This window comes from Salmo trutta, chromosome 12 (genome assembly GCF_901001165.1).
Source record: "Salmo trutta chromosome 12, fSalTru1.1, whole genome shotgun sequence".
NCBI lineage: Eukaryota > Metazoa > Chordata > Actinopteri > Salmoniformes > Salmonidae > Salmo > Salmo trutta.
In genome coordinates, this window is record NC_042968.1 from 32908583 (window position 1) to 33019737 (window position 111155).

The 111155-nt window shown below is 43.3% G+C and overlaps 4 protein-coding genes across 11 annotated transcripts in view; 2 read left to right on the plus strand and 2 right to left on the minus strand.

Annotated features, from left to right (window-relative positions):
- The window catches only part of LOC115203371 (monoacylglycerol lipase ABHD2-A), a 24621-nt gene extending 14654 nt beyond the window's left edge, over nt 1-9967 (minus strand). Inside the window, exons 1-6 of the mRNA XM_029768012.1 lie at nt 9735-9967; nt 8116-8205; nt 7103-7327; nt 2074-2249; nt 780-947; nt 348-531 (exon numbers count right to left, since the gene is read on the minus strand). Coding sequence (XP_029623872.1) covers nt 348-531; nt 780-947; nt 2074-2249; nt 7103-7320 — 746 coding nt within the window. The 5' untranslated portion in view covers nt 7321-7327; nt 8116-8205; nt 9735-9967. The remainder of the gene's footprint in view (nt 1-347; nt 532-779; nt 948-2073; nt 2250-7102; nt 7328-8115; nt 8206-9734) is intronic.
- Nucleotides 9968-12306: 2339 nt separating this feature from the next.
- On the plus strand, nt 12307-36333 carry LOC115203372 (lactadherin). Of its 3 annotated transcripts, none has more exons than XM_029768014.1 (10): nt 12307-12552; nt 18558-18683; nt 20113-20244; nt 27547-27660; nt 27912-28093; nt 28655-28810; nt 29089-29233; nt 30307-30491; nt 32207-32362; nt 33943-36333. In XM_029768014.1, exons 1-10 carry the CDS (start codon nt 12474-12476, stop codon nt 34084-34086), a joined length of 1419 nt encoding a protein of 472 aa, XP_029623874.1. In that variant the 5' UTR covers nt 12307-12473; the 3' UTR covers nt 34087-36333. The 3 variants fall into 3 exon arrangements, with proteins under 3 accessions (XP_029623874.1, XP_029623873.1, XP_029623875.1); XM_029768013.1 differs by having other exon boundaries at nt 12309-12552; nt 30289-30491; XM_029768015.1 differs by lacking the exons at nt 12307-12552; nt 18558-18683 and adding an exon at nt 19553-19722 and having other exon boundaries at nt 30289-30491.
- A 2618-nt stretch (nt 36334-38951) lies between these two features.
- On the plus strand, nt 38952-57880 carry LOC115203373 (hyaluronan and proteoglycan link protein 3-like). Of its 4 annotated transcripts, none has more exons than XM_029768019.1 (8): nt 38952-39162; nt 42566-42761; nt 42995-43217; nt 44285-44430; nt 44834-45136; nt 47731-48009; nt 56007-56309; nt 56678-57880. In XM_029768019.1, exons 3-8 carry the CDS (start codon nt 43042-43044, stop codon nt 56965-56967), a joined length of 1497 nt encoding a protein of 498 aa, XP_029623879.1. In that variant the 5' UTR covers nt 38952-39162; nt 42566-42761; nt 42995-43041; the 3' UTR covers nt 56968-57880. The 4 variants fall into 4 exon arrangements, with proteins under 4 accessions (XP_029623879.1, XP_029623876.1, XP_029623877.1 ...); XM_029768016.1 differs by having other exon boundaries at nt 42566-42703; XM_029768017.1 differs by having other exon boundaries at nt 38973-39158; nt 42566-42703.
- Nucleotides 57881-64711: 6831 nt separating this feature from the next.
- On the minus strand, nt 64712-99970 carry LOC115203375 (aggrecan core protein-like). 3 transcript variants are annotated; one of them, XM_029768021.1, is made up of 20 exons: nt 99571-99969; nt 89110-89219; nt 88782-88873; nt 87237-87528; nt 86705-86879; nt 85408-85535; nt 84843-85136; nt 83855-84337; nt 83319-83493; nt 82731-82858; nt 80188-80481; nt 79313-79411; nt 77512-79134; nt 77158-77271; nt 75683-75796; nt 68013-68171; nt 67784-67866; nt 66759-66903; nt 66298-66480; nt 64712-66034 (listed from the first exon to the last, which is right to left on the minus strand). In XM_029768021.1, the coding sequence occupies exons 2-20, from the start codon at nt 89210-89212 to the stop codon at nt 65958-65960; spliced, it is 4761 nt and encodes a 1586-aa protein (XP_029623881.1). In that variant the 5' UTR covers nt 89213-89219; nt 99571-99969; the 3' UTR covers nt 64712-65957. The 3 variants fall into 3 exon arrangements, with proteins under 3 accessions (XP_029623881.1, XP_029623880.1, XP_029623883.1); XM_029768020.1 differs by having other exon boundaries at nt 64712-66037; XM_029768023.1 differs by lacking the exon at nt 75683-75796 and having other exon boundaries at nt 64712-66037; nt 99571-99970.
- Between the last annotated feature and the right edge of the window lie 11185 nt (nt 99971-111155).

Sequence of the window (111155 nt, forward strand, 5' to 3'; positions counted from 1 at the left end):
TTTACATTAAGTTAGCTACATTACAGCTCATTGCTAACAAGCATAACACTGCCTCTAAAAAAGACAATGTGTCTCCACTGTTTATATTTTGATGTTTATGACACCTTCACTGACCAAGTATACAGCTGTGTGTAAAAAGGGGATATAGTATGTAATGCAACAAACACCATTAGCTAGGCAAAATGGCCGTTCGGCGTCCTTGAGTAGCAATTATAATACACAAACGTGTGCAGCACTGCAATTTGTAACTCCACAGAAGTACACGGGATAGCCATTTTGAGTAGCTCTTACATGTTGCTTTTGCATACTTGCACAGGGTATAAATAAGTCTTAAGACCGTAGCCTACCTGAGTGCGCTGTATCCCTGGCAGACACTGACGCAGCACAGCACTCTCTCCTGATTGGTCCGGTTCTCTCCCAGGAACTTGCACACGATGTTGCCTCCCAGGCTGAAGCCCACCACTATGAGGTGGGTGTGAGGGAACATCTTCTTGATGTAGCCCACCATGGACGCAAACTCCCACGTGCAACCTACCAGAACAAGCACACGGGCAAGGACCAGAGCAAAGACATTACATACTGGGGCTTTGAGTTGGTTCATTTCCTTGGTAGCTTAACTCATGGCTACTGATCTGAAATGAGGGTGGTGTGGTGAAAACCTATCCTGTCTTCACCTATAAAACTTCTTGTTGTTGCTTTTGTGTGTGCGCACGCGTGCATGCATGTGTTTTTTTTATTAGGAGTATGTGTGTGTTTGTACACGTCTGTGTAGTCCTCACCGTAGGTGAACATGCGAGGTGAGGTGAGCTCGATGTTGGGCAGAGCACCCAGGTGATTGAGCACAGCACACCTGTAACCCTCCTTCTGAGAGTGACCCACAAAGGTGCGGATGTAGTGCTTCTCGCTATGGTTACCGATCCCCGGGCATATCACCATGGTGACGTCATCTGTTGGAATAGCAAACATACGGACAGATGGATCAGTGAGCCGTTTGCAAATGAAAATATGTAAAGGCAAGATTACACGTCCTCATGGGCCGATCATTGCACGGTGTGGTACGCAAATATGACAGGCAGCAAACAGAGACAGTATGGTGCCTCAATAAAACCTCTATAGGATGAGATGTCCCAGTCACTCAAATAATAAAACAACAAGTAGCCTAGTTACCAGAGGCTCTTTATTACCTTTATTTAACAGGCTAGTCCATTAAGAACAAATTGTTATTTACAATGACGGCCTGACAAGAGGCAAAAGGGATACCAATATATTTTTGAAATAACTATGTAAGACAAAACGGACAACACAGACAGAAGCCACTGGCAACAGCACAACTAGAACAGGAAACAAACAGTGGATGTGGATGTGTGTAGGCATGTGTGGTGTGTGAAGTAAAGCAACATGCTTCCTTCCATATGGCAACGCAAACTAGTGACAATTACAAACTACTACGTCTCAAATCTGAGGTCAAAACAAATGATCTACGTCCCAAATTGCACCCTATTCAGTACACTACTTTTGACGATGGCCAATAGTCTGGTCAAAAGTAGTGTACTAAATAGGGAATAGGGTACCATTTGGGTCACAACCCTGATCTCATCACCTTAGCCGAAAGTAGAGGTAGTAGAGTTTACCTAGAGTCACGGTCTGTAAATCTGTGTCCTCAACAACACTGACATAATAATCACCTACAGAACGGGAAATGGAACCATAGTGTAAACAAGTCAATAGACCAAAAGGTGTCAAAACCGCCCTGACAAACTGAGCCCAGACAGGACCGATACTGTACATAGGACAGGTCCATAGCACAACATTGGGCTATAATGAATTCTCTCATGCTTCCAATGAGCTCATTCAACAGCTTTCCTTCCCATTGCACTTCTCTCCTTGGTCATTGCTGTAAATGACAATGCATTCTCAACCAGTTAACCTAGGCATAGAAAAGATAAGGCAAGCACATCTCAATTGAGGGGGATGTTTTTGTTGTTGACTGTTTATATTGCAAAAAGAGAGTCCTAGGCCAATAGAGATTCTCCATTCTTGATAAAAGATCCATAAATGACTGAACTAGCCCACCTCCTGTCCGGTGGTCCCCCATGGGCTCGAAGAGGTCAAAGGTGGCGGTGGCCCCATCCTGCATGGGTAAATACTTCCTGAGGCCTATGGGGTGAGGGCAGCTCACCCGGCCCATCTTGCCATACAGTGCTGTCTGTAGGTGGCCACTTTTACCCCACAGCAGGGGCGGAATGTACCTGCAAAACACACAAACACACAGATTCACTATGGGCTGTTCTGGCTCGGACAAGGCTTACTTACTTAACTTTACTCAAGAGATGAAAGGTTTATTTGCAGGTAATAAAATACATTGTAATTCTTCGTATAGGCACTAGGAGCTCTATCACATAGGCTAGTAGCCTACATCGCACACATATAGTACACTCAACAATGCCATGCTAACTCGAAATCTGAGCACAGAACCGTGTGTGGAATGTGCAACAGTGTCCATAAGAGGTTCCTGTAAGAAACAAACACACAACAGCATTAGGATGTCCCTTGAAGTAATTAAATCACTTTACTTGATGACTTGTTCTTGCTGACAGTTGTGTTTTGTTATTTCAGTCAGTCAGCTAATGTAGTATACTATTTTATTTGTATTAAATCTTTAACTAGGCAAGTTCATTAAGAACTCATTGTTATTTACAATGACGGCCTACTAAGAGGCAAAAGGCCTCCTGCGGGGAAGGGGGCTAGGATAATAAATAAATAAAAAACAATTTTAAAAAAGGTAGGACAAAACAGACTGACAAAAGAGACACCAACACTACATAAAAAAGAGAGACCTAAGACAACACAACATGGCAGCAACACAACATCAACATGACAACAACAGTAGCAACACGACATGGCAGCAGCACAAGACGACAACAACACAGTGGCAGCACAACATGGTAGCAGCACAACATAACACAGTAGCAACACAACATGACAACACAGTAGCAACACAACATGGCAGCAGCACAACATGAAAAAAACTCAGTAGCAACACGACAACAACAAAGTGGCAACAACATGGCAGCAGCACAACATGACAACAGCACAAACGTTGTTAGGCACAGACAACAAGGGCAAAAAGGTGGGTGGTTTATTTGCTGTGTTGACTTTCAGTCACAGTGGGTTGGAACAACATTCACACACAGCGGGGGATAGGGAAGATATACATTCCTAAGTAGAACACACAGGAAGCTGACCATCCCTGATAATGCATCTGCCCTGGTACTGTATCTGTATGGGAGTAGACGTATGTAAGGGTCCAACCCTGCAGGAGATCAAAGTGGATCTATCTGCTGCTAGCACTGCAGTGAGACATGAGCTGGGCTAGTCATATCACAGTCATACAATCTACCATCTCACATCCGCACACTGAGTTTAGCACAGGAGTACACCGATCATTTAGCAGGAAACCCTTGGCAAAAGGCCAAAAACAACTAGTGGTTTCCATTTTAGGTCTGTTTATAGATTAGCGGGCACGATAACAAAAGAAGGAGATCGACGTTGACAATTGCAATGCCCTCAAATGGAGCTTTGGCCTCCGATGCGCTCAAATGGAGCTTTGGCCTCCGATGCGCTCAAATGGAGCTTTGGCCTCCGATGCGCTCAAAAGGAGCTTTGGCCTCCGATGCGCTCAAAAGGAGCTTTGGCCTCCGATGCGCTCAAAAGGAGCTTTGGCCTCCGATGCGCTCAAAAGGAGCTTTGGCCTCCGATGCGCTCAAATGGAGCTTTGGCCTCCGATGCGCTCAAATGGAGCTTTGGCCTCCGATGCGCTCAAATGGAGCTTTGGCCTCCGATGCCCTCAAATGGAGCTTTGGCCTCCGATGCTCTCAAATGGAGCTTTGGCCTCCGATGCTCTCAAATGGAGCTTTGGCCTACTCACTATGGCCTTAGGATTTAATGTCCCTGTGATGAAATTGAGATAACTACAACTATAATGTCATAACAATATTTAGCGACGTATGCAAAACACTGACACCTTATGCTATCCCACAGCCAGGCAGCTCCCCGACTGGAGCGAACAGCCAGGCAGGTCCCCGACTGGAGCGAACAGCCAGGCAGGTCCCCGACTGGAGCGAACAGCCAGGCAGGTCCCCGACTGGAGCGAACAGCCAGGCAGCTCCCCGACTGGAGCGAACAGCCAGGCAGCTCCCCGACTGGAGCGAACAGCCAGGCAGGTCCCCGACTGGAGCGAACAGCCAGGCAGGTCCCCGACTGGAGCGAACAGCCAGGCAGGTCCCCGACTGGAGCGAACAGCCAGGCAGCTCCCCGACTGGAGCGAACAGCCAGGCAGCTCCCCGACTGGAGCGAACAGCCAGGCAGCTCCCCGACTGGAGCGAACAGCCAGGCAGCTCCCCGACTGGAGCGAACAGCCAGGCAGCTGTGAGGTTGTTCGCAGAGATAACCAAGGTCAGGGTGAACCAAGGTCAGGGTGAACCCCTCTCAGTCAAAGGACGGACTGACGGTCCACACACATGGGTGGGAAGTGTACACACTGGTACAGTAAGTATCGTCAGCGAGCAAAGTCTGTTGCTAAATCAACAGTTACACAACCCCCTCAATCTCATCTTCCTTCACTGTCATTAGAGCAGTCTGAGCACCTGGACATTACTTCCCTTACATAACGCCTATCTCAAAACACACAATGCCCGCTGATGCTTCCCCACACCATTACTAATATTACAGATAAGCCCTCCAACCCCTGTGTATAAACAGCATTATCAACTCTGACGTAGGTAGAGTTAGGGAGGTAGCATGAAGTAGAACAGAAGAGCAGGAGAACTCCGGACCTCCAGGCTCTGATTTAAATAGCCCCGATATAGACTAACACACTAAAGCCTTGGGCAGGTTTGATTCCCCAGAACATTCTCGCTCTGCGAATAATCCCCGACTGGCAGGGATGACGTAATGTTGTCACAGGAGGGCTAAGAGGACAAGGGGAGGAGTCCAGGCAGGCGAGGGGGGGGGGGGAATACTGTTCCAATTACACATCTGACATGACTGATGAAAGCTACACTTTTGAATATCTACTGTGTGAATGAAGTCAGTCTGTCATATTGCCTACACTTTAGAGTGGTGTAGGTCTGGGTGCTCCAGTCAAGACATAAAAAAAGAGGAGAATCTGAATCTCGTTCCAGCAAACGTGTGTCCACACGCATGTAGCTACATGTCTGTGTGCAAGTGTGTGTCCTCATACATGTCTATGAGTATGAGTGTGTGCACTGTAACCTGCTGTCTCCCTTGACAGTCAGCAGCAGAACAAAGCAAAGGAAACAGAAGCCAGCGTGGGCTGATAGATAGACAACTAAGGGTGTTGTCTGAGGTACAGATCAAAGTCACAGGTCTGTTCTATTGGAGGTCTGATTTAATAACTAGCCTTTTGATATGATGCAATACACAGTCCTCTGATCTACTGCCTGAAGGGGTAACCACAACACTTGTTGGGGGTAAAATCATGGGGTAAGCATTCATAAATTATATTCTTCAAAAAAACAATGGCTACATATCATTAATTTAAACATTCAAAAACGGATGTACCAATCCCACGTTGCCCCTTTACAGGGCTGGTTTCCTGAACACAAAGCCATCCGAGACAGATTGAGATAAAAGGCCAAGTAGACCTCTGATCATGGAAACCTGGCTTCACTCAGTATCAGAGGAGAATGGCTCTGTTGCACATCACTCCAGTGCAGGATCTGCCCTTTCAGAGGCTAACTCCCAAACTACTTAGAGTAAAATGTTGCAGCTGCGCCCTTATTTTCTAGAATACAATGACAGATGGAATGCATTGACTGCTTTGAAGACAGAGTCGTTGCCCCCCTGTCTCGTATTTCCTCCACTGTGTACCTCTCTCCTTCTCCATGATTGATCTGTCCGTGGTCACCGTGCTGGAAACAGTGTTATGCAACTCGACTGGGTGTCACTAGGAGTTACACGAACCGTCTTGGACCATTAGTCAGCATAAACAGTGCCAAGGAGCAATAGATGAATGAACGACAGCCCTACTAGCCCAATATCCTTTTACACACTTTCTGTCTTGGCTAGCTTTTGACTGAGTACAGCCCTGTGGAAAAATATAGTGCAAAATTAAGATTAATTTAATTAAGAAGCAATTCACCTACTGAATAGTATAATGAACCTCATAAATTATAACATTTGCAAGAGTTGGAGCTAAACAAATTGTCTTATCACATACTTATTAAGCCTATGACTAGATCAAATGAACTAACAGCAAATATTTAACTGGGCATTCCTCCCTGAGGAAGTCTGGAACATTCCAGGTCCGTTAGTCACAGCTAAAATCCCACCAGTCTTAAAACACAGACAGACTGTCAAACAAAAGCAAACAGCGCACATGAACACACACAAACCTCAAACTACATCTACAGTCTGTTTGGATAAAAAGTACCTGCATCCCAATTCCCTACATGCACTAGTCTTGACCAGAGCCCTAAGAGGAGCACTCGTGGCCAGAGATTTCAGATTAAGTAACAGAGGCTTACATAATGAGACAGCAGCTGAGGGAAGCCTTCAGAGTCTCCCACTGGGCTTCAGACTCCCTTAAGACAGGACTATTAGGCCAGTAGAGTAGAGTACTGGCTCTGAACCATGCCACACATTCAGAGAAACCGCTAGTCATACAGGAGTATCGTTTTTTCCACAACACACAGGAGTTCTTTGGAATGTGGGACTAGATGTAGGCTATAGTGTAGAGTGACAACAGAAGTGTTGGTGCTGTCACGGCAAGGTGATCATGGGTGCACTGTTCCAATTACGGGCTACTGAAAACTCCCAGAACAAATCATAGGACCCCAATAAGCTATAAAATACTCATGGCCAACTCAGTGGCCTTGTGGTTAGAGTGTCCGCCCTGAGACTGGAAGGTTGGGTTCCCCTGGTCAAGTCATACCAAAGACTGGAAAAATGAGACCTGATGGGTCTCTGCTTGGCACTCAGCATTAAGATATATTGGGGGTAAGGACCAGCGCTAGACTAGTGTCCTGTATGGTCGCAGAACACAGCCAAAGACTGAACGACAGGCAGAAAGGTCACTCACTCTTTGGTCAGGATGGGACAGGACTTGAGCAGGAAGCGGTTGAGGGGCGTGTCCTGGTAGGTGATGTCAGGAGCGGCGGTGGGACTCTTGAGGTTCAGGCAGCGGACGATGACGTACAGCACCGTGGCGACCGCCGCCAGCTTCATGCCGTCGAACATGGCCGGCATCTCCGGGGCGACGATGGTGTAGTCATAGTAGCCCGAGTCTTGGGTGGCCATGGTGCCTCTGAGAGAGACAAACACAGAGAAGTAAACAAAGCGTTAGACTGTAAATAATCCACTTAGAACAAATACAGCTAGTACGGATGATCCTGCTACACAGAACACATTAAATCAACTAGCCTACATCAGCCATGCTCACTAGTACACTGATTAACTGTACCCTGGACAACACAACTACATTTATGTCACTTTAAACTTACGTCTTGTTCACAAAACTTAATCAGTGGCAGTAAACAGTGTGGACCATGGAACAAACAGAGGGCACAAAGTGGTCTAGCTATTTCTCTGTCAAAAAGAGGAATTCAAGGCATGTAGCCTAGCAACAGCTAAATATGTTTCAGCTGCCTGCTAGGAGCAATGACAGACGCAGGAAAATAACAAAGCCAATGATGGTAAACAGACTGGCAAAAACAAAAAGAGATGGTAGAGAAAGAGGTAGGCTGGTTTACAGTCCAAAGAGAGGAACATGTGGTATGTAAGTATGAGAGTCAGATGTCTTCCCTGTGGCTCAGTTGGTAGAGCATGGTGTTTGCAACGCCAGCATGGTGTGTGCAATGCCAGGGTTGTGGGTTCGATTCCCACGGGGGGCCAGTACAAAAAAATACAAAATAAAAAAAAATGCATGAAATGAAATGTATGCATTCACTACTGTAAGTCGCTCTGGATAAGAGTGTCTGCTAAATTACTTAAAAAATTAAAAAAATTAAATGAGGTAGTTTAGATAAAACAAACAAACTTCAGAACATGGATAGGAAAGAGTTGAACAATTCTATCAAACAATTATTTACTTACAATTTAGGTTTCAATTCAATAAAAAGATGATCCACTCTGTCCAACAGCCTTTATTTGTGCGGTGACAGAGTCACAGTGACGTGGTCAAATCTGGAAGAAAAACAAACACTTTTATTTCATGTTTTAAAACAGGTGTTAAGAATTTGCGTGATCTGGCCAAGACAACCCAAAATCAGAGAAAATGTGCCTCTTCATATCTCCATACTAGACTTCTTTCCTTTAACATGGTTCTACAATCCCTATAGTTCCTCTTCAATATTAAGCACTGACCTCAAACCAGTCATTTGTGACTGATGTGTTAAAGTTCATTTGTCTCCTTGGTTAACAAGAGAAGTGATCAATCCTAACAGCCCCATTACTAACAGCGATCCCCGCTGTCCTCCACTGCTCCAAATGGAATTCCCCGTAGAGCACGGAATTGCTGCCCTCTCCAATCAGAAAGAACACTATCTGATAAGAATCAATTACATTAGCCATGGCCACTAAGGTCAGCAGGCCAGGGGATGCTCAGATCTTGCATCCATAGCTCTGTCTATGAATTTGAGTGTTTTTACATTTCTCTAACCCCATCACTCAGCTTTTTACCAAAACAAGTGATGGGTGGCCGCTTTGTTGTTGTTTCATGTAAACTGCAGATTGCCTCTGATGTGGGAAGGCCAGTCAGTCATCCAGTGTGATCACTGATGTAGCCTTAAATCATTTGGGGGGGAAAGCAGGTGCCTCAATAGGCCACGGCTAGCCTGTGCTAAGAATCACAGCCTGCCCTGCCATCATGAGATACAATAGCATTCCAGAGCTGCGTAGTTGAGAGAGAGAGGGAAACCACCACGGGCTCAGCCCCATATCACCCTACTCTTTAATCTGTCTGTCACAGTAGTGAACACTTGCAGCTGGGCATGAGTGAGAATGCAGAGAGATGGTTTACCCCAAATTTAACTCTCCTGTTTTAGTTGTCATCACATGGACCACTTTTTTTCACATGTGTATTGGTAGGCAGGTGTAGGAATAATTTGCCTAAGTGTGTGATTATGATAATATAGGAATAGGAACACACTGTATGAGAAGACAATTACCTAGCAAGCTAATTTAGTTAGCCATCTCAGTAAATGCAGATTATCATGGTGCGCAGCAAGTCAAGCCTAGTCATGGGAAACCCACCACCAGCTACAGTACGCACCACGCAGTCCCCGTTGCTTTTTCTAGCAATGGCTTTGCCACCGACAAGTAATGCTGGACACAGCAATGTTTTAGACGGCTTTCGTAAAATAAAAATGTTTTGTCGACATAAGTAATAATATAGTAAACAAGTAAGAGAGGACTAGTACTGTAACGTTAGCTCGATGCTATTTAGCAAAGGGCCCCAACTCACCATCCCTGCTTTTCGTGCACCCACGAGCTAGTTGTGGAATTAATGTTGACAACCTCTCTCTCAATATGTCAAACCAACATACAGCTAGCGAACTAAGCAAGGTATTAGTTCAAATGGAAAATCTGTTAGTTAGCTAACATACATTGCTTAGTTCGATAGTGGTGTGTTCAGCTAGCTAAACCGACGAAAACAACACAGCTCCTGCGCCCCGTCCCTAATCGTAACAGACAGAGATAGCTGGCAAACTAACCTCGTTACCGTCCTCTCCTACACCGTGTTCAGTCTTTTCCTTTTCTCCTTTGTGTCTAAATCCGTGTCTTTCCATAGGGATGTTTCTATATTTATCTCGAAATAATTTACGGTCCGTCTTTTCTATTATTTCCCTGTCTGTCGATGGACATGCATTGACATGTAGCTACCGCTAGACTGACATCTCGGAATTCACTTCCTATTCCTATCTCATTTGCATATGATTCCCCTTATTCTATTGGGTTACAAACGCAGATACGTAATTTCTAAAGACGTATTTTCCATCTCTTACACCGCGCGGCTCCAGTTTCTTTACAGCGATTGGCTAAAGAAAATGAATACAATCTATCCCCCAAAAAATATTCAGGAAAATAACATGCTTACATATTCATCCGTTAATTGAATAAATATCTATCTCAATGATCACAACCTATTGCTGAAACGTGTGGAGAGTCGTGCGTCAATGTATAAGCCAATATAATTGTGTCTCATTTAATACATTTTCATTGATCAAAATGATCAATAGCATATAGTCCTTCTTGGAATGTGCAAGAAGCATGAGGATGCCTCCAAACAACAGTTATGTAACATCAATACATTCCCTTTTAGAAATAAATCTGAGTGCTTTGTTCAGATAGGATTTACATATTCAGCTGTAATGTGTAGGCTATCTTATTCCTTCAAGCAATAACTTTTATGCAAACACACAACTTTCCTATTGTATCACACACATTCACAACACTATAACAAAATCATTTTCAAATAATCAAATGTACTTGTAGGCTTTTGATCTGTAATTACTGTAATTACTTTATGTAAGTTTGACCCATAGAGATAGTTACAGTAGGGGTTCCCAAACTGTGGGGCGCGCCCCCCGGAAGTCAAATTTTGAAATTGTGTAGTGCATCATCAGTTTTTCTCTTGTCATGTCAATCATTACATACCTTAGAGAGCTATTTATAACTGCCAGAAATGTCCAGATCAACTAGCCCATGTCAGCTAATGTTTTTCAGCTTTTGTTGTAATGTTCAAGTCACTCAAATATCACATAAATACACACTAGACATGGCAAAATCTACAGAATTGCAAGGAAATTAGCTTTAAAACTGAAAAAAACTATGCACCCCGTGACAAAATGTGTGTAATTGCAGGAAATAATATTTAAACCTGCACATGTTCCTCAACGCCAACAAGAGGGTGTGAGCAATTTGTCTCATGAACAGGGCTTGTTCTCATATAAATAGGCGTGGCGCATACACACGGGGGGTGGGCGGGTGTTCTCCAATTCTGGAAGAGGGTCCTGAGTGAAAAAGTTTGGAAACCCCTGAGTTAGAGGACACATTTTGAAGTAGTCAATTTCCTTCTTCTACTACTTCTGAGTTGGCAAACAAACTGAAAGGGGGCATACTGCCACCTGTATAAAAGCCAAGGTTGGCGTTTTACTGCCACCTGTAGTTATGGAATGTTTGCTCACAAGTGTAATAAATTGTGATGACCTGGATGGAATTATGTGATCCTTCCTTATGTAACAGCACAGCTGTAACTCTGCGTTGTGTGTGGTTGATTGAGACTATAGACGTGGACTTTGGAGATCAGGTAGTTTTAATCAAGCAGAATTCGCTTTCTGTATCCTGCATCTGCATCCAAAAGAAAATAAAACATTTGTAGAGCACATATGTTCTGTGAATCGTCGCCTCTTTCTACAACAGATGCACAATACAAGGGACTGGGATCATTCTAGGAGCTAGCCATCGTTCACACATACAATAGCCTGCTAATACCTTAGCTAGCTATTAACCACATGTTGAATTCTGAATGTTGACATCATCCTAAAAAGTACAATTACATCTTAACAATACCACCCACTTATGATTAACCTCTAAATATACAACATTATTCATGAACAAAACACTGTGTGTATGACTTTGTACTTAAAATAATCTAACTTTTCTGAACACGACAGAAAAAGCGTGCCTACCTCTCATAGTGCATCAAAATGATTTGAGCACGAGCACGCAGGGCAAAACGTAAGTACACACTCCCCTACTCCCAGGATGCAGGCATGCATAATAACAAATCAACATGACATATTAATATATGAACCTGGTGAAATTCACATAGCACTTTAACAACTGTTACACTTAACCCATAGGAAGTCCCTACCCAGTAGACTACTTCAAAATTGCGAAAGTTCTCAATGGCACTGCCCATGCTAAAATGTGCTTTTGGGCACTATAGAGTCCTCTATCTATCTCTATGGTTTGACCATAGCCACAAGTTGTTATATTTCATTGGGAAAAACGTCCACTAGGAAGCGATAAAACTCCAAATGTGGACATCAAACCCACCAGGTTCAGATCTGCAGAGGGAAGGGTAAAGGTATACTATAAAGGGTAAATTAGTTACTTATAGCGAAAAATGTTAGCCTACCATTGTTCTTATACTATAACCAGACTTCACCAACATAGTAAGTTCTCTGAGTACATATATCTATTCCAAAGTGTTTATAAAAAAATATATAAAGTGAAACACAAATGTTAACACTAATTTTACAGTACAAGGTTTAGGGATCTATTCCAGCCACACATGCGCCCACCCGCGCATTAATCCATGGAATCAGCTCATTTAGAACCCGCCTACTTTCCTTGTCAATCTCAGCCGGGAAACTAGCGGTATCGCTGTACCAGGTTATCCATCTGGTCTACTCTCGGAAAGAGTGGGGAATTGTCGAGAAATCAACATGAAACGTCATGGGTTTTTGTGCCCTTTGACATTTATTTGCGCTTGTGTCCTTATCGCTGCCGTCTGCTCAGTGAAAGGTGAGTCCCGTTTATTTAGTTGGTTAACTCATCCAACCCTATCGCAAGAATCTACTGTTAAAGCCTAATCCTTCAAAGGGACAATCCGGAGTTCAAACAATAACAAAGCGGCTGACCCGCTACTTGTTTTGGTACACAGCTGAAAGATGTAGTTTGAGAAATATAACCACTCTCAAATTCACAGATAGACTAACCATCCATGAGGACTGACCATCCATGAGATCAAAATGATAGTTGTAACCATGTTTTGACGCTATAGATCTACCGTGTATATTTACATTGACTTTGTTTACAAACATTGGAGTAAAACAAGCTTATATTTTGGGTTCTGATGACGTTCATGAAGCATTTCTAAATGCTATTCTTTAATAATCAATGGCTATATGTCATTAATTTAACAGTCCAAAAATGGATGTGGCAACTCCAGATTGTCCCTTTAACGTGCAAGGACCTTATGTGTTACATTCAGAGGTAGACTGGCTCTGACAGACAAAACAGCCAAAGACTCCATCTAAAGTTCTAGAAACATAAAGCCCTCTACATTTATATCAGATACAAATTATTTCACAAATATAAAATATACACTTACTGTACAGTACACCGTTTCAACCAACAATATTTTTGCGTTACAACAAGTTTCTGGCATCCTTCTTCCGTCACACACATACTGGTTACTCACAGGTGTTCATATTTGTATCATTTACCTGTATTGATTTTATTCAGATGACTATTTTTCACTGTAAAAGAACAAAGCAAAGTATCTGTCTGTAGGCCAACACATCATTAATGCCAGATATAACTGCTGATTTTGCCTGTCACTCTCATGTCCAACTCTTGTATTTACTGCTCTGGCCCATACCTCTTGCATCAGACACTTACAATGCAATGTCCCAACTTTTCACCTGTAGGTTTCAGTGAAAAGGTTAAATGTCACAGGAGATGGACATCCAAATGTGGGCTGGATGATCAAATCCAAATCAAATGTATTTATATAGCCCGTCTTACATCAGCTGTACAGAAACCCAGCCTAAAACCCCAAACAGCAAGCAATGCAAGTGTAGATGCACGGTGGCTAGGAAAAACTCCCTAGAAAGGCCAAAACCTAGGAAGAAACCTAGAGAGGAACCAGGCTATGAGGGGTGGCCAGTCCTCTTCTGGCTGTGCCGGGTGGAGATTATAACAGAACATGGCCAAGATGTTCAAATGTTCATAAATGACCAGCACGGTCAAATAATAATAATCACAGTAGTTGTTGAGGGTGCAACAGGTCAGCACCTCAGGAGTAAATGTCAGTTGGCTTTTCATAGCCGATCATTGAGAGTATCTCTACTGCTCCTGCTATCTCTAGAGAGTTGAAAACAGCAGGTCTGGGACAGGTAGCACGTCCGGTGAACAGATCAGGGTTCCATAGCCGCAGGCAGAACAGTTGAAACTGGAGCAGCAGCACGGCCAGGTGGACTGGGGACAGCAAGGAGTCATCACGCCAGGTAGTCCTGAGGCATGGTCCTAGGGCTCAGGTCCTCCGAGAGAAAGAGAGAATTAGAGAGAACATACTTAAATTCACACAGGACACCGGATAAGACAGGAGAAATACTCCAGATATAACAAACTGACCCTAGCCCCCGACACATAAACTACTGCAGCATAAATACTGGAGGCTGAGACAGGTGGGGTCAGGAGACACTGTAGCCCCATCCGATGATACCCCTGGACAGGGCAAACAGGCAGGACATAACCCCACCCACTTTGCCAAAGCACAGCCCCCACACCACTAGAGGGATATCTTCAGCCACCAACTTACCATCCTGAGACAAGGCCGAGTATAGCCCACAAAGATCTCCACCACGGCACAAACCAAGGGGGGCGCCAACCCAAACAGGAACACCACGTCAGTGACTCAACCCACTCAAGTGACGCACCCCTCCTAGGGGCGACATGGAAGAGCACCAGTAAGCCAGTGACTCAGCCCCTGTAATAGGTCTTAGAGGCAGAGAATCCCAGTGGAGAGAGGGGAACCGGCCAGGCAGAGACAGCAAGGGATAAACATAATGGGAGGAAGAAAGTTATTGGCACACTCTTTTTAATCAGGAAACAGTCATTTTCTTGTCATTACTTTTTTTGTGTAGTCAGGTCTGTAAAATGAAGGGATGTCAGTTTCTATGATCCATGATTAGTTTATCATTTAACTCTCATCGTTAATAAAATGTCCCTGCATTGCTTAGCTAAGAATTACATTTGAAGTGTGCTTTCAGTCAAGTGATTTTCTTTCTCACCTACTCAAACACACTTTTCAAGCTCTGCTTTCATTTAATTGTGTAAATCATATTTTAAACATTTATCACATATCACCACTGAAAATATTTTGTCTGTCTAATCTTAGCTAAAAAAATCACTAGAGCTTAGATAGTGAAGATTGCTGCTCTTTGCCTCAGACAATTCCTCGATCCAATCCAGAGGGCTGTACCTCTCTCAAATGGTCTAGGTGAGTGGAGTTGTTCAGACCATGGTTCTAGTGATGACAACCCCCATAAACCTTAAAGATCATCAAAGTTGGCGCTTCAGAAGTGTGAAGGGTATTATTTCAGTCCTGTCTGCTACTTTTACAGTCAATGTATGTAATTGAATGCCTGACTCAGACATATTGTTGCCATGTGATTTTTGATGATAGACTGTCAAGCCTGTACTTAAATGTAAAGATATGGTTAGCAGCACAGTCTTTTTGTATTGACTACAATCACAACTAGTGATTCTTGTAAGAGGCATGTTGTTTACTCTAAATCATTGTAGGTTGAAAAGGAAGAAGAGGAACAACACTTAATGTCCATTTTCTTTTTGGAGAGCAGAAATGTATTTGTGTTACTCAACCCGCCCCAATGCACACAGAAGGGTTGGAAGCACAGGGTCAGCCACTGCGCAGCACCCCTGGAGCAGATGGCAGCTAGGATATTCAATTCTCACCAGAGTTTTACTGTCTGGCCTGTGATTCTACCCGGCAACCCTCCACTTGCTGGCCTGTTTCTCTAACTCTTTAGGCTACCTGCCACCCCCAAACAGGATCTGTTCTCTACTAGTCCTAATGTACACACAGTATACTGTATTTCCATAAGATATGCTTCACAGAAAGTGTGCCACAGAAAGTGTATAAGAAGCTGTACCGATGGAATAGGAATCATCCGTATCCTGTTCCCACTAAAGCAGCATTATCTGCCTACAAAGCTGCTATCTACAACCTAAAAGGGTCCCCATAGAACTGTTTAAAGAACCCTTTTTGGTTCCAGGTAGAACCCATTTGGTTCCAGGTGAACCCATTTGAGTTCCATGTATAACACTTTACACAAAGGATTCTACATGGAACTTAAAAGAGTTCTACCTGGAACCAAAAAGGGTTCTCTTATGGGGACAGATGAATAACCCTTTTTTCTAAGAGTGTACAGGTGTATGGCTACTGTAATGAAAGGTCTACCTGTAAGCTTAGGCAACAATGTGCTCAATTATATCCGCATCACTATACAACAAAACATATGTTTCTTTGCAACATCTCTTGGAATACTTGTAATGCAGAGATTTTCAGATTATCTTTAGAGAATTTAGAGAATCAGTTTCTCTCTGGTGATAGAATGAGCTCTGTATAGTCACTCTTATTTGTGTGCTAGGAATGTTTACCTCAACCACCTGTCAATGTTGTGTGTTGATCGGTTCAGGTGGTATACCTGGCTCAAGCCCCCTGACCCTCGACACACCTAGGTCTCATTCCACTGCTTAGACGTTGTCCGATCTTACAACGCCTGTATAGGTATGTTACCTATCAGATAACCACATCAATCTGTCAGTCGATGACACAGTCAATGAAGTGGCTGGCACGCAGCAACCATTGGTTGATGCATGCAACGTCTGAGCAGTGGAACGCGACCGTGGTGTTGTGTACAAGCATTTCGCTACATCCGCAATAACATCTGCTAAATATGTGTATGTGACCAATAAAATTTGATTTGATGTGATTTGTAAGTGTTGGTCATTCCTGAAATGAGGAAAATGGAATCCACTTCGAGGTACAGTATATCCCTGGTCTGTTTATAATGTTGGGAATCCTGTATTCTTTTAGTCTGGCAGACAAACACATTCTATTAGTGAAGTAAAGCACAGGGGGAGGTGAGAATGAAATGCACAGTCCATTTAACATGTCAGTGTGTCTGTCTGGACCCAGAGCAATAATCTTTGGCTAGTTCTCATGACAGACTGTTAACATACTGTAGCTGACCAGCCTGCGCGCAAGTTTAGGTTCTGGGTTCCGAGATTAATCTTTCGCTGTGTTTAAATGTATTTCTTAGTATCCAAGCAGCAGAAAAAGCAGAACATAAGTTATTTTGCACCCACGCCCTTCATTGTTATTGCAGGTGTAGCGAAATGCTTGTACACAACACGAGGGTCATGTTCCACTTGAATAGCTGAAATTGGTGAAAGAAGCTGAAACAGGTTGATACCATTGATGATTTATTGTCATGAACCATAAACTCAAAGACAGGTGTCACTTCTGTTCCCCTTTCCATCCCCTCCCTTTCCTGAGTGTAATCAGCAGAGGAATTTTTGGGTTCCAGGTAGAACCCTTTTTGGGTTCCAGGTAGAACCCTTTTGGGTTCCATGTAGAACCCTCTGTGGAAAGGGTTCTACATTGAACCCAAAATGTTTCTACCTGGATCCAAATGGGTTCTACATGGAACCCAAAAGGTTTCGACCTGGAACCAAATGGGTTCTACCTGGAACTAAAAATGGTTCTCCTATGGGGTCAGTCAAAGAACCCTATAAGGTTCTAGATAGCACCTTTTTTTCTAAGAGTATAGGAATCTCCACAAAATCATGAAATGCCTTTAACTTGAAATGCCTCGTACACTTTCAACACAACACTTTCTCTCACCCCTTTGTCAGCTCCTCAAAGGAGGTGTTTAAACGCTGGTGTTCAAGCTGTAACGTGTCTGTTGTTGGTTGGTATAAAGCCAGTATGCTCACTACAAAAGGTTGACCGAGGCTGTAAAACCCACTGATGAATAGAACAGCCCAGGTGAATGGTGAGAGGAGTGAGGTCCCCACCATGCAGCCCTCTATATTACATAGACCTGGGTATCTAAAACACTTAGTAATTACATTGTACCAAGAGGGTAACTACATCAAGTATTCCTGTAACTCTATAATAAGCTACTTAGCAATACTTGACAGGGAGAACTATTTTTCTCAGGCAGGGAGCTTGTTCATGATTGTCAACTCTAATGACCATTCTCAGCTCACCTCTTCAAACTCCTGTATGTCATTGAACCTATCCATTGTAAAGCAACTATGATTCTGTTTTAGTATGCTGGTATGTCATGTCATGGAGGACTGTAAGGTCACTTTTGGCTTAGTGGAACCATAAAACCACCTGTCTCCCTCTTGATGTTTCTGTCCTCTCCTTCCTGTGCTCTGTGAGTCAGGACTTAGGCCCTCTATGACCTCCCAGCTAACATGGGCCCTCAACGTCACCACATCTCCTTTGTGTTCATGGAGGGAAACGACACTCGTTAGAGTGCCAGTGCCTGTATTCACAAAGTGTCTCAAAGTAGGAGTGCTGACCTCGTATCAGGTCCTCCCTGCCCGTGTCATCTTATTCATTATGATCTGAAAGAATATACTGACCCTAGAGCAGCACTCCTACTGTGAGACGCTTTGTGAATACAGGGCCAGGAGTCCAGGGACGTCCCTTATCAAGCCTCCAACTCTTCATGCTGTGATGTAAGATATGTTTGATCTCATGTAATGGAGAGGCCATTGGGGTGAGGTGTGACTGCCTTTTGACACAGATTGTCAAACTGTTTAAAACATGGCAGGTGCATGGAGGCTCCATATCGTGCCTTTATGGAGCCACCCTGTGACACTCCTCTCTCACCTCATTTTATTTCCTCCCCCCTCCCTCTTTACCACTGTCTCTTCCCCCTCTCCCCCGTTTCCCTCTCTCTCGCTCGCTCCCCCTCTTCCAGGAGACTACTGTGAAGTGAATCTCTGCCATAACGGAGGGACGTGTGTGACCGGGGTGGGGGAGGACCCATTCATCTGTATCTGTGCTGATGCTTTTACTGGAGACACCTGCCACCTCAATGAGACTGGTAAGGAGGAGTAGAGCTAGCCAAATATGGTCAAGACAGGTCGATGAGACTGGTAAGGAGGAGTAGAGCTAGCCAAATATGGTCAAGACAGGTCGATGAGACTGGTAAGGAGGAGTAGAGCTAGCCAAATATGGTCAAGACAGGTCGATGAGACTGGTAAGGAGGAGTAGAGCTAGCCAAATATGGTCAAGACAGGTCGATGAGACTGGTAAGGAGGAGTAGAGCTAGCCAAATATGCTCAAGACAGGTCGATGAGACTGGTAAGGAGGAGTAGAGCTAGCCAAATATGCTCAAGGCAGGTCGATGAGACTGGTAAGGAGGAGTAGAGCTAGCCAAATGTGCTCAAGGCAGGTCGATGAGACTGGTAAGGAGGAGTAGAGCTAGCCAAATGTGGTCAAGACATGTCGATGAGACTGGTAAGGAGGAGTAGAGCTAGCCAAATATGGTCAAGGCAGGTCGATGAGACTGGTAAGGAGGAGTAGAGCTAGCCAAATATGGTCAAGGCAGGTCGATGAGACTGGTAAGGAGGAGTAGAGCTAGCCAAATATGGTCAAGGCAGGTCAATGAGACTGGTAAGGAGGAGTAGAGCTAGCCAAATATGGTCAAGGCAGGTCAATGAGACTGGTAAGGAGGAGTAGAGCTAGCCAAATATGGTCAAGGCAGGTCAATGAGACTGGTAAGGAGGAGTAGAGCTAGCCAAATATGGTCAAGGCAGGTCAATGAGACTGGTAAGGAGGAGTAGAGCTAGCCAAATATGGTCAAGGCAGGTCAATGAGACTGGTAAGGAGGAGTAGAGCTAGCCAAATATGGTCAAGGCAGGTCAATGAGACTGGTAAGGAGGAGTAGAGCTAGCCAATATGGTCAAGGCAGGTCAATGAGACTGGTAAGGAGGAGTAGAGCTAGCCAAATATGGTCAAGGCAGGTCAATGAGACTGGTAAGGAGGAGTAGAGCTAGCCAAATATGGTCAAGGCAGGTCAATGAGACTGGTAAGGAGGAGTAGAGCTAGCCAAATATGGTCAAGGCAGGTCAATGAGACTGGTAAGGAGGAGTAGAGCTAGCCAAATATGGTCAAGGCAGGTCAATGAGACTGGTAAGGAGGAGTAGAGCTAGCCAAATATGGTCAAGGCAGGTCAATGAGACTGGTAAGGAGGAGTAGAGCTAGCCAAATATGGTCAAGGCAGGCGGACGTATTTACAAAGCTTTGAGTTTCAAATGGGACAATTCAATATACTCAGTATACTGACATTTTGGTCTTGTCACTTCATTTTTAGAAGCAAAGCTAATTTCTTGGACTGGCACCCAGGCGCTAGCTTCCATTTCTGTTCGTTAAACCTGACTGTTTTTCATTAAATGAAAGCATATTCTTGATTTTTTTTTTTTTTTTCCTTGAGTGTGTCCCGTCTTTATAATTGGTCAATCCTACCTTAGGTCCCTGCATTCCCAACCCCTGCAGGAATGATGGGTCGTGTGAGGTCATCACTCCGACCAGACGAGGAGACGTGTTCAGCGAGTACGTGTGTAAATGCCAGCCTGGCTTCGAGGGCGTGCACTGCCAGATCAGTAAGTTCCTTAGTTGTGACTGTACCTGTCCTGTCCTAATTCGCCCTGCCGACCCGGGCTTTCCTTCCTTCAAGTAATCCCAGATCTGAATTGGTTGGTTGGATTGGTGAAAGTAATAGGGAAGTAGTCGAACATGGCCAACATGTCTGTGCTACTCAGCGTTTCCCCTAGATTGTTGTCTTAAGATACATTTTTAAATCGAAAACAATTAATGCCAAATTGTTTTAGGTGAGGAGAACCAGAGCTTGGCTTGGGTAGGGTCCACTACCCCAATCCTAACTTCCACCATTCTGGTCAAAACAACAAACTGACAGACTGAATGGTGTGTCATGGCAGGTCGTGTTGAGGTATTATTAACATTAATGGGTGTAAAAGTTGGAAACGCCTGAGACATTTTCCACTCTGTGAATGAGTGTAAGAAAGCATTGTGGTGAGCTCATGATTCATGAAAGACTTTCATTCAGCTCATTGGAGAGCTGTTAGCTAATGAGGAAATGGCAACCCACCTAAGCCTCTTAGAGTGAAAAAGTGCTTTTCAGCCATTTTGACTAAATGCAGCATGACTGGGTGAATCGTGGATATGAATCTCCTTTCAATCTCCTGCTTGGAAGGCATAAGATGTTCAGTGTGATCTCAGCTTTTGAAGAAGTTGTGATTTAGCTCTTTAACCTTCACTGGGGGTCCAATCCGGTCCTTACTTTAAAAAATACATGTAAAATATGTGAGTAGTACAGAAAAGACATTACCTTTCAGTCATTAGCAGACACTCATATCCAAAGGGGCTTTTTGTAAGTGCTTACATGGAGCAGAATGGATTAAAACAACTGTATTATCCACATGATATGGAAATGTCCCTTTGGCTTCACACTATGACGTAACATTAAAGGGGCAATCTGTGTTAAATATGTCCATCTTTAGACTTTTAAAATGAATTATACATGCCCATTGCTCATGAGTTTAGATCAACTGTCGTACCCTATTAGAACCCCAAATATAAACTTGTTTTACTCCTTTGTTTGTAAACAATGTAATTGCAGTCGAAAACTGGATAGCCTAAAAACATGGTTAAAACTATCATTTTGAGATCATGTATGTACAGTCCTTGTATCCATAGCTCTGTCCATGAATGAGAAATATGTTGATTTCTCCAACCCCTTCCGTCCGCTGTTAACCAAAACAGCAGCTGGGTGGCTTTATTGTATTGAAACTGCAGATTGCCCCTTTAAAAACAGTGACGTCGTTATGATGACATTTACAACATTTATTTGGATAACAAAAACCTAAGAATGAGTGTTCTAAACCCTTCTATGGTGAGGAGAGGTAACTGCCTGCAGTGCATCCCAGGGACACACCCAGGATGTGGTGAAGCGTGGGCTGCTGATGGAAGGGCTTTAAATACACACACAGAGAGACAGACAGACAGAGAGACTGGCCAGAACAATGCATTCTGAAAGTATTGGATCCTGTTTGAATAGTTTCCATCCTTCCTCAGAGGAATCACTGATCCAACCAAATTGGATAAGTAACAGGCAACAGCATAGGTTCCACCACATACCTTTCACCTATCGACACTGTAAAAACATTCAAGAAATCCATGTACAGTGGGGGGAAAAAGTATTTGATCCCCTGCTGATTTTGTACGTTTGCCCAGTTACAAAGAAATGATCAGTCTATAATTTTAATGGTAGGTTTATTTGAACAGTGAGAGACAGAATAACAACAAAAGAATCCAGAAAAACGCATGTCAAAAATGTTATCAAATGATTTACATTTTAATGAGGGAAATAAGTATTTGACCCCTCTGCAAAACATGACTTAGTACTTGGTGGCAAAACCCTTGTTGGCAATCACAGAGGTCAGACGTTTCTTGTAGTTGGCCACCAGGTTTGCACACATCTCAGGAGGGATTTTGTCCCACTCCTCTTTGCAGATCTTCTCCAAGTCATGAAGGTTTCAAGGTTGACGTTTGGCAACTTGAACCTTCAGCTCCCTCCACAGATTTTCTATGGGATTAAGGTCTGGAGCCTGGCTAGGCCACTCCAGGACCTTAATGTGCTTCTTCTTGAGCCACTCCTTTGTTGCCTTGGCCATGTGTTTTGGGTCATTGTCATGCTGGAATACCCATCCACGACCCATTTTCAATGCCCTGGCTGAGGGAAGGATGTTCTCACCCAAGATTTGATGGTTCATGGGCCCGTCCATCGTCCCTTTGATGCGGTGAAGTTGTCCTGTCCCCTTTGCAGAAAAACACCCCCAAAGCATAATGTTTCCACCTCCATGTTTGACGGTGGGGATGGTGTTCTTGGGGTCATAGGCAGCATTCCTCCTCCTCCAAACACGGCGAGTTGAGTTGATGCCAAAGAGCTCCATTTTGGTCTCATCTGACCACAACACTTTCACCAGTTGTCCTCTGAATCATTCAGATGTTCATTGGCAAACTTCAGACGGGCATGTATATGTATTCTTGAGCAGGGGGATCTTGCGGGCGCTGCAGGATTTCAGTCCTTCACGGCGTAGTGTGTTACCAATTGTTTTCTTGGTGACTATGGTCCCAGCTGCCTTGAGATCATTGACAAGATCCTCCCGTGTAGTTCTGGGCTGATTCCTCACCGTTCTCATGATCATTGCAACCCCACGAGGTGAGATCTTGCATGGAGCCCCAGGCCGAGGGATATTGACAGTTCTTTTGTGTTTCTTCCATTTGCGAATAATCGCACCAACTGTTGTCACCTTCTCACCAAGCTGCTTGGCGATGGTCTTGTAGCCCATTCCAGCCTTGTGTAGGTCTACAATCTTGTCCCTGACATCCTTGGAGAGCTCTTTGGTCTTGGCCATGGTGGAGAGTTTGGAATCTGATTGATTGCTTCTGTGGACAGGTGTCTTTTTTACAGGTAACAAGCTGAGATTAGGAGCACTCCCTTTAAGAGTGTGCTCCTAATCTCAGCTCGTTACCTGTATAAAAGACACCTGGGAGCCAGAAATCTTTCTGATTGAGAGGGGGTCAAATACTTATTTCCCTCATTAAAATGCAAATCAATTTATAACATTTTTGACATGTGTTTTTCTGGATATTTTTGTTGTTATTCTGTCTCTCACTGTTCAAATAAACCTGCCATTAAAATTATAGACTGATCCTTTCTTTATCAGTGGGCAAACGTACAAAATCAGCAGGGGATTAAATACTTTTTCCCCCCACTGTAGCTTAAATATCCAAATTGGCTGGACTTGAAATGTGGAAATTGTTGAGCTGACATGGAATACTCTACTAACCTAATAATTTCTGCTCAGTGTGAGTTGAATTTGAAAAACAACTTACCTATTTGTGTTACGAAGGAAAACTTTCATATTTGAGTAGTAATGCGTCATATTTCAGCCTCTACTTTTTTGTTTACGACATGATTCCATATGTGTTATTTCATAGTTTTGATGTCTTCACTATTATTCTATAACGTAGAAAATAGTAAAAATAAAGAAAAACCCTTGAATGAGTAGGTGTGTCCAAACTTTTGACTGGTACTGTATGTAATAATGATAAACTAGTCCCTGACAAAAAAATTTAATAAAGTCAAATGGAACTTGCAAAGGCAAAAAAATGGACTCACGTTGAGCATAAATCATTGGGTTAATGGGGTATACCATGTCAGCTCAACAATTTCCCAATTTTAAGCCATCTTGGATATTTATGTTCACTTGACTTTTACTATTGTCTACGTTGTAAAATAATAGTGAAGACAGCATAAATATGAAATAACACATTATATATATATTTTATATTTTAGGTTCTTTGAGTAGTCACCCTTTGCCTTGATGACAGCTTTGCACACTCTTGGTATTCTCTCAACCAGCTTCACCTGGAATGCTTTTTCAACAGTCTTGAAGGAGTACCCATATACAGTACGCTGAGCACATGTTGGCTGCTTTTCCTTCACTCTGCAGTCCAACTAATCCCAAACCATCTCAATTGGGTTGAGGTCGGGGGATTGTGGAGAACAGGTCAACTGATGCAGCACTCCATCACTCTCCTTCTTGGTCAAATAGCCATTCACAGCCTGGAGGTGTGTTTTGGGTCATTATCCTGTTGAAAAACAAATTAAAGTCCCACTAAGCGAAAACCAGATGGGATGGTGTATCGCTGTGGAATTGACTTTTTCTAAGTTGCATGTTTTGTGTGTACAGGCTTCTACCGGGTTTTCTGTAATACCCCCCTAGCCAGCCAGGAACTCTCCCTCTGAGGCACCTTTACAGCAATTAGCCATGGTCCACTCTAATCTCAGAAGGCTTTAGCAGAGCAAGGAGAGCGCTGCCAGTCCTGCTCTCTACACAGTAGGCCTAGCTATTGAGAGCCTCAGTGCTAGTTGGGTCAGTAGTTGCCATCTCATTAAAACAAACTGATATTCATGCATGGACTGGTACAAGACTTTTCACATTCCAGATTAGGATCTAGGAGGCTAATGCCACTATAAACCTTGTCCTTTCCATTCATTTCCTTGGTTTGTCCAAGTTTTCCATTGAAAGTCCAGAATCTGATTGAAAAACCAGGCGCGCTGATGCGGCTACAAAACTGTAGATGATTCATAGCATATTTATAACCTCTAACTGCTAGTCTGACCACCTATTGCAGTGTTATTGCTGTCTGGTTGTCACCACCCACATTTGTTCTTGTTCTACCAGACGTCATAGATTTTATAGGCCTGTAGGTAGGGTGGATCCCAGTACTGTCTTGTTAGTCCATCGTTTGACATCAACATGGCTGGAATTCTCCTGCTTGGGTAGTGGTTGGATATATTGCTGTTTGTTATGGAACCCATTATTCTAGAATCTTCTGCCCTTCCTTCTAAGAATGGATCAAACCACTCTTGACCTTCTGTCAGTGTCCCTGTCTGTCGTTGACACAGACGTAGACACACACACATGCAGGCGCACGCACACACACACAGTCTAAAGACACACCTACGGCATTTAATCTACCTAATCAAGGTCAGAGATGTTATTTACTGAATAGATTCTCAGAATGACTGGAGGGTGTGTGTGTTTTCTGTGTATGTGTCACCTCCTGACCCTAGTAAGATGTCATTTTCTATAGTAGAGTAGGGCAGGGCGTGACAGGGAGTGTTTTTGGGTTGTTCTATGTTTTCTATTTCTATGTTTAAGTTCTATATTGTCTATTTATATGTTGGGATTGTTTGGGGTTGATCTCTAATTGGAGGCAGCTGATCCTCATTGCCTCTGATTAGAGATCATATTTAAGTAGGGGTTTTTCTCATTATTGTTTGTGGGTTATTTTGAGTAGTGTGTTGTCCTCTTTGCGTCACGGTTTGTTGTTTTTGTATTTTCAAGTATTTCAGTATATTGCATTCAGTTTCACTTTTAATAAATATGTGGAACTACGAAAACGCTGCATCTTGGTCCGCTCCTTCTAACAGCCGTGACAGTATGTGGATGCACGTGGGTGTGTGTGCTTGTATTTCTCAGTGTGGGTGTGTGTGTTGTCACGCCGTTGAGCGGAATGGGTTTTAGAGTTGGGACCAATCCTCTTAGAGTTAACGGGAACAGCAGCTAAACAGAAGATGTAGTGGTAAAGTGCTGTCTGCCCCCTAGATTACCTGGAAGTGGCTCCCAGGGACACTTAGACTGCTATAAACACAGTTTTCAACCACTGTGTTTACTGTTTATGGCCTATTTTTAAATTCCCGGGATGAGTAATTACAATATCAACATGTTCTATCTCTATGGGTTACCTAATGTTTCTGTCCGATGACCCACCAAACCATTTTGGAATTTTCCTGTGACCCACGGGCACTGAATGAACGAACAAAGCAGATTTTTTGAAGGTCCACACCCTAGAACGAATCAGTAATGACTCACTAACGGGTACCGACCCACCGTTTGAGACATACGGTTTTATCAGACAAAAATAATCACTTATACAATTCCCCTGACGTCAATTACTTTGTTGAATCATTTTTGTTGTTGTTCACTAAGAACCAAACAGAAGCAAACAGAGGGACCTACCAATGTTTTCTGTTGCAAAACATTTTGCTATGGTTTGCTATGGTGTGGACTAATGAATACAGGCCAGTTATAAGTCCATGCTATTTATAATACAACTGAGCCCCCTGGTGGGGACTAGAAAGAGCTGCAGCAGTGGACAGACTACCATAGACTACTCCCAGATCACCTCACCCTGCAGGCACAACATAGAACACACCCAAAACCACAACCCTGCCCTTCACCTGTGGTAATTAATCAAGCCTGGCCCCAACATTGCCCCCAGCTGTGCCCCTGTCATCACCCCTGTGTCTTAGAGAACACACCTGCAGAGAGGCATTATGGAGGCACGCTGGTATCGTGGTGCTTCAAGGTTCACCCACCTGGCTGATTAGCCTGCATGCCAGGTAGTCGTACTACTGGGCTATATCTGACCTACCGTTGGGGTACAAGTGTACTGCATTTAGCCATCAGGGACTGTGTTCTCTCCTGCTCAGGTCCAGGGAGGGTTTTAGATGTCAGACCCAGTGGGCACAACTGGTTCATTCTGATGTATTTTCAATCGTTATGGTCCGGTTGTATAGAGCAACTCTAGTTATATCACCAGATAAGGACAACAATGTTTAGTCTTTCTTGATGTCTTCCTGAAAAAAATCCATCCAGAAAAGCATTATGTGACATAATGAAGTCCCATGTCAGATTCCTATGTTAGGACAAGGTTTATTATGTGACATAATGAAGTCCCTTGTCAAAATCCTATGTTAGGACAAGGTTTATTATGTGACATAATGAAGTCCCTTGTCAGATTCCTATGTTAGGACAAGGTTTATTATGTGACATAATGAAGTCCCATGTCAGATTCCTATGTTAGGACAAGGTTTATTATGTGACATAATGAAGTCCCTTGTCAGATTCCTATGTTAGGACAAGGTTTATTATGTGACATAATGAAGTCCCTTGTCAGATTCCTATGTTAGGACAAGGTTTATTATGTGACATAATGAAGTCCGTTGTCAGATTCCTATGTTAGGACAAGGTTTATTATGTGACATAATGAAGTCCGTTGTCAGATTCCTATGTTAGGACAAGGTTTATTATGTGACATAATGAAGTCCCTTGTCAGATTCCTATGTTAGGACAAGGTTTATTATGTGACATTATGAAGTCCCATGTCAGATTCCTATGTTAGGACAAGGTTTATTATGTGACATAATGAAGTCCCATGTCAGATTCCTATGTTAGGACAAGGTTTATTATAATGACATACCCAACTTCTATATAACTGTGTCTTTCTCTTGTGCTTGTCCTGTCTAGATGTGAATGACTGTGAGAAGCAGCCATGTAAGAACGGTGGGATGTGTCGAGATCTGGATGGTGACTACACCTGCCTGTGCCCTTCACCCTACGTTGGAAAGCAATGCCAGCTCCGTAAGTATAGGACAGGGGAATCACTGCGAAGTAGAGACTGAAACATGTCTATAACTCCGTGTATTACACGTTATGAACTGTCTCTCTTTGTACTTTGTCACAACCAGTATGTCCATATTAGAGATTATAACCTGTTTATGTCTCTATATAAGATGTTATAACATGTGTATGTATGTGTGTATGTATGTATGTATGTATGTATGTATGTATGTATGTATGTATGTATGTATGTATGTATGTGTTTGTTCCAGGTTGTATCTCTCTGATGGGGATGGAGGGAGGAGAAATCGTAGAGTCTCAGATCTCGGCCTCCTCTGTACACTATGGCATTATGGGTCTTCAGCGCTGGGGTCCAGAACTGGCCCGGCTCAACAACCAGGGCATGGTCAACGCCTGGACCGCAGCCAACCATGACAAGAACCCTTGGATGGAGGTTAGAGAACCAAGTCAGTTTAGTAAATAATCAGTTGTTGTGGTAATCGTGTTCTCAAATGGTGGGTCATAACCCACTGGTGGACCGCGGCCAGCTCCTCATGGGTCCACACTAAACTTTGGCTTGAAACATGCTTTTCTACTTGATGAAGTCACTCAATCTGGCCTCTCTATGGACATTGTCATGGATAAGAAATGAAACACTTTTTCGATTTGTCTGAACGATGCCACACAGCTCTAGTAAAGTCTAAGCATGCAGTACACATATAAACAGCCATACACTGTACACTCTCAGCAAAAAAGGTGCCATCTACAACATAAAAGGGTTATTTGGTTGTCCCCATAGGAGAACCCTTTGAAGAACCCTTTTTGGTTCCAGGAATAACCCTTTTGGGTTCTATGTAGAATCCTTTCTAGCTGGAACAAAAAAGTTGTTCCAATGGGGACAACTGTAGAACCCTTTTGGAACCATTTTTTCTAAGAGTGTATCATCTAAATCCCAGTGGGGAGGATGATTAGTGGTTTGACCCCTGTCTGACCTCTCTCTGACTTCTGACTCTAGATCAACATGCAAAAGAAGATGCGCCTAACTGGCATCATCACCCAGGGTGCCAGTCGAATGGGCATAGCTGAGTACATTAAGGTCTTTAAAGTGTCTTCCAGCTTTGACGGTAAGACCTACACCCCCTACAGACCAGCGGGACAGAGGAAGGACAAGGTGACTTTACAATATGAGTTTACCATAGTAATATTAATTTATAGTTAGTGGCCCAGTGTAAGTTCATTTAAACAGTTGTCCCATTTCCTACAGTCTACAATAACTTATAAAGGGTCAGATACGTTTCATCCTCTTAATGGTTAAGGTCAGAATTGTGGGAGGTTTAAGCTGTTCCTAGATCTGTTCCGACTGGCGTGTTTTACTTGGAGCTGTACAGTTGCTCCCACATGAATGCCTGTAACAACTTGGTGACCTCACTTCTGTGCCCTGTGCCACAGGTGTTTGTGGGTAACATTGATAATGACAGCACCAAGACCAACCTGTTTGACCCTCCCATCGTGGCCCAGTTCATCCGCGTCATTCCTGTGGTGTGTCGCAAGGCCTGCACCCTGCGTATGGAGCTGGTGGGCTGTGAGCTCAATGGTAAACAGACACCTCTACACGGGAAAATAGAGAGGAAAGACGACTAGACTGCATCTCAATAGTTTTAATTGGCTTCCTTTCCTCCTCGTCTGCATCGATCTGGAAACTCAGGACAGGTGATAGAAATATGGTCCGGCTATTTGCTGTCTTGTTTTTTACATCAGATGAGAATAAGGAGATAAAGAGAGGAAGCCACTCCAGAATGTTGAGATGCAGCTGTAAATAAACCCCCATTCAAACCCCCATTCAAAACCCCATTCAAAACCCCAGGGACATTCAGAGTTCTCTGCCTGAACCACAAATAGACCTTGAGTAAACTTACAAGCCCACCAAGTAAAAGGCATTAAGTTGGGTACATGCGGTCTCCTTGTGTTGACACTGTGGCTCTTCTGTCCAGCTTGCTGACAGTAAGAGGGTTTGTTTAGATGGCCTAACACTAGTCTAGATTTAGTTATGGTTAGACCACATACTGTAGGGAATGGTTTGGACGGCATTCAGAGGGAGACCCATGCCGTGCAACAATGGAGATGGAATTCCTGACAAAAGCACCACCCATACACTCACACACCATGTCCATATGTGTTTCCAGCCCCACCCTATTACTCAGTGTGTATAGAGCTACAGTTCAAATTGACTTGCTGCTAGTAAGGCTATTGGGATTCCCTCACTTTTCCTATTCCCTGCCTCGCCTTTCCTATTCATTTCAATGCCTCCTTTAAACAAATGTTTTTTGTTTATTGTCAATATCTGTCTGGTTCTTTTCATTCCCTGCTTTCATCTGTCCTTCGCTGTTTATGTCATGCTATCTGTCCTTCACTGTTTATGTCATGTTGTCAAATCAATCGATCAATCAGTAAGTGGCTAATCTGCATGCCTTGAGCTGCAGTGGTGGATGGTGGAGGGAGAAATTAGGAGGATGGGCTCCTTGTAATGTACTCCACTGAGTGGGTGGGTCTTCAATTGGGTGTGATCATTGGTTTCTCTCTATTGGTTTTCTGTCTTTCACCTCCGCTCCTTTCCTGTCCATCATTGTCTCTCTGCTGTTTCGTTTACAGTATATTCCAACACGACAGGTTGCTCTGAGCCAATGGGCATGAAGTCCCGCCTTGTCTCTGATGGACAGCTCTCGGCGTCCAGTGCCTTCAGCACCTGGGGCATTGATGCCTTCACATGGCACCCACAGTTCGCCCGGCTAGACAAACAGGGCAAGACCAACGCCTGGTCCCCCGCCACAAACAACCGCTCAGAGTGGCTACAGGTGAGACTGACTCCACCAGCCCTAATATAAGGATGAGATCTCCTCTTTTAAAGGGGCAATCTGGAACAAACCTCTTGTTTTGGTAAACAGCTGAGGGATGGGGCCTGGAGAAATTTAACCACACTCAAATCATAGACAGAGCTATGGATGCAAGGACTGAACATCCATGAGCTCAAAAGCATAGTTTTAACCATGTTTTGAAGTTAGTGTTTGTTTAAAATTACATTGTTTACAAACAATGGAGTAAAACAGTATTTTTGGTTCTGATGGAGTAAAGCAGCTAAACGTCTATTCTTTAAGAACCAATAGCTAGCTATATACACTACCATTCAAAAGTCTGGGGTCACTTAGAAATGGCCTTGTTTTTGAAGGCTACTCCATGCGAGAAATCACCAAGAAACTGAAGATCTGGTACAACGCTGTGTACTTACTACTCCTTTCACAGAACAGCGCAGACTGGCTCTAACCAGAATAGAAAGAGGAGTGGGAGGCCCACAACTGAGCAAGAGCACAAGTACATTAGAGTGTCTATTTTGAGAAACAGACGCCTCACAAATCCTCAACTGGCAGCTTCATTAAATACTACCCGCAATCTCTTCAGATTACCTCAACAAATTGACAACTACAATGCCAAAGGTCTGCAAGGCTGTAATTGCTGCAAATGGAGGATTCTTTGACAAAAGCAAAGTTTGAAGGACACAATTATTGTTTCAATGAAAAATCATTATTTATAACCTTGTCAACATCTTGACTATATTTTCTATTCATTTTGCAACTCATTTCATGTATGTTTTCATGGAAAACAAGGACATTTCTAAGTGACCCTAAACCTTTGAACAGTAGTGTATGTAAAATACATGTATGTACCAATCCTACATGACCATTTAAACTGTCTTCTTTAACAAAGGATTACAGGAAGCACTTTATTTTACGCTTTAGAAATGACATGGTAATGACTTGGAAGTAACTTGGTAAAATGGTATTCATACAGTAATAACCTATGAGTTACTTGTTTGTGTCTTTAGGATGGGAACTTTTAGTTACCAGGTAGTTCCCAGTTGTGTTGAATTAGTTGTAGTACGTGGCAGAGTGTACAGATTGTTACCACATCATTTCTTAGTAAATACCATCTAAATATCAATGGAAACAGTGCTTAGAGGAAGGGTCACTTTCTCTTCCTAATATGATTTGTAACACAAAAAGTAATGGATCATTTTTATCATCCTTGAGGGATTCTGACATCTGTTCTTGCTTCATACTATTTTATATGATGAAACCACTATTCAATATTGGGCAGAAATAGTGTGGGAAAACAGACATCAGGGACAGGAGTCTGACATATGTTGACGTAGTATCTTTGTTTATAAACTTCACCCCGCTTCTTATTCTGAAAAGTGAAGACATTCCTGTGAGGGGAGTCTACCTTTTAGTAGTTGTAGCTTTTTATGACACTGATGAAGGTCAGATGGACGAAACGTTTGAAATGGAATAAACCTTTTCCTTTTTTCACCTGAAATCAATGTGTGTGAACTATCCTTCTCTTTTCTACGATGGTTTTTCTACAGTAGACAAGACACGTTTTGTGATTTTATTTGACCTTGGGAAAGGAGCTACTTCGTAAATACCAAAATACAGGGTTCATTGAATTGAAGGTATTATCTCATCATTAATCTGGTCTATATGCTACTGTCTTGTCCTCCATGATCCTGTCCCAGGTGGACCTGGAGAAGACCAAGCATCTGACAGGCATCATCACCCAGGGGGCAAAGGACTTTGGGGTGGTGCAGTTTGTGTCCGCCTTCAAAGTGGCCTACAGCGACGACGGACAGACCTGGAACCTGGTGAAGGATGAGAACACCAACACAGAGAAGGTCTGTGAACCATTGCTCACAACTTATTCTCATTATGACAGTCTCATATATTGGGGCTCCCCAACAAAATAAGTATTTTGTATGATACGCTTAACTAGCTTCCTTTCCTTGTCTCCTCTCCTTCATCGCCACTGATCTATCTGTTAGATGATATATGTCTACCCAGCCATTTCAATGTTCATAAAGGAGAGGAAGCCATTTAAAAGCAAAGGGACACAGACATACTAGAATCTTTTTTACCCTGACTATTTGATTTCGACAGTAGGGATAAGGGGTTTTGCAAACCTCTGCACAGTTTGTTGACATGAGTTGGGACCTGACTGTGTTTTCCGTGCCAATTTACGGACCTCCCTCTCCAGACCCCCACCCTGTGTGTGGAGTGTATCCCCTGGTCCTCTGTGTGAATGATCTCTTTACTTCCTGTTTTGTCCCTGGCTGGATCAATGCTAGTGACGCTCAGCCCTGTAGCCCCCCTCTCTGTGTGGGATAGTGGAATAGGAGAGGCCAATCTTCACCCCCATGGGAGGGCTGCTAGCAAGGGGCTGTTTACATTTGCATTGGGGGCCTATGCTGAATAATTCAATGACCTTCAGTGACGTATAAACAACCAATCTTTTCATTTAGTGTAGACCCTTGACATTATATGACGTAGCCAGGGGCTTCCTCAGAGAGACTGGGAGGGAAGTTGTGTTTGGGTCGTAATGCTGTCATGAATGAGGTCATAGTTCAGACCAATTTACAACCCTTGATGGGAGGGCTCAGACATTAACCTTTGACCTTTACATATTGGTTCATATTAGATCTGTCCTCCCATTCAGTAGTCCATTAAAAATGACTGTTTCAATGAATATGGTGAATATTGAAGTTTATCTGAACAATAACTGTTACACACATGAAGTAATGTCTTAACACAGTTGGGTAGGAGATTGAAAAACTGAAGTGAACCTTGAGAAGGACTCCTGCACACTGTGTATAATGCAAAAAATACATATATTTAAATATAGACATATTTGTTCAGATGTAGAATTATTCACACCATACAACAGATTTGGTAGTTAACCGTTGACCATTGATGTGTGTGTTCCCTGACAGATATGGTAGTTAACCATTGATGTGTGTGTGTGTGTGTGTGTGTGTGTGTGTGTGTGTGTGTGTGTGTGTGTGTGTGTGTGTGTGTGTGTGTGTGTGTGTGTGTTCCCTGACAGATTTGGTATTTAACCATTGATGTGTGTGTGTTCCCTGACAGATATGGTAGTTGACCATTTGTGTGTGTGTGTGTGTGTGTGTGTGTGTGTGTGTGTTCCCTGACAGATTTGGTAGTTAAACAATTGACCATTGATGTGTGTGTGTGTGTTCCCTGACAGATTTGGTAGTTAAACAATTGACCATTGATGTGTGTGTGTGTGTGTGTTCCCTGACAGATTTGGTATTTAACCATTGATGTGTGTGTGTTCCCTGACAGATATGGTAGTTAACCATTGACCATTGGTGTGTGTGTGTGTGTGTGTGTGTGTGTGTGTGTGTTCCCTGACAGATTTGGTAGTTAACCATTGACCATTGATGTGTGTGTTCCCTGACAGATTTTCCAAGGCAACATTGACAACAACATGCATAAGAAGAACCTGTTTGAGCCTCCGTTCTACGCCCGCTACCTGCGCGTTGTGCCCTGGGAGTGGCACGAGCGCATCACCCTGCGCATGGAGCTGCTGGGCTGTGACTTCTAGAACTACATTACCCATAATCCACCAGTGCTCCATTCAGCCCTCCACCCAGTCTCCATACCGTACCTGTCCACACTTGACCCACACTGGAATCAGTCACACCTTCCTCTGCACCAGGACATAGAAATCTAATGTTTAGAATGTACATTGGGAAAATGTGTCAGGTTCTAACGTTCCAGGATTTTGCATCAATAGAATATGCTCCAGATTAAGTCTGCTCTACAGCTTGTATTTCTACAAATATTTTTCTTATTTTTTTTATTTTTTATTCTCCAGCTAAAACTGATCAATTCCAATTGGTTTTCGATCCTTTCCACAGTGACTGTGGCACAGTGTTAATTCTAAATATATGGGCTCTCACATTCTCTTTGTAGAATTAGGGTATGTCTGAAATGACAGCCTATTCCCTATGTAGTGCACAATTGTTGACCTATTGGCAGTACATGTGCTGTGGTCAAAAGTAGCACAGTATAGGGAACATGTTGGACAAGCCCTTCCCCCAGCGCTGCCAGTTCCAACACGTTCCAAACACTCCCAGTTCTGTGTGATGTCACTTTGCCAGCCGACCTAGCAGCTGCTTGTCCCGCCGTGCTCTCTGACATTATGTATCCAGGGTGAAAGCCTTCTATTTACAGCAGTGGTATTCAGAGTCAGGGTCGCCAAATAAAAATAACATCCTATCCCAGTCGGCGTGGACTTATCCTAGTTGGTGGCAACCTAAAAAAGGAAGAGTAGCCAACAGATTATTGTATGGGACAATATACGTTTTTGCGAAAGATTGGTTCTCTTAATTTTTATAAGAGAGATGAAAAGACAATGAATTGAAGGTTATTTGTTGATGTAAAAATCTAAACTTAGAGATTTGAAGGTTGTGTTTTTAGATTTGGGTTGGGGTCACCAGAAATTCTGCCGAAAAAATGGGGTCCCTGCTGAAAAAGTTTGAATACCACTGATTTAACACAGGAGGTCGGTGGCACCTTAATTGGGGAGGACGGGCTCGTAGTAATGGCTGTCGCAGAATTAATGGAATGGTATCAAACACATGGTTTCTATGTGTTTGATTCCATTCGCTTCATTCCAGCCATTATTATGAGCCGTCTTCCCCTCAGCAGCCTCCACTGTGATTTACAGTAAACAAAAGGCTCTGTCGAGGACCACAAAAAAGCAGCTTGCAGTCCTGATGTGGCCCCCAGACCTGGAGTTAAAGACCCCTGGTCTACCATAATACAGATGGGAGTGTATCGAAGGGAGAGTAGACACATCAGCTGGTCGATATGAGCACTTAGTAGTATATTGAAGCAGGGCCTGTGTGCAATATACTTTTTGGGAAATAGCTGGACATAATAAATTAACGAATTTGTTAAATGACAATGGAATTATTGTACTGTATTTTACCTACACTGTATATTAATTGAAGGAAGGACATTGCTTTTTAAAGTGAAACTAAAAGCTGCAATGGATTGTTCAGTATGACGGTGTACCTTTCACACTTGATCCATGACTTAAGTTTTTTTTCCAATTTAGCAGATTTGTTTATGTTCTAATAATAATCTTGCATTCCAAGTAGGCCTAAAACAGTTTTTTCCCCATAATTTATTAGCAGCCATGAAATCATACAGACAAGAGACAAATAGAAATTATTGAGTGAGTAGAAATTATTAGACAATATGTTGTGGTTTTTAATTATTTTTTAAAGAAATCAATTATGTTGGTCTTCAACAGGCATCATTAATTAAAAAAAGTTGAAAAACATTGTGTTAAACATTTTGATTGAAAAGAATGTTCATTACATAAGACATTGCACGGGTAGACATTGATGTCAGTCAACTTAGAAGTATACAAAGAAGTGTCCCTTTGTAATTTCACCCTTCTGCCTAACTCTCAGTGACAGGCAGATTCTCTCTCTTTCTTTCTCTCTCTCTCTCATTTCTCTTTGTCCCTCTACTACTTCCCCCCTTCTCATTTTCTCTCCCTCCCACTGTTTCTTCCTCTTCAATTTGTGTCCATGCCGCTGCCAGGACGTTACAGAGCAGAACTTTGTGTTCCCCCTAGTTCTGCAGTGGAGCCCCATTCTCCTGCCTGACCTGTCTGATCATACTGTCAGGACGGGCGTGTCGTGGATAGCAGAACAGAAAAAAGTTGTGGGACCTGAATATTAAGTGACATCATGGGGGCTTGTTTATGGGGCTGTGTGTGTTCGTGCATACAATCTGAATTGCTTTTATAAAATAAACAGACACTCTTAAACTTCATAGTTGCAATAAACGTGTTTACAGCCAACGTCAGTATAAACTACAGTAATTTAGTTGACTCTTTGGGCGTGATGACTGTCCAGAAATAATGTTCTGTTCCCGACTTCCCGACTGTACAATAGCAGAATAATTCATAAAACACTGTCATTAAGGCTAGACTAAATCATCTCAACCTTTTTGAATGAAAATGCGATGTCCATTTTGGTGTCCCATACATGTTGGGACTAGGAAGTAGTCTGGCCAGTCCAGTGTGAACCACAGAAGACAATCCATGGGTTTGTCCTAAATGGCACCCTAATACCTTTTGACCAGAGCCCTATGGGTCCCTGGTCAAAAGTAGTGCACTAAATAGGGAATAAGGTGCTTTTTGGGATACAAGCCATTGATGACCACTCTACCGCTCTGTTGTAACACTGTCCGACCACTGAGGGATTTCCATTGTGGGTCAGACCGGTCAGACCATAGTCCTGTCTGTGTCTCTCCCATCCAAACATTCCCTGGCTGTGTCCCAAATGGCACCCATCTAAATATGGTACCTTTGACCAGGGCACATAGGGCTCTCTATGACCCAATACAGGACTCTCCTGGCTGGGCAATAGACTGGTGTTTATAGTAGTAATCAGACCCTCTTAGCTCCTCATCTCCGTGATATTAACACAGGCTGGTATGTCTAGCCCCTGGCCAAGGCTTTCAACTACACTCTGACTATATGTTAGCACTGTGTGTGTGTGTGGTTTTACTATCCTTGTCACAAAATCTTAGTCACAAAATGTTACATATAAATAAGATGTTTGGTGCAGTATTTCTCAATTGTAAAAATGTGCATGAAAACGAGTCATCTATAATTGAATGACAAACACTTAATTGAAGAATCCCTACTGTTGACCAATGACCGACGAAGGGCCGTAGGCTCCGAACATCGTCTTTCCTTGAAAAAAAGCTCTATGTGCACGAACGGCACTAAAAACCCTTGCCGAAGAACAAAACGAACAAAAACATCACAAAATGTAATAATATACAGTGCCCTCAAAGTATTAATCAATACAGAAATATCTAATTACATAAGTATTCACAACCCTGAGTCAATATTTTGTAGAAGCACCTTTGGTCCGATTACGGCTTTGAGTCATCTTGGGTATGTCAGTATCAGCTTTGCACATCTGGATTTGGGGATTTTTTCCCATTCCTCCTTGCAGATTTTCTCAAGCTCTGTTAAATTAGATGTGGAGTGGCTATGAACAGCAATCTTCAAGTCTTTCCACAGATTTTCAATGTGACTCAAGTCTGGGCTTTGGCTGGGCCACTCAAGGACTTTCACATTCTTCTGAAGAAGAAATTCCAGCATTGCTTTGGCTGTATGCTTGGGGTCATTTTCCTATTGGAATGTAAATCTTCACCCCTGGTCTAAGGTCTTTTGCACTCTAAAGCAGGTTCTCATCAAGGATTTGCCTGAATTTTGCTCCATTCATTGTTCCCTTTATCCTTACCAGTCTCCCAGTCCCTGCCGCTGAAACGCTTCCACCACCATGCTTCATGGTAGGGATGATGTTAGACGGGTGATGAGCTGTGCCTGGTTTTCTCCAGACATAACACTTTCCATTCAGGGCAAAAGGTTACATTTTGTCTCATCAGACCACAGAATCTTTTGCTTATGCTCTGTCTTACAGGTGCCTTTTTGCAAACTCCAGGTGTGCTGTCATGTGCATTTTTCTCAGGAGTGGCTTCTGTCTGGCCACTCTCCCATAAAGCCCAGATTGGAGAAGGGCTGTAGAGACTGTTGTCCTTCTGGCAGGTTCTCCCATCTCAGCCAAGGAACTCTGTAGTTCTGTCAGAGTGGTCATTTGGTTCTTGATCACCTCACTGACCAAGGTCCTTCTTGCCCGGTTGCTCAGTTTGGTTGGACGCCCAGCTCTAGGCAGAGTCTGGGTAGTTCCATACTTTCAATTTCCCCATGATAGAGACCACTGTGCTCTTGTAAACTTTCAACATTCTAGAAATTGTTTTATACCCTTCCCCAATTATATCTCGCAGATCTACGGACAGTTCCTTGGACTTCATGGTATAATTTCTGCTCTGACTGTCAACTGTGGGACCTTATTTAATCATGACCAAACAACTGAATTGGCCACAGGTGGACTCCAATCAAGTTGTAGTGATGTCTCAAGGATAATCAAAGGAAATTGGATGCACCTGAGCTCAATTTGGAGTGTCATAGGGGTGTGAATACTAATGTAAATTAGATATTTCTGTATTTAATTTTCAATAAATTTGCTAACATTTCTATAAACATGTTTTCACTGTCATAATGGGGTATTGTTTGTAGATGGGTGATAAAAATTCAGGCTGTAACACAACAAAATGTGGAATAAGTCATGAATACTTTCTGAAGGCAATGTATGCACAAAGAGTTTCCAACTGTTTCAGATGGGGAGCAAGCGGATGCACACACACACATATTTCGAATGGGAATCAACTGTTTGGTCCACACAAGGATTTTAAAACAAGTGTGTGTGTGTGAGTGTGTTTGGCAAGAGGAGAGACAGAGAGTGTGTGTGTGCCTGCGTGTGTATGTGTGCCCATGTCTGTGTATGTGCACGAACACGTGTATGTGGACACAGTGCAAGTGCACCGTAAAAGCAAAGGTTGCACATAGAAACAACAGTTGCCAGCTGGAGTGCTCCATGCATCTGGGATGAATAACATCTGCTGAGTGCTCCATGCATCTGATGAGCTCATTTGTTATGGTTGGGGTTGTGATAGAAGATAGGGATTCTGTAATGAGAGGGGCCCCATAACTACACAGCAGGCAGAAGTCAACAGAAAGTGAGTAAGTAAAACAAGCTTACATTTTCATTTTGGGTTCTGATGGGGGTGCAATAGTTGAACTAAACTCAGGAGGCATTTCTAAGTTATATTCTTCAGTAGTCAATAGGTACAGTGTTGGGACTGTGACACATTTTTTGTTGTTTTGGCTCTGGACTATGAGGTTAAAATGCAGACTGTCAACTTTAAGGGTATTTTCATCCCTATCAGGTGAACCATAAAAAAAATTACAGCACTTTTTGTACATAGTCCCCACATTTTAGGAGACCAAAATTCACTTATGTGTGCTAAAGTAGTAAAAAGTTAAGTATTTGGTCTCATATTCATAGCACACAATGACTACATTAAGATTGTGACTTCACAAATTAGTTGGATGCATTTGCTGTTTATTTTGCTTGTGTTTACGATTATTTTGTGCCTAATAGAAATGAATGGTAAATAATGTATTGTGTCATTTTGTAGTCACTTGTATTGTAAATAAGAATAGAATATGTTTCTAAACACTTCTACATTAATATGGATGTTACCATGATTACGGATAATCCTGAATGGTGAATAATGATGAGTGAGAAAGTTACAGATGCACAAATATGATATCCCCAAGACTTGCTAACCTCTCATCATTACAATAACAGGGGAGGTTAGCATTTGGGGGTAGGAGGTAGGGGGGTGATATTTGTGCATGCACTAATATTTATTCACGATTCATTCATGATTATCTGTAATCATTGTAGCATCCACATGAATGTAGAAGTGTTTAGAAACATATTCTATTCTTGTTTACAATGAAAGTGACTCCAAAATGATGCAATATGTTATTTACCATTACTTTCTATATAAAATAATCGTAAACACAACCAAAACAAACAGCAAATGCATCCAACAAATTTCTAAAGTCACAAGCTTGATGTAGTCATTACGTGCTAGGAATATGGGACCAAATACTACACTTTTGAGAAATGTAATCCACATATACTGTAAATTAATTTGTCAAAATGCTTTTGATCCCCTAAAATGGGGGACTATGTCGAAAACGTGCTGTTATTTATAAACGGTTCACCCGATATGGATGGAAATACCCTCAAGTTAAAGCTGACAGTCTGCACTTTAACCTCATAGTCATTGTATCATCGAAAATCCAAAGTTCTGCAGTACATAGCCAAAACAACAAAAAGGTGTCACTGTCCTAATACTTTTGGAGCTCACTCTATATATCATTATTTAAAAGTCAACAAATGTATGTAGCAATCGCAGATTGCCCCTTTAAAGTTTTAGAGACTCTGGGGAAAGTGACTCAATTCATGCAGTGTATTAGAGCATGTCAGTCATTATTTCTGCTGACCTGGCAATTATGCATTGGATCCGTTTATAATGAAAGCAAATGGTCAGATGGATCGGCTTTGCTTTGTTTCTAATAAATTCACACAACCGTAAATTACTTAAGGTTTTTGGGAAAACTTGTAGATTATTTTCATATATTCTTTTGAAGCCAAGTACTTGGGTATGGTTTTTGTGTCATCATTGCGGTCAGAATCCATAGTGCCACTATAACCACAGCGGGTACCTTTTTTGAGGACGGTCCAAGAACTACGCATACTTACCATTTTTTTCTGCTGAACATCCATAAGAAGCTGCATCTCTCCCTTTTCTTTTATATAATATTTTTGGGTTTAATAAAACTCGAAGAAGAAAAGTCACGCGGCATTGTACCAGCTAGTTGTAAAACTGTAAGTAAATAATAATCACCACATGAAGAATATCATAAAACAGATGACAAATTAACGGTGTCAGGTTGAAAAAGATTATTCTTATTCAGGTTGATAAATTGTATTACTCGTATCGTCGCTACGTAGTTTGATAAGTTGTTTTACTGGAATCGTCGCTATGTGTAAGTAATGGCAGGTGTGCAGAACAGGAGACAGTATCATATTCCTTACCGACTTCCTGGGAAATTGACTATTACGGTGCATATAGCCTCTATAGGTTTCTATGTTATAATCAAAGACTATTAAGATCAAGAAGTCTAATTGAGATGTTGAATCAAAACACATTTATTGTTGCCTATTGAATATTTTGAGTACTGTTTTTTTTGTAACCAAATGTTTTTGTTTTTTAAATAATCTGTAAAACACATAACACATTGAAATGTAATAACCTCCAAACACAACAACCCCTACCCTCCACCCCATGGCAAACCTCTGAGAAATGAACAGGAAAAAAGACTATAGACATGAAATTGAATTGCCTTTCAGATCTAGTATTCAGGGAAAAGAACTGCAGTCAAATGTTTTAGATGGATTTAATTGTATTATGCATTTAGTTCCCGTATTCACCCTCATTAACTAGACTGTCAGAAGCACAGACATCTGGAGCAAGAGCACAGACAAATTATTGCTAAATTAAGATGTTGTTTTCACATCAGCTTTTCACTAGGAGCCAAAGTTTACTACTTAGTAAATAAAACAAAACAAAAATGTTAATCTACAACCATTGCAATGCTCAAACAGTGACATAAACTTCTAATTTTTTCTTAAATCTTTTGTGAGTTGCAGATTTGCCATACAAAACATATGATACTGCCACCTATTGGCAGTTTATAGATACGACTACTGTTAATATGCAAGTGGAACGTAACAGTATTAGGGCTAGGGAGATAGGCCAACAGCAGGGGAGAGAGAGGCTAGTGCTAACTGGGATCCTTGACGTTTAAATGTTAAATGGTTAAGATAAGGTTAGGGTTATCTTTAGGTAAGGTTTATGTTTATGGTTAGGGTAAGGGCTACGTTTAGGGTTAGGGTTTAGGGTAGGGAGATCCCAAGGATCCCAGATAGCACTAGCTGTGGAGAAAGGTCAGGGGGCTGAGATTGGGGTCAGTCAAAGTCAGTGGTTCCCACACCCTTTACAGCTCTTAACATTTTTTTTCTTAGACCCACCACATAATCTAAATCAATATGTGTGAACAGGCCCCAGTCTTTAGCCGCGACCCAGAGGGAATTATCTGTGACCCTCCTCTGGGTCCCGTCTCACCATATGGGAACCACTGGGAAGGGGGTCCAGTCAAGACACCATCCCAACTCTATTTGTGCACCTTCTCCCTGCAATGAGCACCTTCTCCCTGCATTGTGCACCTTCTCCCTGCATTGTGCACCTTCTCCCTGCATTGTGCACCTTCTCCCTGCATTGTGCACCTTCTCCCTGCATTGTGCACTGGTTTGTTCCCACTCAAGGATTTAAAATAATTGAAATGGTGGTTGAATTGGCTGGACAGATATCAGTCCAGTCCTTTTATATCCATGAGGGGTGAACAAGTGCACACTTCGGGGAGAAGGGAGAGTATTAGAATTAGGCTAAAGACACTATACTTGTACCCCAGAGCCTTATATTTGCTTGTATCCTCTGTGCTTCAGTGACAAGGATGATGGTGGCTCACCCTCTCCCACTGCTGGCGATATTGCTGCAGCTGCTCCTCTCCTGCTTGCCCGCCCTCGGATACTCCAACAGATTCTTCTACCAAGACATTCTCAACGGAAACGGCAATGGAGAGAGTAGGAGCATACACTTATGTTTTATGAATGAAGAGTTGAACATGAGTACATGCCTTAGGTAGGGGCAATGCATCCACCTTCCATGTAACATACACATAAATGTTTTGCAATTGAAAACGATAGTGAGCCTGTCTTATTGAACAAGTCCAGGTAGTTCCTTCCTCTTTCAGGCCTTTGGTGCCTAATGAACACGACCCATAAATGGCTTATCAATTCAAACTCTCTGAGGAGTTTGCACAGACCCAAATGAAGTCTGACTAACTGCTGTTTTGGGTGTATTTTCCTTTCTAGTCCACTTTAACGGTGTAAAGCTCCATGTGGACTCCTCCCAGCCCTCTATGTTCGCTTTGCGGGGGAGTAACGCAACCCTATCCTGCCGATACTGGTACGAGCCAGAGTTGAGCTCCCCCAGGAGGGTGCGGGTGAAGTGGTCCTGGCTGCCCGTCATGGGGGGCCATGAGACAGACGTTCTAGTGGCCATCGGGCCCCGCATTCACAGCTTTGGGGATTTCAGGTACTCTATTCTTGATGCAGTCCCGTTCATTCTAAAACCATTAAGATCATTTGTGTATAGTGAGTGTTTTTATTTCTATACTGTAGTTCTTATGCTCCCACCTTTGATTTTTATAGTTCATTTTTTAAAATGTTGTATTCCTTTAATTTCTATACTATCATTCTTTCATTGTTATAATTGTGTCACAAATTCCTTATTATGTACCTTGCATTTCTTTTCCTGCATTTTTGTGAATTCAGGGCTTCCTCGCAAAGAGACATCTGTCGAAATGGGACTTCACTGTATAAATAAAGGTTAAATAAAAAAAGGCTTAATTCACACTCGGCAGAGGTGAAAAAAGTACCCAATTGTCATACTTGAGTAAAAGTAAAGCTATCTTAAAACTTTTTCAGGATTGGTGGGTCCCCTGCAGGACGTTTGAGCTAACGTAGGTTAATGTGATTAGCATGAGGTTGTAAATGACTCAAGTAAAAAATGTAAGCCACCCAGTAAAAGTCCAAAAGTATCTGGTCTTAAATATACATAAGTATCAAAAGTCAATGTGAATGCTTTAAATTCAATTCCTTATATTAAGCAAACCTGACTGTCAGATTCTTGATTTAAAGATTTAAAGACAGCCAGGGGCACACTCCAAAACTCAGACACAATTGGCCAACGCAACATGAGCAGACATGGGGGTGATTGTGTGTTATATTGATAAGTGTGTGAATTGGACACTTTTTGCTGTCCTGCCTGAGCGTTTCAATGTAACAAGCACTTTGGGTTGTCAGGAAAAATGTATGGGAATAAAAAGTGTATTTTCTTTAGGAATTAAGTGAAGTTAAAGTTGACAAACATATGAATATTCAACTAAAGTGCAGATACCCCAAAAACTACGTAGGTAGTACTTCAAAGTATTTTTATTTTGTTACTTTACACCACTGACACTCTGGGCTGTATATATGAGGAAAAATGCATTTCACACAACTGTTGTGATACAATGGATAATTTTGAGTTTGCCTGCACAAAAATGTTTATACACCTGTTGAACACATTGATGATAACAAAGTCCTCTATTTATCTCTCAGGGACCGGGTGTATCTCAGACAGGACTCACCAGGAGATGCTTCGCTGGTCATGACTGAACTCCAGCTCAATGACACGGGTCGTTACCGCTGTGAGGTCATCGACGGGCTGGAGGACAAGAGCGCCACTGTCGACCTCGAGCTACGAGGTAGACTATATTATAGTGCCGTATAACAACCTCATTTGTGAGTGCCATCCAGCCCCTCCCATCACTACTGTACTCACACACATTAAAGGTGCAATCTGCAATATTTACAGCTATTATGTGGTCATTTAAAATAATTAAATATTATATAGCCTATCCATTGATTCTTGAAAAATATAATGTACGTGCTTAGTACTGTTCATCTGCCTTACCCCATCTTATTGATGTCATGTACTGTCATGCACTACATCTACAGTTCCCTCTATGGGTGGAAGTGTTACATTGGTCCAGCCCCATCTCTCAGCTTCAACTAAGTTAGGCTAACCAAGTAAGGCTGCTGTTTGGCTGAGAAACTAATGAAGGATTATGCCTTTAAAGTCATTACATATCTCTTGCTCCCCTCCAGGTGTGGTATTTCCCTACCAGCCTCCTCACGGCCGTTACAACCTGACCTACCATGATGCTCAGCAAGTCTGCCAGGAGCAGGACTCCACTCTGGCCACCTTCGAGCAGTTGTTCCAGGCCTGGGAGGATGGGCTGGACTGGTGCAACGCAGGCTGGCTGGCTGACGGGACAGTGCAGTACCCAATCACCAAGCCCCGGAGCCCCTGTGGGGGACTCGGCCTCGCCCCTGGGGTTAGGAGTTACGGTAGACGCCACCGCCACCTCCACCGATACGACGTCTTCTGTTTCTCCTCCTCCCTCCGAGGTGAGACACACACACACACACACACACACACACACACACACACACTATACAGGTACACACCATACAGGTACATACACTATACAGGTACGCACACTATACAGGTACGCACACTATACAGGTACACACACTATACAGGTACACACACTATACAGGTACACACTATACAGGTACACACCATACTAGAGGTCGACCGATTAATCGGAATGGCCGATTAATTTGGGCCGATTTCAAGTTTTCATAACAATCGGAAATCGGTATTTTTGGGACGTCAATTTGGCCGTTATTTAAAAAATATATATAATTTTTACACCTTTATTTAACTAGGCAAGTCAGTTAAGAACACATTCTTATTTTCAATGACGGCCTAGGAACGGTGGGTTAACTGCCTTGTTCAGGGGCAGAACGACAGATTTTTACCTTGTCAGCTCGGGGATTCAATCTTGCAACCTTACGGTTAACTAGTCCAACGCGCAAACCACCTGCTTTACATTGCACTCCACGAGGAGCCTGCCTGTTACGCGAATGCAGTAAGAAGCCAAGGTAAGTTGCTAGCTAGCATTAAACCTATCTTATAAAAAACAATCAATCAATCATAATCACTAGTTAACTACACATGGTTGATGATATTACTAGTTTATCTAGCCTGTCCTGCGTTGCATATAATCGCTTAGGTACACGTTGCTCCAACGTGTACCTAACCATAAACATCAATTCCTTTCTTAAAATCAATACACAAGTATATATTTTTAAACCTGCATATTTAGTTAATATTGCCTGCTAACATGAATTTCTTTAAACTAGGGAAAATGTGTCACTTCTCTTGCAACAGAGTCAGGGTATATGCAGCAGTTTGGGCCGCCTGGCTCGTTGCGAACTGTGAAGACTATTTCTTCCTAACAAAGACAGCCGACTTCACCAAACGGGGGATGATTTAACAAAAGCGCATTTGCGAAAAAAAGCACAATCGTTGCACGACTGTACCTAACCATAAACATCAATGCCTTTCTTAAAATCAATACACAGAAGTATATATTTTTAAACCAGCATATTTAGCTAAAAGAAATCCAGGTTAGCAGGCAATATTAACCAGGTGAAATTGTGTCATTTCTCTTGCGTTCATTGCACGCAGAGTCAGGGTATATGCAACAGTTTGGGACGCCTGGCTCGTTGCGAACTAATTTGCCAGAATTTTACGTAATTATGACATAACATTGAAGGTTGTTCAATGTAACAGGAATATTTAGACTTAGGGATACCACCCGTTAGATAAAATACGGAACGGTTCTGTATTTCACTGAAAGGAAAAACGTTTTGTTTTCGAGATGATAGTTTCCGGATTCGACCATATTAATGACCTATGGCTCATATTTCTGTGTGTTTATTATATTATAATTAAGTCTATTATTTGATGGAGCAGTCTGACTGAGCAGTGGTAGGCAGCAGCAGACTCGTAAGCATTCATTCAAACAGCACCTTCGTGTGTTTTGCCAGCAGCTCTTCGCTGTGCTTCAAGCATTGTGCTGTTTATGACTTCAAGCCTATCAACTCCCAAGATTAGGCTGGTGTAACCGATGTGAAATGACTAGCTAGTTAGCGGGTGCGCGCTAATAGCGTTTCAAACGTCACTCGCTCAGAGACTTGGAGTAGTTGTTCCCCTTGCTTTGCATGGGTAACGCTGCTTCGAGGGTGGCTGTTGTCGATGTGTTCCTGGTTCGAGCCCAGGTAGGAGCGAGGAGAGGGACGGAAGCTATACTGTTACACTGGCAGTACTAAAGTGCCTATAAGAACATCCAATAGTCAAAGGTATATGAAATACAAATCGTATAGAGAGAAATAGTCCTATAATTCCTATAATAACTACAACCTAAAACTTCTTACCTGGGAATATTGAAGACTCATGTTAATAGGAACCACCAGCTTTCATATGTTCTCATGTTCTGAGCAAGGAACTTAAACGTTAGCTTTCTTACATGGCACATATTGCACTTTTACTTTCTTCTCCAACACTTTGTTTTTGCATTATTTAAACCAAATTAAACATGTTTCATTATTTATTTGAGGCTAAATTGATTTTATTGATGTATTTTATTAAGTTAAAATAAGTGTTCATTCAGTATTGTTGTAATTGTCTTTATTACAAATACATTTTTAAAAACGGCCGATTAATCGGTAGCGGCTTTTTTGGTCCTCCAATAATCGGTATCGGTATCGGCGTTGAAAAATAATAATCAGTTGACCTCTACACCATACAGGTACACACTATACAGGTACAAACACTATACAGGTACACACTATACAGGTACAAACACTATACAGGTACACACACCATACAGGTACACACCATACAGGTACACACACTATACAGGTACATACACTATACAGGTGCAGATATAGAGATAATTCACCCTACAACTAGAGTCAAGCACAGTCCATCTATTGTGTAACATTATGTTATATGCATTTGAAGAAATCTGCAATTGACTCTTACTGTAACTTTCATTTTGTGGTGAACTTTCAGTGAGCTCCTTTAGATGCATAACTTTGAATTGATCACCTTTATACACCTCCGGTCTCTGCCATGTCCTCTTCTCCAGGTAAGGTCTACTACCTCCAGCACCCCCAGAAGCTCAACCTCACTGAGGCCCAGCAGGCGTGCCTCAACGACGGGGCCCAGATAGCCAAGGTGGGCCAGCTCTACGCCGCCTGGAAGTTCATGGGCCTGGACCGCTGTGATGCCGGATGGCTTGCTGACGGGAGCCTGCGCTACCCCATCACCAACCCCCGCCGCAACTGTGGCCCCATGGAACCAGGGGTGCGCAGCTTTGGGTTTGCCCCACCGCACCACAAGCACGGAGTGTACTGCTACAGTGCAGGTACGCGGTAAATCTGATATTCGTGATAAAAGTACATACCACCCTTAGGTCATACCATTTACATCTCGTAGTAGGTAGGGGAACAAAACGAAATCCATATTTTATTTATTTATTTCACCTTTATTTAACCAGGTAGGCAAGTTGAGAACAAGTTCTCATTTACAATTGCGACCTGGCCAAGATAAAGCAAAGCAGTTCGACAACATACAACAACACAGAGTTACACATGGAGTAAACAACATACAGTCAATAATACAGTAGAAAAAAATAAGACTATATACAATGTGAGCAAATGATGTGAGATAAGGGAGGTAAAGGCAAAAAAATGCCATGGTGGCAAAGTAAATAAAGTATAGCAAGAAAAACACTGGAATGGTAGATTTGTAGTTTGAAGAAAGTTCAAAGTTCAAATATAAATAATATGGTGCAAAGGAGCAAAATAAATAAAATAAATAAATACAGTAGGGGAAGAGGTAGTAGTTTGGGCTAAATTATAGATGGGCTATGTACAGGTGCAGTGATCTGTGAGCTGCTCTGACAGCTGGTGCTTAAAGCTAGTGAGGGAGATAAGTGTTTCCAGTTTCAGAGATTTTTGTAGTTCGTTCCAGTCATTGGCAGCAGAGAACTGGAAGGAGAGACGACCAAAGGAGGAGTTGGCTTTAGGGGTGACCAGAGAGATATACCTGCTGGAGCGCGTGCTACAGGTGGGTGCTGCTATGGTGACCAGTGAGCGGAGATAAGGGGGGACTTTACCTAGCAGGGTCTTGTAGATGACCTGGAGCCAATGTGTTTGGCGACGATTATGAAGTGAAGGCCAGCCAACGAGAGCATACAGGTCGCAGTGGTGGGTTGTATATGGGGCTTTGGTGACAAAACGGATGGCACTGTGATAGACTGCATCCAGCTTGTTGAGTAGGGTATTGGAGGCTATTTTGTAAATGACATCGCCGAAGTCGAGGATTGGTAGGATGGTCAGTTTTACGAGGGTATGTTTGGCAGCATGAGTGAAGGATGCTTTGTTGCGAAATAGGAAGCCAATTCTAGATTTCACTTTGGATTGGAGATGATTGATGTGAGTCTGGAAGGAGAGTTTACAGTCTAGCCAGACACCTAGGTATTTGTAGTTGTCCACAAATTCTAAGTTAGAACCGTCCAGAGAAGTTATGCTGGATGGGCGGGCAGGTGCAGGCAGCGATCGGTTGAAGAGCATGCATTTAGTTTTACTTGTGTTTAGGAGCAGTTGGAGACCACGGAAGGAGAGTTGAATGGCATTGAAGCTCATCTGGAGGGTTGTTAACACAGTGTCCAAAGAAGGGCCAGAAGTATACAGAATGGTGTCGTCTGCGTAGAGGTGGATCAGAGATTCACCAGCAGCAAGAGCGACATCATTTATGTATACAGAGAAAAGAGTTGGCCCAAGAATTGAACCCTGTGGTACCCCCATAGAGACTGCCAGAGGTCCAGACAGTAGGCCCTCCGATTTGACACACTGAACTCTGTCAGAGAAGTAGTTGGTGAACCAGGCGACGCAATCGTTTGAGAAACCAAGGCTACTAAGTCTACCGATGAGGATGTGGTGATTAACAGAGTCAAAAGCTTTGGCCAGGTCAATGAATACGGCAGCACAGTATTGTTTCTTATCGATGGCGGTTACGATGTCGTTTAGGACCTTGAGCGTGGCTGAGGTGCACCCATGACCAGCTCTGAAACCAGATTGCATAGCGGAGAGGGTGCGGTGCGATTCAAAATAGTCGGTAATCTGTTTGTTGACTTGGCTTTCGAAGACCTTAGAAAGGCAGGGTAGGATGGATATAGGTCTGTAGCAATTTGGGTCAAGAGTGTCACCTCCTTTGAAGAGGGGGATGACAGCAGCTGCTTTCCAATCTATGGGAATCTCAGACGACACGAAAGAGAGGTTGAACAGGCTAGTAATAGGGGTTGCAATAATTTCAGCAGATAATTTTAGAAAGAAAGGGTCCAGATTGTCAAGCCCAGCTGATTTGTAGGGGTCCAGATTTTGCAGCTCTTTCAGAACATCAGCTGAATGGATTTGGGAGAAGGAGAAATGGGGGAGGCTTGGGCGAGTAGCTGTGGGGGGTGCAGTGCTGTTGAATTCAGTAGGGGTAGTTAGGTGGAAAGCATGGCCAGCCGTAGAAAAATGCTTATTGAAATTCTCAATTATAGTGGGCTTATCGGTGGTGACAGAGTTTCCTATCCTCAGTGCAGTGGGCAGTTGGGAGGAGGTGTTCTTATTCTCCATGGACTTTACAATGTCCCAGAACTTTTTAGAGTTGGAGTTGCACAAAGCAAATTTCTGTTTGAAAAAGCTAGCCTTGGCGTTTCTAACTGCCTGTGTGTATTGGTTTCTAACTTCCCTAAAAAGTTGCATATCGCGGGGGCAGTTCGATGCTAATGCAGAACGCCACAGGATATTTTTGTGTTGGTTAAGGGCAGTCAGGTCTGGGGAGAACCAAGGGCTATATCTGTTCCTGGTTCTAAATTTCTTGAAAGGGGCATGCTTATTTAAGATGGAGAGGAAGGCCTTTTTAAAAAATAACCAGGCATCCTCTACTGACGGGATGAGGTCAATATCCTTCCAGGATACCAGGGCCAGGTCGATTAGAAAGGCTTGCTCGTTGAAATCTTTCAGGGAGCGTTTGACAGTGATGAGTGGAGGTCGTTTGACCGCTGACCCATTACGGGTGCAGGCAATGAGGCAGTGATCGCTGAGATCTTGGTTGAAAACAGCAGAGGTGTAATTAGAGGGCACATTGGTTAGGATGATATCTATGAGGGTGCCAGTGTTTGCGGCTTTGGGGTTGTACCTGGTGGGTTCATTAATAATTTGTGTGAGATTGAGGGCATCAAGCTTGTATTGTAGAATGGCTGGGGTGTTAAGCATGTCCCAGTTTAGGTCGCCTAGTAGCACGAGCTCTGAAGATAGATGGGGGGCAATCAGTTCACATATGGTGTCCAGAGCACAGCTAGGGGCCGAGGGGGGTCTATAGCAGGCGGCAACGGTGAGAGACTTGTTTTTGGAGAGGTGGATTTTTAAAAGTAGAAGTTCAAATTGTTTGGGTACAGACCTGGATAGCAGGACAGAACTCTGCAGGCTATCTCTGCAGTAGATTGCAACACCGCCCCCTTTGGTCGTTCTATCTTGTCTGAAAACGTTGTAGTTAGGGATGAAGATTTCACAGTTTTTGGTGGACTTCCTAAGCCAAGATTCAGACACAGCTAGGACATCCGGGTTGGCAGAGTGTGCTAAAGCAGTGAATAAAACAAACTTAGGGAGGAGGCTTCTAATGTTAACATGCATGAAACCAAGGCTATTACGCTTACAGAAGTCATCAAAAGAGAGCGCCTGGGGAGTAGGAGTGGAGCCAGGCACTGCAGGGCCTGGATTCACCTCTACATCCCCAGAGGAGCAGAGAAGAATGAGTATGAGGGTACGGCTAAAAGCTATAAGAATTGGTCGTCTGTGACGTCCAGAATAGAGAGAAAAAGGAGCAGGTTTCTGGGGGCGATAAAATAGCTTCAAGGTATAATGTACAGACAAAGGTATGGTGGGATGTGAGTACAGAGGAGGTAAACCTAGGCATTTAGTGATTATGAGAGAGATATTGTCTCTAGAAACATCATTGAAACCAGAAGATGTCATAGCATGTGTGGGTGGAGGAACTGAGAGGTTGGATAAGGTATAATGAGCAGGGCTAGAGGCTCTACAGTGAAATAAGCCAATAAACACTAACCAGAACAGCAATGGACAAGGCATATTGACATTAAGGAGAGGCATGCATAGCCGAGTGATCAGAGGGTCCAGTGAGATTCAGACAGCTAGCCGGGCCATAGGTAGCAAGCTGGTGGAAGATGGGAGGGAGGTCTGTTTTTAGCCACCTCGTGCGTTTCCGTCTGTGGGTTGGTGGGGTTCCGTGTGGAAGGGGGGACCTGTCCATCCATATGAATGAATGTTGACATGCATAGAAATTCAAGATGCTATGGTGAGAGGGCTGTGTTATGATGTAAAATTATGGTGTGTGAGGGCCTCTATTGTGGTGAAGGCTTGTCAAAAAATAATAATACTGGGATATGATGGCCTGGTGGTTGTGTTTCAGGGTTATAGTCCTCGCTAGTCTGTCAGCCTCCCTTGTGATTTAGACAAGCAGGTTAGCACCATGGTGAACAACATGCATGTTCCACACAGGGTTAGCCACTCACTGTAACAAAAGGAACATTTTGTTCAATGACTTCTCCCTGGATTGGGATAGAAGTTTTACCTCATATTCATTATATCTAGGACAATACCAGTCTACATATGGAAATGGAGCGTTTCAATGTTTTGTAGTCAAAAAGATGGAAGAAAGGGTTGTAACCAAATTACTCCCAGTGATGTTGTCTGTAATTTTCAAATAAAAACAAAGACTTTCATACAATGACTTTCCAGTCTTCAAAAATCCTTGTTTTAATTTGAAAATGGCTCCCGGTGACATCACGGGGCGTAATTTTCTCAGAAACTTTTCTTCTACCTTGGGTGCATTCGTAAATTCCCTCTGGCTATCAACTCCGATTTCAGAGCACTCTCGTCTGAGTGTGCCAGAGCGCAGAATAACTGATGAATTTGTGAACTCTCAACACCTGTTGATTTTGGCCGGTGTCAGTAAACGTCGGCAATAAAGCATAATTAAATTGTTGCCAGCAGCACAGTTACAGTCACCAACACTCTGGATAACATGGTCAGAGGGAAGTGTTCTCTCATTTATGTCTGGAAGTAGCTAGCAAGCTAGCTAACTTTACCCAGTTAGCTTGGGTGCTTGACTGCTGTTGTGAGGCCAGAACGCTCAGAACAACCCTACTCCTCGGCCAGAGCATCCAGTGTTCGCTCTGAATGCTCCGAGAGCGAAACACTCTGAATTTACGAATGGACAATCTGACAACTCTCTGAATTTACGAACGCCCAGAGCACACTCTGAGCGCTCTCTAGCACTCCAGAGTGAATTTACGAGTGCACCCCTTGTTGACTACAAAACAATTTCACATATGCAGACACTGGTATGGTGCTGGATGTAACAAATATGAGGTTAAACTGTGAAGTGTTCTTTAATTAATCTATGACTGATCCTCTAATGTCACGTATGAATATTATACTTAATAATAATAATATTATAATATTAATATGTTTTACCAATCATTCTGGACACACCTAAATCTTGCTGTAGGCTATAATGTGATCCATCACTAAGTATGAATGAATCTGTATTTAAACTCTGACCTCAGCTTTAATTGCAATATTATGCATATTTTTATTTATACTTCATGTATTGTATTTATCTGCTGTACTCTCTTTGTAAACATATTTGTGTGTGACATAGGAGCTGAACTCAGAATTAATAAGAAATTAATTAATTATCAAGAATAACCAGTTCTGTGATGATTTATAAGCTGTTATTATGTTTATCTCAAAAACCAGTACTTATCTTTTATACTGTATGACCTGTACCTCACTTGGTTGGTTGGTTTGATTATGTAGGTGGTGGGTTTTAACATGGTTTTAGATGATGATGGACACGTATACTAACTTATTTTTGTAAAATAAATAGTCAACATTTCAATTCATGTGTTAATGATTTTTCGTACTTTGGAGGCATACTTGGTTTGTTTGTGTTTTTATAACGTTCAGTTCAATTCAAACATTAAATCCATGCACATGTACCAGGCTTAGCAGTGTTGCTTCCTCGCTCACAACATACTTACCAGTACTTGATCTTGCGCCCTCTGCCTCACCAACACAGGTGACCACCCTGCTTGACAACGTACTAACCAGTTGCGCCACAAAAAAAAAGATCCAATTCAATGGCACTATTGGCAACATTTCAAGCTGCGGAGTGAGCTAACAGCACGATCTTATCTCCGAGCTAACAGCATGATCTTATCTCCGAGCTAACAGCACGATCTTATCTCCGAGCTAACAGCACAATCTTATCTCCGAGCTAACAGCACGATCTTATCTCCGAGCTAACAGCACGATCTTATCTCCGAGCTAACAGCACGATCTTATCTCCGAGCTAACAGCACGATCTTATCTCCGAGCTAACAGCACGATCTTATCTCCGAGCTAACAGCACGATCTTATCACCGAGCTGACAGCACGATCTTATCTCCGAGCTAACAGCACGATCTTATCTCCGAGCTAACAGCACGATCTTATCTCCGAGCTAACAGCACGATCTTATCTCCGAGCTAACAACACGATCTTATCTCTGAGCTAACAGCACGATCTTATCTCCGAGCTAACAGCACGATCTTATCTCCGAGCTAACAGCACGATCTTATCTCCGAGCTAACAGCACGATCTTATCTCCGAGCTAACAGCACGATCTTATCTCCGAGCTAACAGCACGATCTTATCTCCGAGCTAACAGCACAATCTTATCTCCGAGCTAACAGCACGATCTTATCACCGAGCTAACAGCACGATCTTATCTCCGAGCTAACAGCACGATCTTATCATCAAGCTAACAGCACGATCTTATCTCCGTTACACTTACACCAGAGGAAGCTGGTGGGAGGAGCTATAGGAGGACGGGCTCATTGTAATGACTGTAATGGAATGAATGGAACAGAGTCAAACGTCGTTTCCATATGTTTGATGTGTTTGATACAGTTCCATTTATTCCATTCAGCCAATTGCAATGAGCCCATCCTCCTATAGCTCCTCCCATCCGCCTCCTCTGACTCACACACAACCCAGCTAACAATTCCTATGTCTGAAACCTTTGTGGAATGTTATGTTTTAATGTTCTAACGTGAAAGTGTCCAGTTCTTTGTGAGTTTTGGCAATGTTTCATTTACGTCAATGAGCACATCACCAGATTATAATTAGCATGTTTTGCCATGAAGTTTTTAACATGTTCAGAAAAACGTTAAGGTCGGGATCCAATGCATTTGCGGGTTATAGTTATTGAGGCTTTTAAAGGCAATGTTCCCGCGTTTGCGAAGATCCCATTCATGATAAACACTGTAAATGTTGGCTCAATCGTAAATTGCCTTTAAAAAGTGCAATGCCTATGCCTATAACCCAGGATGGGATTGAATCCTGGTCTAACACCTTGTGTCCTGCTCTACCTCAGCATCCATCTGTTCAAGCATTGCAACACTGCTATTAACAACTTTAATACATGATTACACTGCTATTAACAACTTTAATACATGATTACACTGCTATTAACAACTTTAATACATGATTACACTGCTATTAACAACTTTAATACATGATTACACTGCTATTAACAACTTTAATGCATGATTACACTGCTATTAACAACTTTAATACATTATTTTATTTATTTATTTAACCAGGTAAGCTAGTTGAGAACAAGTTCTCATTTACAACTGCGACCTGGCCAAGATAAAGCAAAGCAGTGTGACACAAACAACAACACAGAGTTACACATGGAATAAACAAGCGTACAGTCAATAACACAATAGAAAAAAAGAAAGTCTATATACAGTGTGTGCAAATGACATGAGGAGGTAAGGCAATAAATAGTCCATAGTAGCGAAGTAATTACAATTTAGCAAATGAACACTGGAGTGATAGATGAGCAGATGGTGATGTGCAAGTAGAAATACTGGTGTGCACAAGAGCAGAAAAGTAAATAAAAACAATATGGGGATGAGGTAGGTAGATTGGGTGGGCTATTTACAGATGGGCTGTGTACAGCTGCAGCGATCTGTTAGCTGTTCAGATAGCTGATGTTTAAAGTTAGTTAAGGAAATATAAGGTTTGTAACACATTGTCTTTGTAAACAAACAATGTATCGCTTCAAAACATGGTTAAAACTATCATTTAGATCTCATGGACTGTCTGCCTTTGCACCTGTGGTTACATTGCTCCAGTCCTATCCCTCAGCGTTATTGCAATTCCAGTGGCAGGGTTGTTGTTTGGCTGAAAAATCGAATTACATTACAGTGATTACATATCTCTTGCTCCCCTCTAGTTGTGGTGTTTCCCTACCAGCCTCCTCACGGCCGTTACAACCTGACCTACCATGATGCTCAGCAAGTCTGCCAGGAGCAGGACTCCACTCTGGCCACCTTCGAGCAGCTGTTCCAGGCCTGGAAGGAGGGTCTGAACTGGTGCAACGCAGGCTGGCTGGCTGACGGGACAGTGCAGTACCCCATCACCAAGCCCCGAAGGCCCTGTGGGGGACTCGGCCTCGCCCCCGGGGTTAGGAGTTACGGTAGTCGCCACCGCCACCTCCACCGCTATGACGTCTTTTGCTCCTCCTCCCCCCTCCGAGGTGAGAGATTTTTTTACTTCTGTACATCCCATAGAGAAAGATCAACACTGTAACTGGATGTGTGTACACTCTTAGGAAAAAAAGGTTCCAAAAGGGTTCTTTGGCTGTCCCAATAGGAGAACCCTTTTAGGTTCCAGGTAGAACCATTTTTGTTTCCAGGTAGAACCCTTTTGGGTTTCATGTAGAATCCTCTGTGGTAAGGGTTCTACATTGATCCCAAAAGGGTTTTTCAAAGGGTTCTCCTATGGGGACAGCCAAAGAACAATTTTTAGGTTCTAGATAACCTTTTTTCAAAGAGTGTAACTCTTTGATATGCTAAGCTTGGATTTGGATGGGTAGACAACACAGTTTCCCTTTCTCTTCTCCAGGTAAGGTCTACTACCTCCAGCACCCCCAGAAGCTCAACCTCACTGAGGCCCAGCAGGCGTGCTTCAGCAACGGAGCCCAGATAGCCAAGGTGGGCCAGCTCTACGTCGCCTGGAGGTTTATGGGCCTGAACCGCTGTGATGCCGGATGGCTCGCCGACGGGAGCCTGCGCTACCCCGTCACCAACCCCAGCCGCAACTGTGGCCCCCTGGAACCAGGGGTGCGCAGCTTTGGGTTCCCCCCTCCATACCAGAAGCATGGGGTGTACTGCTACAGTGCAGGTATGCAGTAAATCTCATAGACGTGATAAATGTACATATCTCACATCTCTTCTAGTATGGTAACAGATCACAATCCACAAGTGAATAGGTGTATCTCATGAATAGAAATTCTAGACTTACTATATTGGGGTGTGAAGGTTGTGTTATGGTGTGAAGTTGTAGCATTGTGTGAGGATTTCTAATGTAGCTGGGGCCTGCTAAAACAACTGGGAGAATTATCTGTCTGTACTTAGTGGCTGTACATGTTTACTATGGTCCTCCTTGTGAGCAGCCTCCCTTGTTATTTACACCAGCAGGTTAGCAGCACCATGGTGAACATGCATTTCTCACACAGGATCAAACACTCACTGCATCTAGCCTGTGGTCAATGAGATCAGGAACATTTGTCATAGTCCACCGTTCAAGGACTTGAGATTTCTGTATTTGATAGGGACAGATATAATCTAGAGATTGAATGAACAGTCAGATGCAATGCACCATCATACCTGAGCTAATTTCCAGTGGTTGTCCTCAGATTATCATTGAAGTACACTAGTTAGTATTAAAACATCTACACAGTTCTTCTGTCATGAGCCAGATCTTTACAGTATGCATATCTATGACTGTTGATAGATGTGTCACAGTGTTATATTGTAATATAATGTATGAATACTATTCTTACATTTTGGACCAATAATGGTCAACAACTTTAGTACATTATGGACCCACCTAAATCTTGCTGTTGCCTATAATGTGATCCCTCACTATGTGTGAATGAACCTGTAGTTAAACCCGGACCTCAGCTTCAACTGTAATATTATGCGTATTGTTAGTTAAACTTCATGTATTGTATACATTTACTGTTCTCTCTTTGTAAACATTTTCCTGTATGACATAGGAGCTGATCTCAGCTGATATTTTTGTTAAATAAATAGTGTACCTTAAGAGGCTTTTGTTTGTGTTTTTAAAACCATTCAATTCAATCCAAAAATGTAATCCTTCACACACAATATGCAAAGCAGAAGACAGAAAAGACGAGTAACATCCGTGTTTGGGAAACAATGTCTAATATTGTAGTATAGAAAACGACTAGAAACAACGTATTTCTTTATATCCCTGCCTTGTTTTCCAACCATTTAGACGGATAGAGGACACACTTGGCAGTTTTTGCAAAGCCTGTTTTTGCATGGGCAGCACCAAGGATTAAAGAGGCAATCTGCAGTTGCTACATTCATTTTTAGACTTTTTAATGAATTATAATTACCCATTGATTCATGAAAAATATAATTTATACAGTAGATTAGCTTAGTTTAACTGTCGCACCCCATCAGAACCCAAAATGTTTTACTCCATTGTTTGTAAACAATGTACATGTAAACAAACGCTTTGCAGCCTCAAAACATAGTTAAAACTATTGTTTTGATATAATGGATGGTCAGTCTTTGTAATCCTTAGCTCTGTCCATGAGTTTGCGAGTGGTTACATTTCTCCAGCTCTATCTCTCAGCTGTATACTAAATCAGTGGTGGGGTAAACGCTTTGTTATTGTTCAAACTGCAGATTGCCCCTATAAGGTTTTCACTATTTTATAGAAGTAAACTGCATGGGACTTCCCAAGGGTTAATGAGGGATCACATAATTCCATTTAGGTACGCAGGAAGAAAAAGACAATGAATTATAGCCCTGAGCAAACATTCCAGCACTGCAGATGGAAGTAAATGACCAACCTTGGCTTTATGCCTGTTCACACACTCCAACACAGTAGCTGATGGTATGCACGTTTTCAATTTATTGATGAAACCACCAATAAACTCATAGAATAAAGTAGAAGAAATACTTTAAAATGGAAGTATTTTCTCTGGCGCCGGGGAGGGCTGCCGTCTTATTGGCTCTTAACCAACCATGCTATTTTGTTTGTTTTTTTGCGTTGTTTGTAACTTGTTTTGGTCATAATAATGCTGCTACCATCTCTTATGACCAAAAAGAGCTTCTGGACATGAGCACTGGGATTACTCACCTCAAATTGGACGAGGAGTTCTTCTTCAATGAGTCGGACGCGAGGGATATACTACAGACACCAGACCAGGCCCAGATCCCCGTGATTCGCTGGAAAAGGAAACGTAGGTTTCGTGGAAAGACATCAGGAGGCCTTGTGAGGATCAGGTGACGAGTGGCTAATTTGCCCTTGCCTTCCATTCTGCTAGCTAACGTTCAATCGCTGGAAAATAAATGGGACGAACTGAAAGCACATATATCCTACCAACGGGACATTAAACACTGTAATATCTTATGTTTCACCGAGTCGTCGATGATATTAAGAACATACAGCTGGCGGGTTATACACTCTATAGGCAGGACAGAACAGCAGCCTCTGGTAAGACACGGGGTGGGGGCCTATGCATATTTGTAAACAATAGCTGATGCACGATATCTAAGGAAGTCTCAAGGTTTTACTCGCCTGAGGTAGAGTATCTCATGATAAGCTGTCGACCACACTATCTACCTAGAGAGTTTTCATCTGTATTTTTTTTGTAGCTGTCTACATACCATCACAGACCGAGGCTGGCCCTAAAACCGGACTCAATGAGTTGTATTCCGCCATAAGCAAACAGGAAAACACTCACCCAGAGGCAGTGCTCCTAGTGGCCCGGGGACTTGAATGCAGGGAAACTTAAATCAGTTTTACCTAATATTTATCAGCATGTTAAATGTGCATCCAGTGGGAAAAGAATTCCAGACCACCTTTACTCCACACACAGAGACGCGTACAAAGCTCTCCCTTGTCCTCCATAGGATAACTCTAATCCTCCTGCTTACAAGCAAAAATTAAAGCAGGAAGCACCAGTGACTCGGTCTATAAAAAAGTGGTCAGATGAAGCAGATGCTAAACTACAGGACTGTTTTGCTATCACAGACTGGAACATGTTCCGGGATTCTTCCGACGGCATTGAGGAGTACACCACATCAGTCACTGGCTTTATCAATAAGTGCATCGAGGACGTCGTCCCCACAGTGACTGTATGTACTGTACATACCCCAACCAGAAGCCATGGATTACAGGCAACATTCGCACTGATCTAAAGGGTAGAGCTTCCGCTTTCAAGGAGCGGGACTCTAACCCGGAAGCTTATAAAAAATCCCCCTATGCCCTCCGACTAACCATCAAACAGGCAAAGCATCAATACAGGACTAAGATCGAATCGTACTACACCAGCTCCGACACTCGTCGGATGTGGCAGGGCTTGCAAACTATTACAGGCTACAAAGGGAAGCACAGCCGAGAGCTGCCCAGTGACACAAGCTCACCAGACGAGCTAAAAAACTTCTATGCTCGCTTCGAGGCAAGCAACACTGAAACATGCATGAGAGCATCAGCTGTTCCGGACGACTGTGCGATCACGCTCTCCACAGCCAATGTGGGTAAGACCTTTAAACAGGTAAACATCCACAAGGCCGCTGGGCCAGACGGATTACCAGCACGTGTACTCCGAACACGTGCTGACCAACTGGCAGGTATCTTCACTAACATTTTCAACCTCTCCCTGTCTGATTCTGTAATACCAACATGTTTCAAGCAGACCACCATAGTCCCTGTGCCCAAGAACACACCCATAAAATTGTCAAAGACTCCAGCCACCCTAGTCATAGACTTTTCTCTCTGCTACTGTAACCGATGTGAAATGGCTAGTTAGTTAGCGGTGGTGCGCGCTAATAGCATTTCAATCAGTGACGTCACTCGCTCTGAGACTTGAAGTAGGGTTTCCCCTTGCGTTGCAAGGGCCGCGGCTTTTGTGGCGCGATGGGTAACGATGCTTCGTGGGGTGTCAGTTGTTGATGTGTGCAAGGTTCCCTGGTTCGAGCCCGGGTTGGGGCGAAGAGAGGGACGGAACCTACACTGTTACATTGGTGCCGTGACCCGGATCATTGGTTGCTGCGGAAAAGGAGGAGGTCAAAGGGGGGGTGAGTGTAACCGATGTGAAATGGCTAGTTAGTTAGCGGTGGTGCGCGCTAATAGCATTTCAATCAGTGACGTCACTCGCTCTGAGACTTGAAGTAGGGTTTCCCCTTGCGTTGCAAGGGCCGTGGCTTTTGTGGCGCGATGGGTAACGATGCTTCGTGAGGTGTCAGTTGTTGATGTGTGCAAGGGTCCCTGGTTCGAGCCCGGGTTGGGGCGAAGAGAGGGACGGAACCTACACTGTTACACTACCACACGGCAAGCGGTACCGGAGCGCCAAGTCTAGGTCCAAGAGGCTTCTAAACACCTTCTACCCCCAAGCCAAAAGACTCCTGAACAGCTAATCAAATGGCTACCCATGACTATTTGCATTGCCCCCCCCCCATGCTGCTGCTACTCTCTGTTATTATCTATGCATAGCCACTTTAAAACCCTACCTGCATGTACATAATTAGCTCAATTACTTTGACACCTGTGCCCCCACACATTGACCCATTGATTCTGTACCGGTAACCCCTGTATATAGCCCCGCTATTGTTATTTACTGCTGCTCTTTAATTATTTATTATTCTTGTCTTTTTTTAGGTATTTTCTGAAAACTGCATTGTGGTTAAGGGCTTGTAAGTAAGCATTTCACTGTAAGGTCTACCTGTTGTATTCGGCGCATGTGACAAATAAAATGTATTTTATTTGGAATAGCCTTCATTGGCGTTGCCTATGCTTTCAATAATGGGCTCTGTTTCTATCTCAATATTTCCAACCGATCAGCTTCATGGAACAACCAACAGAGGGTGCAACAGGCAAGAGAGAGATTGTCAGATAGTGATAGAGAGGAAGGGAAGAGAGAGAGTGTGTTGGAGAGAGAGTATGGGAGAGAAGGTGTGGAAGACAGAGTGACTGTGAGTGATTGGTGAGAGAGTGAGAGAGACAAACAGAAAGAGAGAGAAATGGGAGAGAGAAAGAGCACACAGCCAGGAGTTCTGGGCCAGGGAGGTGAACCGGTGTGGCCAGACAGAGAGACAGTCAGTCTGGGGGAGGGAGGGAGGGAGGGAAGGAGGGAAGGAGGGAGTAGGCAAGGCAGAGAGGGGACCACAAACAGGCCTCTATTCAGTCACACTCACAGGGCTAAACTGACGGCAACCCACTCTGTTGGCAAATAGAAATGTACCATAATTTGATTATTTCTCATGACTCTAAGTCATATCCTGTTTATACTGAACCAGCTGCCTCAGAAACAGTGAGTCGACTGAGACTGACGGGAGGTGAAAGAAGGCTTTTGTTGCCTCTACCTAGAATGTTTGGGAGACCCTCCCAGAATTAGAGGGGTGTGATTGATCTTTGTTGTGTGTCAATCCTGTTAAACACTGACCTAAAAGACCATGCAAATAAACTATCCATTTGAACATGAATTTTTCACTGCTGAACATGCTCCGCACACAGAAAGTGAATGAAATCAAGAGAAAGTAACAAGTAAATTATCTTTATTTGGCATCTGATGATATGTTTTGGAGCAAATGTTGAATACAGACATTGGAAGACAAACAGTTGATTTCAGGCACATTTGGGTACATTCTGGAGAGCTCCATAAGACTAGAGCCTCTACACCTCTTGCTACTCATGATGTTCTCAGTGTGTGGTTTATTGGGCCTGTTCATGCACAGGGTCAGTTGCTCTCACACAACCCACTGGACACAGACGTCAGTTCAACATCTAGTTTTGACTGTCAACTAACGTGAACTCAAAGTAAAATCAACAAACATGCTAACCATCTCATTGGATTTAGGATAAAAGTTAGGTGAAAAAAGACAATTATACCCGAAATCCTTTACGTTGATCACTTTTTGCAAATCCAATCAGTTTTCCACGTTGATTCAATGTCATCACATAGATCTTTGCTGTTAAAATGACATGGAAACAACGTTGATTCAACCAGTTAGTGCCTAGTGGGAAACAGAAGAAAACAGAAGTGTTCAGGTAACTGATCCCGTGCTCCGTTTCAGAACATTTTGCTCCTGTGTTGTGCCTACAGTACACAACCCTAAACAGATGGCAGGGTCGGGGGAGTTGCAGGAGTGCTCTACACCAGTGTTTCTCAACCTCTGGTCCGTGGACCGGCACCTTTCCCTGGGACGTTGCTGACAGGTCCCTCAGGAAGTTAGTTGTCAAGGGTGTCGTAGTTTGCCAATCACTGGTAGTAAAAGGTTGCTAAACACTGGTAGTAAAAGGTTGCTAAACACTGGTAGTAAAAGGTTGCTAAACACTGGTAGTAAAAGGTTGCTAAACACTGGTAGTAAAAGGTTGCTAAACACTGGTAGTAAAAGGTTGCTAAACACTGGTAGTAAAAGGTTGCTAAACACTGGTAGTAAAAGGTTGCTAAACACTGGTAGTAAAAGGTTGCTAAACACTGGTAGTAAAAGGTTGCTAAACACTGGTAGTAAAAGGTTGCTAAACACTGGTAGTAAAAGGTTGCTAAACACTGCTCTTCACCCCTTTGTCAAGTTGCTTCAGCTGCTTTGGAGACAATCATCCCTCAGCAATGACAGGAGGCATTTCAGTTAATTTGATTTTATACACTAGACCTGGCATTGTGTTATTATCTTCTAAAAGCTCTTAATACTTTCAGCCCTGTAGGGGTACAGTAAAAAGCAATGGTGTGTGTAACTTTAAATTACACTCTTCTGTCATCAGAAGTTCCAGGTAGATAATTTCTTTAAGCCTGTTCTTTGTGGAACCTCTCAGTCATCTCTTTGATTGGTATATGGTTTATGATTGCAGGTGAAGCTTTTGGCCAGCAAGACATATGACGGTGTGTTGAAGGAGGAGGCACAGCCTCCTGTAAACATAAACAATGAATGAAGCATCTATATCTTCATCAGATATAACAGCAGGTTATGCATACAATACAAAACTGAAGGACTACAAGAGATTAAAATGGCGATGGATCTGGAGTTTAAATAAATGTGTCCGCTGAGGTTTTTTTGTGAAACAAAACAGACAATGAAGAGAAACATTTGATCTGAAAGCTACTGCAGTTGTTAAAACTGGTCCCATGGAGTTGCTATGCACTGCACAGCCTTGTGTGAGACAACGAAAGTGTCAAACCGACCAATGACATTCATCCGTTTGGTCCTGCTTAGGCCAAGAACATTGTTGACAAACCAAGGGTTCGATTCCGATTCAATTCCAATCCCCTCAGGAAATAAATACAGTGAATTTCAATGAATTCAATGAATTAACTGACTGAAATTGAAATGGAATTGACCCCGACCCTGTTGTTTTTTTATTCTACCGTGTCACTACTGAACCTGAGAGAGAAGTTGAGTCCTCTCTCTCTTATTTTAGGACAGCCTCAGTAGATTGCATGATGTTGCCTCTCCAGTGTGGCAGGCAGAGATTCTAGCATTGCTGTGTATTATTCACATCAGGCACTCTGTCTCCCTTCTGCTCTAAACAACTGGTGTAGGTTTGAAATACAGACGAACACAGTAGCCTGCTGCGTCGGCTTCACTAGCTTTCTCTTTATGACTTAGAGATTAAATAAATAATATCTCCCTTAGTATCCCCTCCCGTAGCCCTTTCCTGCAGTCAAATGACCTAGTGGCCTCATGGCTGGAATGTTATTCATATTTTTCATAATTAATAAGCATTATTTTGAACAAATCTGTTTTTTCTATGTCAAACGGTTTTGTTATATTTCAGTCGTCTGTAATGTAAATAAAGTGTAATATTGGGATGCAAACTCAACATTTAATACATTTCAACTGTATATCTGACATGGTACGGGTGTCTTCTTTCTTTATCCCATAACCATGTGTGTGAGGTGTATACTTTTGTTTTAAAGTAGATTTATGTGACCCTGATTTAGCCCACTGCAGTAAAAGGTGAAAGCGATCGTTCACCCCAAAATCAAAACTCGTCAGACATTTTTATTCCTCAAAAGTGTTGATATTTGCAATTGAAGCGTAAAAGATTTCTCGGTTTGATACAACACCACTTTTGATGTATGAAGACATCTGACAAATATAGATATTGTTTTCCCCTTTAGCATCTACAATTTTCAAGATAGGTGACAATTTGGTGACTCATAAATGCTTGTTTGGTGGATACATGCACAAGATCTCATCCACTTTACTTCATCTTGCTCATCATTGCTACAACCGGACATTGCTAGGCTAACAGCGCTAGGCTAACAGCGCACAAAGTAACTCAATATACTTTTTCTATCAAATTCACAGTCCTTCATGGATTATTAGACCTATATCCATCTCCCATGGTGAGTGTATATTACGTAGGCACCTCCAGAATACACACATACTTCTGATTGTCTAGTATCTCCTCATGGGTGAATTTCACCAAGCCTCTGCTTGGCTCATAGCAACGTGCCAAACCCCCACTAAATACCGGCTGGTCCAGATTGGGTGTTTACCTCTGGGTGGTACAGTCTAACACACACTGTCTGGTTTGGCAAAGATCTAGAACAGACTAGAGAGTCTGATTGATGCACCGTCTATGAGTACATGCTCCGGGGTGAAGTTTCCCCTAGGTACAGAGTTAGGATCAGCTTCCCCTCCACCAACCCTAATCTTAACCATTAGTGGAGGAAAAGCAAAACTGACCCAAGATCAGTGTCTAGCAGAAACTTCACCCTACACCGTGTCTCTATAATCCAGTCTAGTTGGCGACATGGACAAAGTATTTTAGCAACAACTCACACCTTATCGACAGCATCCCAATCCACCAAAACAAAAAATTATATTAATATTAATAATAACAATAAAACTCCAAACAATAAACAACTCTTATATATAATGAAAACATGTCATTATTCTGGGACAAGAATGACAAAAACATACAATTACATAATGGCTTAATTTAAACTTTTTAAAAATAGTCAGAGAGTGACAAACTGAAAAGACAATGTTACTGCTCGAAGTTGATTTGGTCTTATGTACAAGGTGGGTACTTCAAACATTCAAATCTCTTTAGTAAGTTAGAAAATGCCTTCTGTGTTCTGTAAATGTTCTTATAAAATAATTATCTTCAAGAGATCTCCCTTAATCTTCCCTGCTTAGTGACGTTTGCTGCTGGTTGCTTCTCCTCGGCTTCTGATCGATCGGCGCTGTATTCTGTTACTGGGGGAGGGCACTGCTGTTGGCAAGAGAAACAAACATTACCTTCAAAGATTCCAAAGTAATTTCATAGCATCAGACAAAATTACAATAATGCAAAGCTTCACTGAAAAATACAGTGACATTTTCGTCAACCTACAAGGAACCTCGATTTCCACCTTTCTAACGATCATTTCAATAGCAGAGTTCTTAACGAGAATTGGAAGTGTGTCAATGTGGGACTAACCTACAGGTATGTTTATAGAGTGTTGAAAGAGCAAAAGAGCGTGCACTACTCACCGCCCATGCATTCCACCTGTGGCTTCTCCCACTGTCCGTCTGCCATGCAGCGCACCACAGGCAGGTGGCGCTGTAGGAGGCCTGGGTTACACTGGTAGCGGATGATGGACCCAACAGTATACTGCTCCCGCCTGCTGCCAAACATCTTGGCATTCTCCACCTTTGGCGGTGCGCCACAGTAGACTGGGGAACAATGATCAGTAAATCAGTCAATCAACAAATCAATCAATCAATCAACAAATTACAACTGATGATATTTACTGGTAGCAATTTATTTTGAAGGGTACCTGCCTAATGAGTTTATAAAACATGAATGAGTTGTAACACCAACACAGGTATAAGATAAACACACACAATGATGGTGAAGGTACAGTAAAATGAGTTTTTAAGAAAACAATTACCAGTGCCCATCCAGACTCTAGAACACAATTCTTGAACCCTGACCCCTGACCCATATGTACCTGGGCCAGTCTTGCAGGTGAAGGGCAGGTGGTAGTTGCAGGGAACGTCGTTCCATTGGCCGTTCTCGTGCCAGATCATCACCACACAGTCTTCTCCAGAGTTAAAGTAGTTATCCGGCTGGTTCGGCCGCCAGTTCTCAAATTGCTGAGGGGTGAGGAGAGCAACATTGGTAGGAAGTTACAAAGACCACTTATGTTTCTGTTGGTTTCTTGTTTTCAATGTAGAAAACCCAGAAATCAGGAGAGTAAGTAAGAAGGCTATAGCATGCAGATCAGAATCTACACGTACAGTATGAACAGTGTATGAATCTACAGGTACAGTATGAACAGTGTATGAATATTCAGGTACAGTATGAACAGTGTATTAATGTACAGGTACAGTATGAACAGTGTATGAATGCGGTAGGCTACAGTATGAACAGTGTATTAATGTACAGGTACAGTATGAACAGTGTATTAATGTACAGGTACAGTATGAACAGTGTATGAATGTGGTAAGCTACAGTATGAACAGTGTATGAATGTACAGGTACAGTATGAACAGTGTATGAATGCGGTAGGCTACAGTATGAACAGTGTATTAATGTACAGGTACAGTATGAACAGTGTATTAATGTACAGGTACAGTATGAACAGTGTATTAATGTACAGGTACAGTATGAACAGTGTATGAATGTGGTAAGCTACAGTATGAACAGTGTATGAATGTACAGGTACAGTATGAACAGTGTATGAATGCGGTAGGCTACAGTATGAACAGTGTATTAATGTACAGGTACAGTATGAACAGTGTATTAATGTACAGGTACAGTATGAACAGTGTATTAATGTACAGGTACAGTATGAACAGTGTATTAATGTACAGGTACAGTATGAACAGTGTATGAATGCGGTAGGCTACAGTAGGTGATCTGGTGGTCCCGGGAAAGGAAATGTTGGGAACCACTGGGGGAGAGCACTCTGAGTGGGGACTATATTCTGAGCTAACCCACTTTCTCTGTACTGTGTCTGTCTGCCTGACTCACCAGTGGTGAGCCGTCTATCCAGCGGAAGTCATTCTCCACTGTCTTGTCATTGAGCCCAATCCACTGGTAGTCCTGGCTGTTGGCTGGAGGGGGGGAAAGAGTGAAGGGATATTCTCTCTCTCACACACACGCACGCACGCACGCACGCACGCACGCACGCACGCACACACACACACACACACACACACACACACACACACACACACACACACACAGGCCTTTTACTCACAGTTGACAAAGTGCTGTTCCTCTGGGGTGATGATGCTGACCAGGTGAGCGCTGAGGTCTCGGCAGCGCTGCTCGGCGTCCAGCCAGGTCTCTCTCTCGGGGAAGTGCAGGTAACAGTTGCCCTGGAACTTAGTCCACTCCTCCTCACAATCCTGCTCATCTGTGTCGTCAACAGCAGCGGGCGATAATGAGACAGAGGCTACCACACCCCGGAGAAGCCCGGGTTTATTACAGACACTCAAATACATTTACATTAGATAAGAGGGAATACTGATCAACACCACATATGGCACCATAGAGGTTTTATGGAGGCTGTGTTTGTTCTAGAACTGCTGCCATTTGTCTATGCTCCATTATTAGTCCAATTATAATCATTGATTTCTTTCAGTCCAACCTATGGTGTGATAAATATTACTGCACATTGGTGAAAATACTGCATTTTCCAGGACCTATTAACTATCAACTTGATTCATTGCTTGAGAACACTGGCAACACACATTTACTTTGGGCCACTTTGAGGTGTATGACATTTTTTGGAATGGGTGAAACATCCATCAAGCATCCATTTAACCCTCAACTACAGGGTTTGGTGACCAAAACATTCTGCTTTAGCCAACGTGTTGTTGTTCTGCAAAAAAAGCCAAAAGTGTACAGTTGTTAATGCAGAAAATGGTTCTTTCTATAATGCATTTGTGTTTTAAAAACTAAAGCACAAACAAAAAACACCTGGAAAATTAGCACACAGGGTCTCTTGGGTTCTTTAACTAAATAATAATTGGTTGTGATACTTTAAATATACAACAAATCATTTAAATAGTCAGCCTAGTGAGTATCTCTCAACAGTTAATGAGAGTTTCTGTAGTATCTCTCAACAGTTAATGAGAGTTTCTGTAGTATCTCTCAACAGTTAATGAGAGTTTCTGTAGTATCTCTCAACAGTTAATGAGAGTTTCTGTAGTATCTCTCAACAGGTAATGAGAGTTTCTGTAGTGAGTATCTCTCAACAGTTAATGAGAGTTTCTGTAGTGAGTATCTCTCAACAGTTAATGAGAGTTTCTGTAGTGAGTATCTCTCAACAGTTAATGAGAGTTTCTGTAGTGAGTTTCTCTGAACAGTTAATGAAAGTTTCTGTAGTGAGTACCTCTCAACAGTTAATGAGAGTTTCTGTAGTGAGTTTCTCTGAACAGTTAATGAGAGTTTCTGTAGTATCTCTCAACAGTTAATGAGAGTTTCTGTAGTGAGTACCTCTCAACAGTTAATGAGAGTTTCTGTAGTATCTCTCAACAGTTAATGAGAGTTTCTGTAGTATCTCTCAACAGTTAATGAGAGTTTCTGTAGTGAGTATCTCTCAACAGTTAATGAGAGTTTCTGTAGTATCTCTCAACAGTTAATGAGAGTTTCTGTAGTGAGTTTCTCTGAACAGTTAATGAGAGTTTCTGTAGTGAGTATCTCTCAACAGTTAATGAGAGTTTCTGTAGTGAGTTTCTCTCAACAGTTAATAAGAGTTTCTGTAGTATCTCTCAACAGTTAATGAGAGTTTCTGTAGTATCTCTCAACAGTTAATGAGAGTTTCTGTAGTGAGTTTCTCTGAACAGTTAATGAGAGTTTCTGTAGTGAGTATCTCTCAACAGTTAATGAGAGTTTCTGTAGTGAGTATCTCTCAACAGTTAATGAGAGTTTCTGTAGTATCTCTCAACAGTTAATGAGAGTTTCTGTAGTGAGTATCTCTCAACAGTTAATGAGAGTTTCTGTAGTGAGTATCTCTCAACAGTTAATGAGAGTTTCTGTAGTGAGTATCTCTCAACAGTTAATGAGAGTTTCTGTAGTATCTCTCAACAGTTAATGAGAGTTTCTGTAGTATCTCTCAACAGGTAATGAGAGTTTCTGTAGTGAGTATCTCTCAACAGTTAATGAGAGTTTCTGTAGTGAGTATCTCTCAACAGTTAATGAGAGTTTCTGTAGTGAGTATCTCTCAACAGTTAATGAGAGTTTCTGTAGTATCTCTCAACAGTTAATGAGAGTTTCTGTAATGAGTATCTCTCAACAGTTAATGAGAGTTTCTGTAGTATCTCTCAACAGTTAATGAGAGTTTCTGTAGTATCTCTCAACAGTTAATGAGAATTTCTGTAGTGAGTATGTCTCAACAGTTAAAGAGAGTTTCTGTAGTATCTCTCAACAGTTAATGAGAGTTTCTGTAGTGAGTATCTCTCAACAGTTAATGAGAGTTTCTGTAGTATCTCTCAACAGTTAATGAGAGTTTCTGTAGTGAGTATCTCTCAACAATTAATGAGAGTTTCGGTAGTGAGTATCTCTCAACAGTTAATGAGAGTTTCTGTAGTGAGTTTCTCTCAACAGTTAATGAGAGTTTCTGTAATGAGTATCTCTCAACAGTTAATGAGAGTTTCTGTAGTATCTCTCAACAGTTAATGAGAGTTTCTGTAGTGAGTATCTCTCAACAGTTAATGAGAGTTTCTGTAGTATCTCCCACAGTTAATGAGAGTTTCTGTAGTGAGTATCTCTCAACAGTTAGAGTTTCTGTAGTATCTCTCAACAGTTAATGAGAGTTTCTGTAGTATCTCTCAACAGTTAATGAGAGTTTCTGTAGTGAGTATCTCTCAACAGTTAATGAGAGTTTCTGTAGTGAGTATCTCTCAACAGTTAATAAGAGTTTCTGTAGTGAGTATCTCTCAACAGTTAATGAGAGTTTCTGTAGTATATCTCAACAGTTAATGAGAGTTTCTGTAGTGAGTATCTCTCAACAGTTAATGAGAGTTTCTGTAGTGAGTATCTCTCAACAGTTAATGAGAGTTTCTGTAGTATATCTCAACAGTTAATGAGAGTTTCTGTAGTGAGTATCTCTCAACAGTTAATGAGAGTTTCTGTAGTGAGTATCTCTCAACAGTTAATGAGAGTTTCTGTAATGAGTATCTCTCAACAGTTAATGAGAGTTTCTGTAGTGAGTTTCTCTCAACAGTTAATGAGAGTTTCTGTAGTGAGTATCTCTCAACAGTTAATGAGAGTTTCTGTAGTATCTCTCAACAGTTAATGAGAGTTTCTGTAGTGAGTTTCTCTCAACAGTTAATGAGAGTTTCTGTAGTGAGTTTCTCTCAACAGTTAATGAGAGTTTCTGTAGTATCTCTCAACAGTTAATGAGAGTTTCTGTAGTGAGTATCTCTCAACAGTTAATGAGAGTTTCTGTAGTGAGTATCTCTCAACAGTTAATGAGAGTTTCTGTAGTGAGTATCTCTCAACAGTTAATGAGAGTTTCTGTAGTGAGTATCTCTCAACAGTTAATGAGAGTTTCTGTAGTATCTCTCAACAGTTAATGAGAGTTTCTGTAGTGAGTATCTCTCAACAATTAATGAGAGTTTCGGTAGTGAGTATCTCTCAACAGTTAATGAGAGTTTCTGTAGTGAGTTTCTCTCAACAGTTAATGAGAGTTTCTGTAATGAGTATCTCTCAACAGTTAATGAGAGTTTCTGTAGTATCTCTCAACAGTTAATGAGAGTTTCTGTAGTGAGTATCTCTCAACAGTTAATGAGAGTTTCTGTAGTATCTCTCAACAGTTAATTAGAGTTTCTGTAGTATCTCTCAACAGTTAATGAGAATTTCTGTAGTGAGTATCTCTCAACAGTTAAAGAGAGTTTCTGTAGTATCTCTCAACAGTTAATGAGAGTTTCTGTAGTGAGTATCTCTCAACAGTTAATGAGAGTTTCTGTAGTATCTCTCAACAGTTAATGAGAGTTTCTGTAGTGAGTATCTCTCAACAATTAATGAGAGTTTCGGTAGTGAGTATCTCTCAACAGTTAATGAGAGTTTCTGTAATGAGTATCTCTCAACAGTTAATGAGAGTTTCTGTAGTATCTCTCAACAGTTAATGAGAGTTTCTGTAGTGAGTATCTCTCAACAGTTAATGAGAGTTTCTGTAGTGAGTATCTCTCAACAGTTAATGAGAGTTTCTGTAGTATCTCTCAACAGTTAATGAGAGTTTCTGTAGTGAGTATCTCTCAACAGTTAATGAGAGTTTCTGTAGTGAGTATCTCTCAACAGTTAATGAGAGTTTCTGTAGTGAGTATCTCTCAACAGTTACTGAGAGTTTCTGTAGTATCTCTCAACAGTTAATGAGAGTTTCTGTAGTATCTCTCAACAGGTAATGAGAGTTTCTGTAGTGAGTATCTCTCAACAGTTAATGAGAGTTTCTGTAGTGAGTATCTCTCAACAGTTAATGAGAGTTTCTGTAGTATCTCTCAACAGTTAATGAGAGTTTCTGTAGTAAGTTTCTCTCAACAGGTAATGAGAGTTTCTGAAGTGAGTATCTCTCAACAGTTAATGAGAGTTTCTGTAGTGAGTATCTCTCAACAGTTAATGAGAGTTTCTGTAGTGAGTATCTCTCAACAGTTAATGAGAGTTTCTGTAGTATCTCTCAACAGTTAATGAGAGTTTCTGTAATGAGTATCTCTCAACAGTTAATGAGAGTTTCTGTAGTATCTCTCAACAGTTAATGAGAGTTTCTGTAGTATCTCTCAACAGTTAATGAGAATTTCTGTAGTGAGTATGTCTCAACAGTTAAAGAGAGTTTCTGTAGTATCTCTCAACAGTTAATGAGAGTTTCTGTAGTGAGTATCTCTCAACAGTTAATGAGAGTTTCTGTAGTATCTCTCAACAGTTAATGAGAGTTTCTGTAGTGAGTATCTCTCAACAATTAATGAGAGTTTCGGTAGTGAGTATCTCTCAACAGTTAATGAGAGTTTCTGTAGTGAGTTTCTCTCAACAGTTAATGAGAGTTTCTGTAATGAGTATCTCTCAACAGTTAATGAGAGTTTCTGTAGTATCTCTCAACAGTTAATGAGAGTTTCTGTAGTGAGTATCTCTCAACAGTTAATGAGAGTTTCTGTAGTATCTCTCAACAGTTAATTAGAGTTTCTGTAGTATCTCTCAACAGTTAATGAGAATTTCTGTAGTGAGTATCTCTCAACAGTTAAAGAGAGTTTCTGTAGTATCTCTCAACAGTTAATGAGAGTTTCTGTAGTGAGTATCTCTCAACAGTTAATGAGAGTTTCTGTAGTATCTCTCAACAGTTAATGAGAGTTTCTGTAGTGAGTATCTCTCAACAGTTAATGAGAGTTTCTGTAGTGAGTTTCTCTCAACAGTTAATGAGAGTTTCTGTAATGAGTATCTCTCAACAGTTAATGAGAGTTTCTGTAGTATCTCTCAACAGTTAATGAGAGTTTCTGTAGTGAGTATCTCTCAACAGTTAATGAGAGTTTCTGTAGTATCTCTCAACAGTTAATGAGAGTTTCTGTAGTATCTCTCAACAGTTAATGAGAGTTTCTGTAGTGAGTATCTCTCAACAGTTAATGAGAGTTGCTGTAGGGAAATTTACTCTGTATACTTGTTTACAGAACATGGTTAATACCTTTTTTCCCTTCACTGTAACGTTCAAGGTTTCATTCATTCCTTCACCACACCTACATGACTAAACAATTTCACAAAATGGCTACTTCAGCTACTTCCGTACACCTGCTTGCTAGGAGCAGCAACAGAACTACACACTAAGAAAATAAGGTTCCTCAAGGGTTCTTTGGGAAGGGTGATGGTTCTATGTGGAACCATAATGACTCAAAGAACCATTTGAGGCCTTCAATGGTCCTTTGCAGTTTTGTGATAATTAAAATGTATTCATTAGAATATTTTGGGGCGTGGCTTGCGCATAGCTTTCTGTACAACCGTGAGTGAGTGTCATTCCAGTTGATCTGATCTGTGGTGTTATGCTGTTACATGTTAAATATGACTGTGGCCAGTGACAGTGTCTTGTAAAAGACTCATGTATGACCTCATGTCAGTTGAGAACATTTGCCTACTTACTAAATCAGTGGTTGTCAATTCTCTCCTTAGTGACTCCCAGAGCTGGCACACATAACTCAACGTGTCAGCTAAAACAATAATAACGCAGAAGGAATTCCAACAATATAATAAAACAACATGTAGGTTTCTACACTAACAAAGGTTCTTTATAGAACTATTCTCCATCAAGGTCCTATAAAGAACCATAAAAATGGGGTTCTATGTGGCCCCAAAAAGGCTTTTAACCATAGCGGAACCCTTTATTGGTGCTATATAGTTCCTTCATAGAACCTTGGGAAATGTTTTTTATAGCACCATAAAGGTTCCATTTAGAACCTTATGAGCATGGTTCTTTATAGAACCTTCAAAAAAAGGTTATATATAGCACCAAAAAGGGATCCACTGTGGTTACAAGCCAAAGAACCCTTATTTGGCATTATACAGAACCTCTTGTTTTGTGTGTAGACCTGGCTGAGAAAATCCACCCACCAGATATAAGCACAGTCCTGAGTAAAGGACAGGAAGCAGTATGATGACATTGCCCCTAGACTACGGATGCCTCTATACCCCTTTAGACCCGTGGATCAGTCAGGGTCTTAACTTACTGTTGACACTTAGAATACACAAGATGCACTTCCCGAGTGGCGCAGTGGTCTAAGGCAGCTGTGCCACCAGAGATTCTGGGTTCGACCCCAGGCTCTGTCGCGACCGGGAGGCCCATGGGGCTTTGCACATTTGACCCAGCGTCATCCGGGTTAGGGAGGGTTTGGCCGGCAGGGATATCCTTGTCTAATCGCGCACTAGTGACTCCTGTGGCGGGCCGGGCGCAGTGCACCCTGACCAGGTCGCCAGGAGTATGGTGTTTCCTCCGACACATTGGTGCGGCTGGCTTCCGGTTTGGATGTGCATTGTGTCAAGAAGCAGTGCGGCTTGGTTGGGTTGCGTTTCGGAGGACACATGGCTCTCGACCTTCACCTCTCCCGAGTCCGTACCGGAGTTGCAGCGATGAGACAAGACTGTAACTACTACCAATTGGATACCACGAAATTGGGGAGAAAAAAAGGGGTAAAATAAAAAATAAAGGTCAATTTCTACATGTGCATCAACAGTTTCTCTAGTTATGTCATTCACATAACTCAATTAACCCATGTAGTAATCATAGTTGAATTACAGACCGAGGCTCCCCCATTGATTTTGTTAGTTGATTTTTGTTACTCTCACTGAAATATCATATTAAAAATTCTCTCTCTACCCTATGGCAAAATGTGTACAATTGCAGGAAAGTTGCTGTGAAACTGCTCCGCCCCATGGCAAAAGGCGCAGAATTTCAGCAAACTTGCTTTAAAACTACAACATTTTCTATACACCCCATAGCAAAATGTGTAGAATTGCAGGAAATTTTTTTGATCTCCTCTGTCAAGAGGGGGGCCGCTAAAATGTTTTGCTCACAAGGATCTAATGTTAGTTTAGCGTTTTTACCCCTAATGGTAAGGATTTGGCAAAAGGAACGCTGATCCTAGATCTGTGCCTACAATCAACTTATTCTGGGGCGGACAGAAGAATTCACTGCCACACCTGGTCACGTTCAGCATGCACAAAACAGGAGAAAACGTTTTTGAAATAGAGGAAGTATACCCAAACTTGGCCGATGATAACCCTAATTGGGGTTTCCATTTAAAAACGTTTTCGGCCATTTGTCCTCCTGAACGCAGCCCTGCTATGATGCAAGCTGCCAGCGATAACAGTTTCCTTTGCATCCTTATGACTCCTGTTGTTTTTGAGAGGTTGTTGTTTGTTAGTAAACATTAGCTGAAGCCGACCTCGTACCAATCTCGCAGAGGTCCCCTCCGTAGCTGGGCAGGCATAAGCATTTGTAAGAGTCTGCATTTTCCACACAGGTGGCTCCATTGGCACAAGGGTTGGAATGGCACACATCAACCTCTGCAAAAAAGGGGGGGGGGGGCGAGGTGAGACTGGTGCCTCAGAGGGTGAAGGGGTAGTTGCCTTGGCAGGGGGGGAGCTGGGAAACAACATCTTGGAAGTCATAGAATCGGAACACTCTGAGATGCTGCAACATGGTGATTCAGACTCCAGCCTTACTGTCAGGTCATCATTGAAAGGAAGATGAATTATCATCTCAATGATGTTCACTCCTGTCATGTTAACCTTTCTTCAGACCACAACATTTTACTACTTTTTTCATAAATTTTGAACTTCTGATTCATACAGTTTAGAAGACAGATACTTTATCATATACATGTATTGAGATCTGAAGTAACTTTAAGTCTGGATCAGCTACTTGTTGGGTGGCATACCCATAGAAATAGAATGACTAGATGAGAGTCATTCTAATTCTTTGGGAAGTCTTGTGTTCAGATTCATATAGGCAGAAGTTCCAGGTATGTACACAGCATGTACCCAGTATGCACCAGGATGTTGGTAGGTGTACCAGGGGTTAGCAGGCATGCAGTAGGAAAGAGAATAGAACCAGCAGGCAAATCTGTCTGAAATGGCATCATAATGACGTCCAACCAGTTTTGCCAGTTGGGTAAGCTTACTGTAGCCTAGGCAACAGCAGAACAAAAACAACACAGGATGGAGTGACTCATGATAAAGGAGTATGGTGGAGAGATCCTGAGACATCGAGGCAAGGACACGATACACACATACACGCCAAAGACCCCGCGACTGTCTGACAAACACGAATGAGAGACCCAAAACCAGGTTCAGGCAAAACAGGACAAAACATCACACTACAACACAAAGCATACAGTACATCAAGACAGGAAAAAGTGGGAACAAAATGCATTGTTAGTGTTAGTGAATCACATATAAAAATATCAAAAATACAGCCTACAGAATATTGCTAAATGTCTTAATATGTACAGTATCAAATAGTAGCATCGGGACAGAGGATTGCAAAATTCCAGGAACTTTCAATAAATTCCCTGGTTTCCCAGAAATCCTGGTCGGAGGATTCCGGATTTCCTGCTTATACCCTTCTGATTCTGGGAAACCTCCAAACAGGATTTCAGAAAAACCATTCCCTGAATTTCGCAACCCTAATCATGACAGAGCGACCGATGTCCAGGCATACAGTAGAGAGATGAGAAAAGCATCGTTAGAAACTTTCTTTACTAAGGTGTGTTACTTTCCAGTAAAACATTTACAACACTTTTGAGGACGTCAGAATGGATCAGAAAGAGAGATGTGCAGAGAGTTAGGAACGAAGACCTTGCTAGGAACGAAGGAATCTTATGAGAGATAATGAGAGATAATGATACCCCTGCATCAGGACTCACCATACTGGCACCCTTCTCCCACTTTCCCGGGCGGACACTGGCACAGCCCAACACCATCCTCCACTGAGCATGACCCAGCACCACACGGGTTAGGGTCACATGGGTTAGGGATACCTAAGCATGAATACAATTAGGATGAATACAATACAGTGTGTACCTTAGTACCAAAATGGCACCATACTCCCTATTTAGTGAATAGGGTGACATTTCTGATTGGCCCGTTCAATAAAAACACCATGCCACTTTACATCATTTAAATAAGTCTGTTGGCTCTACAGCGTAACAGCCAAACAAACGTTCTTTTAACTGTCCATAGCAATGAACATGGAGTCGACTGAAAGTGTGCTGACCCACCCTCCTCTGAGGATGGCTCCTCCATGACGGCAGGGGTCTGCAGGGAGATGGCTGGGGCAGCCAATCCGGCGGGAGCAAGGTTGGGGGCAAAGGTCACGTAAAACTCACTGGTGGTCTCCCCCAGCTCAGCCCCGCCAGCCATGGCCTCCTCTGGCCCCTTTGTGCCCTCCATAAGCTCCCTATTGCTGGGCGGAGAGGACAGCACCACAGGGAGCAGATCTCCAGAGTGTGCCCCAGATGAGACACCGCTGGCCTGGGTTGGGTGGTCAGCACCACTCCCTGTGTGGGACCCGCTTCCCTGCCCACTGAACTGCACTGGCCCAGCCCCCAGCAGCTCCATGGAAACCGTGGTCGCCTTGGAAACCTCTGTCATGAAGTCATTAGTCAGGAAGGTGACAGCGCTGTCCTCCTCATCGCTGGTGGAGGATCTGAAGATTCCAGACATGTCTCCGGATGGGAAGCCCGACGTTCCGAACCCTGATGTGTATCCACCTCTTCCCGCTCCGGAGCCGTAGTGGAGAGTCCCCGAGGCCTCCTGTTCCCCTGAGGCTGACCCCGTGAGGTCGGAAAAACCTGACCCCAAGAAGGTCACACCCGGGAAGAACCCTGAGCCACTGCTGCCCGAGGCCGAACCGCTGATATCACCACTTCCGGAGCCGTAGTGGAGAGTCCCCGAGGCCTCCTGTTCCCCTGAGGCTAACCCTGTGAGGTCGGAAAAACCTAACCCCAAGAAGGTCACACCCGGGAAGAACCCTGAGCCACTGCTGCCCGAGGCCGAACCGCTGATATCACCACTTCCGGAGCCGTAGTGGAGAGTCCCCGAGGCCTCCTGTTCCCCTGAGGCTAACCCTGTGAGGTCGGTAAACCCTGACCCCAAGAAGGTCACATCCGGGAAGAACCCTGAGCCGCTGCTGCCAGATCCGGAGCCGCTGAATTCCAGGCCCCCTCCACCCAGCTCCTTCTCTTTGTGTGTGTGAGAGGTGGAAACCTCCATCAGTTTCCCATCGATCAGCAGGACCTGAGTGTCTCCGGTTCCCGACTCCTCTCCCGAATGACCACTGGAGCCTCCTGAGGGAAAGAATCCTGAGGGAAATCCGGAAAACTCCTCACTGGAACTAGAGCTGGAGCCGGACGACATTCCAGACAAATCCCCACTTTCCCCAGAGCCGCTGGAGCTGTCAGACGAAGAGCCGCTCTCCTCAGAACTGACACCGGAGCCACTTCCCGAACCTGACAGGAACCCACTGCCACTGAACATTCCCAATCCCATTTCTGAGGGGAAGGTGAGGATCCCAGTGATTCCTTCTCCAGCCTCCTGAGGACCCCCAGAGCCCAAACCAGATAAAAAGCTGCAACTCCCTGAAGAGAAGGTGACCGTTATTCCCGATCCGTCTCCACTCAGCCCCGAGCCGGACGTATCTTCACTACTCAGACCAGATGATCCGCTGGGAATCTCTGCGCTTCCGCTGCCTGAAAGATCACCTGACCCGGACAGATCCCCGGAATGAGGCAGTTCACCAGAGTGATCACCAGAGAGATCAACGGAGGATCCACTCGCCCCAGAGGCCCCGGAACCAGAGCCTGAGGACTCCACAGAGATGGGAGGAGTGATGGAAGGCAGGACTGTGGAGAGAGAGTGAGAGTCAGAGAGAGAAAGAGGGAGAGAGAGACAGAGAGCGAGAGAGAAAGAAAGAAAAGTGATTTACATATTTCAGTAATGTATATACAGTGTATTTATATATTTATAGTGTAGAATTCCATAAAATGCTTATTAAACGCAAGTGAAGACTATGGCTCTTACCAGGCCTCAGCAAATCAGTGATGGATGTGAGGTTAACCAAAGCCTCTTCTATCTCTGTGATGTTCAATCCAGTTTCATTGGCGAGAAGCAAGATGTCCACTACAGGAAACAAAAATATTTGAGTGAGTGAGTGAGTGAGTGAGTGAGTGAATGACTGAGTGGGTGGGTGAGTGAGTGAGTGAGTGATTGAGTGAGTGAGTGAGTGAGTGAGTGAGTGAGTGAATGAGTGAGTGAGTGAGTGAGTGAGTGAGTGAGTGAGTGAATGTGAGTGAGTGAATGAGTGAATGAGTGAATGAGTGAATGAGTGAGAGAAGGTGAGTGAGTGACCATGCAAGCGAACAAGTGAGTGAGATTGAATGATAATGTGAGCGAGTGAAGACTGAGTGAGAAGGTGAGAGGGAGAGTGAGTGAAGGAGTGAGTGAGAGAGTGGGTGAGTGGGTTGGTGGGTGAGTGAGAGAGAGAGTGGGTGAGTTGGTGAGTAGGTGGGTGGGTGGGTGAGTGAGTGGGTGGGTGATTGAGAGAGTGGGTGAGTGATTGAGAGAGTGGGTGAGTGGGTGGGTGAGTGGGTGGGTGAGTGGGTGAGTAGGTGGGTGGGTGGGTGATTGAGAGAGTGGGTGAGTGGGTGAGTAGGTGGGTGGGTGGGTGGGTGAGTGGGTGGGTGGGTGAGTGAGTAGGTGGGTGATTGAGAGGGTGGGTGAGTGAGTGGGTGAGTAGGTGGGTGGGTGATTGAGAGATGACACATTATTCTATTTCATTCCTGTGTCTATCCAAGACCAACGTCCAGTTTTGATTGCGTTTTAGCCTGAATATTTTTTTGATGTTGAAATAAAGTGGAAACAACATGACTTATGATTCAACACATTTCAGTCCAAACCTTTGAAGCAGTAGGCGTCATATCTGGAATACAGGTCTGGGTATCCCGTCTGGTTGTTGTGGGTGTATACTGTGTACACCCCTGCCTTCCCTGCACCACACGCCGCACGGGGGTTGGTGATGGGGTACCGGACACTCCGGTCGATTAGCCAACCTGCGCGGCACTTATCCAAGCCTTGTCTCCAGGCGGTGTAGAGCTGCCCAGTAGAGGCCAGGGTAGCGTTCAGCTCCTGACAGTGAGTCAGAGCACCGTCATAGGTGAAGCCCTCACTGGAGCCAGCATGGAACACATCACCTAGAGAGAAGAGGACAGTCAGGTTAACGGATCAGAGGATGGTGAGAAGAGAAGAGAAGAGAAGATAAGAGGACAGTCAGGTTAAGGGATCAGAAGATGGTGAGAAGAGAAGATAAGAGGACAGTCAGGTTAACGGATCAGAGGATGGTGAGAAGAGAAGATAAGAGGACAGTCAGGTTAACGGATCAGAGGATGGTGAGAAGAGAAAAGAAGATAAGAGGACAGTCAGGTTAACGGATCAGAGGATGGTGAGAAGAGAAGATAAGAGGACAGTCAGGTTAACGGATCAGAGGATGGTGAGAAGAGAAGAGAAGATAAGAGGACAGTCAGGTTAACGGATCAGAGGATGGTGAGAAGAGAAGATAAGAGGACAGTCAGGTTAACGGATCAGAGGATGGTGAGAAGAGAAGATAAGAGGACAGTCAGGTTAACGGATCAGAAGATGGTGAGAAGAGAAGATAAGAGGACAGTCAGGTTAACAGATCAGAGGATGGTGAGAAGAGAAGAGAAGAGAAGATAAGAGGACAGTCAGGTTAACGGATCAGAGGATGGTGAGAAGAGAAGAGAAGATAAGAGGACAGTCAGGTTAAGGGATCAGAAGATGGTGAGAAGAGAAGATAAGAGGACAGTCAGGTTAACGGATCAGAGGATGGTGAGAAGAGAAGATAAGAGGACAGTCAGGTTAACGGATCAGAGGATGGTGAGAAGAGAAAAGAAGATAAGAGGACAGTCAGGTTAACGGATCAGAGGATGGTGAGAAGAGAAGATAAGATAAGAGGACAGTCAGGTTAACGGATCAGGGGATGGTGAGAAGAGAAGAGAAGAGGACAGTCAGGTTAACGGATCAGAGGATGGTGAGAAGAGAAGAGAAGATAAGAGGACAGTCAGGTTAACGGATCAGAGGATGGTGAGAAGAGAAGATAAGAGGACAGTCAGGTTAACGGATCAGAGGATGGTGAGAAGAGAAGATAAGAGGACAGTCAGGTTAACGGATCAGAAGATGGTGAGAAGAGAAGATAAGAGGACAGTCAGGTTAACGGATCAGAGGATGGTGAGAAGAGAAGAGAAGATAAGAGGACAGTCAGGTTAAGGGATCAGAGGATGGTGAGAAGAGAAGAGAAGATAAGAGGACAGTCAGGTTAACGGATCAGAGGATGGTGAGAAGAGAAGAGAAGATAAGAGGACAGTCAGGTTAACGGATCAGAGGATGGTGAGAAGAGAAGATAAGAGGACAGTCAGGTTAACGGATCAGAAGATGGTGAGAAGAGAAGAGAAGATAAGAGGACAGTCAGGTTAACGGATCAGAGGATGGTGAGAAGAGAAGAGAAGATAAGAGGACAGTCAGGTTAACGGATCAGAAGATGGTGAGAAGAGAAGATAAGAGGACAGTCAGGTTAACGGATCAGAGGATGGTGAGAAGAGAAGATAAGAGCACAGTCAGGTTAAAGGATCAGAGGATGGTGAGAAGAGAAGAGAAGATAAGAGGACAGTCAGTTTAACGGATCAGAGGATGGTGAGAAGAGAAGATAAGAGGACAGTCAGGTTAACGGATCAGAGGATGGTGAGAAGAGAAGAGAAGATAAGAGGACAGTCAGGTTAAGGGATCAGAGGATGGTGAGAAGAGAAGATAAGAGGACAGTCAGGTTAAGGGATCAGAGGATGGTGAGAAGAGAAGAGAAGATAAGAGGACAGTCAGGTTAACGGATCAGAGGATGGTGAGAAGAGAAGAGAAGATAAGAGGACAGTCAGGTTAACGGATCAGAGGATGGTGAGAAGAGAAGATAAGAGGACAGTCAGGTTAAGGGATCAGAGGATGGTGAGAAGAGAAGAGAAGATAAGAGGACAGTCAGGTTAACGGATCAGAGGATGGTGACAAGAGAAGAGAAGAGAGGACAGTCAGGTTAACGGATCAGAGGATGGTGACAAGAGAAGAGAAGAGAGGACAGTCAGGTTAACGGATCAGAGGATGGTGACAAGAGAAGAGAAGAGAGGACATGGACAGTCAGTGCTCAAAACAACTCCCACAGCGATGTGGTCTGTGATAAGCCAAACCTCTTTTTCAATTGCCATTCATTTCCCACATAGTTAAGACAGTGTATATATAATAAACTAGCCTAACCTCTTGACTTATCTGTAAAGACTACTACTGCAATAAACAGACAAGAAATAGACAAGGTATGACAACATATCTAGGTTACAAAGTGATTCAACAGCAATTTGAGTGAACAAAACCGAGTGTGTTTTCTCACCCCTGAGTCTGTCCACATAGCAGTACACATCGTGGTTTTCATCAGCGGGCCTCAGTCCATAGGACCTCACTCCTGGTAGAGTCTCCAGATCCCCAGAGCACTTTTCCAGAGGAGACACGATGGGATACCTGGGCATGAAAACAACCTTTATTCACGGCCACGAATGGGAGTATAATGAAGAAGAAGACGGTTGTACTGATGGTAAGGAACAGTGACAAGGACTTGAAACAAGTACAGTATCTCTCGGTGTGTGTGTGTGTGTGTGTGTGTGTGTGTGTGTGTGTGTGTGTGTGTGTGTGTGTGTGGGTGCGTGTGTGTGTGAAAGAGAGTTTCTGTGTGTGTGTGTGTGTGTGTGTGTGTGTGTGTGTGTGTGTGTGTGTGCGTGCGTGTGTGAAAGAGAGTTTCTGTGTGTGTGTGTGTGTGTGTGCGCGTGCGTGTGTGTGAAAGAGAGTTTCTGTGTGTGTGTGCGTGTGTGTGTGTGTGTGTGTGTGTGTGTATATACATGTATTAATCTGTCTGTAGTTGTGTCTTTAAATATGTTTGTGTGCCCATGTATACAGACAAGTGTGTGTGTGTCTTCCCTCCTACCTGACGGTCTGATCCAGAAGCCAGCCTGCATCACACTGGTGGTAGCCGGCCTCGTAGGCAGCCTGGAGCTGCTCTGGGGTGGCGATGGAGGCTCCAACACTCTGACAGGCCAGCTGGGCCTCCACGAAGGTGAAGGCGTAGCGGCTAGGTCCAGCACGGTAGTGGAACACCACACCTACAGATGGAGGGGTAATGATGCTGATATAATGTGGTTGATCTCATGCACCAAACACATTAATCACTAAACTGTGTTTTTATTCACAGTTTGTAATCATTCAGATTTTTTTAACAATTATTTGGTGTCTTTTTCAGAGTGTGCTGTAAAACCGACATTGTCAACCAATAAAGCTGGCAAGTCTCCTCAGCAATGACTGCAATTCTTCTCTTTCCATTTCAACACGCAAACTCTCAGTAGTATTGAAAGTAGGGCTTGTACACTCAGTTGTTCCAGAAATGACTTTTCCAACACAGCGTCCCATGAAAAGTGACTATGTATACTATTTACAGTGAAACCCAGCAGATATCCAGTCACTGACCTGTAGTAGAAAATAAATATTCTGATGCGCTCACTTCGCTGATCTCACTCCCCACATCCGGCCTGGCCGTTGCTCTCCCCACCACATCCACAACCAACTCTGACACACTGGGCAGCTGTGGGAGTGGAAGCTCGGTGACACTGGGCGGCTGTGGGAGTGGAAGCTCGGTGACACTGGGCGGCTGTGGGAGTGGAAGCTCGGTGACACTGGGCGGCTGTGGCAGGGGCAGCTCGGTGACACTGGGCGGCTGTGGGAGTGGAAGCTCGGTGACACTGGGCGGCTGTGGCAGAGGCAGCTCAGTGCCGAAGGTGAAGTCCACACTAGTGGGTTTCTGGGTGGCCAGGTCCTCGCCCAGCGCCTCGCTCTCTGTGGTCATCTTCCCGAAGAACATCTCGGGAGGACCCTGGGTCACCGTGGCAACGCTCAGCACGCTGCTGCCCGCCTCGGTGGACACCGCCATGCCTGAGCCCTCCTCGTCCGTTTCTAGAGGAGACCGAAGAAAGGGTTCATGCTCGTGATCGCTAAACTGTTGGGAACGGTTTCCAAACGGAAACATGTGGTGAGAATGGTTGTTTACTGTTTCACTTAACACTGTTGTGATCCTGAACAAATTCAGCCATTTGACAAATTTGAAATAATAAAACGCTTAAAAATATGACACAAATATGACACTAAAACACACACACTTAGAAATATGACACTAAAATGCACACACTTAGAAATATGACACTAAAATGCACACACACACACACACTTAGAAATATAACACAAAAACGCACACACACACACACGCTTACAAATATGACACTAAAACGCTTACCAATATGAAACATTAAAATAATCTTGTGTCGGTAGGTTCATTCCAATGACAAAACATTCCAGTCTATGGTTGATTCACAGTGTAACCTAGCCTGGCTATATAGCCAACTCCTATAGGAGTTGCCAAGACGACACAAACAGATCTGGGACCAGGCTAAATGCAACCTACCTGTGTAGCAGTAGGCATCATAGCGGGATTCGGGGAGGGGGTACCCCGTCTGGTTGACGTGGAGGTACACGGTTCGTACCCCCAGCAGACCCCCTCCGCACTGCGGCCTCCGGACGTTGATGGGGTAGCGGACGCTCCTGTCTCCCAGCCAGCCTGCATTGCACACATCCAGACCAGCCTGCCAGGCCAGGTACAGCTGTCCTGTGGTGGCCAACAGGGCCCCCTGCTTACTACACTGTTCCTCAGCCTCAGAGTAGGTGAACTTAGCCACAGAGCCAGAGTAGAACACACTGCCTGGGAGAGGAGACAACAGGGGAGGATGGACGTGAGATAGTGACATGTTCAGTGTAACTTGAGGTTGATAGTTGTGAAGTTAAGAATATTTAAGTCAATGTAACTCATTTATTTCATTGAGGCAATGCACATTAATCACAATTAAAAAGTTTTCACATCAGAAAGAAAAAGGCGTCTGTGAAAACGTACTGTATTCTCCAAAGTGAACATGTCCCGATCTCATCCTGTCACTCACTTATGAAAAAAAGATCAAGGATGTCTCCTTGGTTACCTGTCATCTTCTCGGCAAAACAGTACACGTCGTAAGTCTCGTTGACATCTCTCACTCCGTAGGTTCGCACCCCGGGGAACTCGTCTTTGTCGCCATAGCAATTCTCACGTGGATCATGGATTGGGTACCTTCCACAGAAAACAGAGATGAGTGTAAAATTCATACCAGTGCAGAGTGATAGGCCTACCTTGCAGAGAGATCATTTAAAGTGGTATCCTGTGGGATCTGATGTATATCTCGTATATGTGTTGACCCAAATAAATTCAATTCAATTCAGTGTGTTGGTTTAATACAGTTAAACACCTCCATTACAACATCAACATTCAGAGTGAATCAGTTGAGGCAGAGACGTGTTAGTTTATTGATTCAATTGGAGCCTTTGTCTTCCTTCCTGGGTCACATATTATTTCAAACATATTATTTTTATGGTTAAAAAGCTTTAAAAAGCTTCTTAGTCCAATACTAGGCTTAATCTGTGACCGGGAAACCGGTCCACAATGTTTCTTCTAAACCTTGTAGTATTTCTGAGAAATAAATGGAATGAGGGCTTTCATTCTGAGGTGTTGAAAAAAACATACAGGTGAGATCAGAGAAAGGTAAACACAATCCTCTAGATTTTTGCCAGGGATGGAAGGAGGGATGGATGGAGGACAAGAGAGGCCGTGTGTCGAGAGGAAGTGACATGTTCAGAGGCTCAGCTGTCAAACAGTCAACAGGAAGTTCGGCATGGCAGACGTCTATGTTTAGATGGAGGATCAAACCAAATACTGACGTGAAAATGGAAACATTACATAAATGGACAATGTTGAAATACAAACCGACAAGTATATCTCTATTTATAATTCCTATATAAAGTAAATGATCTCTAGACCTCATGATGCTTAGAGAACTGTATGCACAGTCATTATAAACTATGTGTAATAAAATCTTTTAACTTATGTTCAAACATTGGATAGATTGCAGATCTGGGTTCAAAATTCTAAGTATTTGGTCATTTTTTTAGATCATTGTTTTCTTTCAAAGCATTTGATTGAGCCTAGTTGGAGTGCCAGATAGGCGGAACTTGCACTTTTGGGATTATTCCATTGGCTCCATTGTGTCAGGCAAGCTCACTCAAGCTCACTTAGTGTCTGTTTCTTTAAAATATTATTTGAAGACAAGTCTTATAGACTCCCTCCTTCACTTTGTTCTGAAATCAGCTCAGTTATTTCCAGTCACTTCACTGCTTTTGGCACTGATTTGAAAACAGCAACTGATTTCAGATCAGTGCAGATGAAGGAGAGGGATATAGGCTGACCTGACAGTCTGGTCAGAGAGCCAGCCGGCGTCACACTGGTGGAAGCCGTCATCATACGCGGCCTGGAGCTGCTCTGGGGTCGCGATCACAGCACTGTTCTGGATACAGGCTGCCTTGGCCTTCTCAAAGGTCAGAGTGTAGCGTGTCGTGATGGCCCGGTAGTGAAACACAATACCTGGAGAGAGACAAGAGTGTAACAGCGACAGAGCAGCCAATAATGCCTCCATAAAATAATTAGATCACTGTCTATCTGTGTGGCTTAAAGATACATGATTTATTTTGCTTCAAAGTTGTCTGTATGGTTCATATACAGTACATACAGCAAATTATAGAATATAAAAAAATAATTACTCATGAAACCATACAAATCCTTAGTTTTAATATCATTTTTAATGTCCTAAAATCAAAAGATAGAAACACACGTGTGTACAGGGGTAGCTTTAAGCACCAACTTTGTTTACAAAGAGAGCAATATCAAAATATGAATTCCTTGGCAGCAAGCCGTCACACTCCCACTACCCTCTGTCCCTACCTTGAACCAGGACGTCCACAGTGTCATGGTTGTCCTCGATGCCGTGCTGGACCTCACATCGGTAGGTGCCGGTGTCGTTGGACCTCAACTCTGTGATCTTGATGCTGGCGTCAGTGGGGGTCTGGGGGTAGCCCACCATGTGGACCCGGTCCAGATAGTCCTCCTCCACCTTGACCTCTCCGTCCATGGCCACCAGGATGACAGAGACACGCTCCTTGGTGATGCGGCTCCATTTGATGCGGTGGGACAGGGGGGCAATGGTGGGGGCGCCGGGATCGTGGACGGTGTGGTCCTGGAAGTAGGGTTAAAGTTCAAGTTTATTAGAAAAACATAATTACATTACAATATAATATTAAATACTATTTTTATGTTGATGACCACTCTGAAATAAAACACATCAAGTCACATAATGGTGGAACTACAATGGGGTTTCTTATCATGGAACTTCGTATCACTCTAACTCATCATTGGTCAATTGAACTGCAGTCCTGTCTAACTGAGTTTTTTCTCCTCGCCAGGAATCAAATATGTGAAACCAGTTGATACATAAAACAGTATTATGAGAAACATGAAAACAAGTCAAAACAAAGTGGAGGGAGTTAAAACAGTGAAGGGAGTTAAAACAGTGGAGGGAGTTAAAACACTGGAGGGAGTTAAAACAGTGGAGGGAGTTAAAACACTGGAGGGAGTTAAAATAGTGAAGGGAGTTAAAACACTGGAGGGAGTTAAAATAGGGAAGGGAGTTAAAACACTGGAGGGAGTTAAAATAGGGAAGGGAGTTAAAACACTGGAGGGAGTTAAAATAGGGAAGGGAGTTAAAACACTGGAGGGAGTTAAAATAGGGAAGGGAGTTAAAACACTGGAGGGAGTTAAAATAGGGAAGGGAGTTAAAACACTGGAGGGAGTTAAAATAGGGAAGGGAGTTAAAATAGTGAAGGGAGTTAAAACACTGGAGGGAGTTAAAATAGGGAAGGGAGTTAAAACACTGGAGGGAGTTAAAATAGTGAAGGGAGTTAAAACACTGGAGGGAGTTAAAATAGTGAAGGGAGTTAAAACACTGGAGGGAGTTAAAATAGGGAAGGGAGTTAAAACACTGGAGGGAGTTAAAATAGGGAAGGGAGTTAAAACAGTGGAGGGAGTTAAAACAGTGGAGGGAGTTAAAACAGGGAAGGGAGTTAAAACAGTGGAGGGAGTTAAAACAGTGGAGGGAGTTAAAACACTGGAGAGAGTTAAAACAGTGAAGGGAGTTAAAACAGTGGAGAGGGTTAAAACAGTGGAAAGAGTTAAAACAGTGAAGAGAGTTAAAACAGTGGAGAGAGTTAAAACAGTGGAGGGAGTTAAAACAGTGGAGAGAGTTAAAACAGTGGAGAGAGTTAAAACAGTGGAGGGAGTTAAAACAGTGGAGGGAGGGTCCCTGAAACAGGAGGTAGTAATCTTGTTTATTTTAAATAAATAAATAAAAAATAATATGATATGTTTTGCTAAATTCAACATCCTTATTTCTCATAACTGTGTGGTATTGATAGTGGTACCAGGCCGACCCACCTGGAAGTAACAGGATAGTACCAAGGTGCTGCCCAGTAGAGGGCGCTGAGGCAGCTCCAGTGGGACGATCACACTCAGTGTGTCCTCAGGGTCTGGAGGGGAAGAGGGCAGAGAGATGGACACACGCACACGCACGCACGCACGCACGCACGCACGCACGAAACACACACACACACACACACACACATATATATAATCACACAATGATTAACAAACAGACACAGGTAAAGACAGTGACACACGCACACACAAAAAGCCATGAAACCAGACACAGATAAATATGTCATTTCATATGCACTGTATAGTGGGGAGTAATATGTCCACATACCCAGAAAGGAGTGCTCCTCATAGCTGCTGATTTGCTGATAGTTGTTGAATGTTGCCGAGGTGACGGACAGACAAACACAAAGTAATACAATCCACCTGGTCATAGTTTACCTGAAATCAAAAGAAGAAACGCTGACTATGCACCCTAGGTAGTGTCCTGTTACATTGTAGTTTAAGGTTAATGTTATACAAAGACATTGATTGGCCTTAATTCATTCAAATTCATTAAAAGACCTTAAAATCAAAGACAGACCAGTTCTGTCTAAGAATGATGACCATTAAGAATCACTTCCACACAAACCCTCTGTACCTCTCCTGGCCTCTGACTTCAACTAGAATGTCTTGTCAATGTAACTAGAGGCACTCAGGTTCTGGCTGCCTCAGGTTCTGGCCCCAGTCCAGTCCACTGACTGCATCTATAATAGATCATCATAATACAATAGTAATACAGTGCATTCGTAACGTATTCAGACCCCTTCACTTTTTACACATTTTGTTACGTTACAGCCTTATTCTAAAATTGATTAAATCGTATTTTTACGTCATCAATCTCTACACAATGCCCCATAATGACAAAGCAAAAACATGTTTTTTTTGAAATTTTTGCAAATGTATATATTTTTTTACATAAGTATTCAGACCCTTTACTAAGTACTTTGTTGAAGCACCTTTGGCAGCGATTACAGCATCAAGTCTTCTTGGGTATGACGCTACAAGCTTGACACACCTGTATTTGGGGAGTTTCTCCCATTCTTCTCTGCAGATCCTCTAATACTCTGTCAGGTTGGATGGGGAGTGTCGCTGCACAGCTATTTTAAGGTCACTCCAGAGATGTTCCATCGGGTTGAAGTGCGGGTTTTGGCTGGGCCACTCAAGGACATTCATAGACTCTCTGTACTTTGCTCCATTCATATTTCCCTCGATCCTGACTAGTCTCCCAGTCCCTGCCAGTAAAAAACATCCCCACAGCATGATGCTGCCACCCCCATGCTTCACCGTAGGGATGGTGCCAGGTTTCCTCCAGACGTGACGCTTAGCATTCAGGCCAAAGAGTTCAACCTTGGTTTCATCAGACCAGAGAATCTTGTTTCTCATGGTCTGAGAGTTTTTAGGTGCCTTTTGTAAAACTCAAAGTGGACTGTCATGTGCCATTTAATGAGGAGTGGCTTCCGTCTGGCCACTCTACCATAAAGTCCTGATTGGTGGAGAGCTGCAGAGATGGTTGTCCTTCTGGAAGGTTCTCCAATCTCCACAGAGGAACTCTGGAGCTCCATTGGGTTCTTGGTCACATCCCTGACCAATGCACTTCTCCCCCGATTGTTCAGTTTGGCCGGGTGGTCAGCTCTAGGAAGAGTCTTGGTGCTTCCAAACTTCTTCCATTTAGGAATGATGGAGGCCACTGTGTTGTTGGGGACATTCGATGCTGCAGATATTTTTTGGTACCCTTCCCCAGATCTGTGCCTCGACACAATCCTGTCTCGAAGCTCTACAGACAATTCATTCAAACTCATGGCTTGGTTTTGCTCTGACATACACTCTCAACTATGGGACCTTATATAGACAGGTGTGTGCTTTTCCAAATCATGTCCAATCAATTAAATTTACCACAGTTGGACTCCAATCAAGTTGTAGAAACATCTCAAGGATGATACATGGAAACAGGATGCACCTGAGCTCAATTTCAAGTCAAAGGGTCTGAATACTTATGTAAATAAGGTATTTCTGTTTTTTTGCTTTGTCATTATGGGGTATTGTGTGTAGATTGATGAGGATATTTTTTTTAAATCCATTTTAGAATAAGATTGTAACGTAAAATCTTTGGGGAAAAGTCAAGGTGTCTGAACACTTTCCAAATGCACTGTTTATGCCATTTAGCAGACACTTGTATCAAAAGCTACTTACAGTTAGTTATGCGTGCATACATTTTACGTACGGATGGTATCAAATCCACTATCCTAGCGTTGTAAGTGCCATGCTCTACCAACTGAGCTACAGAGGCCCACACATTTGTGAACTAGCTTCCCAACTCCTCCCAAACAAACCCATTACCTCAGAGGTGCCTGTGTGGAAGGCATGTACAGTACAGTCCTGTTTTTTAAAATCCATTTTTAGACCAGTTCAATCTGGGCATTAATGACATCAGAATGAATTAAGCACACTGAAACGCCGTCCTCTACTACTAGCTTCACTGAGATAAACAGTTTCATTATGTCGGTTTTTATCAAAACTACAGAATTAATCAGGATTGAATTGGAAGCACAAAGGGCTATATTGTTAGAGTTAATGCATGGCTATTGTTTAACAACTGTGTACACAAAGTTACAGTGGCCTATTCCTTCCAGCCAACTTCAAACAAGGGCTGGATGGATGAAGCCCCCCTCCCTCCCTGCATGCAGCTCAGTTCCCCCCCATAAATGAACTCTCCCCAGTTTTCATAGAAATAAAATAAGCATATAAATCATCATTGTATGAAATTCAACCAAATGAATATACTGAAAAAAAGCAAAAAGCAAATAGTATTTGTGACAGTATAAAGTCAGAAGGTGAATTGGATAGGCAAAGGCATTGTAACATCAGTACTGATACTGCTACAAGTAAGGGCCTCATAATACCATGATAATATCAACGTCCTGTAATTCTGCATGTAGTTGAAAGAGTTTGATATGTGGTAAGTGTTATATGCGTTAGTGTATTGCCACTCCAAGCTCATGAAATACAGCATTATAAATGTCCCTCCTCATCTCACACAGCCGTCCGTTCTGTTGTTAACGCCTCCACCACACCGACAGCATCATGGTACAAAACAGTACGCAGCAGCATCTGATATGTGTGAAACAGAAGTTCAACATTCAGCATACAGTTTAATGCATACGTTCAATAAATCCAACATCTGCACCACACAGAACACACTGCAACTGCCTCTGCAACGCAATGCTGCAAGGCAAACGCAGCGGTCCACTGGAAATGAATGTACTTCTGGTGTACCAAAACGCAATAACGCTGTCAGTGTGGTGGAGGCGTAAAACACAAACCTCTAAACCGGACGGAGGGGGTGGCCAGGGACGAAAGCAGTCAACAGAAATGCTTAGTAACATCCTCAGATAAATAGACATGTACTCACACTCATACACAACCTCCCTGTTCTCCCACCATTAACAAAGAGCTACTCAGTTATTTCAGAAGTAAATGTTCAGGTTGTGTGTTATTGCATTGGAGCTCGATTCGGTTATTTCTGAGTAACAGCCCCTCCCTCCTCTTTAAGTAAAGACTACAACTTTTCTGAAGAGAGAGAGGGGAGGTGGCTTCTTGCTCAAAACTTCCAATAGCCGACCAGGGTGAATTTCTCAGAGAAGGATCAATGTATTAGCCACGTATAGTAAACTTGAAACAGGCATCTGATTGCAGATCAATGGAGGCTGTTGGAAGGAGGGAGAAATGGGGAGTGGGGAGGACAGGCTCATCATAATGGCTGGAAAGTAATGAATGCAACGGTAGCAAACACATGGACCAATAAAATCTGAGTTTGGTAAACCCAGAGCAGTCAGTTTGGTCTTTCATGATTTGGTCAGTACATAAGTCTGATTAGAATAGCAGTGTGTGTGGGTTTGTGTGTGTGTGTGGGTTTGTGTGTGTGCGTGGTTGCATGTGTGTGTGCATGTGTTTGCGTGTGTGTGTGTGCATGTGTTTGCGTGTGTGTGTGTGTGTGTGTGCGTGCGTGCGTGCGTGTGTGTGTGTGTGCGTGCATATGTGTGTGTGCATGCATGTCTCACCGAGGTTCAGACCCTCACTGATCTAAGTATATAATGAAGTATTTTCAATTTATATTTTTTATTCAGAATATGGTACCTGGCTTAGGACCATTTGGACGAGGTCACTTTTGCTAAATATATTTTATCTCAACAATAGAAACCTGAATATAAAGGTTAAATAACTCAATATAAACCAAATCTAGTGGCAAGCTATGGTGATCTAATCTCTCATGACATCTTTAACAGTAGTTTATTTGGTTCTGGCTGCCGAGATGAATGGTAATGAAATAATCACAGTTGTTCTCTTGATGGGACGTGACCAGTAAATGAGCCATGACAGTAAGTCTTCATCCCAAATGATAACCTATCCCCTTTATAGTGCACTACTTTTGACCAGGTCCCATATGGCTCTTGTCAAAATAAATGTAATATATAGGGAATAGGGTGCCATTTGGGATGCACCCTAAGACTCTAACCTAACACTGGGGTCACTATGAGCACCATGCTATTACCAGACCATGCCGGATGGTTACACCCACTAACACAGCATGTTTCCCACACTTATCCTAACATAAGAAGAAGACAGGATACTGATTCTATCTATAGCGTGTTACAAGCAGGGGGCTGTATTAGATTTGGGACAATAAACTGAAAATGATCAACACCGACCAGACAGATCACTAATCACAGGCATTTTGCTGATATCCTTCATTACCATAAGTAGCCTATACTAGAGAAATGGGACGTTTTAAATGAAATAAGTTTGCTAATATGTGTGATTGTTAATGGGACAATTGATGGATACAACCATTAAACTAGTAGTAAAAATGATGGTGTACATTAATGTTATAAACGTATATTTCTATTTATCGTTATCACATCAATTCAGGCAATTTATCACCATATGGATTGCTGTCCATATCGCCCAGCTCTAGGCTATATTGTCACGCCAGAATAAAGTCATTTTCTGAGCAAAAAGCAAATGCAATTTCCTTACTGTTCATCTTTTCTAAGTACCTAACTGTGTTTACCCCCTTGTGTGAAGATACTCATAACAGCAGGAAGCCATTTCAGATCTTGTGTGAAGATACTCATAACAGCATGAAGCCATTTCAGATCTTGTGTGAAGATAGCCATAACATAACAGCATGAAGCCATTTCAGATCTTGTGTGAAGATAGCCATAACATAACAGCATGAAGCCATTTCAGATCTTGTGTGAAGATATCCATAACATAACAGCATGAAGCCATTTCAGATCTTGTGTGAAGATAGTGATAACATAACAGCATGAAGCCATTTCAGATCTTGTGTGAAGATAGCCATAACATAACAGCATGAAGCCATTTCAGATCTTGTGTGAAGAGAGCCATAACATAACAGCATGAAGCCATTTCATATCTTGTGTGAAGATAGTGATAACATAACAGCATGAAGCCATTTCAGATCTTGTGTGAAGATAGCCATAACATAACAGCATGAAGCCATTTCAGATCTTGTGTGAAGATAGCCATAACATAACAGCATGAAGCCATTTCAGATCTTGTGTGAAGATAGTGATAACATAACAGCATGAAGCCATTTCAGATCTTGTGTGAGCTTACGTTCATGTTATTTCATCCTTGATCTCCAGTTACAACATTGTACATATACATAGTTAATATTGTGCACTAAAATATCCAGTATGACTGTTGGGGAGTCAGCATAGACACAGAATGGAAAGCGTAGACACAGTATACAATTATTCAGTTATTCCCGTATAGTTACATAGGTATAAATCAACGTAAAGCGTCAAGTCAACTGTCACACTGCCTTAAACAACAAACATCAGATCAATAACTCTTCCTTCAACACCCAAGACTGATTAAGTAATAATACATTAGACCTGAGCAGGACAGGAAGAATCCCACTACTGGACCAGTGTCCTGGGATAACCTCTCAGTAGGAAAGGAAGAATCCCAGTACTGGACCAGTGTCCTGGGATAACCTCTCAGTAGGAAAGGAAGAATCCCAGTACTGGACCAGTGTCCTGGGATAACCTCTCAGCAGGACAGGAAGAATCCCAGTACTGGACCAGTGTCCTGGGATAACCTCTCAGCAGGACAGGAAGAATCCCAGTACTGGACCAGTGTCCTGGGATAACCTCTCAGTAGGAAAGGAAGAATCCCAGTACTGGACCACTGTCCTGGGATAACCTCTCAGCAGGACAGGAAGAATCCCAGTACTGGACCAGTGTCCTGGGATAACCTCTCAGCAGGACAGGAAGAATCCCAGTATTGGACCAGTGTCCTGGGATAACCTCTCAGCAGGACAGGAAGAATCCCAGTATTGGACCAGTGTCCTGGGATAACCTCTCAGCAGGACAGGAAGAATCCCAGTATTGGACCAGTGTCCTGGGATAACCTCTCAGCAGGACAGGAAGAATCCCAGTACTGGCCCACTGTCCTGGGATAACCTCTCAGCAGGACAGGAAGAATCCCAGTACTGGCCCACTGTCCTGGGATAACCTCTCAGCAGGACAGGAAGAATCCCAGTACTGGCCCACTGTCCTGGGATAACCTCTCAGCAGGACAGGAAGAATCCCAGTACTGGCCCACTGTCCTGGGATAACCTCTCAGCAGGACAGGAAGAATCCCAGTACTGGCCCAGTGTCCTGGGATAACCTCTCAGCAGGACAGGAAGAATCCCAGTATCGGACCAGTGTCCTGGGATAACCTCTCAGCAGGACAGGAAGAATCCCAGTACTGGACCAGTGTCCTGGGATAACCTCTCAGCAGGACAGGAAGAATCCCAGTACTGGACCAGTGTCCTGGGATAACCTCTCAGCAGGACAGGAAGAATCCCAGTATTGGACCAGTGTCCTGGGATAACCTCTCAGCAGGACAGGAAGAATCCCAGTACTGGACCACTGTCCTGGGATAACCTCTCAGCAGGACAGGAAGAATCCCAGTACTGGCCCACTGTCCTGGGATAACCTCTCAGCAGGACAGGAAGAATCCCAGTACTGGCCCACTGTCCTGGGATAACCTCTCAGCAGGACAGGAAGAATCCCAGTACTGGCCCACTGTCCTGGGATAACCTCTCAGCAGGACAGGAAGAATCCCAGTACTGGCCCACTGTCCTGGGATAACCTCTCAGCAGGACAGGAAGAATCCCAGTATCGGACCAGTGTCCTGGGATAACCTCTCAGCAGGACAGGAAGAATCCCAGTATTGGACCAGTGTCCTGGGATAACCTCTCAGCAGGACAGGAAGAATCCCAGTACTGGCCCAGTGTCCTGGGATAACCTCTCAGCAGGACAGGAAGAATCCCAGTATCGGACCAGTGTCCTGGGATAACCTCTCAGCAGGACAGGAAGAATCCCAGTACTGGACCAGTGTCCTGGGATAACCTCTCAGCAGGACAGGAAGAATCCCAGTACTGGACCAGTGTCCTGGGATAACCTCTCAGCAGGACAGGAAGAATCCCAGTATTGGACCAGTGTCCTGGGATAACCTCTCAGCAGGACAGGAAGAATCCCAGTACTGGACCACTGTCCTGGGATAACCTCTCAGCAGGACAGGAAGAATCCCAGTACTGGCCCACTGTCCTGGGATAACCTCTCAGCAGGACAGGAAGAATCCCAGTACTGGCCCACTGTCCTGGGATAACCTCTCAGCAGGACAGGAAGAATCCCAGTACTGGCCCACTGTCCTGGGATAACCTCTCAGCAGGACAGGAAGAATCCCAGTACTGGCCCACTGTCCTGGGATAACCTCTCAGCAGGACAGGAAGAATCCCAGTATCGGACCAGTGTCCTGGGATAACCTCTCAGCAGGACAGGAAGAATCCCAGTATTGGACCAGTGTCCTGGGATAACCTCTCAGCAGGACAGCCAAGATTTGTCCAGTCAGGTAGAGAGGGATCCCACTCTGGCAGAGCCCATGGATTATGCACGTCCCTGCAAACTCCACTGTGACATGATGATACATGTGGTGCGGAGGAGTTCTAAGAGACACTATGGGACAGTAGTGCAGGAGGCTGATCTAGCGGTATTACTGACACCTCCAAAACACATACGGCCCCTGGAGATGAGGGTTCAATCCAGTAGTCCACCTCAACCTTTCATCCTTCTCAACTATCTCCCTGTCTCAAACCCTGTCTAACACCCCCCCTTAAGTTAGGTAACTACTGTCTCTATTCTGCCTCTATGATCTAATACAGTACGTGCAAAAAGAGGCAAGGTCATCATATAAGCTCCATCATTCTAGAAAAACTTGAGCTGCATAACAATGAAATCATTGTTTAACATATTGCTGGCTTCCTTGAATCAGTGTAGGAGGGTCAATATGAAGAGAATGGCTGTTCTCAATACTGTCAAACCCCATCAACCTTAACAGAATCAGACATCTAAAAACCTACCACTAGCAAAGAGTTAACAACTGGTACGTGTATCGAAAGACATAGCCAACCCTGGAATCAAGGTTCAAAGCTGGCAGCGCCAGGGCTTTTCAGGCGAACATGGACTAAAAACGTCTTGCTTGGAGAAAAAAAGTGACAGTTCATTAGCCGCCAGGTTATTTGAGCGCCGTGCTAACAGCTAACCCCCACAGTGTTTCCATTGAGCTGGTGTGGTACGGTCTATTCCCGGTAAGGCTGGGGCCCATAAGACCCGGTCTGTTCCCCCTGAAGCTGGTATTATAGGAGCTCTGACAACATTCAGCCCAATGTAAACACTTGGAGGCCCTTTCCACTCCACTGAGAGACCAGTGGCAGGGTAACACTGCTCACATTCAGGTAGAGAGGTTAGCTAGCAGTGTAAGACATGATGGCAGCAGTTAGGGTCCATAGCTAATGGATGTGATGGCTACTGCTGACTAACACACTGATTGGATCAGAGCTCTCATAGTGAATATAGGATTTTGAAAGTGAGAGGGACACATCTTTTGCAAATTAGCATCGAACAGAAACCACATTAGAGAGCATTTTGTCAATTAATTTGGCGTTCGTGTCGATGATGACTGCTTGGACATTGACGAGCATTGGCACAGCAGTGTCCATCATTGGTAAAACTCAGTGTTCAAGCTTTGGCATTATGGAGGTAAATCTGCAGGTACCAGGAAGGTTAGCTTATACGCATCCCATTATAGGCTCTTTTGCACTGTTACCTGTTTCACACCATCATGGAGACTTGAACCGTACTGTGCTGGCTCATTTTCACATTGTTCTGCCAAGCACGGTCCCAGCAACTATGATGGATGTTTAACCAGGATAGCACAGTCTGGCTTGGCTCAGCACGGTTCAGCTCAGTAGTGTGGAACGGGAACAAGGCATAGACACTATCAGCATGGTATTATGACAGCATTGAATGACATTAGGGTATAGTTGTATAGTTCAAGGATTCTTTTTATTTTTCTCCTTTTGTGGTGACAAAATTCAGTATGTTCATATCACATATAATACAATTTTCATTCAAACTGTGTCACACAGACACATTTATTGACAAATCGGGTTAGGGTTATCAATACTGTCAGTCCAACACCTTAATCATTATGCCAAGAGGTCTGAACGCCTGGAACAAAGTCATTCAATAGTCATCCAGAAGAGGACTGGACAGTGGACACCCCTCGAAGCCTGGTTCCTCTCTAGGTTTCTTCCTAGGTTACTGCCTTCTAGGGAGTTTTTTCCTAGCCACTGTGCTTCTGCCTCTGCATTACTTGCTTGTTGGGGTTTTAGGCTGGGTGTCTGTAAAGCACTTTGTAATTGTGACAACTGCTGATGTAAAAAGGGATAGGTGTTGTACTAGGTCAATACAGCTTCACTCTTGTAAGTCCCTTGTGTCCATATTGATGGGACATGCTTTGGATGGCTGCACCGAGGTGCCATCCCGCTTCTGACACCAACGTGGTGAATAGCCCTGACTGGGACTCATCTACAGGTCCCTCTGACTGTCAGTCGCAACGCCTTAAAAGTTACACTAAGAGGTCCAAACCTCTTGACGAGGTCACTAGCTTGGCTAACTGTTTGGTGGGGCTGAGGTGAGCGAAGTGGACTGGATTAATTTATCTATCACATTTAGGGGTGGCCAGTAATCTCGAGGTTAGCATGTTGGGCCACTAACCAAAAGGTTGCTGGTTCAAATACCAGAGCTGACAAGGTGAAAAATATATAAATCTGTTGCTGTGCCCTTGAGCAAGGCACTTAGCCTTAATTGCTCCAGGGGTACTGTACAATGGTATGTGACCCCACTCCCTGTGGGGGTGTTGGATATGCAAAAAAAATCACATTTCCATTACACATTTGTGTGTAACAGGATAAATAACACTATTATGTTATAATAGTACTTTCCGCACAATCCCGAAAATCTCCCCCCTGCCAGAAACCTTCAAATTTCCTTAATTTTGTGGCTAGAGTCAAATAGTTTCTGTGGCACACATCAGAGTCAAATACTTTCTATAGAACAAACTTCACGTCAGGATAGGCAACCAAAATGAATAATGACTGTATGTGTGTTATATTAAACATAGAGGAAGAAGTATAGCGGCATCTTTACAGATAGCTAATGTGTAGATTAGTCTAGGTAAGGAGGTTGCATTATCGGAACGCACGACTTGCGCGTCATTTTAGGTAGTGTGAAGATGATGAATTATGTGCGCTCGTGGACAATACACTACGGCACAAAGCTAAAGTTTGCAATTTGATAAGCCCCGAACCAAATAATTACGTTTTGTTCACCTGTAGAAATGCAGACTCTTTGTAGACTCTCTGTAGAAATGCAGAATCCGTCAGCTCAAAGATAAAAACTGCACCTGCAGAAAAGGTAAATTATTCTGGTATTCTTATTTCTTCGAGGGACGTTTATTCTCAGCGAGTTTTCTGTCGTAAATGTTACTTGTCCCGTTGATGGTCGCGTGTACCAGTTTAAAATCCCAGTGACAGCCCACGAGCGGTGGAGGACGACGGTCCGCGCGAGTGTCAAGAGCGAAAAGAATCCACTTTCACACGGGGAGCAGGTTTAGCTGTAACAAACCTGGAAGGGGGGGTGATGTAGTGAGTGAAGGGGAGGATGGAGAAAACATATTCAAACTTGCTACCTCATGACACCAAACTCTTGTGCCCAGTGAAATTAGGTAACGTTTCACGTTTACACATCAAAGCACAGCCTGCCTGCGGTGGTGGGAGCTCAAACCAATATGGCAGACACAAGTCAAATGATCCAGATAAGTGACATAAGTTACATTTCTGTGATTTATTCATACAGACCTAGTGATATTTCCATAGCATTTGTTTTGGCCATAGCATTTCACATTTCAAAGACTTGAAGGTATCAACTTCAGAGGCAATTCAGAGGCAACCACCTGAATTAGCCTAGTTTAGAGCGACCAACCCACTGATGATATTTTGGTCAACTGAGTCCTTATGATGGGGAATTGTCACTATAATAGGCTTATTCATATTTGTTCTCAGTAAACCGTCTGGGTTTGGAAAATGGAAAGAAACGATGTCATCACTTGGGTGCATGGAAAAGGGCACTGCTTGGAATGGTTGGATGATGTTTCTGGGAACCCAATTCATTTTGGCAGCTACAGAAGACAATGATGGATTATGTATGTGGTGTACTGTACATAGTGCTACAGTTATAGCTCTGTTGCCTCTTATGTATAGCAGAAACATGTATCTCGTGTCCCCTTCTATCTATTATGTCATTCCTCTCAGCATAAATGAGGTGAAAGGTCAAACTCTGGCCTAATTTTGCTAAATCACCACAAACTGGGTGGCGGGGGGGGGGGTCAGAGACCCTTTCAGGTCCACCACTGAATGCCCACGGAGGCTGGAAATAGCAACACATGCAATTACAAAAAATGACACGTTCTGGAATTTTGTTTAAGTGGAAATTTATCCACCCAAGCATTCTGTCTGGTCTTAATTGTTATGTTGATAATAGATTGCATTCAATAATGGACTTGACTTATTGACCAGGCAACCTGTGAAAGGAGTGCATTTACATTCTTATTTCTTGTGTGCAAAAGTTACACATTTTATTATGTGGCAGCTTCATCCTTTGTCCTCCATCCACGGTTATTCTGTTAGTGTCTTTTACTCTCATTAAGTCTCTTAACCTTCATAGTTGCCGGCAAGTCTAACACAGAGGACCCTGTCCTATTAGGTTTCTGACTCCAAAGGAAACAGCCTCTACATTGCCAGCCCTCCCAACAACCCACAGGGTGTGTCATGTTCATGTATGATATGACTGAGGCCGTGTAAGGGAAAAGCATTTCCTGCCCCACCTGCTTACATGCTCTTTCCTCCTGCTTCCCTTTCTGGAAGAAAGCATCACAGAAGAGAAGGTGAAGGGAGTCAAGGGATGCAGGAATGGGGGGAATGTTGAACGTGACTTGAGGTTTGGGGAGGGGTGGTGTTTGGCCGATCTGTCTCACATGTGTTTAAGCTGAACAGTGTAACTGAAGTGCCTGGAGACAACTTCGTAAGGGGCGGTCCTGGTATCCCACAGCAGGCCTGTATGTCTGCACTGTGTCACCAATCCAAGGGACAGACTTAGTCACCAATAGGAATGCCAGATTTACTACGGATTTTCTCCAATACAATGTTCACACCAGATCATAAAAGGAAGAGCTGAATGCACAAATAAAAGGAATAATAGGGGAAAAGACAATACCTGCATTTACAATAATTCCATGAGATTTAGTTTTCTGTGTCCTCCGCTCTGATTATGTGTTAGCAACACAGTTCACTGTGGTTCAAATGCTTAATGTGACCCCTTACTCCTACAGTTATTTTACTGAATAGTGTAGCAGATGGGGATGTGTGAAACTCAGTGTTGCCGCTTGTGCCATTGAAGAAGACCTTTTATAGTCGGAATGCTTCATGAGGGCGGTTACGTGTGTTCGCAAGCCAGAGGTCCTGAGTTTGACTCTCGCTATGAGCCGATCGGGGGAGGTCATACTTGCTAAGCATGCAGCGTGACATCCTTTACAAAAGCAAACCGCCAAGGGACTAGCTCTAACCGTAACCGGTCATACTGAAAGTAGGCATTACGCATCACCGGGGGCAAACTACCTGTCCTCCAGGACACCTACACCACCCGGAAGGCCAAAAAGATCATCAAGGACTACACCAATTTTCCCATTATTAAAGTGGCTTGAGTTGAGTCAGTATGTTGGCAGCAGCCACTCAGTGTTAGTGATGGCTGTTTAACAGTCTGATGGCCTTGAGATAGAAGCTGTTTTTCAGTCTCTTCGGTCCCAGCTTTGATGCACCTATACTGACCTCGCCTTCTGGATGTTAGTGGGGTGAACAGGCAGTGGCTCGGGTGGTTGCTGTCCTTGATGATCTTTTTGGCCTTCCTTTGACATCGGGTGGTGTAGGTGTCCTGGAGGGCAGGTAGTTTGCACCCGGTGATGCGTTGTGCAGACCTCACTACCCTCTGGAGAGCCTTCTGGTTATGGGCGGAGCAGCTGCCATATCAGGCGGTGATACAGCCCGACAGGATGCTCTCGATTGTGCATCTGTAAAAGTTTGTGAGTGTTTTTGGTGACAAGCCGAATTTCTTCAGCCTCCTGAGGTTGAAGAGGCGCTGCTGCGCCTTCTTCACCACGCTGTCTGTGTGGGTGGACCATTTCAGTTTGTCCATGATGTGTACGCCGAGGAACTTAAAACTCTCCACCCTCTCCTGTCCCGTCAATGTAGATAGGGGGCTGCTCCCTCTGCTGTTTCCTGAAGTCCACGATCATCTCTTTTGTTTTGTTGACATTGAGTGCGAGGTTATTTTCCTGACACCACACTCCGAGGGCCCTCACCTCCTCCCTGTAGTCCGTCTCGTCATCGTTGGTAATCAAGCCTACCACTGTAGTGTTGTCTGCAAACTTGATGATTGAGTTGGATGCGTGCATGGCCACGCAATCGTGGGTGAACAGGGAGTACAGAAGAGGGCTGAGAACGCACCCTTGTGAGGACCCAGTGTTGAGGATCAGCGGGGTGGAGATGTTGTTACCTACCCTCACCACCTTGGGGCGGCCCGTCAGGAAGTCCAGGACCCAGTTGCACAGGGTGGGGTCGAGACCCAGGGTCTCGAGCTTAATGACGAGTTAGGATGGTACTATGGTGTTAAATGCTGAGCTGTAATCGATGAACAGCATTCTTACATAGGTATTCCTCTTGTCCAGATGGGTTAGGGCAGTGTGCAGTGTGATGGCGATTGCGTCGTCTGTGGACCTATTGTGTCGGTAAGCAAATTGGAGTGGGTCTAGGGTGTCAGGTAGGGTGGAGGTGATATGGTCCTTGACTAGTCTCTCAAAGCACTTCATGATGACGGAAGTGAGTGCTACAGGGCGGTAGTCATTTAGCTCAGTTACCTTAGCTTTCTTGTGAACAGGAACAATGGTGGCCCTCTTGAAGCATGTGGGGACAGCAGACTGGGATAAGGATTGATTGAATATGTCCGTAAACACACCAGCCAGCTGGTCTGCGCATGCTCTGAGGACGCGGCTGGGGATGCCGTCTGGGCCAGCAGCCTTGAGAGGGTTAACACGTTTAAATGTTTTACTCACGTTGGCTGCAGTGAAGGAGAGCCCGCAGGTTTTGGTAGTGGGCCATGTTAGTGGCACTGTATTGTCCTCAAAGCGAGCAAAGAAGTTGTTTAGTCTGTCTGGGAGCAAGGCATCGTGATCCGCAACGGGGCTGATTTTTCTTTTGTAGTCCGTGATTGACTGTAGACCCTGCCACATACCTGTCGTGTCTGAGCCATTGAATTGCAACTCCACTTTGTCTCTGTACTGACGCTTAGCTTGTTTGATTGCCTTGCGGAGGGAATAGCTACACTGTTTGTATTCGGTCATGTTTCCGGTCACTTTGCCCTGATTAAAAGCATTGGTTCGCGCCTTCAGTTTTGCGCGAATGCTGCCATCAACCCACGGTTTCTGGTTGGGGAATGTTTTAATAGACGCTGTTGGTACGACATCATCGATGCACTTGTTAATGAACTCGCACACCGAGTCAGCATATTCGTCATGTTGTTGTTCGCAGCAATGCGGAACATATCCCAGTCCACGTGATCGAAGCAATCTTGAAGCGTGGAATCCGATTGGTCCCACCAGCGTTGAACACACCTGAGGGCGGGAGCTTCCTGTTTTAGTTTCTGTCTATAGGCTGGGAGCAACAAAATGGAGTCATGGTCAGCTTTTCCAAAGGGAGGGCGGGGGAGGGCCTTATATGTGCCACGGAAGTTAGAATAACAGTGGTCTAGGGTTTAGCCCGCCCTGGTAGCACAACCGATATGCTGATAGAATTTGGGGAGCCTTGTTTTCAGATTAGCCTTGTTAAAATCCCCGGCTACAATAAATGCAGCCTCAGGATATGTGGTTTCCAGTTTACATAGAGTCCAATGAAGTTCTTTCAGGGCCGTCGAGGTGTCTGCTTGGGGGGGATATACACGGCTGTGATTGTAATCGATATATACACAGCTGAGGACAGGTGATGCTTAGAACCAGCTGACTCAGACGGAGGAATAATAAACCTCTTAAAAGCAGTGCTACACCTGAAATCCACACCTTCGTGAATACAAATAAGTCCTCACACACTGTTTTATAACTGTTGTCAATGGGTATAATATAAACTGTGAGGTCATACCAAAGGTTTGTGATGACCATGAACTTAAAAGGCTACAACGAGACCCCTTCCTCTAGACTGTAGATGAAGTTACAGTAACCGCCATTACTTTCCTTTCCATTACTGACATATACTGCACTGGCATTAACTAAGTTTTAATAACATAATTAGTCCAGAGTGTAGAGGCATAGCCACGTAACACACTGTTTTTACATCATGTGTTCCACATGTAAACCTGTTTTAGGAACTGTTGAGAGAAACACATTGCATAGAGGCAAATCAGGTCAATGTCCTACACTCTTAGAACAAAAGGTGCTATCTTGAACCTAAAAGGGTTCTTCGGCTGTCCCCATAGGAAAACCCTTTGAAGAACCCTTTTTGGTTCCAGGTAGAAGCTTTTTGGGTTTTACCTGGAACTAAAAAGGGTTCTACCTGGAATCAAATGGTGCTTTTATGGGGACAGCCGAAGAACCCTATGGAACCCTTTTTCTAACTGTATACCCCATACTATAGTAGTGGAAGAAAATCCTAAAGATTATATTTACCCCAGGCCCTGACAGAACAGTCTCCTGTCTGTTACTATCAGCAGAATCAGCCATAGAATCAGTCACTGATCATAGACGGATAGAGGAGTTGGTGTAACAGAGTTGACACAGGGTTTGTTGACGTAGCAGCTTCAGATGAAACCCTTTGGGACCAGTGGACATTTACCCTCATTCAGAAGCTCTTTTCTCTGCAAAATACCACATTCTTCAGAGCCACCAGGCAGCCTTGCTGAGCAGGAGAGAAGAACACACAAAGCTCCCTCACAAGCCCCTCTGGTACAGTGAGTACAGTAAATCAGACCAGTTTGTCATTCTCCCCCCCTCCCCTCCTCTGTCTCTCTGTTTCCCCCTTACTCTCTCTCACCTTCTCTCTATTTTTTCTCTCATACCTACTGCCCCTCTCTCCTGTGCTGTTTGCTTTACTGTCTGGAAAGCAAGGCTGGAGAGGAAACGAACTCAACTGAAATATTATGGAATTATGTTAATGGGTTAAACAACAACAGTCACACCTTTCAGTTGAATTAAGGCTCAGCAGGCACTCCTCGTGTGGACTTTGGTTTTGTTAAGTGACAGCTTCTTGGGAGAAGCTATACGTTTTAGTGGTAGACAGAACATATTGACAGTGATTCAAACCACAGTAGGTACAGTAGGTTGTTGTCAATACTGCACTGTTTATGAACAAGTAGATCTATCTGCTGTCGTTGAGTATGTAGTCTTCTACCACTAATATCATTGGAATAGGCCAGATGTTCCTTCCCTGGAGCCTCCAGTGGTCCATCCATGATTTGTATGTAGTACATTAGACTAGTCCAATCCAAGTTCAGGGCTGGTGACCCACACTGGTGTGATTAGTAAACTGGCCTCATCCTGGCGTATAGGAGACAGGCTCAAACCCAGTCAGTCACATTGGTACTTTGACCCAGAGGCAACAGGAGGAGGTCAAAGGGGGCTATTACAGCTGTTACAACCCCTGTTATTGGCTGAGTGTGTCCCATTTCCCTTCCACATTGGTGCACTGAGACAGCCTCTTACAGCTAGGGCTTCTACTGCAGCTTCAGAGGGGAGAAGAGGGTGTTTTACACTCGCAATGAAATGAATGGGCTTATTATGACTGGAGCCAAGGCCTCTGAGCTATGTCTGCTGCAAAGCTGGATGTAGATCCACTGTAACTAGCTTTGTAGTATAATGATGTTTTGATGATTTTCCCCCTCCTTTTGATAGTGAATGTTTTCATCTACAGTGTGACTGGTGTCGAGAAGACACTCAGTACAGTTGATCACTTGTATGCTTTTTACAATTGGGCCCACATTTTCCATTGACCACAAGTTATTATACCCTCTATTGGAGGGTATTGCATTCATACCAGGTAGTCCAGGGGGAAAGCAAAGCAGATCTCATCTGTTAGGGGTTAAACACTGTGAAGTATGCTGGAGTGGGAAGCTAACTCCCAAAGAAAAGCTCTGTTATAAAACCTTCAGTGCTTCTTTTGTTGAAAGCCCTGTGAATTTATTTTGATTCCAGTTGAATGGTGAACACTGTGTGCACACGTCTCGCTAGGTTCCAGGGTAGAATGAGGGCTCCTGGTGTTAGCTGCCTCTCAATGGTTCCCATTTACTGTAGCAGGACTGTTCACTCAGCTCATTAGCTGTTAGTAGTGTTGTTGTAAGACTCAGGTCCAGGACTCAGACAGAACTATGACTTAGACTGGAGTTCTGGGGCCGTATTTAAGAAGCGTATAAGGCTGCGTTTACACAGGCAGCCCAATTCTGATACTTTTTCTAATAATTTGTATTTTGACCAATCAGATCAGCTCTGAAAAATATTGGATGTGAAAAGATTTGATGTAATTGGTGAAAAGGCCAATTATTGGAAAAAGTATCAGAATTGGGCTGCCTGTGTAAACGCAGCCTATGAGTAGGAGTGCTGATTAAGGATCAGCTTTGCCTTTTATATCATAATGATGAGTTTACATAGGCAGGTGGTACCTGATCCTAGATCAGCACTCCAATTCTGAGACACTTGATACATACTGCTCCTGGTCACTTGGTCATGGACTATAGGGCTGCCAACCCACCCTGTTTGGCCGAGTCTCCCGGGAGATTTTTGAATAGATGATGAAATTGATAAAGAGCTAATTAAGGATGTTGAAGGATATTTATGATTTGCCAGAATAAGCTTGGCCTGATTGGACAAAACTCACTTCCACTGTTGTATATGGAAACGTGAGACTCGAAGCGGACTCAATGTTTGCGCCAAATGATCCAACTTAAATAATACTTGAATCAAGTGATACAGAACGAAAACCATCAAACAGTGAGAACTAATGAGTTGTAATGTTCCCTAAGTCTCTGGGGCGTTTGTGTTGTGGGGCTCAGACATGACTATGCCTAAGTCTATACTGTTTAATGTTGGAGAGCAGAGACCTCTGGCTGGAGACTTCAGGGTTAGGGGATACAGAGGTTTCATGAGATCAGGGGAAAAAGGAAAAGCAAATAATTGTATGAAGTGCCACTTTCAGGGAGTTGATTTTGGACTGCACTTGTATTTATAGGAGGAACATGCCGGAAGGTTGGGAATGTTTTATAGTAACACTATGCAAACTTTAAGTAATGATCATTGTTCATGATGGGTCAGTCAGTGTACCATGACGTGCCAATCAGGTTGGTGTGTGTGTGTGTATTTTTGTTTAACTAACCTTGTGGGTACCAGAAGTCCTCACAAGGATAGTAAAGCAAGGAAAATTTGGACAAGTGGGGACATTTTGCCGGGCCCCACGAGGAAAAATGCTATTTTAGGCTTAGGGGTTAGGTTTAGGGTTACAATTAGGGTTAGGGTTAGAATTAGGGATAAAGGTTACGGTTAGATTTAGGGTTAGGAGTTAGGAGTTAGGTATAGTTTTAGGGTTAAAGCTTTGGAGTTAAGGTCAGGTTATGGTTAGGTTATGGTTAGGTTAGGGTTAGATTTAGGGTTAGGGGTTAGGGAAAATAGGATGTTGGATGGGAATCAATTATTTTGTCCCCACAAGGATAGCAATACAAAACCGTGTGTGTGTGTGTGTGTGTGTGTGACGTGTGCATGTGTATGATGCATGCCATTGAGAGAAAATGGCACATGAGTACGTCAGTACATGTGTGCATGGTTACTTGTGTTTGCCTACCTGTGTTCTTTACGAAGTTGCTCAGAGAGGCATTCGTTGACGGAACACTGTTTCCTTATGCCGGAGCACAGACCTGACTTTCTTCTCTCAGAGCAGCTGATAAAGGCCCATGTCCACCTACCGACCAGACCACCTCCAGCCCACCTTTACAAGACCCCTGGAGTTGTTAACCACAGCATTTCTCACATACCTGCATGGGTGGTGCTGCAATGCACATGTGCACTCCTCTGAAAGAAGCCTTGTGACTGAAAGAAGCCTTGTGAGTTTATTTTCTATGTGCTCCAACACCAAAACACATTCAATCAGGTCCAATGGTGCATGTTCACTGTGTTAAACAACTTAAGAACTGAGTTCTCTCTTAAAATACCTTTGCACCTGAGAACACTTCAAGGAGGTGCATATTAAAACTCATATAAGCATGAACCCCAGAACCCCTCCCTTCCACTCCATATCTTCCTCTCCTTATGCAGGGTTGCCATGTGACTGCACCTGATGAGCAACAAAGGGATCCATTGAAACAGAAAGGAACTCTTCACACCAAGCCCCAGTATTGGCCGGTCGGCCCCCCTAAACTTGACTACGGCCTGGGGATCTGTAATGGTATATTACACTTCCTGCTGCTTTGCTTCCAATTGGGATGATTGGCTATGATGGATGGAACCCCATAACCATCGCAGGCCCTTTCCTCCATCTTAAGAGGTCTGTGTTGGAAACTTCAGAAGCTCAGACTGCCTCTGCACAAGAACTGCAGTGGTCTCGATGACATGAAGCCTTCCTCTGGGCTCCAGGGCCAAATAATCAAAACACAGGCCTGTCAGCCCCATCTCTCTGTGTAGCCAGAGAAGATTAGTAAGGATTACCAATGCCTCATTGTTCCTCGTCGGATAAAACTCATAAAAACTATAACAAGTGGTTGAATTGGGGTATTATGAGTGGTGGATGTATCCCTTAAAGGTTTCTTGCCTTTGTCATGACAAAGGCAAGAACAACACATTTCCTTGCACTATGGAGGTGGAACAATAGAACAAAAATTCATGAAATAGAACTCAATCTAGTTCTATGGGTGTAAAACCCAACTCCCTCCGATCTAACCCCTAACTACGACAATACGGGTTAATCTATTACTAATCTTCACTTTTTTGACAGAAACAAACATTTGACTGGTCCCATGAAAGTTGAGAGGGAAGAATAAAAAGCACGTTTGGCTGTCTTGTCTGTTGGTGGTTGTCTGTTACTCATGAAGTTTGTTTCTGCTTTTCAAGCATTGAACGTCACTTCCACCACCCCTGAGATACCCACTGGATAAGGTAAGGGGTGTAGTCTACGGCTAGTGTCTGCATTCATCAACTGGACAGCTCAGATGGCATCTGGTGTGAACACACTGGTGTTTGAGCAAGAGGGTGTGCTCTCTCTCTCTCTCTCTGCATCTTCGGCTCGGTCAAAGAGGAACCTTGTTAGCATAAGTTGTTGACCTTGCTGTTTATAAAATGCCCTTTTCATAAGCATCATAGAGGTCCACTGTGACCCCACATAGCCCATACTAGCAACAGGCTGTGTGGGCAGCTAGCAGGCCAGTTTGCCATTGAGGGACTGGCATAGCCGTACACACCCAGACGAGTCTGGTCCCACAGGAAAGGCTCAGAGACAGAGTCCCACCTCTGACATCAGCCCAGCCACTGGGCCTTAGATGAGGAGTAGGCCAGAGCAGACCACAGTCAGTTCAGTGTCCTGACTCTCCTGTCCTGAACAAGGGAGGTCTCTCACAGATCACACATGCTGAACCATTGAGGGGCAGGGCTGAAGTTTGAACCAAATGCTGTATCTGTACATGTGTACACCGTGTTACCTGGTAAACATTAGAGCATTGATTTGGTGATGTTATGTAAGCCAATCATATCTCTCCCTGGAACAGAGATAAAGTGTTTTCAGTCAGACCTGGGTTCAGATCATAGACAGATGGTTCTTTCAAATACTTTGAGTGTTTGATTAAGTCGGCCTGGAGTGCCAGGTGGGAGGGGTTTGCACTGTTTGGTATTTTCTATTGGTTCCATGGCAATAGGCAAGCTCAATCAAGCACTGATAAAGTATTTGAAATTATTTCCATTAGTATTTGAATCGAGGTGTGTTTTCAGTTGGTGCCATTAATCAAAAACAAAGCAGATGTTTGATCTGCTAACCCGTGTTAGCTGTCTAGCTTGTATCTTCAACTTCCAGCTTTCTCACATTCGTTAGAAAAGGGAGGAGAGTACTTTGAACATTTTTATTTCCAAACTCTTCCAACCCCCAATCGACTACTTTGTGTAGGTGAAGTTGATAATAGAGGCAGGTACATTGACTTCCATTGGTTTTGGTTAGAAATTCAAACGCTAAAGTTAGCGGTTGGTGACAGAGAAACAAACCCAAAGTGTGTATCACAGTCTCTCTTTGTGCATAGACTGTTTCAGGGTGAGGAAACAAATGAGTAATTTTGTAATTTGGGTGAACTGTCCCTTTAATTCTTAATTATAAATACATGCAGTATTTCTACATAATTTGTCTATTTCTGTCAGATAATATAACCATATTTTGCTATTAACAGTTTATTGAGCAATACAACCATCATTCAATATGTGAATAAGTGTCATTGAATAAGTGTATTGCTTCAGTTGTTGTAATGAAGACAATTACTGCTTTTAAATGTTGCTTTCATGTCCACTTTAAATGTGATCATTCATTACATCATTCATTAAAAAACATTACCAGTCAATCATACAACTTTACAAAGCAGTTCAATTGATGATGTCAACCCATTATTACTCTAAGAAGTTAAGATGTTTTTTGTAATAGATATATTACAAGTACAATTGTTCTGTTTGTTTTATGACAGGAGATATGCACTTACAATGAGAAACAATATGTGGCAGGCTGCAGAATGTTACAAGAAGCTCCAGCCTCAGTCACCACCATTATATTTATGTCCCCAAATGGCAGGAATGTATCAGCTAAAAGTAAGC

Bases quoted from the DNA above. Each gene is read 5' to 3' on its own strand.
- LOC115203372 (XM_029768013.1), top strand. From the start codon at position 12,474: ATGAAACGTCATGGGTTTTTGTGCCCTTTGACATTTATTTGCGCTTGT. The intron at 20,245-27,546 runs GTAAGTTCCTTA...TGTCCTGTCTAG, and splicing joins GGGCGTGCACTGCCAGATCA to ATGTGAATGACTGTGAGAAG. The intron at 32,363-33,942 runs GTCTGTGAACCA...GTTCCCTGACAG, and splicing joins AGAACACCAACACAGAGAAG to ATTTTCCAAGGCAACATTGA.
- LOC115203373 (XM_029768016.1), top strand. The intron at 43,218-44,284 runs GTACTCTATTCT...TTTATCTCTCAG, and splicing joins CACAGCTTTGGGGATTTCAG to GGACCGGGTGTATCTCAGAC. The intron at 45,137-47,730 runs GTGAGACACACA...CCTCTTCTCCAG, and splicing joins TTTCTCCTCCTCCCTCCGAG to GTAAGGTCTACTACCTCCAG.
- LOC115203375 (XM_029768020.1), bottom strand. From the start codon at position 89,212: ATGACCAGGTGGATTGTATTACTTTGTGTTTGTCTGTCCGTCACCTCG. The intron at 83,494-83,854 runs GTCAGTGACTGG...CTCCATCTGTAG, and splicing joins ATATTTATTTTCTACTACAG to GTGTGGTGTTCCACTACCGT. The intron at 66,481-66,758 runs GTACATATGGGT...ATTGTTCCCCAG, and splicing joins CACCTGCAAGACTGGCCCAG to TCTACTGTGGCGCACCGCCA.